This window comes from Lampetra planeri, chromosome 2, assembly GCF_965212315.1.
Source record: "Lampetra planeri chromosome 2, kcLamPlan1.2.h2, whole genome shotgun sequence".
NCBI classification, from domain to species: Eukaryota; Metazoa; Chordata; class Hyperoartia; order Petromyzontiformes; family Petromyzontidae; genus Lampetra; species Lampetra planeri.
Window position 1 is genome coordinate 35683846 of NC_136108.1, and position 144179 is coordinate 35828024.

Sequence of the window (144179 nt, forward strand, 5' to 3'; positions counted from 1 at the left end):
TGTTTCATTAGTGGGTCATCTTTACTCGACTCGCTATAGTGAAGCTCCCGAGTGAGCGGAGGACAGGCAAAGACCGGCAGAGCCGACGCATATCGTGAACGCGCTCAACCTGAGTTGTAAGAAGAAGTTTAGCCAACAGCTCGGCATGTCGGTGGTCACAGCATAATTACCGATAACACTGAATTGCCTCCAGTTGGGCAGTTTGTGAGCTGGAGGGGTGATAGGGGAGTGTGGGTGCGAGTGGTAATAGGGGAATGTGAGCCAAAGAGAGAGGGTGATCGGGATAGGGGAGGTGTGGTGAGGGCTGGGAGCTGAGTGGTGGCTGGGCGGTTCTGGCCGTGTGTGGCTGCGTGAGGAGGAGGAGGCGGGTCTGTGGGCGGTCTCCCTTCCAAACAATTATCACTCCGATGCAGCTGAGCGCGGCGCCTCTTCGCATTTGGGAAGAGTCGCGGTTGTCCACGCACCGCGCCGCCGCAGACAGCGGACAACACCCCCCCCACTCTCCATCCAGGTGCCCTGCGCGCCCGCTCTCCTCGTCGACTGCATGAGCTCCACACAACACACTCCCACCCCCTGCAGGTTCACACATGAGCCGGCTGTTTGTTCCCCCCCCCCCGGCTTTTTTTGGGGGCTGCTCTTTGTGTTTGCCCGTGGTCGAAGTTTTGCGCAGACGGCTCAATTTGATCCCAAGTGCGAAGAGATTGTTTCGTGTGTTTTTTTTATTGGCGGCATCTGCAAGCAACATCATTAGCAGCAGCATCATCATCAGCAGCAGCAGCAGCATCATCATCAGCAGCATCAGCAGCGTGCGCCTCCACGTTATGCGGTGCGCGGATGGTGCGGGGATCCTGGACGCGAGATGAGACGGAATTCTGAGTCCAACTCATTCCTTCTGCTCGTGGTGGTCGCGCTCCAGGTGAGAATCGAGGGAAATACCGCGCGTGTGTGTTGTGTGTGTGTGGTGTGTGTGTGGTGTGTGTGTGGTGTGTGTGTGGTGTGTGTGTTGTGTGTGTGTTGTGTGTGTTGTTTGCGTGTGTATTGTGTGTGTGTGTTGTGTGTGTGGTGTGTGTGTTGTGTGTGTGTGTTGTTTGCGTGTGTATTGTGTGTGTGTGTTGTGTGTGTTGTTTGTGTTGTGTGTGTGTTGTGTGTGTGGTGTGTGTGTGTTGTGTGTGGTGTGTGTGTTGTGTGTGTGTTGTGTGTGTGTGTTGTGTGTGGTGTGTGGTGTGTGTGTGTGTGTTGTTTGCGTGTGTATTGTGTGTGTGTTGTGTGTGTGTGTTGTGTGTGTTGTTTGCGTGTGTATTGTGTGTGTGTGTTGTGTGTGTGGTGTGTGTGTTGTGTGTGTGTGTTGTTTGCGTGTGTATTGTGTGTGTGTGTTGTGTGTGTTGTTTGTGTTGTGTGTGTCTTTGTATTCGGGAAGTGGGGAGCGGTAGTGTAGCGGTTAGCGCGCTGCGAACCAGACGATCCGAGTTCGATTCCCGCTCACGGCCAACACTCGTGAGGAATATCCGAACCGGTTCTGAGGCTCCCTCTAGGTCGACTCGGACTCAAATGGTTACCGGGTGCGGTGTGCAAACATCGCCACTGGGAGACAAAGGCGGCACGGGCGTGGTGCTGGCCACCCGTGCATGCCTTCATAGGTGCTCGCTAACCACTTGCCCCCAACAAGTCTGTTTACGCTATACGGGGGATCTTTGTCTTTGTTGTGATGCACTGCGGGGAGCGCATTGACGTAATACGTAGCTGACAATCTGAGTTGAATGGAGATAACATCAGTCGTGAGTGATGTGTGAATAGGAGCCGTTCCTCTCCCTTGGTCGAGTTAACCTTAAACGAGAATACCCGGCGCGATGTGTAAACATCGACATTGGGGAGACAAAGGCGGCTGTGTGTGGTGCACGCCCACCCCACCCGTTCGTGCCTTAATAGGCGCTCGCTAACAGCACTCGCCCAGCAGGGCAAGACGGAGGGAAGAGAGAGTTTGGTGTGAACATGCAGCCCTGCTGGTGATACTCGCGGTGTTCACGTGGGGCGGAGTGTGAGAGGAGGGGGGGGGGGTCATCCAGCGGTGGAGTGATCATGGCTGATGGTGGTGGTGGTGGAGTTCAGGTGAAGATCTGTGCACTTGGGTGGCAGCCTGCAGCTGCAGTAAGTGGACTACTTGTGCCGTTGCGAATGTAGATACAGTCTGTATCACTGTGTGAATCGGACAAAGACATCGTCTTCACAGACTGTTGGGGCAGGCGCTGTTAGCGGGCACCTATGAAGGCCGGCACGGCATACGAGGATGTGGGTGGCCAACACCACGCCTGGCCGCCTTTGTTTCCCCAGTGGCGATGTTTACACACGAGGTACCAATTTGAGGCTGAGTAGACCTAGGGGAGACCCAGGACCGGTTTAGAAAATCGCCACTGGTGTTGGCTGTGAGCGGGTTCGTTTCGCAGCGCGCTAAACCACTACACTACCGCTTCCCACACAGTTACTGTGTGTACACTTGAATACACGCATCACGATGCGCAGTCTAAACAAAAGATAACCCTTGTAAATATGCCAATGGGCTGTTTAAATAATGAAGATTCACTCTGGACGTTCATACCAACACGCATGAGAATGGACACGCGTTATCTTCACGTGCAGTGCAATCGCGCGGGTTATAGAGGCGGGCTAGAGACGGGGGGGGGGGACAGTCCAATCTGGTGAAAACATTAAGTGGACTTGGGGCCGGACACGTCATCGCTGGAAGTGAAGGATGAAGGGCAGTGGTGAAGGGCAGTGATGAAGGGCAGTGGTGAAGACGAATGACGGAGCGGCAGCCAAGGAATGGAATGCGTCCGAGTGGGCTGCGTGGAGGAGACGGAGCACGAGATCAGCTCGTAGACGGATCGTTACATCTCAGGGCCGTGAGGGATGGCGACGGCTTGGGGACGTTCTTCATTCAGCAGTGGATTGGCCATGGCGATTCATAATGATGATGATAGCTGTCGGTGCATCAGCGATCGCAGTTAAAATACACGATTACGCAATTAATCGTGATTTTTGCATACAATTCTAATCTAATCAGCAACATCATGTCATAACCTCAGCCTCGGCATATTGAGAAGCACGGCAGACTGGGATGAGGTTCGCATACCTCTCAAGCCATACGGTTTACCCGCATTCTTGGACAGGGGAATTGGATTTTCAGGCCCTTTCGGCGTACAGCCGCTTCAATAGGGGCATTTGTTTTGTCTATGTGTTTGTGTTTCTCCCTTGTGATGGGACTTTGTAGGATGAACTTTAAGATTTATAAAAGATCACGGGGTGACCAATAAGGTCTGAATTGGTCTGTAATAAGTGGGGCAGCACTGATAATGGGTTGACAGCTATCGGTGCGTGAGGTGCATATTCAGGCTTGGATCGCAAAACAGCGCGCACGGCTTGTGCTGCTGATGCTGCGTTAGTTCATGGCGCGTCAACTATGTGTCCCCTTGTTTTATTTTGGCCGCTTTGGTGTGGGGGCAGTTGCTAAAGCTGCCGACAGTCGCTGCTTCAGTGTTACCGAGTGCGTGAGTGAAATTACTCCATGTGGCTCGTGGACTGCTCTCATGTGTGCCACGCGTGGCTCGTGAGATGTCATCAAACGCAGATTGGTGCAAAACCACAAGCTTTGTTATTACTGGCAGTCAGTAATTAAAATGAGTTAGGTTAATTATTGACTGGGTGACTGCTCCAGAAATTCAGGTCATTAGCTGTTGTTGTTGTTGTTGTCCATCTGTAACTTCCCAATTCTGGGGAAAGGCCTCCCTTATTTTCTTATTTACTTTCTTCTTATTTTCTTATTTACTTTCTTCTTATTTTCTTATTTACTTTCTTCTTATTTTCTTCCATTCTTTACATTTAGTTCTCCTTGTGCAGCCGTGGCCTCCCAACTCTGAGATGTCGTCTCGTCACCGTCCCTCCCGCTGTCTTCCCCCCACATCTCTTTGCCTTCTCTCGGTCTCCACTCCACAGGTATATTTTTTCCCAACCTCTTGTAGGCTGCCCTCATGACGTGATGCTGGACTTCCCATTTCTCCTTGATTCTATTTTTCACGAACACATCAACTGTATTTCATTTAAATTAGTGGTCAATATTTTTGTAGCCATGGCAATCGAAAAGTACACAGACTAGTCACACGCCATTCTATTATTTAACTTCACAGTTGCACCCACCTCGGTTGATTATCGTGTGTTAAGTGCATGCAGATGTTGCCTCTGCCCCTGTGACTTTCAGTGCAGAATTTCAATCTGTGAACTTGCTTCCTTGCGACAACTCATAAACGGTGGTCTTTTGTTATAAACGTTGCACGTCACTGTTTCTAATGTATTGCAAGCCGAGCCATTGCATCTCTTACACGCATTGCTCCATGACGTCAATTTGCATGAAGCGATCAAGGTTCATTTGAATTCCATCTTCATTCCACGCCTCCTTTGTTCATGTGCAATTATCTCCACTGCTGCATTGCAGAACTCATCACGTGCACTTCTTGCTCATAGCTGTCGGCTGTGAAAGCTTGAGGGGTGATGGATGATTGATCTTCGGAGTATGGTGTCCCTGTAGATTCGTTTTGCAGAATTCCATACAGTCCAGGGGCGTTTCTTTAATTTGTGTCCACTCTGTCTGAAAAAGTATTGTTAGTATAACTCCTTCAACAACAAGCAATGCAATGCGTGAATACGTAACACAAGCAGGATGCTCTTTGGTTCTATCGGTAAAGTCACGTAGGTAGAAATAAAATAATAATAAAAAAGATTGCTTGTGTTGCGATCGAAACGTCGTGATTTATTTTATTTCTACCTACGTGACTTTACCGAAAGAACCAGAGTATAGATTCCTGCAGTCACGAAAGCTTCAAATGAACAATCAGGATACTTACGCGGGCAAGAACGTGGAAACGGCTTAGAGAACGAGAATGGTCATGTGATGTGTACCTGACAAGAAGTGCTGCAGCTCTTGGGTGTGCAGGCGGTGCAACTGCGCCGGGACCCAGAGGGGAGGGGTTGAATTGGATAGGCGGCCCACATTTTATTCCTTGCCGCAGGGCCCATGTCGACAATTGTCATTTTCATGTCCTATGTGAGAACACGTATGTCACATGAGACTAAGCGTCTGCATGCATAGACTTGAAGCGTGCCATCGTCAGCCATGATCAACCCACTGCATGGTCTCTCCAAGTTGTCACCATTCCTCAAGGTCCTACGATGCCACAATGAGATGATCTCCATATCAGCCCTTCTCTACGGCGGTCGTGCAGCAATCCATCGTGTGTGTGTGCAATCGTTTCTGGAGCGTGGTATGGGGTCGCCACCTTTTCCACAAAGCAAACCCGGACACATTTATCAGTCGGCCTAGTTCTGTTATCGATACTGTGCAGCCCACTGCAATGAAGTTCAACACAATCCCGGTACCATATCTCAGTATAAATCAATTCTTACCACCGCAAATGCAAACATCAACTCCCAGATCAAGGTTTTTTTGGGTTAGATCAGAATGATTAAGAAGTCTTTCTGACACAATTCTGGCTAATCGCCTGATGATGCTACTCTCCAACACACCGGTGTGCTGAAGGAGTTACTAATTGGCACGTTTTGTTTACGTGACATACCTTACTAAATGGATATTTGTCGCGAAAGGCCTGCGTGTTAAACCCATCGACTGCCCAGACTATCTGGGTCAAGCCCGGATAGTTGGCAACCGCCGAAGCGCCAAGGAGGCGAAGCGACTGTGCGTGGCGCCTCCTGCCGGTGAGGTCCGGCACCGCCCGGGTCCTCCGCCGCTGGTCGCACGCGGTCCGCGAGGGGACCAGGGCCCGGCTTGTTAATTGGGCCCGGGCAACGCAACGGTGCCAATGGGCGCAGCGAGCGTGGGTGGCCTCTCGCCCGTGTGCGGGAGGGATCCAGCCGACGTTGAGCCACGATGCGGCCAACAGAACACCGCGAGCGCACGTTCACGATACGCTTGAGAGATATCCGCACACGCGCACCATGTTCAAACCCATTGTTTGGTGATACTGCGTTGCCAGTGGTGCACAGGCGAAAATTAGAACAAAAAACCTCAACATCCGTCAATAACACTGTGGCCTTAAATTGAAATATATAATAGACGACGTTTTGGGCAATAGCCCTTCAGAGCACAGACACGTTTAGACATGGCCCAGAGACACCGACGGGTTCTTAGATATGGCTCCGAGACACCCACAATGTGTTTGCACTATATAGTATGGCTATAAGGCACAATATTTTTAGACGTGGTTAAGACGTCGGAGTCTGCATGGGGGATCGGAGAGATAGGTGGTGTCGAGTCCATCCACGGCTGATCTTGATGCCGAGTGCGATCTTCAGATCGATTCCTCAGCAATGTGATGCTTTGTGCACGGGCAAATCAGCAACGTTATTGCAAACGCTCAACAATGCTGTGAAACACCCAGGGCCGATTTGAACGACGCATTCTAAAACCTGTGCCTATGTGTGCAGAGGATTTGCACAGCTAATACCTCATGGTGGAGATTGTTAGTAACGTGTGGGAATCGAGGAATGGGCAACTTTGATTCCCCGCTGTTATGCATTCTCTAGAATATGGACTACCTCTGAACGGTCAAGGTGCGTTCCAATGTCTGCATCTGCATCACATTGATGGACTTTTTATTTTATTTAGAAAGCCCACAGGAGGCAGATGCAAAACACGCTGCAAACGTTGCGAGTTGGTCGATCGCAGGGGCTCGGCCACTGTGCGGTGTCACGGGTGCACGCAGACCCCAACATTTTCTATCGGGCTGAGTGCCACAGTGGTCACTCGCCCCCCCCCCCCCAGTAATGCGTGATTCAAATAAATTACTCGAGACGCCGGTGTATGGCAAGCAAGAGCGGTTTATGCGAATGCTGTCGAGAGGTCACACGTTTGGCCGTAACGGTCCTTGGCCGACTGTGCGCGATGAATGGAGTGGAATGAGGGGTACCCCGAAGTGGCGTTGTACGAAACGTGGTGCAGTATATTTGAGTACGATGTTTTCACCTTTCCGTCGAGGCCACTGGACATGCCGATGGCGCTAAGAGAGAACCTTTACAAAGAGACAGCAGGACACGGGCAGTCGCGTAGATTTACCACAGCTCGTGCAGTAGAACTGTTATTTCCGTGACAAAGTGGGGGACGAACTTTGCAGATGCTATCTGCGATCTCGCCCACAATCGTCGGGAACCGTTTGCCGGTAGAGCTAACTATTTAACTTTTTATTTTAGGAGTTAAGGCCCACTGAGTTACACAGCTCTTTTTCAGAAGCGACCTAGCCACAAACTGATAGCTCGACAAAGTGGCTTATCACGTGGACATTTATAGCAGCCAAATACTCTAAACACGCGATGTTGATTCTAAATGTGGAGGGGAAAAAGTGGAGGACCCGGAAAAAAACCCACGTGACTACGGGGATACCACCCGCTTCCACGCGTGACCGCGTCCCCTGCTCGATCGTGCATCGTGTGCTGCTGCTACAGACGGACGTCAAGTGCTGAACCCGTCCAACGCAGGGCCCGTTTATGCCCCAAACCTCCCCCCTGCTGCTCTCAAGATTTGGAGGAATGTTTCACGTCATTGTTGCCCAGTCTCACGAAAGAGGGGAAAAAAATACAAAACAAGATCAAACGATTAAAATTGTATGTTTGAAGCGGCCATTACGTCTTCTATCACTATCAAATGCCATTAAAGATAAACTTCCAACTTAAAAGGAAATATGATAAGCTTAAGAATATTATTGCAGTAATCTAAATTGAGCGCTTTTGAAAATATGAATGTTCCCATATCCATTAAGTTTTACGTTGCTGATAGAGTATTGCGGAGTATTATGCTGGGCTTGGTGAATGTGTGTGTATGATGTAAAGGGACTGCCTTGGTTAGCACATCTCACCCAGTGGAATACTCTACTACACGTGAGCTGCGTGTAATGTGAAACGAAATTTCACGCAGTAGCAAAAAGGTGAGTCAGGATTTAAAGACTGCTTTATAGTTGATACTGAAATACTTCAAAACAAATACACAATTACACCCATTGCTTGGGTCATTTCAGAATGCAGTTATTTGCATGTTAATGTTTTAACACACCATCGTCAATTAGACGTGCCATGAAGAAGGGCCATCACTCAAAATGTCACCTTTCGTTATTTTTGTAGATTTGTTTAAATTTGTTTTGCTTTTGTCAAATTGGTGGCACAGGTCACTGGCAATTGAGACGATCCTATTCATTTGAGTTCTCACCCAGTGAAACTAAACTGTCTCCGGCAGGCCTGCATGGTGGGCGCCTTCGTGGGCAACATGACCGGGACGGCCGAGTCTATGGTGGAGAGCAGCGTCACCTCATCCACCTCATCGACCTCATCGACCACCTCTTCTTCTACCACGCAAATTCCGGCAGCGCTGGCACCGCAGGCACCCCAGGCACCGCAGGCACCGTCCAACGAGCTGCACCCGTCCGAGCGCCGTCAGTTCTGCGAGTGGCCCTGCCGGTGCCCCGCGCTGCCCCCGCGCTGCCCTCCGGGCGTGAGCCTGGTGACGGACGGCTGTGGCTGCTGCAAGACGTGCGCGCGTCAGGGCGGAGAGCGCTGCACCGAGGCAGACACGTGCGACTATCACAGGGGCCTCTACTGTGACTACTCCGGGGACAGACCTAGGTACGAGATAGGCGTTTGTGCATGTAAGTTTCACCCTTTGCAATCTCTACCCCCCCCCGTCCCCTGTGCACGAGCGCTAACAGCAGGTGGTCGAGATAAACCCTCCAGGCCGCCGCTGCGACCACTAAGTGGGTTCCGCCGGCCCACGTGTTAACGCGACTTTGCGGGATTGCGCTACGAAGGTGCCGTTTAATGTTTGGGAGGTTTGGCCACCGTAAAAAAAAAAAGTCACGCCTGTCATTAAAGAATTCAACTGTTTTTATTGACGTTGAAATGTTTAATGACGGTGGATATTGAAAGCTGCAATGTTCTTAGTGTTTTTAATTTTAGAATACCTGAAAGGTTTATCTCTGTTAAACTAGAGGGCCAGTGATCCAAACAACATATAATTTCATTACATTTGAACCCAAACTGTGCCCTTACCAATCACATAAGTTATATACAAAACAACCTTCAAGAGCTCTCTTGAAATGCGACGAATGAAAATGTTAAATTGTGGATTTAAGATCAACACGTGTGCAATGGTTGACACTTGGAAATTATTGACATGTGCTGGAATGACATGTCATTTGCATGTGAAGGCTCCAATGAGGCCGCAGATTTAATCTGAAAGTCAACTTCATGCATGCAAGTGAATGATTGTTCAGTATATCATAAACATTTAGCTGTTACGACGTCTATGGACATTACATCTATTAAGCAGCCAGCACACCTGAAAAAGCAAATTTCAAAACCTGGGAATGTCTTACGACAAACCTTCCTGTAAATTGCACTTCTGTCTGTGAAAACCAATAGGGCCCAGGTGCCAATTTAGTTTCATATTTATAAAACGCAGTAGGTTATGAAGTGCGGTCCTTCATAGCATGCACATGACTCCCGTTTAGGAATTTACAGTCGAGCTTGCATCGACTCTCCTCGGGCGTTTTCTGTGGGCCCATCTATCTTGAACATCAAACAGGTTTTGGCCGTTTGCCAAGCCGCATAACATCACGCCAGTGGCCAGGGGCCCCTAGGCACCACGAGTCCGCTAAGTCAGTCTTGCGCTCGCCCTTGAACATTGCGTTCTCCCGGCGGAGCACTGCTCGACGTCGAGGTTCAGATTTTTTACTTTGCGAAAGTGGCCAATGCAGCACCACTATGATCCATATTTGTTGTTGCGTTAGGCCACGGATATTTGAGTTCACCATGGAAACAGCTTGCTTATGATGAACTCAGGGTTATTTACACAACTCAGCAGACAACCCCTATGTTTGTTACAAAGGCCTTGTCGTAAAAATGCCAATATTTACCATAGCTATTGCCTGAATTTTTTTTACGGCATATAGAAGAAGAAAAACCCAACAGTTTTAAGAGGGTTTGTTTTCCATTTCATAGGGAGCCGCCACTGTGTAGTGGTTAGCATACTGGACGTGGAGATGCAGAGGTCACCGGATCGACTCCATCTTCTGGAGTGGCAGTAGAAACAATGGTGCGGGTTTCTCAGTCCCCCCCGCACCTCCGATTCCCACACCTCCGATTAGCACGGTTGGCTACGTACGGTGCGAAAGAAGTTCAACGTACATAATGAGTACACCACAGTTGGTCGATTGGCAATTATCTTGCCGTGGGGTAAAGTGTGGGTACACCCGCCTCTTCCAACACATCTGACCAACGTGGAAGAGGAGACCAAATAGCCCCTAGCGAAGGATATTCTGCCAGCAGTGGCAAGACCAAGCAATTGCAGGGCTGCACCTCAAATTTCCTTTTAGAAAAGAAAGAAACAACATTGGTTAAAGGCATCCGACAAATGGAACTGTTCAAGATTTGGTTGTGGTTGTTTATTGCTATTATTGCCTTGCGTGGACAGCGTTTCATTGTATGTACAGACTGTTTTGCTGGCCATATACTCTGCTACACCACTGGAATGTTGCAGGGTTTGACCACAATAGACGACGCACTCATATATGGGTTCCTTTCATGTGCAGGCTGAGATATTGTCGTGCAGTTTGACATCACAGAAAATGTTGGCCGATGCATCATTATAGCTGGGCATCTCTTAATACATGTGGTTGTGCTTGTTTTGTATTTAAAACTGGTATTCAAGATTGCCAACTAAAACATAATTGTTTTTTATTGATGTTTTAAACTTTTCACCTCATACACAGCATGTAACCTAAACTCCAATTACCTTTTGAAGGAATGCTGTCCTGGTGTAATGGTTAGCCAGCATACTTAGTGTGGAATCAAAGGAGATGCTGGTTCAGTCTCCTGGCGTGGCTGTTGAACTAATGGGCATTTTTGTTTTAATCCACAAACCTCTGTCCACCCAGCAGTAAATGTGGGCACACCAGAGTTGGCCGATCGCCAGCTCACATGTGTTGGGGTAGTGTGGGTACTCCCACTCTTCTGAGACATTTGGCCAACATAGCAGGGTAGGTGAAATACCCTCAAGAGGGGCTCTCTCTAGACCTCCCTGTGGTGGAGGTCCTTCTGCCAGCAGTGGTGTGAACAAGCAATTTCAGGGCTGAACTTTTTAAAACAAGTCTGTACCTGCAATATTTCCTGTGTAAGTTACCATGCAAAATCCTGAAAGAGAAACCCATGGCGACTTTAACTGGTCCGTTTCTCATGCACTATCCTGCTTCTGATCGCCCACGACCTCGCGCACGACCTCCGGCACGATCGATCGACAGACATCATCGGCGTCGGCTGCCGCCTCAATGGCGAGCAGTACCAGAACGGGCAGACGTTCCAGCAGAGCTGCCGCTACCGGTGCACGTGCGTGAACGGCGCCATCGGCTGCGTGCCCGTGTGCACGCACGAGTCGCGCCCACCGCTTGTGTGGTGCCAGCGGCCGCGGCGTGTCGCCGTGCCGGGGAAGTGCTGCGAGCGCTGGGTTTGCGACGACATCCGCGCCAAGATCAGGAAGTCCGTGCCCAAGCACCTCGCTCTGGCAGGTAGGCACGGCGAGTGAAAAAACATGCGCCGATTTACACGACCCCAAAAGGAAAAGTTTCCTAAATACGCCTTGCCCGTGAAGTCATTTGCTTGGAAATGTTATTTACGTTATGCTTGTTGCCCACGAAAGCCCGATAGAGCATCAGGACCTTTTCAGGAGGGTCCTGCTAAATTTGTGTAGTCTGGGCTGATGCCACTATCTGTAATCCCAATGGAATAATTTTCAGATAATTTTGCAACATTGCTATGCTTTGCAGATACCAGTGAACATTTTTATTTTGCTATGAGAGGAGTTTGGAGAGGTGGAGAACAAACTCCGTACAGAAATACACAGCAGTCATGAATTGAACCCTGGGCCTTATTGCTGATGAGGCACAAGAGTTACCACGGCACCACCCTCCTGCCCCTAAATATTTAGAAATACTTCCCATGAAAAATCCTTAAATTACAAATACATCTTGATATAGTTTGCGAAATCTGAATTAAGTTGACAAGACAATGGGATGCTGCCATGGTACGTTGGTCAGCAAACTGGACTTGACAGTGTTTCTGTTTAACCGACGTGCTCACTGTTACCTCCTGGCAGTGTTCCGAGACGAGCGCGAGGAAGACACCCTGTGGAGGAGCAACTGTCTGGTGCAAACAACATCGTGGAGCCCGTGCTCTGAAACCTGCGGCCTGGGAATCTCGACGCGCATCACCAACCACAACGCGGCCTGCAGCATGAACCGCGAGCGCCGCCTCTGCTACGTGCGGCCCTGCGAGACCAACGGAACGCACAGCATCCGGGTAGGCACCTCGACCCGCACCGAATCGAGGCGGGGAAACCCGCGCGAGGTGTGGGTGGGCAACCTGGCACTGCATTCAGATAGGCATCCACCACTTTATCATTATCTAGGTGGGCAACCTGTATTGCATCCAGATAGGCACCAAGCAGGCAATACATATTTCACCTGGGCAGTTATAGGTAATCATTGATAACATCATTAAGTGGCAGGGTTGGAAAATATTTAAACCGATTACTTATGAAGCTTTTCTTACTCAGGAAAGCGCTACTCTGACTCGAGACACGTTTTCAGTAGGGTCCTGCCCATTTTTCACAGTAGCGGGCGATATTGCCAAGTGTAACCCCAATTGAGTAATTTGCAGGTATGTTTTAAGCATTGGGATGTTTAGCCAATACCAGTTACATAGTATATTATTTTAGCTATGGGAACAAATCGAAGAATCCAGAGGAAACCCATGCAAAACAGGGATAGAACATAAACTCCAGTCACCCAAGTCAGGAATCAAACCCTGGCACTTGTTGTTGTGAGGCACAAGTGTTACCACTGTGCCACCATAAACAGGAATAATTCAGATGCCCAGAGCATCAAACACATCACCGACGAGTGTGCCATCCCACGCACCCTGGCGGTATCCCTGTAATCCATACAGCGTCGACTGCCTGCTTGGATTGGTTGAAGGACCTTAACATGCAACTCTGACATCTACCCAAACTTTTACTTCCCCCCCCCACCCCAATGCCATACAAAAGAAACCGAGAAATACTAAAAATATAACTTTTAGATGTACTCTGATGAGCACACTGTCATCCATTTTGGATAGTGATGGTACATTCAGCTTTATGTAACAAAACATTGACTTACTGCATAGGTTTTCATGGTTGTGCTGTATAGCTTAACGTATTTTCAGGCTGTACAGGCATGGCGTCCAGATGTTTTACTCCAAATGCTGGGAGCTTCTAAAGTTCAACGTCAGACATGACGAACAAGACGCGGTACAAACCAAAACACATTGGAGAGCATAGCCTTACTCCCTAATTAAGCTGTATTTCTTTTTAAACTAAAAATTACCTTCAATGCATTATATTATGTTGGCCTGCGAGGCGGCCTAACCTGCAGAACTGCCCTGGGGTGTATAACGACCGTGCCGGTGCTCGCAGGAGGGACGCAGCTGCCAGAGGGAGTACCGCTCACGACACCCCGTGCGCCTCGAGCTGTCCGGCTGCACTAGCGTCGTCAGCTACCTGTTCAAGTTCTGCGGGGGCTGCCGCGACGGGCGCTGCTGCGACCCGTACCGCACCGCCACCATCAGCGCCGAGTTCACCTGCCCCGACGGAACGCGAACCAAGTGGCAGCTCATGTGGATCAACTCATGCCGATGCCACAGGCTCTGCCGGAACCCTAACGACATCTTTGCCGACTTAGGAAACCACGATGGTTTCAACGGGATTGAAAACTGAGCCGTCCATGACCAGGAATGTGAAATTGCTTTTGACCACACTTTTACTGTTTTGACAACGGCACGCATTTATAGAAGAGGGGGGTGATGGCGTAAAGCCTCAGTGTCTCCCTGAGGTTCACATGTGCTCTTTGTTTATTACTCTACAGACACTTCAGTATTGAGATTCGAAAACCAACATGATCACAGCTTTGGGAATCAACAAATACAGTGATGGGAGTGTTCTTTCACCAGAGGGTAGTGTGTGACTGAAAAGCTTTGTGTTAAAGCTAGATGATAATATAAATGCTAAGCATGTGTAAACGGTTTTTTATTTAGATGTTTATTAAACAACTGGTGCTTTAACATATTTTATGTAACGAATGTTTGCACTTGCCTCTATTGCCTTATAGAATCTGTGTGAAGATTCAGGAAGAGATGCACATGATTTAAACCGGAGAAGACACTTACAATCTAACAATTTGTTATCTGTTTTTCTTCAAGTGCAAACCATGTTAGTCTTCAAAGAAGAATATGTTAGTTACAAAGGCAAATGAAGAGATATATTTTGCTTTGCAAAAAAATTGTAAATATTTTTTCAAAATAATCTTACATTGTATTATACATGATAGCTGCTTCATTGTCATTTCAAAAATACATTTTAAAATGTCACAGCACCTCATGGCTTTGGTTTAATAATTTAAATCATGTTTTTATCAAGAAATAATATATACAAGCATTTGTCCTATTTCATGTATTTGTATTGTCTATCCTTTCTGTCTATCTGTAGTTGTTTATCACTGGTAAGGTGGTAGAACAAGGTTTACTACCATGGTATTTATTTACCACGGTGAAAATGAAAACTGATACCGACTACACCCAGGATGTAAGAGGACAACAAGGTTGACAATTTGTCAAAAGTGGAGTTATTACTCGACCGTTGCAAGTAAAACGATTAGCATCCAAGCCAAAATATTATACTCTATAACGAACAATTACATGTAAAAAAGTACATTACGATCTAACTTTTGAGCTGTGGACAATTGCCACTTCCACACGAGCTCACTTGATACAGCCCAGGTCATGTGGCAATGGTGAGGCGTGGGATGTCCCCTGCCAACTGGCCCTTGTTGCGGTCCAGCTGGTTGTATTCCTCAATGACCGAGGCCAGGGAAGAAGCAGCTTCCGTGAAACAGCTCAGCTCCATGCCCTCCACATCCGTGTAGTGGTGCAGGTGTGCCTAGAGGAAACAAACGCAGCTCATGTCAATACAGCCACACAATGCTGTGGGGACACGTGAGCAAGTCTGTGAGAAACATATAAAGTGACCATCTTACACACCTTTCCCACCACGCACGACCTGCTAATTCACTCCGGCATACCAATTTATACTGTTGGGTGGACAGAGGCAGTGGGATTTCAGTAACTTGCCCATTGTTTCATTTTGCACGATCGGAGATTTAACCGGCCACTTCTGCAGTTCAAGTCCAATGTGCTGACCAATACGAATGTGTCTACACATTAGAAAATGGTTTGTACAAGAGTAGTGATGCCTGCTGCTAAAATTCCTTCTTTACTGTTTAACAAAACACGTAAATTGTACGTATTCACAATGTATCAAATGTGGCAAAAACTCAGATGCAAGCTGCTACGCATACTGTCAGTGGTCATGGAACTGTTAATTACATTTAAACATTATAGAAAATGCATGCCACAAGGAATTGTGAGATTCCAATGGTCAACACGCCATTGGTTGAGGCATAATTTGGTAAAGCTACACAGGTTTTTGTGGCTATGCTATACAGCTCATGTGTATTTAGTTCCTTGAAGCTCCAAATACTTGGGCGAAAGGTCAGACACGTTGCAAAACAGCACTTGATACGAGCCGAAAAGAGGGTGCTATCATTCGGCAACGTTACAATTTCATACGCATGTTTGACACATTTTTTAAACTGCACATTCGCGAGGAACGCGCGGACGCTGCATCAAGCCCCGGGGCAACAATCACCTTGCGCCTGTAGAGACGTGCGAAGCGCTCCTGGATATCGGCGAAGGTATGCTTGACGCACGTGTTGTTGGCGAGTGCCAGCAGGGAGTGCGGGTAACCAACAGGAGGCACCGAGCACAGTCCCGTCTTCCAGCCCTCCTCGTTCCAGTCTACAAAGTGCAGTGATGGCTTCAACCTGCCAACAAGGACCGCTGGCCTTTGTTATCATTGTTTTGGTTTAGGCAAAAGCCACTGCGCAGTGTAAAATACTGCGGCTTCGTTGCATGTACGTATTGACATGAAGTGGTTTTCAAAACGTATTGCGGAATGGAATAATGCAACATTTTTACTTAATTTTTTTACTCAATTGTCATCCTAGGCCTAAACCTCTAGTCACATATGAAGGCGCATTCGACAATATGGGAATAATTATAAGTGTAATGTATGGATATAGGTGAAAGTTGCATCAGTCCGTAAATGTCAATGACATGACAGTCATGAACTTTTGAATATTTTAAGCATGACTTATTGAAAAGTTTCAAATTATTTATTAACGTTTCAGTATTTTTCAAACCAGTTCATAAAACCTATTAAATATTCATTTTACTTTATTGCTAACAAAAATACAAATGATTTAAAACAATCAAATCACTGTGCCGGGGAGAATGTCCACCACAAAGAGGAAGTGATTAAATCTGCTCGTAGGCAGATTGTTGAATTGCATGATCATGAGAGAAATCACAGCTTGTGGAGGTCTTCATCCAGCAGTGGACTGATTGTGGCCGTTGCTGGCCATGGTTATTAAGCATTGCAGGAACCTTTTTTACAACGCACACAAGCTACTATACACACCATTGCTAGTTAGCAGACCGTTCAATACATAGCGTGCTCACGTGGCAAACTTATTCGTGTAACATGCAGCCAGGCACGGATGGTAACTCATCACAGCGGAAGGCATTAATCACCTCTCAATGTTGCGACGAACGTCTGAGAGCTGCACATTTCCTCGGACCATGAGGGCACAGGCCAGGTACAAGCTGCGGCGCGGGTCCACGCGGAGCAGCTGGTTCTCTTTGCTGAATGCGTCGGAGAACATCTGGTCCAGCCTGCGCACGTTCAGTCACAGCAAAGGGAAAGCAATGTCTTGCTTGACTGGATTCTATTCCAATTTCTGCAGATGCATTTAAGACACTACATTAAATTTCTCTCCCAGTGTTATAACAGCAGACAATATACAGGCAGCTGGGAATGGTGCCCACTACACATGCCCAATGTGTGCCAGGCCCAAAAGTGAACGTAACTGGTCCCCCATGGATTGTTATACATCTTATCGAGCTGAATAATTATCTGTACAACGTTCAGCAAAATGCATTGGCTGTGATGTGCTTTACCAACGTTGTGAAGAATATTTTGAAAGCGTAATTTGGTGGCGCTTTAGTTGTCATAGGTTTACAACAGCTGCAAAAATCCAGTTGAAAGCCAATGATTCTAAACAACACTTATTTTGACAAGTTCAATATAACGTGCCTTAACGTACGCGATCGTGATGGAATGGACTCAAAAGAGTGAGCAATAACAAATGTTTTTTCTTACTTGCAAAGTTCTTGAGTTCCAATTATTTACGGCTTTTAAGTTAAACATTCTCAGCAAGCCATTCAGTTTAGGAGTCTACAAATTACCTCCTGGGTGGCAGGGCGACATCTGCCAATGCATAGAGCGGCGTGAGGCTTGAGACAAGGTAATGCAGGCGTGGAAAGGGCACGAGGTTCATGGTGATCTCGTTGAGATCAACATTCAGCGAGCCTTCAAACCGGGACGAGCTGCCTCCCACAGGGAACATGAAACACAGCATAAGGGTGTCTTTTCCGTGCAAAAACCTGTTTCAAGCAAACTTAACCTAGAGTTAACATTACGGTACGACGTATCATGCATTGTACCTTCAGAGGCAACTGCACCAAATCTACTTGCATTAGTAAACATTATATCATGATTGTTGTCATCGGGAATGCTGGATGAAGGTCTTCCCACATTGCTGCAATGTGAGATGCCACAATCTATCTTGATCCTGCACATGGGCCAATCTTGTCGGTCCATCCTCGATGGTCATTTGCAATTTAGAAATAGTTAATTATTAATAGACATTTGGTTCGGTGAAAACGGATGCAATCATCTAAAATCTATAACAAACCAAAGCCCTGAATAAACATATATTGATATTTCAAAACCATATGTAAAGATGCCACAGCTACATTGAGACTGCATGAAGAAAGTAACAATATAAAGCTGAAGTAAAAATTCGGCCAAGATTACAAAAATAAATTCAGTAACAATTAGAGAAGGTACAACCATCTCAGGTGCAAAACCCAATGCAACGTCATGCTTTTTGTGCAGTCACTGGTGTTGCGCAACACACGGGCCCCATCTCTGTGGAACCACCAGTAAGTCCAGCCTTTATGTTGCTGCCCTCCAGGAGGGTAGCACTCCCATCAGATCTACAGGTCACAGTATGCACAAAGAATGCAACCACAGCCGCCCTCCCAACATTTTTTTAAAATACTTGATTTTCGCAAGGCCTAAGTTAAATGACAGTCTGGTGTGTATTGCATCGGCACCAAGTGCTGGCCACCTCGTCATGTTGAGCATCAGGTTGGCCACGATGTTGTTCATGGTGTCGAACGGCTTCTCTTGACCCTTGAGGCACCCGTGGCTGGAGGACAGCGTTGTCTGGCTGCGGACTGATTTACCAAGGGCTGCAGCGTGATTGATCTTGTTTACTATGTCCACCAGCGCCTAATCCAAGTGGACAAAAAAAACGCTTTAACTGGTAAGTGTATTGATATGTACAATGTTAAACTATATTTGAATACACGTATTAAAAATATCATTCCCACAAACTTGATATATTACCTCTATGTTAACAAATTACATCATTCGCTTTTAGAAGTGTATAACTTCATTTGTGGAAAGGTTGTGTCTTAAGTTGTAATCGCACATTTAACATGTGCTGTAAGTATAGTTGGGATGACCAAATCACTTGAAATGAGACGCTAAGCAGGTTTGAGGCTGTGTATATTGGATGGGCAACTGCCATTCATAAAACAAACAGGAGTTCTAGGCTGCTGCGGAGCTATGTTGTGATTAAACAGCAGTGCAGAATAATACACCGTACTGGACGGTGCTCCAACGTCTAGTTTCCCTGCAATTCGCCAAACCGCCGCAGTGACCGGCATGATGAAGAATGCTCAAATAACCCCCCCACGGCCCGCATGGTGTGGGGTAGGCCCTCATCCAGTAGTCTTGAGCTGAAACAAATACTGATGGAGTAAAACCCCATCCAGGTGCGGAGTAGTGCTACAGGGTTAAAATACCACCTATATTAATATTGAACAGATTTTTACAGTTGCGATGTGTAGCTCTCAAGACGTATTTTCGGGTTGTACCACGTGTCGTTCGGCACGACGTCCGATGGTTCGCTGCAGGTGCCGTGGGAGCTTCTTTAGGAACCTAATTTAGTTCATGAAGAAGCTCCCAGCACGTGAAGGAACAAACCGTCGCACATCATGCTAAACAACGGCTTCATTGGACAGTCGTCACACCTACATCGTGCCACCCCCCCCCCCGTCCCGGGCAGGCCACCTGGTTCTCAATGGGCAGCACGCAGTCGGCGTGCTCCGTCAGCTCGCGCATGGCCAGCACGGAGTTGTAAGGCGAGGTGACGACGTCATCCTCGGCCGAGGGATACAGCGCCATCACAAAGCGGTGCACGTCCGGGAATTCATCCTCCAGGAGCCGCAGAACAAATGTGCCCAGCCCCGAGCCGGTGCCTATGGAGAAGAATTATTCTCAGTGTAACAATGTCATGAAACCTGCTTCAGAGTGAAACATGTTTTCATGTTTCACTCAGGCTAAGGGCGTCGACTTTAGACAGCCTCTTTACAGAGCGTTTGAACTACCTTTCCATGATGATCATACACATCTTTGAAGTGGTTGGAGTACCCACATTTTACCCCACCACACGTGACTTGCTGATCAACTGCAGTGTACCCATTCATACTGTTGCGAAATATAATATAAAAAATATACAGCTGTTGGTCAATGTATAGCTGGATGAAGCTTTTCCATGCTATGTCAGTCGTGCAGTTGTTTGACCCTACCTCACAATGCTGGTCAGTGCGGCAAGGGGAGGCTCAGGACTTGTTCAGATGTCACTTGCCACTGACATTAAACTTGACTGGGAATTGAACTGAGGTCGGTAAATGTATAGCACAGTGTGCTAACCTCTGGACCACAGCTCCACCCCAGAATATAATATACTACTCTTTGGTTTTTTCAGTAAAGTCACGTAGGTAAAAAAATAATCAAATCACGCCGTTTCGGGCGCAACACAAGCGTCCTACTTCACGTGGGGACAACTTAGCGAAGTTGTCCTTTGAAGAAGGACGCTTGTGTTGCGCCCAAAACGTCGTAATTTAATTTATTAAATTTTTTACCTACGTGACTTTACCGAAAAAACCAAAGAGTACGAATCCTTGCAGTCAAGAAAACTTCAAATCTAGAATGTAACATAATGTACAAGTGACTTTTTGGAATCTGCTTACCATTGAAACATGAATTACTAAAGACCGTATATTATTCAGTTTTACTTTACTTACAGAAATATGTATTTTCATGTGAACTTTTGGTATGTTGCATGTTTTGATAGCAGTGGTTTTAGCCCTGGGCTTAATTGTATTTCAATTAAAACTGTTCTGTAATCAACAACTGTTAAATAAAGAATAAACAAAGACACACACATGTTTGGGGATGCAAAGGCAAAGAAAAATATCCATTCCTTGGCATTTTTGCAGAACGGCTCGCAAAGCCAGACACAGCTTAAACGTTTGTGTCTGGGTTTGCGTGGAAACTTGATGAAACACGAACCTAACTCGCAATGTATCCCCATTGTCTCTTGAGTGCCAATATTATTTTTTTCCCTTCACTTCAACAAAAGTGTTTGTTTCATCTGGCCACCACACACTTAATGCAAGCGTGCACGAACTCACCCCCTCCCATGGAGTGGATGAGAAAAAAGCACTGCAGGGAGTCACAGTGTTCTGCCGTTACTCTCAGCCTTTCCAAAATCTTCTCTCTGAACTGTGCCCCATACACCTTGTTCCCTACAGCCCTTGGACACCACACACAAAAAAAAACATGGCATGCATCATTGTTACTATAAATATCACAATCACAGCCTTTACATTATTATTTTTACCAAATAAAATAACACGTGAATTTTGGATTTAAAAGGTCCACATTCTAACCGCATAATTTCCTATAACCGCAGGCCGAGTCTTGCTTGAGTGCATTTCTGACCAGTTATTTCCAGAGCCCGAGACGTCCGTAATGAGCTGCTTCTGGTCGAACACGTCCCTGAGTGGTCCCTGCAAGAGTTCATTCACCACGCCCTCCTCCATGTCTATGAGCACCGCCTGAAGTGCAAAGCATCATCAAGCAGCATAGAATGTTACCGAATAATTGTACACACGAGCACAATTTGTATTCGCACCATTCTCATAGAAAAAGGCCAAAAGCCAATTACACAGGTGCTATGCTTCACAGAAGGTATCGTCATCCTGGAGGGAGAGATGTTGCTCAGTTCTTTTTTACATTTACATCACTAGAACATTTGTGGGCTATTGTAAATGCAGGGTGGATAAGCAGCGGAAGAAACAAAGACGGCAGATTATCGGATCAAAGGTCAACTATTTCATAATTTTGACCCGTTGGTATATGCTACAGATCATAAGGATTCAGATGACTTGATCATTGAAATTGGTGGAGCTGCATAGAAGAATCCTCTGGGCATATATACAGATTAGCTGCTAATGTACATATACACTGCGCTGCAACTAGCAGGAGCATGTGACTGCCATTGCTCTTCTGAATAAGCACCATAGCCCAAAACAGTATTCCATTAATTAGTTTTATGTTAAAATGTAATGTTACTGACGAATGATGCAAAGGTTTATTTTCATGAAAACTGTCACTCATGGCCCTTCTAAGTTCATCAAGCTTCTGCTAGCATGTGAAATGCGAGGTTGCTATACTGGAAGTTTGAGTGCACAAGGTACTCACGCGTGCCTTGAGAGAACGAATCGTGGACCGACTGCCTACAGGGATGTCCACTTCTTTACCAGTCCCTGGACTTCAAGACAACGTGCCAACAAGGACCATGTGTTTACAATGATGAAAACAACGAATTTAGTAACTAAGGTAAAGAATTAAACAACTGCTCACAATGCATTTCTTGTATGCACAAGTAATGAAGCCGAATAAAGAGTTGGCTGGGCTACATCAAAGCCCAGCAACAAGCAACTTTATATAATCGAGGTAAAATGTGAGCTGCTTCCTTCAGTTCAAGAAGAAGCTCCCAACATGTGGAACGAAATTTCACGCATCATGCCGAACAACACAAAAACACACTGGAGAATTGTACAGTAGTCATTACTCTTAAGCTTACTCACCGAGTGTCCACATTCCTGAAAAAGCTGCTCAGGGCTTCGTCATAAATCCCTTTCTGTTGAAACAAAAACAAACAATCCAGTGGTAATGGTTCATGTGTGAATTGAGAATAAAGTGTAATATAATTAAAATACGAATTTTCCTTGTTGAAATGTAAATATTCTTAACTTCTTTTGCATGCATGTTATGCCCCAAAGAAGCTATTATGAAAAATACATGTTTTAGCAATTAGTGGGAGGTACCACTTATTTTATTCTGAATAGGGGTGATTTTGGGAAATTATTCACAAAAGCAGATTCAGTGGGAAAATTTGTGTTTAAGAATTAAAAACTAAAACTTAAGCAACAAAACACCCTCAAGAATAAGCAACTCAAGGACATTTCCGTCACTGCAGTCTATGACCAAATCCCTTCAAAACCACCAGAAGTGCTTTCCACTTGAACAATCATGCAGCGGATGTCACCCTTCATGTATCCTTCTGTGGTAGCCCAGTGCGCTCCAACCCCACTCCAAAATATCTGGGGGGGATGCGATTCAAGTCCCACATACAATAGATCTGTGAAAAGACCAAACCAAGAATTGCCCCCTATGGAAACTTGCCCGAATGATCTGGGGCGCTTCAGCTAATGTGCTACCAACTGCCCCCCTCTCACGGTTCTGCTCAGTGGAAGTGGATTGTGCTCAAGCCTTGTAAACGAAATTGCTAGATGGATAATTAAATAGCGCAATGCACATCAAGTCCCAATGCCCCTTCTGGGATCGTGCTGTCACCATCCTAGATTCTCACCTACATGCCGAAGAATTCTGGCGAAGAGAGTGGAACGTGGGTTTCCAGAATAAAAACCGCATCCGAGACCCAAACATCGTGCTTCCTGGCTTTGACATTCCACGAAGACACTGGTGTACCATCAACTACATCATAACATCATAACATCGACAGGCCGATGCGCACATATCCTTCCTGGATGAAATAAAAAAACAAACCACATTGTGACTGTGGCCATGACACACAAACTATGGACCATATAATAAACCACTGCAGTATGCTCCAGAAGGAGCAGCAACACAACACAAACTCTCTCCTGAAGCCCTCTCGTGGCTAGCAAACCTCAAATTCGACATTTAGCTCTTGAACATATTGACATTGCCAATAGAATGATTATATCCTATAATCTGATAATCCTACAAGAAGGTAAGGTGCAAACTAAGGCGAGATGGATGTGGCGTGCCAAAATTATTTGGAAGAACAGTTTTATGGACCCTTCCTGCCCATGTGTGCTGTGGAAGCCAAGCGTGGTGGACTGCAGGCTTTGCCTTGTTGACAGCAGCATGCTCCCGCAATGCCAGGTCCCAGAAGCGGCAGCCAATCTGATTTCCACACTGTCCCACTGCAAAGAGTACACACACACACAATCACCATTTTTTATTATATATCTCGTAGGCTTTCAGAACGGTCACACTTGTGCTGGCTTTTCAACGTAAACCGGTTTGATGCAAAACAAAATAAATTGGCACATTTGCCCACGTGACAACTTGATTTGTTTGGCTGTGTCGGGTGGTGGAGGGTTATAACTAATTGGCATTACACTTACACTATAATCTAACCCGAAAAAAAAACAAGAATCACCTGGGCCATACCTGCCAGTGGAGAATATGTAGCATGTGGCCCGAATTCGGCGGTTCTTAAGATTCAGTCATTGCTTTTTCACACGTGTGTATGTTGAACTTTTTTCGTGCCATACGTAGCCAACCGTGCTAATCGGAGGTGCGGGGGAGGGGGGCAACAAACTAAACACAAAAACGCGATTAGAAATTAATTAGTGTTCAATCTCGACTTTAAGTCCACCTTTAACGGTGTCTACATGTCAATAATTCTCAGATAAACTTCACACGCCCGTGGCACCAGCGCGTGACGTCACAAGGGGGTGGGGCGTGCTCGAGACAGCCGATACACGAGGCGGTTGTTATGGTTACCGATGCAGCGTTCCGTCATTAATGGACTGCCCAAGTTATTTAAAGCACTAACATTGCTTAATAAGCACTTACTCATTATGCGCATGTGTATTGTTACGAGACCATTCCCGCGTGAAATCACATTGGTCTACAGTATTCGTAGGGAGCCGAGGAATAAAGAAAAATAAACACGCTTAACGCGCCCAACGCCTGCTAAGCATATCTAGCAACGGCGTGTGATGTGACAACGCTTGCCCCGAGTTAGAGGCTTCACGGTGGATATCCCTTCGTCTTTGCTGCACACACAGCGCATGTTTCTACAGGCCGCACAAACGACAAAGTCTGTACCAACGAGACAGCGCAGAGTGCAAGCCAAGGCAGCGCACGCGAATCGGTTTACGAAGTCACGAACGACAGTGCAGGAAGTGCATACGGATTCTTCTTTATACGGTTAATCGTAAGTACAAATAATTCGCTCTTCAATTAAAAGTTGCCTCTGCCAAGTCACTGTTAGGTGAACACTCTCCCCCCCCGCCCCATGCCGGTTTTGCCGTCACTCGCCACTGATGGTAGCCGTGACCGGGAACCAACCCCAGGTCGCCGCGTTCACAGAGCAGCAGTGCGCTAACAACTACGCGAGCGCTAAGATTCGATTTAGAAACTCATGCGACCGATACGAAGTTACAACGGGGACGAAGAATCACGTACTGCGTGGACGTTCGTCAGCCGTTGCATATCCATTCAAACGCTCCCGCGCCGATTAGAATACGCACCCTGCACCACCACCGACTGCGCCATGTCTTCCCAGCGAAGTCGTCCGGAATGATCGATAGGAAAAGCCGCCGCTGCTGCCGTCCCCCCGTCCTCGATTCCCGGGTTCCGCGGCTGCTCGCCGACCCGAAACGGGACAGCCGACTGAGACCCCTTTCCCGCGTCTTCCCGCCGGAACCCGCCGGGGTGTGACGTCTTTTTATATGGGCGATGACGTCATCCTACCACATACATGACGTCATGTCCACGGTTGTCCGTGGCGACGCGGCCTACCTTCATGATGAGAGATCAAAACCTGATTCTAGATTTGAAGCTTTCGTGACTGCAAGGATTCATACTCTTATGTTTTTTTGGTAAAGTCACGTAGGTAAAAATAAATAATAATCAAAAATAAAATAATTTTTTTGTATTATTATTTACTTTTACCTACGTGACTTTATCGAAAAAATCTAAGAGTACAAAACCTCCTGCTTGGTTGAAGGCCTCCTGCCACAATCCGTCGCAATCTTTAACCGCGTAAACGCTCATTGATGGGTCGATGACACGCGAATATAGCGCCGCAGAGCTTTGTGTTTGGGATATTTGGCGCCCGCGCTCGTGTCCAATGAATGCCCTTAGACGCCCTCTGGCGGCCGGCTTGTTATTAATGTGATCGACATGTTAGGTTTAGGCCACGTAACTTTTCCTGTATTATACCACGACTGCCTCTACTCGTGCGCCCGTATTCTCCCGATTATAAGACACTTGCAAACGTCTACTTTTCAACTACAGTGCGTCTATTAATAAAAACCAACGTGTACTTATAAGCCGGTGGCTGTGTTGTGGCTATATTTGTATAACTATTTGACACCGGACACAAGTGTTTGGGGTGCGTTTTACTTTCCGGAGTGTCTTGTAAATCAGATAATACGGTTATAGCACGGTGCTTTGAATACTTACGGTGTTATAAGCCAATAACGAATGCGTTTGACATCTCGGGCTTGTTTGTGTTAGATCCATCGCAGCGGCGTCGTGGTAATTAAGTTAAAGGTTGGAGGGGCCACCAGCCCCCTCGCACCCGCCTAGAGGCCCCTGCTAGCCACTGTGTCAGCTGCGCCCATCGCTCCCCCCGTCCATTCGCCACGATGCCACAATCCTCCGGGATGTCCAACGTCCGTCTCCATCCACCAGGAGGATGTCGCCAATAACGTCCCAAACCACCGCTTGAATTCGCTCAAGCCATTTTGGGGACCACGCGCTTAACCCTTAATGCAATTTCAACCCTGATGATGGAAAGCCAAATGGAGTAATATAAGACATGGGTTATCTGGCTTCGATCTTCCACGAAGCACATGGGCAACCATTTCAACCACAGCCGCACAAACCATGGCAGATGCAGATACTTAATGACAAATGGAAAATTTAAAACTCTCCGATGTGCCACTGTGGTCAACCAGAATAGACCATGGAACATAAAATGGCTCAATGACCGATTCACAAATACGAAGGAGGCATCGTAACGGCGATGCACTCCGCTACACCTGATGCAATTATCTGTCTCAGCCACAATGTACAATTTTAGTTGTTGCTCTACAGTCTACATCAACAGCCATACGAAGAAGACTAAATAACTGTGTAATGATGTACAGTCCCTGGAGAGCCTAGTAATGTATTATACAGGGTGTTTAAAATGATGGACTCGATTTGAAATCGCTACATCTCTGCAACCACGAACCGCCCATGAATGAAACTCTTACCACTTGCAAGGGCGGGCATAGAGTTGTAAATGATTACCGCTCGATGCCTCTCCCAGCGCACAAACAGCCCATAGCCTCAGTCATTCGCGAGACGCGCTGCCTCAACGTTGGATAGGTCGCACGGGACCCCAAGACTTGGCGCTACACTCTTGGCCCCCAACATCACCACACCCTGCGACTGTTTCTTGTGGGGATACGTCAACGACCCGTGGTGTTTTTGTGCCGCCATTAGCGACTAATCTGGATGACCACAAAAACAGATTCACGGCAGCGGTGACTTCAGTGGAAAAAGACACTTTGAGAGGCGTTTGGGACGAATTCAACTATCGTCTCGATGTTGCCCATACAGCAGGTAGAGGGCACATAGAGCATTTATAAAATGGTTACTAAAACTTGATAACTCGTTAAACCGTTTGTAACTTTATGTGTAATTGTAACACGTTGCCATCGTGAAAAATACTGCTTTGAAATTGGGTCCATCTTTTTGAAAAACCCTGTATAACCTTCGAGCGACGATTAATGTCCAAGCCCACTTTTTCAGAACAAACTAAAGTGATTCACATAAAAAGAACGTCCATACACTATCATGATAAATGGAATGCCCATAAACATTAATGGAGAAGACAATGTCTATGTAATTTTATCCATCAGTCTATGAACATTATTTTATTTCTCTGCGTGTAACACTTTGCTCTACGTGTTGGTCGAACGTTTCTCCTATAGCGAGATTTAAAAATGTCTTATATATTCAAGAAAAACAAATTCGCAATCCCAAATGACGTGCCTCTGTGCCAAGACTTCGTCCCAGATCTCTCCACCTCAAGCTGGAAGAAAACATTTGACTTAAGTTACGGTGATATGCGTTTTTGAGCTATCGTGACGTCGCTGAGTTTGCATTACATGTCTGAAGCCATCTCACTCGAGTGCTGTAATGCAGTGCGCTTGACCGAAACTTGGAACTTTATATTTTCTCACTAATGATGCTGAAGTAGGGCAGCCTGAGGCCGCTACACGGGAAGGGGCCAGAGAGAAGTGCATACGGACACAATTACTGTACATGCGTTAACCAAGTTGATTGTACAAAAATAAACAGCAGCTGATAATTCTTATTCGTAAATTGTGGTTAAAGTATGTATTGACGTTGACAGTTATTTATTTAACCATGAGATCAAATAAATCCATTGAGACACTTGAAACATTCCCTCTTTTGCAAGGGCGACCTGGGTTATGTAGCCGAGCCTAGGCCTGTCTCTTTCTCTCCAGCCATCATCATAAATGAGAGTGCAGGGTCAGCTAAAACAAACACTAGAACGTGGGAACTGGTATGGTAGAAGTCCTCTGCGCTGTGTTATAGTTCCGACACGTCCTGGAAGAGTTCATAGGGTCACGAAAGGAGCAAAAGCGTGCCTGGTTCTGGTGATGACATTTAATTTTCAAAAGGTCCTCCAAGGGCGTAAATTTGTAACCAATTTGAGCACTGTAAGAATGGCCAAACACGTGATGTCAGCACTCACGCAACAAACACCGCACTGCTGCTAAATTCCCTGAAAAAACTGAACAGATTCATCGATAATACTACTGCCATAAAATATACTTAAGCGATGTTTCGGGCAATTGCCCTTCTTTACAACGCATTCAAATAAAATAAACTGCAACAACTCGTAAATCCAAAGCTCAATTATATTTATTATAACCAACATCATTAACACTCAAAATTGGTGCATCTGCACCGCCGATCACAGCTGCAATATTAATATTTTATATTCCTGTGAAATAAAATCCAAACAATAATCAAGAAAAAATCCCAATCACTGAACTTCATAAGATTGACCTGCAATTAGATATTAAATTCTGTGTCATCATCACTGTGAACTCTGCACCGTAATTTTTATTACTACAGTACTGCAGCAATTGTGCCACCATTTTGTGTCACATCAAACACTCAACCCATTCGTAAACAATACTTCCTTAAATGGAAATATATATATATAAACTATATAAGTATATGCACGTGTTGTATTGTATGGTGTGCAATCAAAGCAAGTGTCTCCTGTGAATTTGCTTTGACCACAGCATACTGTATATATAAAAAAAAACAGATAACTCGCGGATAACAAGATATATTTGCCACGAGACTTATTTTATCTGCAAAGAAAGTCACGAATAATGGCTGTCGTATTAAACACAATTCATCTCTGTGCTACAGGTGAGAGGTTGGCTTCAAAATAAGTTTGATAACTTCCACAAATTTATAGGAAGCGTTTAGTATCATAAAATATAAGTAAAGGCTGCATGGCTTCAGATAACAGAATCCCCAACACATCGCAATGGAGTTTCTGGGAATTGCTCGTGCCTTTAGCGAACAGAACTTCCAACACATTGCCACCGGGCTTCTGTCAACGTTCATAATTTCCGTGTTTTGCTGTCACAATTCTGATATTTAATGCTCAGCACACACTGGCATTCGTTCTTGTGGAGCAACCTCGTGTGCTCAACCAACAGGCACCAAAATGAATCCGAATGAAAGAGCTCTCCCAACAGTGGCTATAGTATGAGCTATACACTTACGTAAGTTATCGAGACCTTCAGAAACCGACACAAAATATACGAAACACAATTCACCTTAATGCTAGAGGTTACAGGTTGGCTTAAAAATAAAGGTCACTTGTCCAATGGAGTGGTGACATGTTCACACTGAAGCCACGAACGCTTCCTTGGAGAAGAAGCCCTGTGGCGATGTCTCGGAGGTTCTGTTAGCTGAATTTTCTTGATCTTTTGTAAAGTCCATCAATTTTTTCTTAACAATTTAAATGGTGCCTTTAACACTTGTAAGTTCTTGAAACCATCCGTGTTTACGTTCCTTATCAGGCCTGGATGCCTTGGTCGGGCATTCGGCCTCCGATTTGAAGACATTCATCGTGATATGCCATGTAGCAGGGAAGACCACGAGGAGGTGGTTATCTTCTCCCCCCTCAGCGTCTACTGCCCCTTTGGATTGGTTGAAAAAACTTTGCGATCAAGTACAAAACATTTCAAAACCGTTGCTTTTCTCTCCTGCCATACCAAAGTACAAAAAGTAGAATCTAACTGTGTTCTTCATGTTTCTCGATGTAATTTCGAAGCATGCGTGGAATTTAACTGGCACAATGTCGAAGCCCTTTGCTATGCTAAGTGCTGATAGCTTTAAACATTTCTATGAGAATGTACCTCTGGGCAAGTATGAGAAACCAGCCGAGTGTAGCGTGGGCTTATCTTAACGACCACGTTGCCCGATTAGCAACGTCAAGCTGCGGGGAACTGGAAAAATGTATCAACCAGCTTGGGTTATATAAAAAACAAATGTTTTACACAAATCCTTATTTCTCTCAGACTGTCGAAGAAATAAACATTAGGTTGTGTAAGTGCACGTTCCTGTTGGTTGTAGAACTAAAACTAAAATTTGCCATAGTGTCTGAATCTTGTTGAAACTGGGTCTTGTTGGTGCCACTCAGGGCGTGTCCCTGGAGGGTGGCGTTTCCCTCGCTTGATCTTTGTGTGCTCGAGTGGCCGGGTCCATTAACTCTTTCACTTATTGGCAGCCAGTGGAGGAAGTTCACCAAACACTGTATTCAATGATCCGTGTTCCCGCTTCCGAATGGGGAACCAAAGTACCTAGGAGCCAAGTGGCTTAGGGTTTAACTTGACTTTCACGAGTCAAGAAACTGCCAACAAGCATTTTAGCAAAGGCCTGAAAAGGCGTGTTACTCTGTAGTATCCTGGAACCATCGGAGTCCTGCTAGGCAGGCCAATTTTATCTGTGTTAGCCTCGTGTAAAGAGTTGAGACTGAAGCAGGACTGTGGATGGTTGAAGAGCGTCGTCTGCCTGGTCCACAACATGATATTGGGATATTTATAAGAGCAGCTGTGATTGGCAGGTAAGCTATGCGTACTTGATGGTTTTATAGTTGATTTATATTTTAGTAAATATATCATATATATTGTAAAACATACATATACTATATAACTGAAGTTATCTGTTCGAAAATGTAATATTAATTATTTTCCTCAGTATATTCAAAACATATTTGTAAATACCGTGTATGTAATATATTGTTTGTGACATTTGAAATAAACTGTATATGGACGCGATAATGGGATTCCGCCATGCTACAATGGTCAGCCCACTGGACTTGCAGTGCGGCCGCTGAAACAACGGACACATCGAATCCCCCTGCTGCTGTTCACCCAGTGGCGAGATATTGACTCGCTCACCTGGCATGCAGGAGGTTGGGAGTTTGATCCCGACCCTGACGTCTGTATATTTGGAGTTTACAAGTCTCTCTTCTCGTGGTCGTGTATATTTTTATCCGGGTCCTCCGGTTTTCCCCTTCACAGTTAGAATCAGCGTGCGTTTATAGTATTTGGTTGATATAAATATCCACGTGATAAGCCACTTCGTTGAGCTATCATTTGTGGCCAGGTCGCTTCTGAAAAAGAGCTATATAGCTCAGTGGGCCTTACCTGGTAAAATAAAAAAAATAGTTTAAGAGTAACAATAAACGGGCACACCAGAGTAAATTGGTAGATCTCATCTTTTGTGTGGTGGGATAAAGTGTGTGTACTCCCACCCCTTCCAAGACATCTGGCTAGTGTGTAAAAGTAGACCGAATACCCTCCAAGGGGGCTCTCTTATACTGCCTCGAGTGGAGGCTTTTCTCCCCGCAGTAGCGTAAACAAGTAATGACAGGGCTGCATCGGTATATTTTTACCCATTATATTTTGACAGAATGGGCTGCAGTCAAAGTGCAGAGGTAGAGGACTACTCTGCCTCCGATGTGAACAAGTATGTGGTAAGTTTACATTGAGTCGAAATTTTGGGTACTGCTGTGTTCAGGACATTGAGCAATAAACAAGGGGGCATTCACTGTGATGTACTGTCATCCTAAAATCTAAGACTTTATGAAAGCAGAATTGAAAAAACCCTGAGTTTCAATATTTCATGACAATTAGGTTTTTAATGGAATGTGAATTATCCTAATATTTCCTGTTTTAAAATGTTGTTATGTTTTTATTCACTTAGCATACCAACATCCTTCATTAGATGTGAATCAATCTCATCTTTCTCTGAAAGCCAATGATAGCTGTGCTCTTGATATTGTAATGATTAAAGAAAGACAAAACAAATTTTTATCGACACTTACAAGCAAAGTTTGCATGGGGGAGTTTTGAAATATTCAGGAAAGCTCTAATTTAGCAGTGCTGTTGAGGACAAAGATCGTGGACCCAAATATCTGCGGGGTTATCCAAGGTGGCGAGATGTTAACTATTTCCCCTGTTATACAGGAGGTCGTAGGTTTGATCCCGACCTGACACTTGCATATTTGGAGTTTGTGTGTCTCTCTCCCCGTGATCGCGTGAATTTTTCTTCGGGTTCTCCGATTTTTCCCTCCACATTTAGAAACATGAGTTCAAAATATTTGGCTGCTTTACATTTCCGCATAATAAGCCACTTCGTTGGGCCTTACCTGGTATAAAATATAGCATAGTTTCATTTGAACCCACTTATCCTTGAAAAAAAATCGTGGAAATCATGAATAATAGGAGTCTTTCCAGACACTCTTATAGATAATAATAGTCACGTAATATTGTCATGAATAAGAGGAGTTACCCTGTATTCAACACGAGTTTGTAATTATGAAATTATTTTTATTTCCCATTTCTATGGCATCCTCTACATTGTGTTTTTAAGGACATGCACTTGCAGAGGCTGTCCTCAGCTCTCCAGCAACAGAACAGCACTGCGGAGGCCAAACCAGTCGGTAAAGACATTTTCATTTTACCATACGTTCCAGGTTAAAGTTGTATCAACATCTATAACGTCTTCTTAATGTCCATGCACTCGGGCGTACTGTTCAAATTAACACTATCGTCAAAAACAATATTTTTCACGCGAATGTGTACTGGCTCAAGGTCCTCCCTTCCTTGAGGTTTCAGAAAACAGACCCCAACAATAACAACGACAATAATGGTGCTTTAATATGGAAAATTAAGCAATGTTTCAGTATGATGTAAAGTTTTGATATCCAGTCAAGAGCTTTGGGAAATGCCGAGTGAATTTCAGAGATGTTTCTGAGACATCGGTACAGTCGACAGTTGCTGACTAAATGTTCCAGTTGTAATAATTGTCAATTTCATGTTGGCCACATGTTTCATTATGTCAACTCTGTGCTTAAAAAAAACACAGGTTGGAAGGCTCGGGGTTTCCCAATAGATTTCATTTACATTGTACTCTATGAGACGAGATCGTAAAACGATAACTTAAATCGTCGATTTCCATGGCGAATACAATGGTAAAATATGTTTAAACTGTATTTTTCTACGTAAAACAAAGCAACGTGTGACCAAAATCAGTATCTAATCGCCATTGCAAATCTATCCCATAAATCTGTATCAGATCCGAACAGGTGGACAACCTTTCCTCTTGTTACGTGTAATAGTTTTTTTCGATTGATAACAAGTAATTATATAAATATGTAAAAAAAAACACATTAGAGCGTAGCTTTAATTTTGTAATTTCCATGAGTTTAAATACTTTGCCGCTCTAATTCCAGTGTTTACAACATTCAATGCACTTTCACTTTTTGGAAGCCCCCCCTGCATTGTAATTTACCAATAGTAGTGTGGACCAATCAGTGTGGACCAATCAGTTTCAAAGATAATGCATTTATTATCAGAGTATTTTTTTGTTTACATTCTCACCACAAGTATTGCGGTTAATGCAGACATGATTCCTTGTAAAAGGTTTCAGTTTGGTGTTTTAACATCTTAACACCTGTTTTGTTGCCAGGAAAAAAGGGGAAAACCTATTCTCAGTAGTAGTGTTGTTAACATTGCTACCAGATGTAAAATGTCCCTTTTCTCGTTGTGTTCAAGCAGTAGAAGCTCAAGCATGGCCATAGCTGGCTGTAGCCATATAAAGTCCTATAAAGTGCTTTGCAGTCCTGCACGGTGCTGTGGCTCACAGTGAGAAGTGTTGCCAGTTAAACTCTTGAAGGGGTGATCGACTCCGTCCTTCATCCCTTCTGGGTACATACAATGAAGTACTGTACCACAATGTGGACAGTCAGCCGTTGTGGTCCACTGAATAACATCACCCCCCTTGTCAAATACAATGTGGAATTTCCACCATTATCTCATGACTGTAGACAGGAAATGAGCACGACCCCATAATTATCTTAGAATAATTAATCCTCGCGCGCTGGTGCCTGCAATTGTTTGGGGGAAACATTGTGAGCATCTTAACCGTATGCAGTACGTCATCGGTAGGGCATCAGTGGAGTTGTGATTCTATGCCCATAAATTGAGTCTTGTGCTCCTCATCTAACTCAAAAACCTTGATTATGAATAATATTGGTCGTGAAAACCTACGTGTTCAACTCCTTTGCTCCTGACCTAAGCATACTGCTCTAACCATCCTCTCGTATTCAGATGTGGATGGTCTGCTGGTGGTGGCCTTGTACGACTACGACCCAATCCATGCTGATGATCTGTGCTTCAGGAGGGGTGACCAATTGGTCATCGTTGAAGAGTAAGTTTCTTTGTATCTCATGAAGATGGTTCGGGTTTAGACAAACCAAACACGTAAATCTGTGTTTTTGTGAATAAATGTCTTACAAGGATACGATAATTATTAAAGTCTTCATGGTTTTCCGTGGTCAAAATTAACCACGTGAGAGATACAGTATTGCTTCAGAGACTGACTCTGTTGAATCGAGTGGTGGCGCAGTGGTTAGTGCACTGTGCCAGCTTAAACTTAGAAAACTAATCCCGAATCTCAGCCACAGCTGACATCAGTCATGAGTGATACCTGAACTGGCTCTGGGTTCTCCCTTCACCGACCCACACAGACCATAGTGGTGAAGTATAGTCAAACAACCATCATGACAAAGGATTGAATGTTCGTATTAATCTATCCACAGCCAATATATACAAAGTAATAGAAATCAAACATTGAGTAACTAATTTTGCATATGTATATTCCCCCCCCCCCCCTTCGTTGCATGTGTAACAGAGGCAATGACTGGTGGAAAGCCAGGTCAGTGGCGACAAAGAGCGAGGGATACATCCCCAGCAATTTTGTGGCGAAAGTGAACTCCATAGAAAAGGAAGAGTATGTAACGTATCATTGTATGTTCTGTAAGCACGTGATGAACAATTGCTCACGTTACCTCTTGTAAGTGGCTGCTTTATGTTGACCGAGCTATCTTCAAGAGTGGTAAATATTTTTGACACATGTGTGTTATTCTTTGGGCGTGTGTTTAATTCACATGTCACTTAAGTGTTCCCGTGAAAGTCTCTTTATGATTCCTTCACCTATGATGAGGAATTGGTGTACCAGACTTGAATATTTCATCTCACGCACACTGTATTCAATCACCACACTGTGAGTCAAAACTCACTTCCCTTACTGCTACCTCTTTCGCACTGCTCGGCTTGGGAATTCTATTCCATAGCCTCCTTTCCCAAGCCCTTCTCACCTCGCTCAATTCAAGAAACATCGCACCTCGGATTAGCACGGTTGGCTATGTACGGTGCCAAAGAAGGCTATGTGCACTTTAAGGCCACGTGAAGTGTCGAACGCCCGCTTGCAGGAGGTCACGGGGCAGACCCAGGTGCCATGTGTTGGCTGACTGAAATATCTGGCCGATGCACCACCTGTGCACCCTACTGCACCAACAAACAACGTAGATACATACAAACATGTTCGTTGATATCTATTTCAACTTTGATAGTGCTGTTTGTTGCTGATCGCTTTATGTTTTGGGCCTCGTAGGCCCGTGCTCAGCAAGTGTGCTTGAAAATAATGATGACGACTGCATTATTTGTGCTTTTTTGTGAAGGTGGTTTTTTAAAGGATTAAGTCGGAAGGATGCAGAGCGGCAGCTGCTGCTTTGTGGAAACAAGATTGGTTCTTATTTAATTCGGGACAGCGAGACCAACAAGGGTGGGTCACTGCAATTTAAGTACCGGAGAAGGTCATCACACACCCCACTCACTGGGGACTGAGATACCGGGAGATATGTAAAAAAAAGTCCGATACGTGAACACATATATACAACGTCAGTTATACCATCGTGCACAAATAGGTCACCGGATTCAAATGAATCTTTAAACTTGAGAAGTGTTTGACTGTGCTTTAGAAGTGAATGCATGCAAGATTAAGAATACGTAACTGTGTGTGAAATGGTCAGATTTGTGAACATCTATAGAAAATTACATTTACACCACGTGTATATGCTGTACTGCACTGGGTGTGGGTGGTTCATTGATAAGGATGGATGTGTGATAGTCGGATATGCGATGTACTGTCTTCACCCAGAATGGTGTTAAATCACACAAGCTCGTAAATTTACAAACATAACCTATGCGTTTCGATACACCTTCCTTGCAGGTTCCTATTCCCTGTCCGTGCGAGACCACATCGTGGAAGTGGGTGACACTGTCAAGCATTACAAGATCCGGACACTCGACAAAGGAGGCTACTTTATTACATCTCGCATCACCTTCAACAGTCTCCAAGATCTGGTGGTCTACTACCATCGTAAGCCCTTTGCCTTCAGTCTTTGAGAGTCATTGCCAGTCGTCGACGGTAGATGGACAAAATGTAGCGACAGTTTTGACTCTGAGAGAATGCAAATAAGCGGAGCAAGATATAGCAGATGTCGAGATTAATCGTAGGGGTTTAGAGGCCACCACCGATCAAGAACTAAGAAAAGGAAAATTTCGTGACTGCAGGAATCCATACTCTTTGGTTCTTTCAGTGACTTTACCGAAAGAACCAAAGAGTAAGAAAAGGAAGGAGTGGAAGAAAATAAGGGAGTTCTTTGCCGAGTAGAAGGAAGTTACAGGCTAACAATAACAACATCGGCCATAAAATATGCCAATATTTAATAATAGGGGTTTTTCCCCTTTTTTCTGGCAACAAAACTGAAACCTTTTTACAAGGATTCATGTCTGCATTAACCACAATACTTGCAGTCAAATGCAAACAAAAACACACTATGATAATATATTAATTGCCCTTGAAACGAATTGGTCCACACCAAGGGACGGCTTTCTTTTGAGCCTCGACCCAATTGGCGCCTTTTGGCGTCCTCTGGTCGAGCACCAATTGGGTTTCAGTTTTGTTGCCAGAAAAAAGGAAAAAAACCCTATTATTATATTTTGGTACTGGCAAAGGAGGTCTAATGATGATGATGCCTATTTTTCTTAATTTTGTGGACAAATGAAAAATGTCTCAAACAGAAAAATAAACATCGAGTAAAAAAACATACACAGTTCCTTGGGGAATTGAGCAGTTAAGTAAGCTGATGTGTACGGTGTATTCATATTATATGGCATTCTTTATTGTCAACGTGTGCTGTTTGACAACGCTAGTTGTGGAAGGCAGCAAGTTGAATAATAATGTACAATTACGTGTGTGCGTGTGTGCGTGTGTGCTCGCAAACAGCACTTGCCCCTACAGTATGTTAAGTCTATACGGGGGATCTTTGTCTTTTGTAGAGCAATCTGACGGGCTGTGCCAGAAACTCGGCAAGCCCTGCATCATGATACAGCCACAAAAGCCGTGGGAGAAGGACGCATGGGAAATTCCACGGGAATCGATCAAGCTGGAGAAGAAGCTGGGAGCTGGCCAGTTTGGGGACGTGTGGATGGGTGAGTACACACACAAACACACCTGACAATGCCCAGTTTGTAAGCAGACATTAAACATGTGTGTTCTACTGAAAAATAAGTCCCATATGTTCACCAACCGATAGCCCTGTCAGTACATATTGTGGACACTGTTGCTATGCAGAAATGCAACACTTCTGCAATACAACGTAGTGAAACACAGCTGACCAATAACCGCGTCGACTGTGAACAATACAAAACGTCGCGTGCCATTCAGCTCGATTCTATCACGGGAAGGCAACATCAGTCATAATCGGTTAAAAAGCACCCGTACACTACTTGGAGCTGTGAATTAGCTGCTGCGAGGGATTGGGACCCCCGGTTTCAAACAGGAAACTCGGCTCAGTGTTTCCATGGAGACGTTACATTGCGGCATTTTTTTTTAAATCAATCTGATAACTTGTTCTGGGAAACACGCAGAGATGCAAAAACCACGTTGAGAAATAGTTCACATTTCGCCCCCACAAAACATTCACGAATGCATCTCGCACGCAGATGATGCATTGTATGAAGTCAATCACACTGCCTTAAAGGGAAATAAATTATACATCATACGTAAATCATGCGCTATGGAGAAGGCCATTGTCCAAAACCTCGCCAATTCTAAATGTTTCCTATCAAGACCACTTTGTTACTCACTAACGGTTGACTGTTTTTCCCCCCCTCTGCACCACTGCCAGCACAGAATCACCAAATAACCAGCTGTCTTCAGTGGCGATATGTGCCATGTCCTTATCCACTCACAAGACACGTGTCACGTGGACTTATATAGAAGAAGAGTCTCGCCTGGCCCGGTCCAATTTAGCTCATAGAATAATGGAGATCTAAATGTAGGGCACATTTTATAACAGTGGCATATCTACAATTGGCCTGCGCTAACTCAGATGGTCTGTGCCCAAATGGGTGGCGTTATCAGCTCCAGTGCACGTTGGGCAGCGCAGTGGTGAAGGAATGGCAGGCACAGTCAGCGGACATTTGTTACCTCTGTGCTTATGACCATTCAATCTATTTGCCTTCACTATGAGACTCCGCGTTTAGTCAAACCGATAACAGATTTCCTGGCAGTGGACGTGCCTCTAAATAACGACTTGTCTGCATGCACTTAGCTTATTCCTTTGCCAATTTTAATTAGGATAACTATTGATTCTGAGTGTTAGTGGGCATAATGTATAATAACCCCATGTGTAGCCATGCGTAGCAGTGTTGTTTATTGGTGAGAACAATGCATGGCGGTCCAATGTGCAGGCGTATACACCATGATGCTTTAGAAGCCGATGCACTGTACAGGTGCATACAATGTCATTGTAAATATGTACAGTTTAATAGGCACAATAATGGTTTACCCTACCTTACATTCATTGAATTGCCATGATTTGGTATCATGATTCAATTACATAATCTGTTCATTGTGTCTCTTATGTGCTGACCCATTTATAGTGTCACTCATTCCTAAGTGTTGTCTCTTTTGCTGCATTACTCAAAAGGGAACAATTGAATAGAGTTTGCATGAATTGTAAACAATTTCTTACACAAACGCATTGTAGAATGCACAGATCTCACACGCAACTGATTCATGGTTACAGGACTACAGCATAATATACTTTGTGTGCATCAGACGCGTGTGTCATGTACAGCAGCTCATACGTCGTGAGCGCAGAGCAACAACGGCCACTCGTTGACACGTGCGTAACATAAACTAACCCCCACGTCCAGGGGTGTACAACAAGAAGACCAAGGTGGCAGTGAAGATGATGAAGCCAGGCAGCATGGCCCCACAGGCCTTCTTGGAGGAGGCCAACCTCATGAAGACCCTGCAGCATGACAAGCTGGTGCGGCTGCACGCCGTGGTGACGGACGAGCCCATCTTCATTGTCACCGAGTACATGGAGAAGGGTACGTGTCGCCCTGCATGTCGCCCTTCCCCCGGCACCTCCGATTAGCACGGTTGGCTACGTACGGTGCGAAAGAAGTTGAACATGCACACGCACGTACGGCACGCGACCATTTGCGTGTAAAAAATAAATAAAGGCCAAAGGTGCAGCTCTGAAGATTACTTGCTCACAAAACCGCTGGCGGGAGGGGCCTCCACAAAAAGGCGCTCCTGTGGAGGCATATTTTGGCCTACTCTTCCATATCCGTCCAGACGCCATAGAAGGTAGAGGAGCACCCACACTTCACCCCACCGCATGTGACCTGCCGCTCGTCGACTCACTGCGATGCACCCAATGGGACTGCTGGGCAAACAGAGGCGGTGGGGGAGATGTGAAACTTGCAACGCTGTTTCAGCTGCTCCGGTACGCTGCTAATCGTTGCAACCACGGCAGCTTCCACACTGGAGTGAGTGCAGTGATGTAGCATTTGCAAGTGCCTTTTGAATACGATTTTATTCTTCACGACCAGCTAAGTATATGATGGCTAAATACTGAAAGTGCTCATTCTCTGTCATGCTGATTTAGTGCCCATTGCTTTCCACCATCGCCTATGACATTGTTTTAAAGTGATTTGCCCACTGGATTAGAGTGTGAGTAGGCACACATAGGAGCTGAGCTTGAAGTGAAACACTGGAATGTAAACCCTACACTGGAGCACGTGCTGATTTTGTGTCGTGGTCAGAGACACAAGATGTACTTTGGTAAAAATGCAACAATAACGTGACGCTAAAAATGCTGAATTGATGTTATGCATTCAAAATGTATTGCGTAAGCTTGCGTAATTAAGGTTGGGCTTCATACGGATCCTGTATTTGTTTTGTGAAGTTCCCATTACAAGGCAACGCGCTTGTATCACGAGGCCACTTTTTGACAGTGCGTTTTGGAGAAATGGAAATATGCTATCAAGCAGATTATCAATTATCTCCACAAAGAAGCTATTATGTCTTATGATTGCGATCCCACACTTCGTGAACCAATTGATTTCATGATGCCCAAATGTTGAAAGGTGGTCATTATTTATCATCCAAATTGAGTCCCATTGATTTCTACCATAACCCATGACATTCAACTTTGCAGTGTTCATAATACGTGTGTTATTTAACACTGCCTGGTGTAGCTATGAAGTAGAACCTTTGGTGGATTTGCTACAAATGCAGTTTTCACTTTTTCGGAAGGTATTCATTATCATTGCAATGATGAATTGTATCTTGAGAGCCTTCACTGAAATGATCAAAGTGCCTTCCATCCCTTTCTAGTGGGCCTGTTCAGTTCTCCTCGGAGCTCTAATTTAAACATGTGGCAAACGCGAACATCCAAATGCCTTTTTCCAACGTGAAACCAGCTTCAAAGTGTCATTTAGTTATTCATATTTTCCTGTTTACATCTGCTTAAAATAACACACACACATTGTCCCAGTTCTTTGATGCGTGCTTATTAATACCTCTTGCTCACCCGGCTTCTGTCACATTTGCGGAACCCAGGAAGCCTGCTGGACTTTTTGAAAACTTCAGAAGGAAGCCGTCTAAAGCAACCAAAGATGATTGATATGTGTGCGCAGGTAATGCTCCCTCTCACTGCACAACAAGGTGTAGCTTGCACTCGTCGGGGTATATTACTGCAGTAACATTTCACAGGCTTTAATGGTTGTGCCGTATGGTTCTCTGGCCGTGCCGCGTGATGTTCGGCACGATGTCCGACGTTTCGCTCCATGTGCTTGGAGCTTCCATTCCTGAACAATATACATATACTATAGGTGGTTAAGCGATGTGTTGCATAAGGTCAGAAAGTCTTTATTTAAAACCTTGGTGATTAAGACATTAATCTTAGTGGCATGCTGCGTCACGTCTCCCATGCAGGTAGCAGAAGGAATGGCTTTCATCGAAGATAAAAACTACATCCATCGAGATTTGCGAGCTGCCAACATTCTTGTCAACGTGAACTTGGTTTGCAAGATCGCAGATTTTGGATTGGCCAGGATCATAGAGGACAATGAATACACCGCACGGGAAGGTATGGCACATTTGTACATGTGCCTTCTTGCAGAACACACGGCAATCAACAATAACTACCACATTTATTTATTTTTCATGCAAATTATAGGCACTTCGTAATAATAAAGATGCGTGCTGATAATGGACGGTCGATGCAGGGGTCTTCTTCAACAGCAACACATAATAGGAATCGCAGCATGGTCTGCACTTGAAAGATGCCATCAACGTGATTGCACACACGTGCACCCAGCCTAGCGACCGGCACCATCTCAAAAGAGCTGATGCTGGTTTTTTTTCATTTAGGCGACACAAATGTATATACTCTTTCATTCTTATTGAGACACATCAGTACAATGTGGTCGTCATTGCCTAATGCTGCGATCTATTCTTGGGGGTTTATGTTGAGTAGCTTTCTCCATACATTGGGGACAAATTTGGCACAGCCTAAGGGCGCCAATAAAATCATATTCCAGTGCTCCTCTATGCAGCTGCGGAGGCGATTCAGCAGCCAGGAACTGCTGCCTGCTGTGTAAGGAATCGTAAGTACAATAAAAACAAAATTATCAATAATATAAATTAAGTAATAAAAATACGTAATTTAACACACGCAAATGGTATAATGAATACAATTCTTATAATTTTACATTTCTAATTATACTTCTCATCTCTTATATTGCTCGTTGCGAGCGGACCATTAATCGGTGGTCGTTGTCGTAAAGCCGCCCCCTCCACTCCTCCACCCCTCCACCCCTCCACCCCCTCCACCCCTCCACCCCTCCACCCCTCCACCCCTCCACTCCTCCACCCCTCCACTCCTCCACCCCCTCCACTCCTCCACCACCTCCACCCCCTCCACCCCTCCACCCCCTCCACCCCCTCCACCCCCTCCACCCCCTCCACCCCTCCACTCCTCCACCCCCTCCACCCCTCCACTCCTCCACCACCTCCACCCCCTCCACCCCCTCCACCCCTCCACTCCTCCACCCCCTCCACCCCTCCACTCCTCCACCACCTCCACCCCCTCCACCCCCTCCACTCCTCCACCCCTCCACCCCCTCCACCCCCTCCACTCCTCCACCCCCTCCACTCCTCCACCCCCCCTCTCCTCCACCCCCTCCACTCCTCCACCCCCTCCACCCCCTCCACCCCTCCACCCCCTCCACCCCTCCACCCCCTCCACCCCCTCCACCCCTCCACTCCTCCACCCCCTCCACCCCTCCACTCCTCCACCACCTCCACCCCCTCCACCCCTCCACTCCTCCACCCCTCCACTCCTCCACCCCCTCCACTCCTCCACCACCTCCACCCCCTCCACCCCTCCACCCCCTCCACCCCCTCCACCCCCTCCACCCCTCCACTCCTCCACCCCCTCCACCCCTCCACTCCTCCACCACCTCCACCCCCTCCACCCCCTCCACTCCTCCACCACCTCCACCCCCTCCACCCCTCCACCCCCTCCACCCCTCCACCCCCTCCACCCCTCCACTCCTCCACCACCTCCACCCCCTCCACCCCTCCACCCCCTCCACTCCTCCACCACCTCCACCCCCTCCACCCCTCCACTCCTCCACCACCTCCACCCCCTCCACTCCTCCACCACCTCCACCCCCTCCACCCCTCCACTCCTCCACCACCTCCACCCCCTCCACCCCTCCACCCCCTCCACCCCTCCACTCCTCCACCACCTCCACCCCCTCCACCCCTCCACCCCCTCCACCCCCTCCACTCCTCCACCACCTCCACCCCCTCCACCCCTCCACTCCTCCACCCCCTCCACCCCTCCACCCCCTCCACTCCTCCACCACCTCCACCCCCTCCACCCCTCCACCCCCTCCACCCCTCCACCCCCTCCACCCCCTCCACCCCTCCACTCCTCCACCACCTCCACCCCCTCCACCCCTCCACTCCTCCACCCCCTCCACCCCTCCACTCCTCCACCACCTCCACCCCCTCCACCCCTCCACCCCCTCCACCCCTCCACCCCCTCCACCCCTCCACTCCTCCACCACCTCCACCCCTCCACCCCCTCCACTCCTCCACCACCTCCACCCCCTCCACCCCTCCACCCCCTCCACCCCTCCACCCCCTCCACCCCCTCCACCCCTCCACCCCTCCACCCCCTCCACCCCTCCACCCCCCTCCACCCCCTCCACTCCTCCACTCCTCCACCCCCTCCACCCCTCCACTCCTCCACCACCTCCACCCCCTCCACCCCTCCACCCCCTCCACCCCTCCACCCCCTCCACCCCTCCACTCCTCCACCACCTCCACCCCTCCACCCCCTCCACTCCTCCACCACCTCCACCCCCTCCACCCCTCCACCCCCTCCACCCCTCCACCCCCCTCCACCCCCTCCACCCCTCCACCCCTCCACCCCCTCCACCCCTCCACCCCCTCCACCCCCTCCACTCCTCCACTCCTCCACCCCCTCCACCCCTCCACTCCTCCACCACCTCCACCCCCTCCACCCCTCCACCCCCTCCACCCCTCCACCCCCTCCACCCCTCCACTCCTCCACCACCTCCACCCCCTCCACTCCTCCACCACCTCCACCCCCTCCACTCCTCCACCCCTCCACTCCTCCACCCCCTCCACCCCTCCACCACCTCCACCCCCTCCACCCCCTCCACTCCTCCACCACCTCCACCCCCTCCACTCCTCCACCCCTCCACTCCTCCACCCCCTCCACCCCTCCACCACCTCCACCCCCTCCACCCCTCCACCCCCTCCACCCCCTCCACCCCCTCCACCCCTCCACTCCTCCACCCCCTCCACCCCTCCACTCCTCCACCACCTCCACCCCCTCCACCCCCTCCACTTCTCCACCCCTCCACTCCTCCACCCCCCCCTCTCCTCCACCCCCTCCACTCCTCCACCCCCTCCACCCCCTCCACCCCCCTCCACCCCTCCACTCCTCCACCCCCTCCACCCCTCCACTCCTCCACCACCTCCACCCCCTCCACCCCTCCACTCCTCCACCCCTCCACTCCTCCACCCCCTCCACTCCTCCACCCCTCCACTCCTCCACCACCTCCACCCCCTCCACCCCCTCCACCCCCTCCACTCCTCCACCCCTCCATCCTCCCACTCATCCACCTCCGCCATCCCCCCTCCACCCCCTCCCCCCTCCACCCCCTCCACTCCTCCACCCCCCTCCCCCCCCTCCCACACCCTCCCACCCGCTCCACCCCCGCCAGCCCTCCACCCTCCCTCCTCCCCTCCACCCCTCCCACCCCTCCACCCCTCCACCCCCTCCTCCCCTCCCCACCCTCCACCCCTCCACCCCTCCACTCCTCACCCTCCACCCCCCCCCCCTCCCACCCCCTCCCACCCCTCCACTCCTCCACCCCTCCACCCCTCCCACCCCTCCACCCCCCTCCCCTCCTCCCCCCACCTCCACCCCCTCCACCCTCCACCCCTCCACCCCCTCCACCCCTCCACTCCTCCACCCCCTCCACTCCTCCACCCCTCCACCCCCCTCCACCCCTCCACCCCCTCCACCCCCTCCACCCCTCCACTCCTCCACCCCCTCCACCCCTCCACTCCTCCACCCCTCCACCCCCTCCACCCCTCCACTCCTCCACCCCTCCACCCCCTCCACCCCTCCACCCCCTCCACCCCCTCCACCCCTCCACTCCTCCACCCCCTCCACCCCTCCACCCCCTCCACCCCCTCCACCCCTCCACTCCTCCATCCCCTCCACTCCTCCACCCCCTCCACTCCTCCACCCTCTCCACCCCTCCACCCCCTCCACCCCCTCCACCCCTCCACTCCTCCACCCCCTCCACCCCTCCACCCCCTCCACCCCCTCCACCCCTCCACTCCTCCATCCCCTCCACTCCTCCACCCCCTCCACTCCTCCACCCTCTCCACACCTCCACCCCACTCCTCCACCCCCGCCACAGAGGTGGGGCCTAAAGTGAAATCTCAAATTAGAGACCTCCAGTAAAAACAGGCCCCCCAAAAAAACAACCCACCTTAAATCCACGATTGTTAAAACATTACAGATTTATAATAAAAGAAAACCTCAATTCTGCATATAGAGGAGTGCTTCGACCATGAACTTCCCTGTTAAATTAAGGAAATTAAACATAACATCAAATATGTGCAGCAGGCAGCAAAATATTACGTTGCAGACGCAGCCACAAGCCAACTAATGAAGTTGCATTTGAAATGCTATTGTAGTTTAACTAAAAAAATAGTCGGCTCATGCTGCGTAGACAATAATAATGTTAAAGCAACGTGAGTGCATTTTTAATGAAAGTTCGCATAAAATTCCCGTCATCTCAGCAGCTCAGTATCCTAAGTTGTACATGGCCAGTGTGCAGTCGTGCGGTAAGATAAGGCACACACAGCGCTGCACGCGAGCCGCTTGCCTGTACTATGGCCTCAAATAGAGGGCCTAAGAGTTGTACACGTGAGAGAATGGCGTTATTTAGCACCAAACTGTGGTCATCACACAGGAGCCAAGTTTCCCATCAAGTGGACAGCACCTGAGGCTATAAACTACGGTTCCTTTTCCATCAAGTCCGATGTCTGGTCCTTCGGAATCTTGCTTACGGAAATGGTCACCTTTGGACGGATCCCCTACCCAGGTAATACCGAAGGCCTGGATTTCAGTTTCTGACTGAATATTATTTTCAAAGTAAAAAGTATACTGGATGTGGTGTGCCATGTGCGGAAATATCTACTGGGTCGCTGACCCAGGCAAAACCCATCTACAATTAAGCCCTCCAGAAGCCTGTTATTTCTCAAATGTATGAATATGTATGGTATGTTGCGCACAGCGCAAATAGCTTTTTAAACCCGTAATAAACACCCCTGAAAGAGATCGATTCACAATGTTCAATCTTAGTTTGTAGTTTTTTCAACATTATGCTAGCATTTTTAAGTTTACCAATCTCATTTAAATGTAAGGCATTACACATTGCTGGTGACTGGCTAAAGTGGAAACCTGCACCAGATTTATAGACTTGGCACTATGGTAACATCCCATTTTAAAAACTTTCCGACTAACCTTACAAGCGTTCCTACATTAGATATGTTTCCATCAGTCTAACAGGAGCACAGGGGCACATGGTCTGGGAGAGGAGGCATAGTAACTCCTGTGTAGTTGATCCGAAATTAATAAAATTGAATTGTAAAGTTGTGTTGCTATGAAGGACTTACCATACAAGAAGCCAGTGAAATTGTTAAAGGGTTACCCGCATCCTCACCCGGCAGAGATGCTACGTCATCTCATCGCATCCGGCAGATATACCTGGCATCAGCGCGACCATTATTATCGTGAAACAAACACGATCATTTATGCGTTATGTAGAATTTTTCTTATTTTTAAAATATTTCTATTGTTCTCTCCTCGGAAGGCATGACGAACCCGGAGGTGATCCGCAGCCTGGAGCGAGGCTACCGCATGCCCAAACCGGACAAGTGCCCGTGCGAGCTCTACAGCATCATGCAGGAGTGCTGGCGTCAGAAGCCAGAGGAGCGACCCACCTTCGAATACCTTCAAAGCCTCCTGGAGGATTTCTACACGGCCACTGAGCTGCAGTACCAGCCACAACTCTGACCGACGGGATCATTGTACACGAGAGACTGTGGCCAGTAGCAAAAAAAAAACCAGGCGTCAAAATCCTCGTTATATTCAAACTGGTTTCAATAGAGCTTCGGGGATTTTGTAGTTAAGTTGGTTGGTACCCCTGACCCATGATGTGTATGTTTAATTATTCTGTGTCTTTTTTTTCTGTCGTGCCAGGTAATGTTTGCGTGGGGAAAAGTCCTGATGCTAAAGTCGCATGGTGCCCGTCTAAGACCGGTTTCATGTTTTATGACTGTATGGTTTCCGTGAACAAAAGAAGCTTAAAGTTTTTTTTAATGAACATTTGTAATTTATATTTTTCAAAGTTATATGTCTCCTTGCTTGCATGACCAGAGATTAGATGACAAGCTTCGTGCAGTGTTTTTAAAATAACTTTCCAGCATTTTTAGATAATGAAATGTATATTTCATAGATTCTTCACAAAACAGTTGTTTTGATCTATAATATTAACTTGCTACGAAGTAAAATTGGGAATCGAGTCAAAACTTTTTTACTTTACTGTTGTGTAATACAGTAGTACTGTTCATTTGTTTTGCAAAGTATTGAGACCCATCTTGATTGAGTGTGAATTTATCCTAGGAGATTTGTTTTGTACATATTGGCAAGGGTCCTGTGTTGTTGTGTGCCTTCATTTTATGATCTGTACATAAAGCAATTTCAAAGATTCTCACACGTGTTAAATTGCGTTTATTTTATTGAGATGGTGATAAGGGACAAGATGAAGAGTAAATAATGTGTGTAATTTATGAGCAGTGTGGCACAAGATACCTGAAGGTATTTCGCTGGTTAAACAATGTTGTGGCCACTTAATGGGTTAGCGGCTGGACACAAATGTGTACCTTTATGCATTGGAGCCAAGTGTTCGAAATCATAGCGAAGCCAGTGCCAAACAAAATCATTAACTCATTACCCAAAAAATGAAAGTGCGACTCAACAGGATTATTACATTATTGTTCTGTTGTTGAAACATGGTTGTATTGATTGAAAACAAAGGTTATCCTCTGAGGCTCCCACAACAAACCATCTAAATCTGAAATTACAAAGTGTTAAACCATGCAGCTTATCACAACCAAATCCCTTCCACACAAGATTTCTTAAAAACATATAATTCTGTAGGTTGTGCTGTGATGTGTTCTCTGGTGGTACCGCGCGCTGTTCAGCGCGGTGTCCAACGTTCCGCTCTACGTGCTAGCAGCTTCATCAGGAAGCTTTTCAGTTTTTCTTTGGTCAAAATCTCTCCACAGCTTCATGTAGAGCAAGATGATGCTCTTCAGTTCCTGAAGAAGCTCCGAGTGTGTGGAGCAGAACGTTGAACTTCACACCGAACACCCCGATTACACATCACAGAGCTTTCTTAAAACATTCCACCGTCGAGCAACATCCAATTTAGATCCCCTCCGTGCCCCGCGGTGCGTAACGTCAACGTCTACTTGGCCTTTGTCGTCTTCTTCGCCGCCTCGTCCTTGCCGGCGTGCTTGTCGTGAACTCCGTCGGCCGCGCCCTCCTCCTCCTCCTCTTCGCCCTCCTGCGGTTTGAAGACGCTGACGGTGAAGTCGCCCGTCTCCGTGCCGTACTTGTTGCGCACGACGATGCTGTAGCGCCCCGAGTCGCTTGTGGTCACGCCGTTGACCGTGAAGCTGGCGAACTTGCCCGCCTCGAACTTGAGCACCAGGTGGTTGTCCGAGTCGACGGGGTGCTCGTTCCGCAGCCAGCTCACCTCGGGCGTCGGGTCGCCCGACACGTTGCACGTCAGGTTCAGCGTCTGTGGAGGAGCACGTGGATCAGAGAAAACGCAAATCAGATGCGTCGTATTGACTCGTGGAAGTCAAGTTGGCCGTGGGCAGGGCACATCATTGCTAGAAGGGCCTGTGGCTCACAGGTGAGCCTGGACATGGGTTGGAGAGCCAAAAGACGGAACGCGCCGTAAGGAAAGACCACCTTGGGGACGGTGCGACATGTTCAGTTCACGTGCCGGAGAGAGATGGGTTGTGGCATGACAGGAACGTGAGAGATGGCATCGGTATAGGGAGGGATTCATTCAGCAGTGGATAGATCAGCACTATTGATAATTACGCTTATTACTTATTTAACGTCGGCCCTATCCATCATGATTGCAAGTTATGCATTGTGTTATCTACTACGAGGTAGTTACCATTCATCATAAATACAAATATTGTAAAATCGCATTTGAATGTACACCATGAGGCATTGCTGAATATGTTCACAACAAATCAAACTCATGTGCCGCTTTGCTGCACGTATGTTGGCGTGAGTAGGTGTTGTGCTAATGGTCGTAAACCTTGGTCGGCAATAGCTGTGCATGTTCTACCTTTCCTTGCTGCACTGTGACCACATCTGGCAGGCCTCCCACCACCCTTGCACGATCTGTGATGGGCAGAAGTGCCACGGTTAATTATAGCACGTCACTTGTTTCACGACCTCGCAATTCAAAATGCTTGTCCTTTTAAAGTGGTAGAAAGAATGTACGGCAAATGCTTACTCTTTTCTGCAATGGCTGCTTGCCTGTAAAAGTAACAACATAATTAGTAAAAAAAAACATTGTTTTCACAAAAGTGATTTCTAAATTTCGAAAGCCACCACATTCTATCCAATATTGAAATCATGGTAAAATAAGTAGAAAGAGTAATAGTTATTGTAAAACATGTTACCCTAAGCATAGTCACTTACTTCAGTCTCTGGAATTCGGCATATGCATCATCAAATGCTGAAAAATAGAACATTTGACTGTTAACATCATGTACAAATGCAACACTCTACTTTCAATTCAATATAGCAGTCACCTCTGTTGTGAGGTTTTTGCATACAAGTGGTTCAACGTACTCCTCGCCTGCCCAATGTTACATCAGTACGGAACGTGTTTGTCATATCCACGTCATGTGTTTTCCAACAACCGGGTGCCCCGTGAATTATTCTGGTCCAGGAGCATTCCCTCTCTAAACACAGTCGAGCTCCACGTGGCAATGGCAGCGGCATTCGTGTTGTTGTGTTTAGTTCTGTCGCCCTTCCTCCGCACCTCCAATTAGCAATGGTCGGCTACATGCGGTGTGAAAGAAGTTCAACATACGTACATATGGCACGAGTTACCACCGCGTTTGCCGCAATGCCTCCACGCTTTCTTCTACCACGAGTTTCTCATCGTTTACGGAAAGCGTTGAACCGCTTTCCGATGCCACTGCCCCCGCGCGCCCAGCATTCGTCACCTTGGCCGGACAGGTCGAGCGCCCTCCTGTGCGTTTCCTGGCCATCGAAGAGCTCCACCGTGTACTTCCCCTTGTCCTTCTCGGCCGGCTCGTTGATGTGTAGCCACAGCTGATCGATCATCACGCCGCTGCGCACGCGGTCTGTGGAGGCCAACTTGGCGTCCCTGTGGGTGGGCAGAGGCATCGTGCGGCCGTGAGTGCAGGGCAGAGCGGGCGCTCTTTTGCCGGATCCAGAGGTTTGCGCGTGTGGGTAATGTGTGTATGTTGAACTTCTTTTGCGCCATACGTAGCCGATCGTGCTCATCGGAGGTGCGGGAAAAATGGTCTATCCGGAGGTATCTGCCATTCGTATGAACACTTTTCAAATAATGTTGAAAACGCTGCTGCATAATCTCTGTCCATCTCTCTGTCTGTGTACCGTCTGCCTGTCTGTAGCAGAGGTGGGGGGAGTCACGATACACCTCGTGAAAATGAGCCAATATAGATGACATTTGGAGGTAAATTTTGCTGTTAGGGGTGTAACCCTCTCGAAAATTGGACAGATTAATCGAACAGTTATCCAGAATTTAGCAAATAAAAAACTGCGATAATAGAAAAGCCTTTTTTAGCCAAGGTCAATGATGTCACGCGCCACTTGCACACATCTCGCCTCCTCTCTCGGCGATGTTCCGTGTGGTGCCACGGGACGACCTCTTTGCGACATCTCTGTGGGACGTCACACGTTGTGCCGATTGATGTCGCCTCTTCACGCGGCTCAAAAAGGGACCTCGCCAATTCAACAACTTTCTTAGAAGACCAAACGTACGCTGGAAAGCGTTGCAGGACCCACGAGCGTGCATGCTATCTCTCCCTCGTTATTCTCTCTAAAGTAGTCCTCACTCTTACAACGTAAATGTGTTATGCACTGCCGCTATGCAGCCCGTGTTCTAATCAGCTGTGCATGGTTAACTGTGCGATGTTTGTTAGAATGTGGCCAACCCCAAAGCAGCCACAGTACATACCACTCTACCCTGCAGCACACATGCTAATCTATATCAGCAGATCTGCCACAAAATGTAAGTATATATACTAAGAGAGTGTGTGTGAGTGTTACTGTATAGGTTATACATATACACGTTTGATTGATTGATGATCCAACACTCACTGATTAACTCCACACACTTACGCAGTCAGTTGACTGATCACTCTTCCGTCACTGCTACTGCCACGCTTACTGTTCCCATGAACTTAACTCCTTGAATCCTCCTCCTGCCGTGTTGAAGACTTCATCTACTGAACTATGATGTTTAATATTCTCAGGTTTTTTCGGTAAAGTCACGTTTTACCTACGTGACTTTACCGAAAAAACCTGAGAATATGAATCATTGCAGTCACGAAAGCTTCAAATCTAGAATTATGATGTTTAATCCACTCTGTCGGTGTTCAACCTCCACACTGCAGCTCACTTCACTTTTGGCTTCTTTCATTGCACCCCTCCACTGTGAACTGTCCTCCCGTTGTCTATTTTATAACCTTAAGATAGCCGTCTTAAATTTTAAGGAACGTACGAACTCATCGATTATGCCTGCAAGAGTGCCGTTTGTTGCTGACCACTTGGTGTTTTGGTTTCTATGGCCAGTGCTCAGCAACTGTGGTGAGTGCACAAAGCAATTGAATGATGTACTAAGCACCTTGTATATTATTTTATAATTTTATTATGTTTTATTTTTTTTTATTTTATTACTTCCCTTCTACGTGACTTTACCGAAAGAACCAAGAAGATAGTAATACTCACTTGTGACACCACGACACCTTGAGGTCCTCAGGGTAATACTTGACAAAGGTATAGATTTTGATTCCTTCAGCAGTGCTTTGCAGTTTAAGTTCGGATGCAGATTCAGCTAAAGTAAAACACACAAACATCCGCGATTAGATTTAATTTCACCAATGCTGAAAACGACGACGTCTCAACACGCAATGTCTCACAATAGCTCGGATAGCGCCACCTCTGACGGCCAACTTACCGGCGATTTTGCAGATCGCGTTAATTATCTGGTCATAAACTGTGAAACAAAAGAAAAGAGCAAATGTCAGCATCGTCCCGGGTCACGGACTAATTTGTACAAATGGGCAAAGTGGTGGTCCTGAGCCTACGTGGCCCTACCTGAGTCCGTGAGAATGAGCGTGGTTTTATCTTTGCCACGGTCGTCCCAGATGACCACCTTGTAGACGCCGGCATCCTTCTTAGCCATCTGCGCAACACGTGACGGAGCAGGCACAGCGAGTGATATATAGCAATGCGTATGTTAGCCAGCAGAGCTGCTGCTGATGGCCCACGATTCAAGTAAACCATCACTCTACCGATTATGGGTGGCATTACTTCAAGATTTACCTTCGTAAGCCCTGGAAGCACTGACATCGGTTTACCGAGACATATTTCCTCTGGTGGCCACCTGGCTGTGCAGAGATGCCCCCTTCCGTGCCCGGTTTATCACCCCCCTCCCACAGTGACAAGAGAAGGCAGGATTTCACCACGCCATCCATATTAGAGTTGGGATATCTGGTTATTAAGATGTCCCGACTGATTATCAGTTCGATTACTCGATTAATCAGACAACGTGAATACAGTTTGGGGGGGAAGTCTCACGCCTCTTCCCACGCGTGCCGCTGGACGGGAGGTGATGGGCAGCGCTTGGTGATGTAATCGGCATGTCCAGCCACGTCACACTGGGCGTGGCTTGTAGGGGGTTTCCTGCCTTCAGGGGGTAGGCTGTGGGGGCAGCTGCGGTTTGTAAAGGTGCCTGAGCAAGCAACCACCACGAAGTAGCTGATTACAAAAGTTTGTTGATTATAAACGAGATCGACGAATCGCCCCAGCTCTAGCTAGCAGTGGACTGCATGGCGGTGCTGTGCACTCGAATGCGGCCTTTGTAAGGCTTAGCAGTGCAGTTTAGCCTGGGCACATTACAATTATTCAACTATTTTTCTTTTTCACCAGGTAAGGCCCATTGAGCTTAGTAGCTCTTTTTCAGAAGCGACCTGGCCACACATTATAGCCCAACGAAGTAGTTATCATGTGGAAATGTATCGCAGCCAAATACTCTAAACGCATGCTTCTAAGTATGGAGAGAAAAACGGGTGGAACTCGAGAAAAATCCACGCAACCACAGTGAGAACGTGCAAACTCCAAATATACAGCAGGCGTCAGGGTTAGGATAGATCCCCACGACCTCCTGTATACCAAGCGAGGTAGTTAACATCTCGCCACCGTGGCACCCGACTGAAAGTACAATAGTGTACACAGCATCTCCATGTGACCGCGTCTCAACACTCTGCACAAACACGGTAAAAAAACAACTTCCGACAAATGTTCTCGCGGTTGTGATGCACAGTTCTCCGATGAGTTGTTTGGCACAAAGTCTGATGTCGTTTGGCTTGACGCCCTTCTGCACGCGAAGCCGAAGGTCGGCCATCGTGCCGAGCAACGTGCAGGGCAACCAAAAAAACACATCAGAGAGCAAAACAACCCCTCTTAGTCTGCGTGGGATGAGGAAGGAGATGCAAGGCAAGGCCGAGTGAACAGCTGTTTTCAAAGGCAGGTCCGTTTACCTGCGTGATTTGAAGCTTGCACACCCCACTCTGCGCCTCAAAGTCCGTCTCTTCCTGCAGCTCACGTTCGTCTTTGTACCACACGATGTTGGTCTCCTTCTTGACATTTGCAACCTAATGGATAGATCAGCGGCTTCAGCTGAAACTGTGGCGACAACGAACACCGCTGTGTTTGTTGACAGTGTATGTTTCTCTATTCTCTGAAAATAAAATAAAAACCGTACTGTAAATACTCGCCTTGCAAATGAGGTTGACGTTACAGTCCTCCGTAACTTCCCAGGCCAAAAAGTCCACAAAGTGAGGCCCTTTAAAAGAAAGTAAAACAAAGCCCTCGTCACGAACTTGTAAAATGTCACACCAACGTCAAAGCACACCAATATCACAAAAGGCAACGGAAATTGCACTTCGTAACTGGCAAATAGAGAATGTCGTGGATAAAGTAATCGCACGTGTTTATCTCAAGGCTTGCTAATGCCTGTGCAATTGTACTTACTCTGTTGGGGCGTTGCAGGGAGCTCTTACCTTGCTTTCGGAGATACTCCCTTCTTGCGAACTCTGACTGCTTCAGCAGGTCTTTGAAATCTGAAGGGGTGAGGGGTGGTTTTTGGTTAGGAGTAATTTATTTATCATCATTATATTGTTTTATTGCTTTGTGTCATTTTAATTCATCCAATTTATCAAATCACTACGGGGTGAATACACACCCTCGGTGATGACATCACAAAAGTGACATCACAGCTGGCATTGGAATAATGGCCACCAGCCAGGAAGTGCTTGGAAGCTGTTTGGTAAAGGTGCAGGCCTGCAATCACTTGGTCAAGCCACTGCTGGCAGAAGGGCTTCCACGAGGGGAAGCTCAAGAGAGCCCCCAAGAGATATGAATTGGCCTACTCTGGCCAGACTGTTTAGAAGAGGTGGGAGTGACCCACACTTTACCCCACCACATGTGACCTGCCACTAGACGACTGCGGTGCGACCCATTTAGCCTGCTGGGTGGACACGGGCGGTGTTTTTTTTCTAGGAAAGTGCACCCTTAAGTCAACCGCCACGCCAGGAGATCGAGCCGGCGACCCTCTGGCTTGCAAGTGTCCAACGCGCCCGCTGACCACGACGCCCGTGGCACCTTCCCTGTAACTGTGGGTCTCACCGTCGCCGATGACAACCAGGCTTGACTGGTTCTTGGCCTTGCCGTCTTGCAGCAGCACGGTGTACGTCCCCTCGTCCGCCGCCGAGAAGTCTTCCATGATCATTTCCACGATTCCCGTCCCCTTGTCGCAGTTGATCTTGTACTTCTGCAAAACCGACGCGCAGGCAACCGGCGCCACGGTCGCCATCGACTCTCGTGAAAAGGTGAAAATGTCCAGGTGCAGCCCTGCAATTGCTCAAGCAAGCCACTGGCGGTGGAAGGGACACCACGAGAGGGATTTCTAGAGAATTCCTGTAGAGGGCACTTGGCTTACCCTCCCACGTTGGCCATAAATCTTTGTAGAGGTGGGAGTACCCACACTTTACCCGACCACTTGCACTGAACCTGCCGATTGGCTAACAGTGCTGCCCCCATTTGTAGTGCTGTGTGGACAAAGGCGGGAACATGTAAGAAACTTGAAGCATTGTTTCAACTGCCGTACCCCACATTATAGAGCCGGCGACCTCTGGGCTTGCAAGTCCAGTGTGCTAACCATCACACGGTGGCAGCATCGCGAGAGATTTATGCAACAAAATAATAAAGTGCTGACTTCATGCACGGCTTTTGCTGAGCTTGTCTGGTTCACTTTGCAACTTAAAGAGCAGTCCCAAGTGCCGGCACTCGTAGCCAAGGGACTGGGCAATCCACCAGACTTTAGACCGACTCACCCCTCCGGCAGCGACTTCCTTCTCGTTGACGACGAAGTGCGCCTGTCCCGCAGGGCTGAGCTTCTCAGCCTGGAGCCAGAAGCGCACCTGGCCCTGCTCCAGAACCTCCGTTTGCAGCGTCGTCAGCAGCGGCACAACTGCGAGCGGGAACGTGGCAGAGTCGGGAATAATTAAACGGTGCCTGCATGGTTTGCTCTCTGGCCCATGCCGCCCAACAGCTATTACCCCAATGCCACTTGCACACATCCAAGCCGTGCCAACAACACGGAGACCAGGACGTTACAGGTGGTCTTCCTCTGGCATGTTCAGGGTCAAGCCGGGAAACAAGTCGTGCTACGCTGGCCTCACGAGACATCTGAATCAGCTTCGTGGCCATGCCGTGGCCTCATGCTGGACAGTGCTGGTCTGTGAAAGGGGGAGCTGGGTTGCCCAGGACCGGTTGAGATATGACGTTTGCAATGTGTTTGACGTCATCATACCTTCAATAAAGTCAGCGTCACAGCATCATCTTAGCACGCGTCTGGACGTCACTAATTGCACGTGACGCAAGCGGCACGGCTCGGATTGTGCAGCGCAAAAGCAACCCGGCACTGGCACGGGATGGCCCCAGCACAGCTCGGGTGTGCAAGTGGAAAAGAATGTCAGGTAGGGGCGTGCGGTGAGGTGATCACAAGCATCCGTCGAGCGAGCCTCACTAAACCTGGCTGCCCCAGATCCTCACCACACCTGGCCGCTCCACATCCTCACCGCACCTGGCTGCCCCAGATCAATCGATAACATGTATTTACCCAAGAAAGCCTCACTGAGTCTCAAGACTATTTTTTCAGAAGGGTTTGACCATAATTCACCATGCTGGTCAATGCAGGTTGGTGAAGGGGGTGGTTGGGTGCCCAGGGCCAGTTCAGATATGACTTGCCACTGATGTTAACCCTGGCTGGGAATCGAACTCAGGTTCCCCACTGCTCCCACCATTCCACCTTACAGTTGAGATTTATTGGTTTAAAAAAGTAGGTTATATTTTTTACTAAGTTACAATTGAAACATTGTTAGGCTATGAAAGAAAAATACTTGGCTTTCATCCAAGCCTTTAATAAAATAGCGCAGTATCTTGTTTCACGACGTTTTTCCAGTCCGTCACGAAATAGTTTAAATGTGTCTCTAATGTAAACCATCTTCGGTGCTGTATGTGCCAGCAACAGCACTTCAGAGCGCATTAAGCAGATGTTTCTTCTCGTGCAGAATATGCTTTATACAGGAGCCTCGCTCTGATGTCCTCTTACCTGGATTCTTGTGGTCATAGCTGAGCTCAAGCAGCCTCTTCAGCTCTGTGGAACGAGAAAGAAGTTTTGCATTTCTTGTCAAAGTTCAGCCAAATCTAGTTGAGTTGTACTGTACCTGCACATACAGCGCAAATTTGTGTATCTGACCATCGTGTACCAGCTCTGACCAATTAACCGCCCAGTACAGCCTTCTATTTTTAATCTCTCTTACATTCACTTGCTTCCAAAGCACAGTCAAGCATTTATTCACGTTCAAAAGCGTTTTCTTTTCCCACTCTCATACACGTTCAAAAGTCTGCCTATACCTCGGTCCCCAGCGAGTCAGATACGTGGCGCTGAACTGCATCGCCGTGCCATGTTTACCGTCCTCATCCAGCGTGTAGCTTGAAGACACCCCATCGGTGTCCGTGACGAGACAGGAATACACTCCCAGGTCTTCCAGGTCAGGAGATTTAAACATGAGCTTCGTTCTGTGAAGTACAAGGAAAAAAGCAAGTTATTGAGCCATATCTTCACAGCAAGAGGCAACATTGCCGCGTAGCTTTCACAGCCGTGCTGCTGTGCCGCGTGTTGTTCCGTCCGACCTCCGACGTTCCGCTCCACGCTCTCGAAGCTGCTTCTAGAAGCTTCAAGAGGCTGCCAGGCATCGCTCGGGGCACAACCCGACGGACACACACGTCGGAGAGCGGCCACATTTATCCACGCTTGAGCGAGTTGTAGATTCGCCTGCAGTTGCGTCCGTTTTGCGAGGTATTCACTTGTTTCCTTTGGTCTCCACGGCGACCCTCGTCTTATCCCCATCGCCAATGTCTTCGTAATTCTTGGACCAGATGAACTCGGACGTCGGGCTCAGCTTGTCGCACTCGAACTCCAGGTAGACGACGCCGTCGTCGTCCACGTTCACCACCACTTCCTTCGTGCCTGCGGGAGAAAGCGCACGTCGGTTCAGATGACGCGATGGCGGGAATTAGCGTGCGTCGGTGCGACAGGCCGCTCAGCCGGATGATGTTTCACACTGTGCGCTTGTCTCTTTAATGACGCCACTTGACATCAGCCACATGTCACATTTTTGTACCCTGCAGAAATGTATATATTTTTTTACAGATTTGCGTTTTATGAGTGGTCCCCGTTACTGAAAATAAGGGGTCACACTTTGCAGCTGCTTTCGCGACAGCTACAGAATGTATAGAAATAGTTTTTTTATTCGGGGAAAAAGTGGAAAACACAGCAGGCTGCGCATCTCTAGGGCAATTGTTGAAGGCAGAGCGGGATTAAACATATAAATAATTAATATGCGAGGAAAAGTAGGATGAAGTGATTTTGTAAATGCAAGTTTGATAATGTAATGCAGATTGTTCCGCTTTGCGATGTATAACATTATTTATTTAATTATTGAGGGCTAAGATGCAATCTTGGGGTATTTCCATACCTGGCGCACCACGTACAGTAATCCTCTTGGCATGGCTGTGGCCGTGAGTAACATACCACTTCGTGGTCTACCAGCAACCCGGAAAATATTCACATTCCCACCACATCCAGTAGACCTCTTACAATGGCCGCGGCTACCCGTCACGCACCTTCCACTCCGGTCTAGCGGCGCCCCAGAAACAAATTGAGTGAGACCCTGCGTATTACTGGCGAAACGTCGGACTGAAATTGTAAATGTTGTGGAATTACTCTCCAACACACCGGTGGGCTGAAGTCGTAGCTAAATGGCACGTATTGTTTACAAGACAAACCCTATTAAGTGGCTGTGTCGGGTAGCGGTGGTGGGTTAACGACACACTTATATTTACGCGATCTAACCCCAAAAAAACTTTATTATGAATAATATTGGTCGTGAAAGTCTGAAACTACTACTACTACGTGTTAAACTATGATGAATAATATTGGTCGTAGAAACCTGCTACTACTACTGATACTACTACGTGTTAAACTATTATTAATGTGTTAAACTATTATGAATAATATTGGTCGTGAAAGTCTGATACTATGACTACGTGTTAAACTATGATGAATAATATTGATCGTGGAAGCCTGCTACTACTAAGCGTTAAACTATTACCGGGACGCGTCTCTGCCAAAACGGCGTCCGTGACCTCGGAGCATCGGCCCACTCCGGTGATGTTCTCGGCCCTGACCCTGAACACGTACGTCGTCCCTTCCACCAGGCCGGTCACCTGCGGGACGCGGGGCGACAGCGAGAGTTCAATCCGCACGCTCGCGCAACGCCGGCGACGCAGCCCCGCTGCGGACGATGTTGGGTCTCCCGGTAGTCCACGGCTCCTGATTGCGGTCATTTGTTGGCGAGGTTACAGATGGACAGTGATCCGCCATTTTTGACAATGCTTTAATTAATCACTGGTACGTATAATACTGACAACCTACTATTTAACATGCGTTCAACTAAATTGAATGACTGTACACTACCCGAATGGTATGAAATCGACGCAACTAGTGGCGACTGACTCACTACTGGGCACAGTGCTGCTCGTGCCTGACTGTGTATATAAAGTTTCCGTTCCGTTGTGGGGGTAATCAGCATTGACTTCACTTTGCCAAAGGGAGAAGAACTCAAAATTGCCACGACTTTTGACCAAAAATGTTGCGTAACACTGAACTTGCATTTCCAGTATCTGACAAGAAGTCAGGTCCTGCTGCAATGCACGTACAGTCTTTGTCAATTCGCTGTTGGGTGAAGTCACCCCCAGGCTGTATGGGTCGTGGGGGTCATTTGACCATACTTCCCCTCGCTGGTCAGTGCAGTGACCTCCACGCTCGGCCCTGATAGCCTCCCGCCATCTGCCCTCAGGTCTTCCCCTCGGCCGCCGGACTCACGGAGACTCTACTTGACCCGATGCGTCCGTTCCGCACCCCGCTACGTGTCCCCGGCGACGCACGCCGGCCCCACCTTGATGAACTTGTTGCCGGTGGCCTTCTCGTTGACGCCCTTCCACTGCAGGCTGTCGTCGGCGACGCCGGCCACGCACAGGTCGGCGTAGTAGCCGGTGACGACGGTGCGCCCGGTGTAGACGGGCTCGTCCCACAGCAGCACCAGCGAGTCCTTGCGCACCTCCGTGACCCGCAGGTCGTGCGGCGGCCCTGCAGCAGAGGAGAGGGAAACGTAAAGGCGCAGCCCTGCAATTTCTTGCTCGGGTTCTGAACTGCTGCCGGAAGGGCCTTCCCTAGAGGGGGGTCGAGAGAACCCCTGTGGGGATGGGAGCGCCCGCACTTTACCCACCACACGCGGCTTGCCGATCAACTTCGTGTCCTGCCAGGGACCGGTCCACGGGTTGTGGGAAAGGCTGTGCGCACGCGTCTGGGGTGACGTCGCCAACGGCTCGGCAATGACGGTGATCGTTCACCAAGGGCCATTGCTCGAAATGTCACCTGTGGTGTTTTTATTTTTAAGACCGGTGTTTCACATATTTAGGAAAATGGAATCATGTACGACATTTAAATTCAACGCGTTATACAACGCGTAGCGATATTCCCGCACAGCTGGACTTCACATCACAGAGAGTTTGGAGCACGTGCGTGGTGAAGGAGTGGACACACCATCTTAAAGTACAGTGCGGTGATTTCACTTCCTGTGGAATAAAGAAAATGTTTGCGAAAGAATAAAAAGGTTTGGAAAGATTCCCATTGAGACATTTCTCGGATTTCTTAATCCAAGTTTGCGTGGATTAGTACCCATGCTTTGGTGTCATCTCAGAAAAGCTCAAACGTTGGCGTTAACACATTTATATAAATTGCTCATAACTTCTACGTCACGGTGCATATCAGAGCGAGAGCGTACGCTTGACTCACGCGGTGTTAGGGGAAAGTTACAAATGGAGGCCCGGCGTCTCTATCGCATGGTGGCTTGCTGCTGTGGTGCCTTCTGAATCCGTTTATCAGTGCGGCTGCAGAGCCAGATTGGGGACTTTTTTTTTATTTCTTTCTCTTGAATGTGGCCACGCAAGCGTTTTTGTACAATATCTTAAACGGTAAATTGAAACGTATTATGTACGTAGCACTGTATTGTGAAGAGTAATAATCGTGTAAACGCCTGTACCATTAGTTACCATATCCTAGGTATTATCACATGCAGCCACCAACTTTCCCTTAAGTTAAAGGAAATATATTGCATCGGAGAACGCGGTGGCTGTGTTGCCCGGTCTCACGCGGCAAGCCGCAGTGGCCGAACGGGAACACGTGTGCCACTTGTCACAGGGGTTCACGGTTAGAACAATCCAGTGGGCCACCCTGGTTATCGCTGCTGGTGCACAAAATGTGCGGGGCGTCTGCTTCACAGCGGATGCCAGAAAAGAGTAGGCCATTGCGTGCCAGCGTTACAGTGGTACCAAATCCGCCACATTTGGAAATTACCTAGAAATTACTAATTTGGGGTACGTAGTCACATCGCCCACCTACTGTGAAACCACTGCAGTCTACGTCTGTGAAACACATGTTCCTTCCTCGGTGATTGCCTCGCACTATATGAACGACAGCGCGGGTACCAAATGCACTGAACTTTTATTGTTATTATAACCACTAAAACTTAGAGGCCATGGAAAAAAAAACCAAAATTAAACTTAAACGAACCTGGCACTGCCAATGTCCATTCCTCGCACTTGATGCTTTCGCTGGAGTCGGAAGCTGGCCCCACGCCAGCCTTGTTGCCAGCTCGCACTCGGAACTTGTACACGAGGTTTTCCTTCAGCTCGGTGACCTGTAGCAGCGAGCAATGGGCAGCGATGGGCAGCGATGGTTAGCGATGGGCAGCGTGAGCCACGGGCACACGGCCCGCGTGGGCTCTGTGCGCCGTTGTAGATACTCGGCGGTCTCCGTGCGTACGCGCTACAAGGTGATCCTACTCGGGGTGCCCGGTGCAACGTAAGGTCCCACGATATTCGCTTGGTGCGTTAATTATATTTTCTTTCACGTTTGATTTCGTGACAAAATATTTACGAAATAACCACCAATTAAAGTTTCTAAATAAAATGCTATTACCCATTAAATTAGTGCCTTTGTCAAACGTTTTGCGGTGTAACTGGCAAATGAAGAAAATTGGGATCTACGGATGATATGCGCCTTACAAGTGTAAATAATTGTTATTACCAGTTTAGCAATCCATTTAATTCTCTAATTCCCACGATGTCATTCAACCACCACCACACTGCAGGTCACCTCACTCCTCTCTCGGCTTCTTCCCTCGCACCGCCCAACTTTATAATTCCCTCCCACTGTCTCTTTCCCCCCAAAGCCCTCATAATAACCTCGGCTCAACTCAACAAAGCGCACGACAATCTTATCTCCCGTCACGACCTTAGACGGTTCCCTCTTGTTGCCGGCCGATTGACATTTCCGTTGCCTTTGAAGGCCCCCGTGCTCAGCCGATGGTGCGACTGCGCGCCCCGCGTGGCCGCTCGCTCACCCTGTACATGCGCTCGCCGACGGCGCGGACGTTGGCCTCGTGCCAGGTCCCGGACCCGTCCTCGTGCACGTGGTAGTAGTCCACGTAGTAGCCCGTGATGGGCGTCTCGCCCGAGAACTTGGGCGCCTTCCACTCGAGCACGATGGAGTCCTTCACGCTCTCCAGGATGGCGAGCGCGTAGGGAGCCGACGGGTGGCCTGCGGGGAGGCCCGGGGCCGGTACGGTCACGGCCGTGTCCGCCGGCTCGACGCGAGGGACAGCGTTTGTCCAGGCAGGCCGCCCGGTGCGGTGGGCGGACGTCGGATCGGGCCGCGATTGGCAATTGCGCGATCAGCCACGCAACCAGCAAACCAAACAATTCTGCGCCCTGCTCGCCTAGCCATTTTCCTAAAACGTATTTTGCAAAGATTTTTATACTTCACAATGGTATTTCTTTATTAAATTGAGGTTTTGTGCCGGTTAGGTGTCTGGCCGCTTAATTATAGTGGAATTAGGTATAATATTCACACACTTGGCGAGCTTTCAGAATTGAATAAATATCTCACACGCCCCCACTGAGCGCGATGCGATGGGCGCAGGCGCTAGCCGGCTCCTTGTGACGAGCGATGGCCCCAGTGGGTGGACAGATAAGCCCCTGGATATTGTAACGCATTACACAGTTGACTTGCCACGAGACTCAAACACCCATAACCCAACCGGATAGAATTCAAGCTGGGATTAGGAGTCTTAATACTGCGATGTACACGTAAGTGCAAGCATAAGGCACTTAAATAATTAATTTCAGCTGAGTCACTCATTAATAATGGACAGCGGCACATGTTTTTGTCCGGGTCATTAAGCATATTACAGTCAAGGGATTGCAACATCTGAGTGTCACTGGCCATCAAAGAGGGCCTCTAGAAACGCCAGTGCTTTGGCAGCAGCGAGCAGGCAGCGTGTGGGCGAGCGGCAGTGCCGCGGTTCGCGCGCTGCGCTACGAACCCGGCGACCCGAGTTTGATAGGCAACTTGAACCTATTCTCCAAGTTTGCGCTCGAATGACTGTGTGGATATCAGTCGTCACTGTTGCGGGCTGTGGCAAACCCAGTGGGGTTTCCTACCAATAGTACTCAAGGCGACGTTACATTCTCCCTCTTCCTCTGCTTTCACTGCCGATGAAACAGACATTATGGAGCGCTTCTTGTGCAGCACATCCGACGTGGCGATCAACTTTTACTCTTCATGAAGAATCTAAAAATGGCCATTCAAACATTTCGGTGGGGTAGAGGGGTGGGAGGTGGGGGTAATATTCCCCTTTGCCCCCCCCCCCCCAGAAAATAGGATCCAGTGATAGCCCCCCCCCCCCTCCGCTAATGTCGGCGTGGGGTGCAGGGGAGCGTCGCGGTACGTACTGATGGTGGCACGGACCATGATGGGCTCGGACTCGGGCGATGGTGCGCTCACGTCGGCGGCGTTCACGGCCTTGACGCGCAGCGTGTACGTCTCCCCCTCCACTAGCCCGTGCACCGTGAACCTGGGGGGGTGGGAGTGGGGGAAAGTGGTTGGAGAGGGGGGGCACGAATGAAACTAAAGTACAAGCAGTGAAGGTGGAAATTATCCTCTGTGAGCACATTTGTTATCTGCCTTTTGTAGCAAGACACAACTAAATAATGGGCTCGTCTTCTCCCCTGGAGCAGAATCGGACAACTGAATGTATTGCGTGTAGACACAGATGCCCACAGCTCGGCCATTATCAAGCGTCCTTGATAATGTTGCAGAGGATGACTTATGACCGTTGCATCTCCAGCCAAATAATTTTGGAAGAATTACTGCAAATAGTGTTCCAGGTTTATCCAATAAGAGGAGCACGTGGATAAGAGAACATATGCAGTGAAGTTGGGCAGAACACGGTCTCGGCATGAGGATATGTTGGCCACTGGTCAAGAATCACAACAGTGGCAGCCAAAAGAGGAAAAACACCCGAGGTCACGTCCACCGTGGAGATGGATCGGTTGATCCGTTCATGTGCGGAGGCGACATGGATTGTTGCAGTGCAGGACCGTGAGAGATTGTGACGGCTTGGGGCAGACTCCATCCACCAGTGGATGCTGCTGCTGATGATGATGGCGTTGGAAAAGCAGCAGCAGCAGCAAAGGGAATAACAAGTGACGAGGCCCACGCCTGTGTGTCTGCGTGCGTGTGTGTGCGCGTGAATGCGCGTGAGTGTGCGCTCGTACCTGGTGCCTGTGACGGGTTTGTTGTTGCAGGGCACCCACGTGTCCGTGCCCTGCAGCTTGGAGTCGATGTAGTACCCCACGACGTCCGCAGTCGGCGACTCCTTCCACGACACGACCACCGAGCTCCGGGTGTTCCGACTGCAGACCACGTCGCTGGGCGGCGACGGGATTTCTGTCGGGACAATTCCACGTGGCCGGTTCACTCCGATTTCACGTACGGGGTATTCGTCTTCCCGCCTGCCACCCCCCCGTCACCTCGGGAGTGACAATGTGGAAGTGGCCCCGATCTATGGAGGGAGACGGCCTGGCCAGGTGGGATCGCAAGCATTCAACAATTCTTCTTCACTCAACATCTTTAATTCCATGGTTAGGGCTAATTGTCACGAAGGATAAGGATGTGCTTTCATAGGGCGCTTCGATGCCGCATTACATCAATCTCACGTCATCCACTGCAATGCCCTGCTGCATTTTAACCAAAGGGATCCCCCAGCGGCAGCTGTCCGTGTGCATCGCAAGGTGTACGCAGCACAGGGCTGCGAGCGGCAGCAGCAACCATTGCACCCCTCCTGCTGCTGCTGCTGTGTGATCCCAGTTGCGCGGTTTGTACCGAGCTTGTCCCCCACGGTGATGTGGTGCGTGGTCTCCGAGGGCTCGCTGATGCCGCTGGAGTTGCACGTGCGCACGCGGAAGGCGTACGCCTGGCCCACGACCACGTCGAAGAGCGCGAAGCGCGGGGACTTGAGGGGCAGCTCGTCGTTGATGCGGTGCCAGTTGTCCTCCCCACCCGTCGACTGGTGGCGCACAGAACGCACGCGCACAGAACGCACGCGCCCTCCCGTTAGACAACCGCCAGCACGCGTGCGGCAAACATTCGCGGTACGACGCCGCGTGTCCGACTCACTGGGGACTGAACCGAGGGTACAGACGGATTTGTGAGAAGGGTCAGATGCGGCTGTCGCCTGATGAAGCTAGTTGTAATTCCTGGCGAAACGTCGTACTCCAATTGTAAATGTGGCTTGGCTCTCCAACACACCGGTGTGCTGTACTAGTGTCGAATTGGCCACGTTCTGTTTACATGACAAGCCTTATTAAGTGGCTGTGTCGGGTGGTGGCGGGTTTATATTTACGTGATCTAACCCAAACAAAAACTATATTATGGATGATATTGGTCGAGAAAAAGCTGACGTGTTAAAGCTTGAGTCTGCTGATGAGACCTAGAAGGTCAAAACCGGTTGATAATGTTCATGCTTAAACAAAATGCTGCTGGGTAATATTGTTCTGGAAAGCCGATAGTCCGATGGACTAAAGCAGTTATTTAAATGTGAAAACAAATAATGGAGCCCTGCTCATGTTTACTTAATACAACACAACAACACACGTGGCACGACTCTCGTGGCTTTGTTGTTGTTCCACCTTTAATTGATTTAAGAACTCCACCCCGGCGCCTTGGCTCGGGTTTAAGACAGGCTGCCAGACGGTGTGTTTGTCGTACGTGGCGATTCCGTGGCAGATTGGGCGAGGAGCCAGCAAAATTATTCATGGTATTATAGGGCATCAAAAAATCCCGGTGGGAAGCAAAAGAAATAACTCCAGTGTGATTAATGTCCACACATATGTTTGAGCATATGGGGTGGACAACCAACGTTCGCCAACAAAGGTCGTAAATAGCGACATTTATGCAAGCTATTTATTCCGAGGAGGTCACGTATTTGCCAGGTTCGTCTTAAATTAGAGCACACCATGTGTTCCGGTCCCGTCGTGTCTAACCCCCTGCTCATGCCCGTCCATGTGTCTGCGACTTTTCGAGGTTTTTTTTTTTGAGAGTGGCGGTGCAGTGGTTTGCACACCGTGCCACAAAATCGGCAACCTGGGTTTGAAACCCGCCCAAGGTTATTACTTAGTGGCAAATATCTGAGCCGGTCTGGGGCCTCCCCTAGGTTGACTCAGCTTTAAATGAGTACCTAGCACGGGGAGACAAAGGTGGCTGGACACCTCCTTGTGTGTTGTATCGGGTCTTAATAGGTGCTCGCTAACAGCACGTGCGAAAAATAAAAGATCCTACTACAGTGGGATCTTTGTCTTTGTCTAATAGTTGTGTCATTATCGAGCCTTCATGATCCATGCGCTCCACACACAGAGGTGAGAAATCACCCGAGGGGCAAAGTGAGACAGTGGAGAGGTGAAACCGTGAGTAGTTCTGGTGCCAAATGGAACACGATGTGCTGCTCAACTCTTACAGCGGTATATACTTATGCTTCACTTGGCTAGGGCTGATGTTATTTTTGGGGCGAATTTTTAATTAATGGTAATGTTGGCAATGCATCTAACCTAAAGAACAGTTTATTTCGTGAGGCCGCTCCAGTACAGACGCTTGCTTCGTGAATGCAATGGAAAATTCGGTGCGTGAGCAAGGAAAAAACTGGTGGACAGGACGGAAAGTGACTCAAAGGTAAAGGTGCAGCCCTGCAATTACTTGCGTATGCCACTGTTAGGCGCAAAGGGCGTCCACGAAATGGAGCTCAAGGAAGTCCATCTAGAGGGTGTTTGGCCTACTTTTCCAGGCGTATCCAAAGAAGTGGGGTGGCCACGCTTGACCCCACGACACGCACCTGCCGCCCGACGAACTGTGGTGACCCCAAATCCACTGCTGTGTGGACAGAGGTGGGAGGACTTTAACAAACTTGTCCACCGTGAGATTGAATTGAACCTCTGGGTTGCAGGTGCAGTGTGCTGGCCATCAACAGCAGCAACATCCCCTACTCTCATATGGACACTCGTGCAATTAACATAATGGCGGATAGGGCGAGTGAGTGTGCAATGCAGAAGCTGGCAGATGTGGTATAACGACTCAACATGTCCTTAACATGCCGATGATCAATAATAATAATGGAGAGGCGTGCAGGTCGGGGAGGGGGGGGCTGGTTGGGTGGGTGGGGGGTGGAGCAATGCAATCAGCTTGTGTCGCAGCTACTGTGGATTGCTGCATGGTGGGACCATGGGGCATGGTAACGACTTGGCGAGGCCTCCAGTCAGCAGTCGTGGTTGAGGATGAGAGGACTATGATGACGATGATGATGATGTCCTTAACACGCGCACGTTGCCTGCACCGACTCCACCGACCAGCTTTTATAAGCCACGGCGGCCTCCGCCCCTGTAATCGGCGTGCTACCTTTTCGATGTAGTACATGATGCCCTCGCTGCCTCGCATGACCGGCGGCTTCCACGACAGCACGATGTAGTTCCTGGTGGCCTCCGTGATGGAGAGCTCCGTCGGGGGTCCCGGGATGCGGCCCTCTGGGAGGTGGTCACACACGCAAAGCGTTCACATCGCCATCACGTCAATGTCATTTACGCGTGGGAGCTGGAACGGTGGAGTCTTTAAATAAATGACCGCGGTTCAAATGTAATGTTGGCCGTGTTCGAGAGGGTTCGTTAGATGTGATGCCCTCGCACTGCCGTCGTGCGTCTCACCATCTGGCTCCTCCTCTGTAACAATAATCTGTCCAGTCCACGGAGCGATGGGTCCTCCTGTTCAAGAGAAAATGTTTACGTGAATGTTATTTTTGGTTTGTTAACGAATACCAGATTAGTGTGCATATGCAGACATACACAACTGCCACATTTTAACGTCTAGGATATTTAACATTGACCGTAACCGAACGGTTGGGAGCTTGTTCTAGACTCATAATAGATTCACGGATAATTGTATTTTATTGAACAAAAAAAAAATTCTCTGGAAAGATTGTCATATGCAAGGTGAAATAATTTTGGTCTGAAGTCATGAACTCCCTTCTACGTGACTTTACCGAAAGAACCAAGAAGATGAATCCCTGCAGTCACGAAAGCTTTAAATCAAAATTTAATCACTGACGCCTGAACCTCACACTCAACAACAAGCACTCTGACCTATAGGCCACCTGGCCATCTCATGCAGAAATTACTTAACGTTCTGACCAACCCCTACTGGACATATGTGAAAAGAGCTTCATAGCTCATCGGATTCTTCCAGTATAAATACATATTCTGCTTCTGAGAACCAAATCAGCGTGGTGTTTTTTTTTGTTGTTGTTTGTGAGAAGTGATTTTGACGAGACCGAGTCTATCAACTCATGAACTCGCAACAGTCGAGAACCCGGTCGAAACCCAGGCGGGCGACACTCGTCGGTGACCCCAGGATGCCTGCGGCGCCGTCTCAGCGGCGCGACCTCTGAGCCGCCCGGCCACCGCGCGCTCCGCCTGACGGAGCCGGGCGCCCCTTTCTACCCCCCGGCAAACACAGACGGCGGCCGTGCCTTTCATGCGCGCACGGTCCAGCGGGTCCAGAGCTGCCGTGGGGATGGAGGCGCGCGACGGCCGGCCGATGCCCGAGGCGTTGACCCCACGCACGCGGAACTGGTAGGAGCGGCCCTCCACCAGCCCCGTCACGGGGTAGCGGGCGAACTTCACCGGCGTGTCGTTGCACTGCAGCCAGAGGTCCGTGCCCACCTCCCGCCTGGGGACAAAGGGAGGGGGGGGGCACAGGGTGTGTGCGAACCTTGCCAGCGACTCCTTCATTATCACCGATACAATTGTTACTGTGAACAATTGTTACGAATTCAGCCGTGGAGTGACAAAAGGGCTGCACGTGTGCAATCGGTGCGCGAAAAACGTGAAGTGAATCGTGCTGTGATTGGTCGAATGCCACGCGGATCGTGGCAGAGGCGAGGAGGGTACTTGTCGATGAAGAAGCCGATGATGGCGCTGCCGCCGTCGGCGCTCGGCTGCTTCCAGGTGATGATGATGTAGTCCTTGTTCACCTCCAGGCACTCCACGTCGAGAGGGGAGCCGGGGTAGCCCACCATCTCCCCATCTGTGAGCACCGGTCCGACGGTGAGCATCCGGCCAGCGGAGGACATGCAACCCTGCCTGACTCGAACTTATGGCTTTCAAATAACGTTCATGAATATTTATATGAAGGTGAACAGGGCATCAACGTGACCACCGAATTGACAGTTCTTTCATTTTTGGTGTAGATCATAACCTCAGTGACTTCCGTTTTTTAATCTGCGTTTCAGTCAAAGTCTTGAAAGCAATTAATGTTTACCTTCTTAATATAGCAAGGAGATTTTGGCAGCCACCCGAAATCCAAACTGTGGTCTTCCAGATCAGGTTGCATTCTTCTTTCAAGCTTTTGTCGCGTGTTTAAACGCCTCAAGACGTCCGCAAGAGTGCGTGGCGCAAAGCTTGAGAGGAGAAATGCTCAATGCGTGGACTACCTCAGAAGACCGCACTTGGATTACCCCCTAAATATTGTTTTTGGTCATTTAATTGGCAACTGAGCCACGTGATGTTCACGTGGTTTTTTATGTTCTCGCATTTTTAGATGCGATCTGCAGTAACGATGCCATATGAAATCAGATTATTATTATTATTATTCTAAAAATGCTGTGGGTGAGACGCGACGGTGGGTGAGACGCGACGGTGGGTGAGACGCGACGGTGCGTGAGACGCGAGTCTCTCCGCGCACCTCTGACGAAGAAGTAGGCGCTGTGCTCCTGAAACTGGCGTCCGGCCGTGACGCGGACCGTGTAGAGGCCCTCGTCCTCCTTGTTGACGTGGGGCAGCGTCAGCGTCGCCCGGCCCTCGTTGAAAGTCACCTTCAGCCATTTGGAATCCACCAGCGGAACATCTGCCACGCGGATGGGCGCAGCGTAGTCACAGGTGGTCACAAGTGGGCATAGGTGGTCACAGGTTGTCACAGGTGGGCACAAGTGGGCACAGGTAGTCACTGGTGATCACAGGTAGTCACTGGTGATCACAGCGGGGTCATAGCATGGTCACAGGTGGTCATAGGTGGTCATAGGTGGTCACAGGTGATCATCGGTGGTCACAGCGTGGTCACAGGTGGGCACAAGTGGTCACAACAACGTAGCGTAGTTGGCATGGGGCCTTGTGCAAGGAATTAAATGTTGCCCCTTTGTGCCTGGTGTATGGGCCTTGGTGCAGTATCCCCGCCTGCAAAACTCGATAGCTATGCCTACGACAGGTGAGTCCCTTGTGTCGCATTTGTCTGAACAATAGTGCGCGATGTTTTAAAAAAAAAATCTTGATTTCCCAGTTCTATGCCGTTTGTGTTGTCTCAATCACGACATGAGTATCGAAACAGATTTCTTGCAAAAGAGTGCAGCCTTCATGTTAGAAAATGGGCCACAAAATTGGGTATCACAGAGCTACCTCTAAGACGCCTTCAAGTGACCTCTGATCCACACGGTAAAGAGGAGCATTTCACCAGCTACTCTGCCATTGAGAATCATGTTCCCGGTGGTACAAACAAAAATTTAAAATTTCAGAGCTGGAATTCAGCCAAAATGAAAGCAGAAATGCCATAGTCTATGCACAGTCATTGGCGACTGGGCTGAGATCATGAACTAGCCTCACTTGAGAATCCGGCTTGATCACAGGCGGATGATGCCTGGGTTCGAACACGGGATCTCGGCCATGTCAGCGCTTGCTGCTTTGCTAAATATCTCCTCTGTTCAACGAATATTGCCGGCGTTCCCGCAACATTTTTATTCAATGATCTCTTTGTAGGCAATGCACAACAGCCTGACCCATCTCTACTGCGGCGTGGAGCATCGATACGGGGGCTTCTCTCACAGGGGCTTCTCTCACAGGGGCGCGGGCCAGCGGTGATGACCGTGATTCATGGCGGTCTCTGTAAATGAGCCCTGGGGTTGTCAATATCACTGTGTAATTGGAAGCGCCGCTTGTAAAATGTGTAATAGTGCGAGGACGATGAATTAATAATTTTCCATTTAGACACCACTGCATGCATGTTAAAAAAAAAAACTAAGCCGTGTTAAAAGCTGTAGCGGCTGAATTGACTGGGATGCATTCGGGTGACGGTGATGCATCAACGCCGCCATACAATAGGAGGGGGGGGGGAGTGCCATAACCTTGATGGATTAGTGTTCTGGAGATGTGACTTTAAACTACAGAGATTTTTGCTGAATCCTCTCACTGCAGGTTAATTGCCTTCCCTGAACAGTGGCCCTGCACATGCCGACTGCATACTTTTTTTCTATGTTTTCCCGTAAATAGTTTTTTCACGCACACTTCACATGGCCTGTGCTTCGTTTGCAAACGCTGAACGCAGTCGGCGTGTCTGTGTTTGTGTATGGCAGTCGAGGCCTTCGTGCATTGACGGATTGAGAAGGGCTGGGATTTATTGTTTCTTTTAATATGCGTGTGTAATATAAACCGGCCTGAGAAATTTTAATCAATTATCCAATTAATTGTTCCAGTGAAATCACATTTTAATACCAACATACTTGTGGGAACAATACTGCGCATGCTTTACATATTGCCAATCTTCATGTTTTTTTGGGGCTGCGCTTTAAATAAAAAAAACGAAACTTGATATTAATTAATCATAGTCACGACGACTAAAATCAAGAATTTAATTGAAAAAGCAACTTTAGACTTTTCCTCCATTATGTGATTTCTCCAAGACATGTTCTCTCTCTTCTTTCACCTCCCTGCACCCCCCCTGCACCCCCCTCTGCACCCCCCCCCCTGCACCCACCCCTGCAGCCTCCTGCACCCTCCTGCAGCCCCCTTGCAGCTCCCCATCCTCCGATCCCATTTCCCCGTCCCGTCTATTGTTCTCCCGACTGCCCGTTCACAGCCGGAGAGCGACTCTCGTTGTGTGCGTGGGCCTCCTGAAGGACGTGTTCCCTGCTGCTCTTCTTGTCCGTATTGTTGTTAAAAAGATAAATAATACATTCATGACATTTAAAGGAATAAGACATCTATAACGACTAATTTGCATTATTTCAAACAACCGGATATTTGTGTCGGTGATTCTGCGCTGGCATTGGGTGCTCGCGCACAAATCACAATAGCAGCGCCTTGAATGGCAGTGGCTCGTGCCTGAGGACTGCGTTGAGAGAGGACAATGTGGTGGTTGCAATTTAATGAGAGCGCGTGAGCAGAAATCCTTCTCAGAAGCCTCACGTCGGCAAAGGCAAAGCGATCGCGATCCTGATTTTCAAGCCCGAACCGGATCACCGAGTTGGACTCGTGTTGTTGTTGATGTGTTGTTGATGTGTTGTTGACGTGTTGTTGATGGCAGTGGCTGCGAGTGCGAGGGGGGTACCAGGGGGTGGTTTGTTGGGGGCAGTGGCTGGGCGGTTGGGGGGGGGGGCTGCGACGACTTACGGTTGCGTAGCCACTGCACGTCGGGCGTGTAGCCCTTGACGGGAGGGTGCAGCACCACGGTGGTGCCCAGGCTCAGGGTGTCGCCCTCAGTGCCGAAGGACACGTTGAACGGGTCCACCAGGTGCAAGCTCAGCTTGGAGGAGGCTGCCAGGAACTCCGCCACTGTCGGGCAGCGACACAGAGGGCTCTCTTCAGAGGGCATCAATCCCAGCTGCCACGCGCATCATCAAATCACTGGCCCAGCTGCTGTACTGACATCGTATTCGGTTGCAAAGTACTCCCTTGCCAACTGCCCAAACTACATTCTTCCGACGCTTAGGCCCAGCATCAACATTTTCGTGGAGATTAAATATTAATGCTGAATTTATGACTTTGTCCTTCTCACATCTTATGAGCTAACTTATGGGAACGAAAGCTAGGTGTTTAATAAATATAATATGTGCGTGTGTGTGCGTGCATGCGGAGATCCATCTGCCAGCAGCGCCACGGGAAAGACATTTCGAGGCTGCACCATTTCCTGTTTCCTTTATCGCTGCCGTCAATATTCAGAGGCGAATCGATGCACATCCCACAGTATGTATGTACGTTGAACTTATTTTGCAGCGTATGTCGCCAACCGTGCTAATCGGAGGTGTTTATCCATCTCTGTGATGTGTTTTTGGGTTGTACCACGTGAGGCTGGGAGCAAAACGTCTGACATCATGCCAAACAACACGTGCTATGACCCAAAAAGACACGATACAGCGCCACCGCGAGAACCTTCTGATTTACTGGCTTTTGTGCCACTTTCTCTCAATTTAATTCCGACTGTGCTATGGGTGCCACGTCACAAGACAAATAATCCATTCCGAACTCTTTGCAGAGCAATGCCACCCGTCATGTTCGAGACCGGCCCACAGATGCGAATTTTACAGAACTGCCTCTGAGATCCTTTCAAGTGACATCTGTTATGCAAGTAAAGGGCAACATTTTCTCTCACCTGCTCTGTGTACGTGATTTATGTTTAATACACGATAGTCAACACAATTTGTTTCTATTTTCAGAAGCTGGGATCTAGCGAAATTAAGTTGGGGGAACCAATTTTAAAGTGATTGGTAAATCAACGAACAGCACCTAAGGGCACAATTTTTCTCACAGGCAGCTGCCTGGTTTAAAACATTCACGACCTCAGCAGCACCAGCTCATCACTCTGACCTTTGAGCCATCTGGGGCACCCACCGACCACGAAAACCTATGCAGTGGTTTGTGCTTAATTCTTACTGTCAAACGGCAAAAGTTTTCCAAGAGGAAACATGTCATCTCTCAATTCGCCCTTGAAACCTGTATAAAACACGCACACACAGACAACGTGAAAACATTAAGGCATAATAACAGCATAATAACTTGTAATGCATCGCACAGTCGTCGCTCTCGTAGAGAGAGAGAGAACGACTCAGATACGCGAGGAGAAGGAGGGACCACAGATAAGTGACAAGGGGGCAGCCACACGATGAGCCAGCACCAACAATCGCCCAGGCTCTGCGCTCCTCTACATAGTATGGTGTTTTTTATTCATAATAAAGGTTTGGGGTTAGATTGCGATCAAACCCAAAAAACCTTTATTATGAACAACATTGGTCGCGAAAGCCTACGAGCGAGTTAAGGTGTTTTTAGCCAATAAAGGAGCGTTTGCACGTGGGACGAAACCAGTGCACCCGGCGCAAACCCACGTGTGTGAGGGGGAAGCTCTCATCTATAGCGCCGGTGTCATCGATGGCTACGGCCACGATCTAGATCCTAGGTGCATCGGTTGTACGTAGCCGTGCCAGGAGACTGCGCCCGCCCGCCCGCCCGCCCGGAGAGTTTGGGACTCACGCTTCACCACGAGAGACGCCACGGTGGAGCTCTGGCCCTTGGCGTTCATCGCGGTGGCGCTGTACTGCGCCGTGTCGTCGAACTCGCAGCTGAAACAAAACCACGCGGCCGTTTGGTAGTTGTGAAAGAAGAGGTAAAGGTGCAGCCCCGCAATGTCCTCCGGTGGAAAAGCCTCCACTCGAGGGAGCTCTACGGAGGGACCTCTGCAGAGGGTTTGAGGGTAACTCATCCACGCGTGGAAGAGGTGGGAGTGCCAACACTTTACCCCACCACATGCGACCCGCGAAATGACTAAATGTGGTGCACCAACTTAGAGCGGAACGTTGCTCCAAAAACCGTCGTGCCGCAAGATCGAAGCGGTGACCTCTGCATTGCATGTCCAGCGCGCTAATCATTACACCGTGGCAGCTTCCTGATTTCATGAAGTTGGAGAAAAGATGGTTAGAATACTGTATCCAGTATCCAGACAAATGCATTGGGTATTGTTGATAGTGGGCCACACCTGTTATCCAGAACTCTGGAGGCAGGAGTTGGTGGATCACGCAGGCTTGTGAAATTACCAACTCTTACGTGCTGAGGTGGCTATGATGTGGCAGTACAGTGAACTTCTCATAGTTAATTCATCTTTGTGGAAATTGCAGCATTATCTCTACTTATGCAGGAGTATTCTCTGCTCAGTCCGGTTTCTTCGCACACTCAAAACACTCGCTAATGGAATCGGCTTGTCATCCCAAAAACAGGATCCTGAAAAGAAAATCTTGACACTCGGTGGGGCATTCCAAAATAAACGAATTTCATTATATTCGTTATTTGTCGTCATTAATTCGTGCATCTGTGAATCCTGCATGGATGCGGTTCGTCACACGTTTGATCCCTCCTCGTAAAATGCACTCGATGGCTTCGCTTCATCTATTTTTTCACACAGTGCCGCATCCCCTCACCTTGTTAGGACGATCACATCCCATACGGTGGCAGCAGACCACTGAAGGGCGTTATTGCCAAGGGACAGAGCAAGGCTTGCTTGGTCAGTCAAATCCATTCTGGATTTTGGGTCAGCCAAATCCAGTAAATTTGGCTGACCCAGTTAACGTCTCCGGGTTATAGTTGTTTCAGTGAGGCCAGTGCGGTAGAACTCCTCAATATCCGTGTTGGTGCGTGGCAGAAAACATCACTGATCCTTTTGCCCTTCACGTTATGTCTTACGCTCATCCTTGGGAATAATTTGTTTGTGTATAAGCTATTCCACATATTGGGATTTGAAGAAAAAACGCAGATAATAGGAAGAATATTAGTTCTTGCATATCTCACGGCTCCTGCAGATAATAGGATTCCCAGGTAATAGGTTAACAAATAAGAGTTCTACTAAACCCACTCTACAAGGAATTGGCTGCAGTGTATCGGAGACCACTCACTTGTATATGTCCAGGGTGTGAACGCCGAACTTGTTGACAACTCGGTATTTCTCAGGCTTGAGACTGACGTCAATGGGGACCATGTTTTTATACCTAACGATGAGACACACACACACAGACAGGATTGCAATTCATTATGCATATTTTAACAAAACTACAGCACTTATGCAATGTATTTTAAAATGTGTGTTTTATATTAACAATGCTGTTCCCTTTACGCTTTTGCGCATGTTGCTGGCTTGGTAATGTCTATAATGGGTAGAGTGTCACTTTCTGAGATTATCACAACATCGATTCTGGTAATGGACTTTTGACAGCACAGGCCAGGCACGGGACTCGTAGTTTTTTGTTCTGTAATGCTCGAAAATTGGGACGTATCATGCCCCAGCTAAAGTGATTGAAATAGCTTCCAGCGATGCCACACATTTCTCAGAAGTCATTAGTCACTGTCTACTAAATATGGCGTTATGTCACAGAAAAGTATCTTCCGTGGCCTCTTTAAGGAAGCTCTAGCTGACATCAGACTGAACACTTATTTTTAGTGGGAACATGAAGAATAAAATCACAGCCTAAATGTGCCTGGGGCGGAAACTTGCTTTCTTAAATTCTCTCCCATTGGAGATGTGGAAACTTGGCACAGTGACAGCCTTCACGGCGAACACGAAGCAAATTCGCCTGCTGCTTTGGCGCAACACGCTGTGATGCCGACGTTTAAAATAAATGCGATGATGAATGGTGATGAGAGCTAATACAGACCGATAATGGCGTGTGAGCGATGATGTCAAACACAATGTGAGATGATGATGATGAAAGTAATATAAGAGGAGGACAGAGGGCTAAAGAGTCAGAACACGAAGCTGACAATGCTCAGAGGTTGGGGAAGAATCTGCGGAGCCTGAGCGGACATCCACAGGGGAGATGGAGCAATCGAATCAGCTCGTGTGAAGGTGCTCCATGGATCTTTACATCCAGTACCATGAGAGACGGCGGCGGCTTGGAGAAGCCTCCATCGACAGGACGACGACGACGATGACGACACAATGAACATCATACAGAATGTCACGATCCTATTGACGACGATGACGATGATGACGACACAATAATCATACAGAATGTCACGATCCTATTGATGACGATGATGACGGCGACGATGATAATGCGCGTCAACGTTGTCAACGTCATGTCCCTCACGCTGCCACCCTGCAGCACGTGCAAGGCCATCGCTCTCGGCCCCCCTCTCCCACTGCCGCACGGGAGGGGGGGTGGCCACTCGGCGTAGATGAGCGACATTTGTTCTATCCCCCCCCCACCGACCGTGTGTTGACGACGACGACTCACGATCAGTGCCGGATTAAGCTAGTGCGGGGCCTGTAGCATATGATGTTATAAAGGGGCCCTAACTAAAAAAAACACACAGATATGAAAACACACACTTTTAACTTGCATAGTAAAGTAATTGTATTTTTTCACTTGCTATACAGCCAGATAACACAACAAATCGATGACCTTAAACACCCGGTCGTTCGTAAAAGTTGAAGGCAGTATAGTACTATAGTAATAGAGCAAGTGCAAAATCACTGAACCGGAATTGATAGCTTGAACGCATTTAGCGTGGGGGCCCTTGTAGCAGCTACATATGTAGCTACTTTTGCTACGAGGCTAGTCCGGCACTGCTCGCGAGCGTGGCCGACGTGGCGCGCTCACCAGGTGACCACGGGCTCGGGCCAGCCGTGCACCGTGCTGCGGAACTGCACGCCGCTGCTCTCCCACACGGTGTGCGAGCGCAGCTTGATGGCGAACTCGGGCGCGTGCAGCTTGCTGTCCACGTTCATGCGGTGCTTGAACTGAGCCCTCTGGTGAATCTGTCGGCGGAGACGAGCGGTTGTTCGCCTGTGCAATCACGAGTCAAATCAAATCGTCCCGCGCGTTTCGCACGAGCGCCTTTGATTCGACGACTCTCGACGTCGCGGAGAATGCGAGCGACAAAATGAATAACGCGGACAACACATCTGGGATCTATATAAACAAAAAAAATACTTTTTTACTTGATGACGTGGAGGAGGCGGGCGTATTTCCTGCTTATTGATGTTCTTAGTGATTTTCTCCGCGACTATGCTACTGATGTTGTTGTCCTGTGTAGTGCAGAGTTTGACATCAAATCGAGGACATTATCTAACAAACAGAGAGAGGGTCCGTGCCTATAAACGTCCAGCAGCTCACCAGCACTGGTTCAAGCAAGACTGACTGCTGATGTGATCCGGCATGTTGAAACCAGTCCGGACTTTGCCCGCGTTTAACCAATGCTTATGAAATGATGCACTCCCAGAAGGCCGTGTGGCTGATGGGACGTGTCAGGGTCAAACACGTGAAGGCAGTGTATTGCCTGCTTGTGAGAGTCGAAGACGGCAAGTGAAGACTGAACGTCGACACCGGTCCACAGTTTGCTTATTTGAACAAATCCTGCGGGATTATATTGGCCTGGAAGTTCCATAGGCCGGGTGGCCTCAAAGGTAATTCGTATTATTGTGGACAGGCAAGCAGGGATATACTTATTTATATATATGTGTAATTGTTGTACTGCATTCTGCTTTTACTTGCTTCTTCACTCACGACATGTTCTCCTGCTCGCTCGTCGACTGGAGTAGGTGGCATGTGGCAGTGGGCACAGCCGTGGCAAGAGGCGTTCTGGATGTGGTGTGCCGGGTGTGGTTATTCATGTTAACAGCAGGTGCCGCCACCCAGCCCATAGCTTCGGGGGGCGGGGGGCTGGAGGTGAACGAGCCCCCCATGCTGAAGGTCCAGCCCCTCCCCCCCTTGCTAAATTCTGATCGCCAAGTCGTACGATACTTGGTACAATATTTTATACAATATTCAGCACCAGTGGCAGCTGTCACTCAGCCGTTCCTCGTACACACAACGGCAGACTGCACGACAGACTCAAGCAGATCTCTCGTCGTTACTCATTCTCTGTTTAAAGTTTGTTGACAACATCGGTTGCGTTGTGTGCCCCCCGACCCTTCCCCGCCCCGAGGCCACCTTTTTCTCGAGCTCCACGCGCTCCGCCTTGTAGCGCGCGCTGTCCAGCGTCGTCTGGAGGGTTTGCTGCGCCGTCTCGGAGCCTTGGGCCAGCAGGGAGCGGCGAGCCAGGTAGGACGTCGTGTCCCTCATGAGATCATCCTCCAGCTCCTGCAAGCCAAAGGTCTCGCCCCTGGTCCCACGATCACACGCGTTGGGTGGCCACCGGCCTTTTGTTAATTTAACTATATCTCACATTTCATTGTATCCGATTGTGCTATCGGCATCGTGCCTCGAGGTGATGAATCAATTCTCGCAGAGCAGTGCAACTCCGCCTGCGTTGGGGAATCGCCCGCAGAAGTGGATGTCACAGAGCTGCCTCTGAGATCCCTTCAAGTTTCTTCTGGTCCATCAGGTAGAGGGCAAAACTTCCCCTGCTGCTCTGCTTATAAGAGTAAAGTCTATTGTATGGCAGTCAAACTAATACCATAATTGTCAAAGCTGGGATTTAGGGAAATTTAGCTTAATTTAACAAGATTTGTTTGTGTTTTGCAGTAATTGGTAACTGAGCCAATGCCATCAACTCTTGAAAATGTGATTTCATCACCGGTGGCTCCTTGAATTTGAACTCAGGATCTCAGTGGCACCAGCTCAGCATTCTGACCTCTGAGCCTGGCCACATCAGAGAAACACAAACTTAATCGATTATTATCATATTCGCCATTTGGAAGAAAATAAGTGAAGACATGTGTCTTTGACCAATTGTCCAGCAATCACAACAGTCGTCGAAGAATGCTGCCTGGAATGGCTGGGCCAGGTGCACGGCATCAGAGAGAAGGGCACAGCAGTCCTCTAAGCGCTTGTCAAAAAATGTATGAACAAGTAATAGTGGAGCGTCCGCTTGAATGAGACGGAACCAAACATTGCAGAAATTTATAGCAGCTACAGGTGCAACCTGGCACAGCACGGAAACTCCAGTCGTCATACTGGGTCATTCGGATTAGTCCGTGGGGCATGAAATGTATCAAATGCCATGTGGGTTTTTTTTAAGGAGGTGTTTGAATATGAACCATGGTGGCACAGAGCAAGGAAGTCAATGCCAAGTGTGCCCCGTGACACCAACTCTGCAAAGTGGGTTTCAGCACGGTAATGACTACGCGGAATGTGTGCTGTTTGCCCTCCATTCGGCATCCTTAACCTTGACAACTTGCCGAATGGGCACAGCGATTGTGGCTAAGGACACGACAATGCCCAGCCACACAGACCGTACTGGAAATTCTGGTCACACTGTTGGGGCCTGTCGGGAGAGATGGATGAGGCCACATTTCTTCACCATATTTAACCGCAGAAGCCACCGCGCGTGCGGAGGGCAGCGTGGCAAGGTGATGGCTTGACAGAGATTAACGACAGCGGCGGGTGTTGGCTCACGGGATATGTATTGAAGACCTCCTGATTCGAGCGAGTGGAAAATTAGTCGTTCACGAACTACGTTTTGACAAGCGCAAAAAGCGCTCGGACACATGAGTGTGTGCCGTCCCTCACACGTAGATGTTAAATTAGTGTAACCTCGAACAAACAATATCGAGTGCTGAGAATAACTTTCATGAAAATACTCTTATCCCTTCGGTGATGATGAGCATGACATTCTAAACATTTTAGTTGGTTTCGTGAAGTAGTCATAGCAGTACTGTTGGTGGTGTCCTGCTGTGTGCTGCACCTGCTATGGTAGACTGGAATGACGCTGCTGCAGTAGCAGTCGTCTGCCTGCCCGTACGAGGAGTATCCGCCATATTTCCTCGCGACGTAGTCGTCTTTCGCCTCTTCCTTGATCTCGCTGAGCGTGGTGGAGGAGGTCAGTCTGCGAGGTAGAAGGGTCGTCACGTCACAGCGTTGCGAGGTCACATCGCCTCTCCGTGGTGACGATCAGCCCCGTGGGCTCTGAGCCGTGGGTAGGATTTGCGTTAATAACGCAAATGTAGTTTAACACGCAGGCTTTCGCGACCAATATCATCCATAATAGAGTTTTTTTTGGTTAGATCGCATACATATTAATGCGTCGTTAAACTCGCCACCATCCGACAAAGACAATTCATAAGGTTTGTCACGTAAACAGAACGTGCCAATTCGTCACTAGTACAGCACACGAGTGTGTTGGAGAGCCAAGCCACAACATTTACAACCTGGATTAGTATTCTTCGGATCTTTCGGTAAAGTTACGGAGATAAAAAAAAATTTAAGTAAATAAAAATAAAAACTACGACGTTTCGATCTACGTGACTTTACCGAAAGATCCAAAGATTACAAATCCAGATTGTAAATGTTGTGGCTTGGCTCTCCAACACACCGGTGTGCTGTACTAGTTACGAATTGGCATCTTCTGTTTACGTGACAAACCTTATTGTCTGTGTCGGGTGGTGGCGAGTTTAACGACACATTTATATTTACGAGATCTAACCCAAAAAAAACCTCTATTATGGATGATAACGCAATTTTTCACGGTTTCTGAATTTCCATCGCGCAGCCACACTAATTCGTGCATGCAAGTACATTTTAAAGCATATTTAATTTTTACGTTAAATTCAGTTTTTTTAGACAATTGCAAGATTTCTGCTTTGCATTCAGGTGCTCTGCACAAACACTCAGTATTTAGTGTGACCGAAGTGAACCATGACAAGCCTCTACATTCGAGTGTTGAGAGAGACGCATTAGCAGGCAGGCAAGTTTGAGGATCGTTTAAAATAGCAAGCCGTATAGCAGATTTAAACAGACAAGATATGAATGCATTTCTGTTCACGTCGCATCGATGTCGTGTGTTGCGAGCACAACATTGAAAGTGTGAGCACCTCTTATGGGAGCAATACTTCATTTATATATTTATAGATGCATATATTTCACAATTCTCTCCGCACAGTCAGATGTTGTTGCGAAAATGTCGAGGACAAATTAACCGCATTGCAACAAACAAAAAAAACGTCACTTAGCGCACCTTTAATGGGCCTGCTGGCAAATAATTTGCACATTTTTCAAATAAACCCAAGTTGGCAGCACAAAGTGGAACCGTAATGCCGCTTGACAAATTGCACGTTGTTGTAATTCTGTTTTTCGGTTCAACCTGCATGCATGTGGTGCCATATTCACGGCACAAACAAACGTAATGATAACATATAGCAATGTAATATATTTACATTTAAATATTTAATATTTGGAATAGCAAATTGCAGCTCTGTGGCCATTGCACTTCTGGATGAAGGTCTAACCGCGCTGTCCCACCCTATGGGCGCTGTCCCACCCTATGGGTGCTGTCCCACCCTATGGGCGCTGTCCCACCCTATGGGTGCTGTCCCACCCTATGGGCGCTGTCCCACCCAATGGGCGCTGTCCCACCCTATGGGCGCTGTCCCACCCTATGGGTGCTGTCCCACCCTATGGGCGCTGTCCCACCCAATGGGTGCTGTCCCACCCTATGGGTGCTGTCTAACCATACTTCTCCCCGCTGGTCAGGGCGGGTTGGTGGAGTGGGCGAGCCCACCGATGTTAGCCATGGCCAGGAACCAAACTCAGATGATCAACTTTATGGTGCAATAATGTGTGAACCATTGTGCCGCCGGAGATGGAAACATCTAAATGACATGTCATTTAAATACGTAATGTATATCTAAATTATCCACTTCATAGCAAGTGGTTATTTGTATGCGTATTACAAAAACTCCAACAATTTGTAAACTGAATGTATTTTGCCCACCTCCGATTGAGTTCCTGACTAAAGTAAAGCAACGCCGTTTGTTGAAACGCCTGCGAAGGTTTGCGTCTGCGGTGCAGTACCCGGTGTACTTGTTGCTGGACCGGGCCGCGAACGACGACTGTGCCAGCTGCGAGGAGGAGGAGGAGGACTTGCTGTGGTGCGATGCGGCAGCCGCGTAAGCTTGCGAGCTGTGATGCAGGGAGGCATCGTAGCCCGTCTTCTGCAGGAGATGCAGCGACATGTGGCCTCCCCGTGAACTCCGCTCTCTGTCCAAAGGCGCATGAGGTCAAGCAGGCAGCAACAAACAGCACCGTAACATTAGTAATAGTTACAGATCACAACCTTTCTTGAATGAGCAAGTGTATGAGACCTAAAATCCTGGTGATATTATGGAAGCGCTATATATGAAGGTGAGATATATAGATAGATAAGATAAATGAAGGCAAACCGAGATGTAGTGAAATACGACTATTGAGATGCAGAGAAGGTGAGAGAGATTGATTGGCATTTGTATGTTCATTATCTTCTTACGTTCATGAGGATTTGAAATGATATCTCATGCATCCATATTTTAGTCATGACTAACGGAGACCCTTGAGTGCGCTGAGCTCTGCTTGTGCCGAGTGCCGCCACAGCTCCTCGCCGACCACGCGTGTCGATGTTTCAGGTGGGGCTTGCGACAACATCACGAGCCAAAATGTTGCCCATGAAAAGTTTAAAATGTGTGGATTTTTGTTATTTAGTTTTCACGCTTGAAGTAGCCTACATCACAACAACAGCAGCAGCATCAGCAACAACCACAACAAAAAGACTGCGATCAAACGTGGCTGCACACGCCAGAGCCGATAAACCTCTCTCCAATAATTTCACAAAAGGGAATCTCTACGAGTAGAAAGCCTTTGAGGGTTTTTTTAGATATACCATTAGCGGAATAAATTATACGTCTGTCAATCGGTAAGCTGTAAAAAAAACACACCCGAAGAAGTGCTCGTTCTTGTGATACAATCGCTCACAGCCGACGTTCTTGTGACGCCTGCTGCTGCTGCTGCTTCAATGGAGCAGGGTCAGTGGGCTGCCGTTGGACAATCGGTGCTCTGGCACGACAGTCGTGGAAGGGATCACCCAGAAATATCTATTTTTTACAGTACTTGGAACAACAATTCAGCAAAGTTAAGACTGACCGAACGAGATTATTTTCAGGAAGCCTCAATGGAGTGGACATAAACGAGAGAAATATCGAGCACAGTTTAGCTCCAATTATCATATTTTGTTACTGGCAAATGAGGTTCCAATGGTGTAAATGCTTATACCCCGAGCTCTCATACTCTGATGGTTTATTGTCCTTGAGTTGTGCGCTTTTTGGCGTCATCTGGTCCAACACCATGTGAGACTAGGCTCTAAAGAAAACTGTCTCGGGTGTGGATCAATCAATTTCAAGGACAGTGCATACATTATCAGAGTTATGTTTTTTGTTTGCATTCCGACTGCAGGTATTGTGGTCAATGCAAACATGACTCCTTGTAAAAAAAAGGTGTCAGTTTTGTTGCCAGATAAAAGGGTAAAAAAACAATTATCACAGTTTTGCTTTCAAATATTTTGTTTATTTTCTTTTGTCGAGTTTATTGTCTAGACCAGCAGTGCACGTGCTGGGGTCCGCAGGCCACCGGTGTTCCGCTAGGCCGTGGGAAGTGGTCCGTGGAAGTGTTGCAGATGCTACGACGTGTTCTCGGTGCGTGGTGGTCCACGAAAATAGTTTGAAGGTCGACAGTGGGGCGCGAGTCCAGAAACGATGGGAATGGCTTGCGGTCTGCAACAGTCGCTTCCTCGCTTAGTGATTATCTCTGAAGCCCCTTTGTGTTGTTGCCTCGAGATGCAGCGCTGCACGGGAGGCGCGGTGTGCATCGCACATGATGACATTCATATATAAACGAGATACAAGTGTAGTTCATGGACACGACGATGTGACGGCCTGCTCTGTGGGAATTAATTACGGATAAGCGCGATTAGCAGTTCCACATACATATAATCTGTCTCGTTGTGTTGGGAGAGAAAATTGCATATGGCCCAAACGGAACGCCAGTGGCACACTGAGACGCATTCGCTGATAGGGCGCCGTGGCTACTACATTGTCGATGCACTCGCTGCTGTCATGTGTACATGGTGACAGCAGCGAGTGCCCTGCTCGGCACCAGGCTGCTCAAATAGCCGGCTACATTTCATTGTCAGCACGAGTGGCTGGGAGGAACCCAGTGCTGAGTGTTGTTACCTCTGCACCAGTTTTGAATGTATATCTTGAGCATGCAATGATGCCACTAGTATAAGAGTGGGTTGATTATTACTGCAGTGTTATTATACACTCCAGTGTATAATCATGCGATTGTTTTGGAAACTTTAAATTTTTCTAAGTTCTGTGCAGTGCTCTTTTTAATTGTTCTTCTTAATTCCATTCGAGCTTCGGGACGTCTTTTATATTTGTGTGATACCAAGTAAGAGATGTTGGTCATGATGATTTGCTTTGCAGCCAAGCAGTGCAACTTTCCCAAAGCATGATTATATTCTTAGAGTCTACCATTACAAACCTCCAATGGGAACCGGATACAGCAGCATAGGGCTCACTGTGCCACTTCACTGGGCGATTGACCTCTGATACATTTTTGCTTAAACATATTTTGGTAGGGCCCACACCGTGACAATTTGATGAATAGTTTCCATGCAGGGTCACGATTCAATACTATAATCAAGTTTCACCCTTATTAACCTTGTGGTGAATATAACGGCCTCTAGTGGCTGTAGGGATCACGTGAATCGTTTACACACACCCACATAACGGTATACACATTTTTTTAAAAACATGAATTATTACACAAGCAATTGCGTGCATGCGTCGTTCCTCTTATACATTGTTCGTTCTTACTTTACCAACCATTGCACTCTGGAAAACAACAACCACCCACACTTTATAAATACAGCTCATGCAAAGCAATCATCTCACTTGCAACATTGCCATTTTTACTTTCATTACAAAGTGTCTGACAGACAGCCCTTGGCCGTATCACTGTTATCAGTGGGCTGACGGCAAAAGATGATGTAGGGTTATGCAGATGCTTGCTCGCAGAAAGTCAAAGTGATTTCCTGCTCAAATGAGCATTGAGTCGATGCTCAACTCCCTTTTACAGCCCTGAGTGAGCGGTGGAAATTCCACATTCCTCTGACAGCTGAGAGTCTCTCCATCGGACAACCACTGTTGACTTTCCCACAAAGTGGTACTTATTTTACCTACCCCAAGCGATGGGGGTGGGGGGGGGGGTGAGACAACTCGCCAACAAGGATTGGAACTCGCAACCTTCCGATCTCGAGCCGCCTCGCCCTAGCGCCGAGCCAAGCGGGCCTGCAGCAGACGGTGTCACGGCGCACGGAAACTAACCCAAAGCAAGTCCCGGAGGAGAGGCCGCTGAGCCGCACAGCTCATTTTACCTTTGCAGTGCCTTGAGTTCGCCCGCGACGATGCAGGACGTGGAGGAGTGAGGAAGAGAGAGAGGCTTGTTTGGTGGCAGCTCTCAGACGCACGTCCCCGCTCTCTACCCCACGACGGGCTGAGTCGCACGGAGACTCGGGACCAAAAATAGCCCCCAGAGACTGCATTTAAACCACCCTCCTCGTATCCATTTATGGCCTGGCTATAAATATCAAGTAAATCAAACGTTCAAAAAAACTGAATGTAAACTCAGCAAGAGATGACGTGTGGCGTTCTCGTTGAAAAGAGTTTTTGTAAAATTGTAAGTGCGGATTTAAGGAAGACAGAAAAACGTAAAGCAGTCAGAACTGCACACGAATGTATTTTTGTATTTACAACGCTGACAGGGCGATGCCACCCGCTGTGGCTGTTATGCTTGGGAAGCCTGCAAAGCTTGTCCGTCTACTTGAACATTTTCATTGCAAATCAAAGATTTTTTGTTGTTGCAATAACTGCAAGTTTACTTCTTTTTTTAAACAATGTTCAACTACTGTATATGTAAAATTATAAAAGTGCGGCCCTGGAATTGCTTACTGACGCCACGGCTGCTGGAAAAAGCCTCCACTGGCAGGGTCTCTCTAGAGCATCTCTAGATGGCACTTGGCCTACTCTTCCACGCTGGCCAGACGTCTTGGAAGAGGTGGGAGTACACACACTTTACCCCGCCGCACAAAACCTCGCGCACGACTAACTGTGTAACTAAGTCTCTCAACCATTATATATGAGCAGCACGCATTGATTCTCGATAAAGGGCTCACAAAGTGAAGGGGCATTGTTTCTTGTACAGTATATCAAAAAGGGATGGAGATTAGAGCGATGCGCGGCAAGGGTCACCTTGTTTGTTGTTGTGCGCATTTGTCAACACGCTGGGCCCGCATGGAGCGTGCCTCGTGTACGTCTCTTTAACAATGGAGGTTTAAAAATATCCAAACTCAAGTGACTCATTCTCCCGACGGAGGACTCGATGCTCGCGTGCCGACGAAAGCAACAGCGGCACAGAAGCCAGCTGCTGCACGACCGGCACTTTACCCTTGGCCGTGGCAAGGAGCCCCACACACACACACACCTCCCCCTGACAGTGATGTAGAGGCACCTGCTGTGCTGCCGTACACACCTGCAACAGAGACACCGCCACCTACCCCGATTCTACTCGCAGATATTGGGGAAAGTGTTGTCAGCGTGCAGCTGGCAAGGGTAGCAACGAATACCAGATAGGGTGGCGCTCATTACAGACAAATTGCCCGCCACCAATGAACCGCGATACCTCGATGCTGATCTCGCCAGCAAGGAGCAGGAACCAAGGCCGTAGCCATGGAGTCAATATTGGGGGGGACCAAATCTTCTAGGGTGTCTGGGGGTCCCAACCCAGAAAAATATCTACATTTGAAAACTAATTTCCTGCCTAAAATAAAAATAAATTACACCAACACATGGGATGGACTTTTATAGATTTTTTACAATAATGTCTAATAGTGTATTGTATTACATTGCTCTGTTTTTACTTTTTTACCATTTCTTGTTTCATTGTATGTAATGTACAACCATAACCACAATCATATAAACAGAAATCTATGCATTGCTTTACATGAAGACAAGTCCAGATATTGTGACCAAGGTTTAGCAAATAGTTGTTTTTATTTACATAGCATAGCATTTTTTTAATAGCAATATATTGGGAGGGGACATTTTGAGCATATTTGAATATTGGGGGGGATGTCCCCCCCAATATTCAAATATGCTCAATTTTTTATTACAACTTCTGTGGTGTATGGCTGGGATCGACTCTGGGTCATAGGTCGGTGTGTACTCGTTACGTCCATCACTGGGAGCTTATTGGGGGGCCCTAAAGCAGAAATAAATGTTGACGGGACTCTTTCCTTACAATTGAAAACATCCTGGTGCGATGACAGAAGAGATATAAACAAGCGACGCAGTGTAGACGTAGTAACAAGAGAGAAATGTAGACAATAGAGATGAGGGAAGATATATGCAGACAAGGTACAGTTGAGAGAGATTGTGCGTGTATGTTAATTAGCTTGTTATGGATTTGAATATGGGCTGAGATTTGAGGTGCACCTATTTTTGCCATCAATCTGGGTCCCTTTTGCGCAGCTCAGAGCCCTGCTCTGCTTCTTGGTTCGATTACGCCGAGCGCCGCGCATTGCTGCGTGCACTCACGCGATCTACACAACTCCCTCCAGCAGAGCTGCAAAGTTATTCACAGAAATTGGGTCGAGATGTGTCCAAAGCAGATCGATGTTGTGCCATCGCACGGAAACAATTTATTATTACTTTTTTTTATATAACGGGCTGAGGGTCGGCGGAGAGTAAGGTAAGGTCACGAGCTGTGATTAGCGCCCTGACTTTTAGAAAGGAATGGCCCAGAGGAGGTGCCACTGGGGGGGCGGAACCCCAGATGACTGCCAGGGTATTAATAGCACTGCCGGGAGAGACTGTGGGCATAGCTGTAGATATTATTACTGCAGGCAGCGTCATGCGTACATAAAGTGGTATTGGATGTTGCTTCGCCACCCCTTGTCTTTGTGGCCATACCTACATATAGTACAAAGGTATAAAGGGTGAAGGTGCAGCCCTGTACATTTTTGCTCATGCCACTGCTGGCAGAAGGCCTCCCCGAGGAGCTCTAGAGAGCTGCTCTGGGCAACTTTACACCGCTGATTGCCAAACATTGGTGTAACCGTTCATACTGCTGCTGGTTGTCAATAAGCGTCTTTCCATGCCGTGTGGGTCGTGCGGCTTTTTGGACCACGCTGCTCGGTTGCAGCTTGGGGAAGAGAAGAGGGCCAGGACCATGTTAGCCATGGCAGTTCATCAAACCGTGACCGATTACCAGGATCAAAGTTCAGTGTGTGATCCCTGTGCCGTCACTTGACCCCAACCCTATAAACTATTATGGTGCCCAAATAAGCCACGCTTATCCATTGGTTCTCACTTCATGTTTAGAATAACGACGTTTATTCATCCAGGAAAGCCTCGCGAGTTTCAAAGCACTTTTCAGGAAGGTCCTGCCTTGGAATATTTGGCCAATTCCATTAATGAATGATGGGCAGGACCCACTTTCTCTTAAATATTCCTGCCATCCTACTGTCCACATTATTCAGACCTATTAACTTGCATGCAGCCCAAAGTGTAATTTATTCCATGAGTATAAATAGTCAAAATTGTAAAGGCTTTGTAACTAGTGGTCGTAACTACCTGGTTCGTGTTGGTCAGGGTCTTCCAAGACAACTGCTCTGACATATCCGTTGTAGTGTAACAGGCAGCGGCTTCACACTGTGTGGGTTCAGGGGTTGGCAACCAAAATTAACAACAGGAGACCTTTTTTAAGTTAGGTGAAAAAAACCCTCAATATTTCAAGAGCCGCAATGCATGTGAATACAAGAACGACCCTTAATAAATGTCACGAAACAGTCCTTCAAGAGCAATATGCGGCTCCGAAGCTACACGCTGCCGACCCGTGATGGTTTATTGTTGCCTGTAATCAATCTTGATCACCTTGTCACGCAACTCAAAGTGAAAAATTCGGGCTTAAGGCTCAAACTTAGAGCTGTCAAACATTCTGGTTTGGCGGATACAATCCTGGTGGTTTACCAAAGGCTCCTCTCGTGTCCCACCCCCACCCAAAAGCAATTGCAAAAATCAGGATTTTGCACTTGGTTTACAATGTTGTGGGCTTTATTCTCGAATCACGATGCAGACAACGGGATGGAGTCGGTAGGGCCAGCGTCAGAGAAAGTGGTCACGCCCAGTGTGCGCGGGTATAGCGACTGAGTGGGCGTGTCTGTGTGAGAGTAGGCGGGGCTGATGGAGGTAAAGGTCCTTCAAGCTAAAACCATGTGTCCTGGTTGAGCCTCCCGGAAATGTGGTATCTTTACTGGTCCCACATTGTGTGAATTTCATTGACCGTTCAAACGAGTGCGATTGTATCGGTCGTATGGTGTGGTGTCGGCATGAAAATAAACGGATAGGGTGCGTCAGCGACTTCCTTTAATCAGGTGTATTTGCAAACTCTATGTACATGATGCCATACGTCAAAATGCTACAATTACAACCGTGGCACGCCCTACACACACATATGAGGATAAAACATACCAACACACACAACCCATCAGAGCTGTAACAAAAGCTTGCTGCTGCTCCAGAACTGCGTTTACTAAATGTGTGGGTCAACTCTGTTGCAATTTAAATTGTCCGTGCGATGCCTCCATTCGTATAATCGCCACGCTTCAGCTTCCCAATAGTTGTTTACGGGGGGCGGGGGGCAGTGCAACGATTTCGAAAATTCAAGAGTGACGTTGACTACACAATAAATTGGGTGCCTTCACATCAGAGGAAAATAATAAGAGCCAGACAACTTAGGAAATCGGCATATTTAATGTACAGCAAAAGCTCTTAAAGAAGCTGTTTTCGTTTGTCTAATGACGTCCACTTTTGTTACAGCTCTTATGTATAATACGGAAGGCTTAACTTTACAGGTACTGATATTTAAATAAGTACAGACATTGTAAACCTGTTGTAAACATTTTAACAACACAAAGTAGTATTTTATTATGTTAAGACCATCGCATAATGTCTGAAACTCGAAAGAATGACGTTTTTTTTTCAAAATGTGGAACAGCTAGTGAAATCGATGTTTGCGGATATATATTGTGCACATTTGCAGAACGATGGTCGTTAGTATTGCGAACCTGTGTCGGAAGGGCGTTGGACTTGGAACGCGTGCTGGGGACGGAACATTTGCTGTGATCGGAGTGTTGTTTAAACCCTTGCCAAGCTCGCTGTAAGTTGCCCGTGACCACCTGCAGACGTTTCACTCGCCCGATGAACGGTGACACCAAAGGGGGGGAGTGAACTTTATGAAATGCTTTGTCCACGTAGTTTTAGTAAACAACAGACCATGCACACTTTCCTATCAAAATCCTTTTTCGTAATATTTTTGTACACATTTATAACTGCATATGTTTTTGGAGATTTGAACAAAAAAAATATTCATACATTCCTCCAAAAACGAGGAATGGAATGTGGCACATATGTTAACCTACATGAATATACAAAACCAACCTTCTGTTACAAGAAGATTGTACATATTAAAGATTGCTTTTTTTTTTAAAGAATTGCATAAAACATGCATGACTATACAAAGACTGACACTTTGGAAGTCGATAAATAAAGGGTTTTTTTTGTTTAAAGTGTTTTAAAAAAACGTCGAGCAAGATATGTGTAAGTCAGCACAATACTCCTAGTTACAATACGGACAATGCTTATAGTGCATGCAGATGCAAGGGACAATTGACGCATACACCTTGTAGCTATTACTTTTCTCAAAATCAATTGTTATTTTTCATCAACGTACCACACACCATTATTACTGTACTATAAATGAGCAAGGAAGGGCTAAAAGGGCCTCTTTCCGTTGACAGAAATCAGACGATGCAAAGAGTGGCAAAGCAACGCTCTGTGGCGGTAAGTTCGGAAGTTCGTATGGCAAAAAACAAAAACGTCATACAAATAAAAAGTTGTAAACAATGCCGAAGAAAGAATTAAATGCAATAAGACCAGGTCGTTGGTCAGCAGTGCATGCAAGCTCATGTTGTCTGTAATCAAAACTGCACGGCGAGATACTGTTTAGCATGCCGCTTCACACCCGACGCACACCAGCGTACGATTAGCAGCAGTCATGGCCATCGTGTTCTGTATCAACACATTCAAATCATAATAATAGTTAATCATATCAATGTAGATGTGCGTGAAAGTGTCTCTGTGTGCGTACGTGTGTCAGGCATCGTTTGTCATAGCCCCATATTGATAAAACATTCCCACATTTCACAGAAATGGCATAAGAAGAAAAAGCACAACTATGTAGTTTCAACATAGAGAGAGAAAGAGAACGAATCAAAATTAATGTTTAAATGCAAAGTTGCAGGAATGTGCCATGGACGAACCCCTGGAGGTTATGGATTCAGAGGAACCAGTCAACAGAGCTCAAATGGTGGCCATGATCCAGAGAGACGCGATGCGTTACGGAATATTTGATCACTTTGCCTTTAAATGTTTGTCTGATGTCAAGTAACACAATATTATCTTAGTATAGCCTGTGCTTAAAATCATATGTTTAAAATGCGCCGCTTCCTGCTGCAGTGATTAATGACGATGGCAAGTATTCCGTTCCTGATATTTCCACGCTGTACTCGCTGGAAGTCTAATTTGGTGAGAAATACAATTTTTAGGAAAAAAACAAGTGTGGTTCAAAGGTGTGTTTACTTCTCGCATGCCACATTCTGATGACCACGTGCATAGATTTTATATTTCTCTGCCTCCTTGTCCACAATAACAGTTTAAACACCAGAATGTTTACAGCTTGATGGTAGTCGTAGTAGTTGTTCCAAAGAGAACATACGCTTTCAGCTTACAAATAACCACACACGTGATATACCCACTGGGTAATATCAGCTTTGCAAACGTCAGCGTATTATTTTGTATATTTTGTAAACACAGCCCTGTAATTAACTCGCAAACTGAGCCCAAGTCGGATTATTTAGTGGGAGAATTAAGTTGAGATGATGCAGTGTCGAGCGCTTTTATGCACATCGTTGCAATTGCTGTTAGTGTTCCAATTTATTTGCAGACTCTATTGCAGTGTTGTTTTTGAAATATATATTTTAAAGCTAATATCATTTAAAGCATGTGTAAACAAATTATATATTAATCATTAAATGTTTATGTATTGCTATTAATAATATAATAATCTGTGAAGATAAATCATTAATTCTACTTAATTTATTATCGACATTCACGTAAATTTGAACGCATAAAAACGTGGGGATTGTTTTGTTCAGCTAATATATGTAGCTCTTGACATATTCAAACACATATTTGATTGTCATTTCAATTCGCAAAGTAACTTTTGCTTCTGAAAACGTGTTCGTGCTCACGTGCCACGCGTTCCCAACATTAAACCCTTATGGCAATGACAAGAAAAATGTAAACGAAAAAACTCAAAGAGCCCATGAGTATATTGCTAATTTAGGCAAAAGCAAAATCAAAACTTGCGACGTAACATTTTGAGCAGAATAAAAAGGTACAAAAAATGCCACGGATTTTATTGTCGTTAACAAAAAGTGCAAAGTATGCTGTAAATTCCATAACCTGGACATTCTCGAAACGAAACTTGTTTGGACTTGAACCACAGTGCTCACAGCGGGACGGGTAATTAACATTTAAAAGTCTGTACAAAAGTGCCCCGACAATTTGTAAGCAAAGCAGGTGGGTCGCGTCGCCGCTGCCCCGTGGCATTGTGCTGCAATATCGCGTGCTGTGCTGTCGCGCTGTGTTCTCGTGCTCCCCCCTCCTCCCCTCCGTGCTTGTGCTGCGTTACATCCGCCTTCCCGCTGGCGCTTGCCCGCCGGCTTCTCGCTCACCCCCCCCCCCGCCCCCCCCCCCACCGTGTCTTCCGCTCGACCGCCGCTGCTATGTTCGAGCGAAGGAGGTGGAGCTGTCGAGCGAGGTCTGCGATGCCCCGCGCGTCAGCGGCGCCACCGTGGTGTCGATGAGCGAGGACGTTGGGAAGAGCTTGTACCAGCCGATCACCATGTTGGACAGGTCCAGCTCCTCCAGGACTATGCGCGCCGCCCCCATGAAGCTCTTGTGGTCCATGCGTCCGTAGTCGCCCCACACGATCACCTGCGTACGCATATACCCCCCGCGCCTTCGATTAGCACGGTTGACTACGTGCGGTGCGGAAGAGGTTCAACATACATACGTGCATAATGCCCGCAACTCAAGGGGCAGCCGTGGCGGTTAAAGGAACAGCCCTTAAATTGATTGTCGACGCCACTGCTGGCGGATGCGCATCACCTCGAGGGAATCATAGAGAGCCCCCTCTGGAAGGTTTTTGGATCTACTGGCCAGCCGTCTTGGGAGAGGTGGGTCTACCCACACTTTACCCCACCACACGTGGCCAGACAATAGACTACACTTGGTGTAGCCCGTTATACAGCTGGGTGGACAGCAGCGGGGGGTGGAGTTAAGGAACGTGCGCCATCGTTTCAACTGCTGCGCCCGGAGATCGAATCAAGCTCGTGACCTGTGAACTGCAAGTCCAGTGTGCTGACCCCTACACCGCGAGGGCGGCAGCGTCCTTGCGTGTACAGGGTACAAATTGTGTAACTTGGATATTTTGGGTCGTATCGACCCTCCACCACCTGACACGGCCAAACCAATTGTCAAGTGGTGCCCAAGCGTTCACCAACGTGCCAAATGTTATTATTTCAGCCCACCGGTCAGTTGAAAAACAATTCTCACAACAAAACGTAGCAAATGAGACACTCGACTCTATTTGCGACGTGGAAATGCGGCGACTGCTGCTGCTGCTGCCCTCTGCTGCTGCTGCCCTCTGCTGTTGCTGTGCTTTGGCGAGGAGCACTGACCTGTAGCACCTTCCCGCTGGGGCTCTGCTCGAACACCAGCGGCTGTTGGTAGAGCGGGTCCAGCGTCTTCCTCGCGATCTTCGTCTTCTTCTTGGCAATGACCGCACCGTTTTCCAGGAGGTAGACCTTGACGTAGGGAGCTCCACCACGCACACACACACACGAATCTTCAACGTGAACCCAAGGCCCAAGGCGGACTTTGGCCAGGTTAAAAAAAACCCACCAACGAGGAGAGATATACATTTTATATTTGAGACACTTCAAGATAGAAATGGAAATTTGGCTTTTTTCATAGCATCATTTTTATTTTTAACCTAGAGCACAGGCCCCCAAGGCCCAACATGTCTAACGGCAAGCAACAAAGTTGTACTAAATAAAGTTAACATGACCAAGGTTATCATGATCATAGTTTGGGAAAAAGAGACGACGGTAGGGATTTCCAAAGTGGGGCAGTGCGAGGGGAGAAGCAGAAAGAGAAGTGCTGTGACCTGCACTGTGGTGTTTGAACACAATAAATGATATATATGATACGTAACATTTATCCAGTTTATATTCACATATATAGCTGTTCTGTTGTGGTTCCCGATGATGCGCATATCGCACATTATTCACAGCGTTTTGAGGATGCAGCTGTATTTAGGTGCCGCATAAATCCACGCGATAATCATACGACAGCGTGAACGGGCAAGATTGTGATGAAATGGCCCAGACACCAGCGTTGGCGATGAAGAGAAGCGTTCGCAAACGTGTGACCCAGACACAGCGAGCGCAGAAGGCTGCTCGCATTCTAAACATCAGAGCGCATCTCACATGCAAAGCCTCTCCCAGGGTGGCAAATACAAAAGGCTCATCCACTTTGTCAAACCAATGTGTGACCATCTGTAGCAAGAGCCTATTATGCTGATAATAGCCACGATAGTACGCTATAGTGTACAATATACCGTGGATATGAGCACATTGCATGTTTACTTGCATAACTGTTGTTGGTTATAATTGTTATGTTTTGGGTCACAGATTAGTTGTGGCTTTGCAGGAGTTGTTGCATTTGGGTCAACTATTATGCAATAAACCTTTGGTCTACAAATACAGAATTGTAAAATAATCCAGGTTGTTGTTTAATACTTGCCTCTATATGACCGTAACATGTATATATATATACACAGTTTAATAAAAAATAAAAATCTGTTTTAGAATTTCGGGTAACATGTAATTTAATATCTTTGCCTGTGTTTAATTTTCCACTGAACTTTCAAAAAACAAATTTTGCAAGCTCAGTTTGGCGGTTCCACTCCATTAACCTCAGGTGGCGTGGCGGTCAGCGAGTGAGCGCGCTTCCTTTTACCTGGCAAAGTTTTAGACGAGGGTTTGGCAAACAGTCCCTTGGCCCGAATCACCTCCACTTCCAGCTGGCCTTTCTTGTCCACCATGCTGATTTGAATTTCTCCTGTTCGCGAGAAAGTGCACACAACTTGTTTAACCGACACATTTTTTTGTTTTTTACTTTTCCAATTGTGTCCCGATTGTACCATCGGCGTCGCAGGACGAGGTATCCATTCGCATCTCCAAACATTGGCCCTTTGGAGGTGGATATTAACCTCAGGAGAGCCTAGGAAAAGTTCTGACCACTTGCCACTGATGTTATCCGTGGCTGAGAATCGAACCTAAGTTGCTGCATTGATAGCACAGTGCACAAACCCCTGTACCACTGCTCCCCGTGTGTGTATACATAGATCACCGGTGTAGTCTTTAACACTGTTGGGTCAAGTGCTGTTAGCGAGCACCTATTAAGACCGGCACGGCCCATGGGAGGGAATGTGGCGAGCACCACGTCAAAGCGGCTTTTTCTCCCCAATACTGATGTTTACAAACTGTATCAGGTACTCATTTAAGGTTAAGTCGACCTAGGGGAGGACCATCCAGGTTCAGATATTCATCACCGATGTTGGGAATCCAACTTGGGTTTGCTGAGTTCGTAGTGAGGTGCGTGAACCACTGCGACACCGCTCCCCACATGTGCACACATGCACACGTGCACACGTGCACACACTTGTACACATGCTTTAGGAGTTAACTGCACCTAGCAAAGAAACCAGATGACAGGCATGAGAGCATCAAAGAAAATCTACTTCTTGGAATGGATACTCTTTTGCAGTTAATACCTATGAAATATACGGCCTTATTTTCAATGCACGAAAACGTAGTGCTTGGTTATTTGGCTACACTGTTGAAGATCAATGGGCCCAATTCATGAAGTTATTTTTGCCATAATTCTGCCTCCTTGTAGTATTAAATGAACACCTGGCGTGGTGTGCTTTGCAGGTAAGGGTTGGTGAATCATCATCAGTGACACAAATATCATCATCATCTTCACGAATTTAAGCAAGGATACGTAACCTTTGGCTTAGAGCCACATTTTTGCGCCTTGATGTAGGTCAGAGCACGCCTCTTACACGCTAACATGCGTGTTTGCCTTTAGAGATGGGTGGAGCCTGATTGGTTGGCTTGGTGCCGATGTCAGAGCCCATGGTGCCAATTCCTGTTGGCCCTCTCCCAACTACTGATGGGCTGTGACAGATGTTTTTTCGCGGTATAGGCCTCGTCCCATTCCACAACGTATAGCAGGTCTAAAAATGCTTCGTGAATTACGCATCACTGCTTTTGTGGGATTTCCAGATGATGTTGGAATTCTTCCACACTCGCAATTAGAATCTGGCCCAATATGGCTTCAGCTCTGCGGGTAATATTTCAATAAGACTATCGACACATGGCAATGTCAAATATTAAAGCGGCATAATCTAAATTTAGAGGGGGTGCTGGCAAAACGCGACAACCCACATTGAAAGACCAATCTACGTTTTGGGAAACACTTTCTGGCTTCGTTGGGCTACGTGACATTTTGATTCAAATGTGTGAAACCATCTCCCCTCACATGGCAATGGTGACCTTTTTAATTCACCTATTCCATCCACCGGATCCACCTACTCCCACCAACAACCAACTTTCAGGCCCCCCCTATAAGCTTTCGTGGACGATCACGAGCTTTTTTTGTCCTCTTGAAGCGCTGGGGCACAGACGCACCCATGGGCGGCGTGGCGAGGGTCTGTCGGCCCACGAGTTGAGCCGGTCCCAGACCGTCCAGGAAGTCTGTTATCTGTGCTCCGCCACCAAACATCAGGCCAGGGAACATTAAGCTGTGGAGAGTCAGAATGAGACACACACAACATAAAAGCGGGTAAGTTCGTGAAACGGACACTGAAACGAGGTACATTTTATTTGCGTGAAAACATCCGGTGAATTCTACCACGCGCAGAGTTTTTTTTTTGCAGCTGTGCTGTGCATCGGCAACTGGAAAACACTTAATATCCAGTAAAACTAGACCACACTCTCAAAGTCAGATTTCTGAAATGTCACGATATTTTCTTCCACTAAAGTGAAGCAGGAGAGAGATGGTGAGAATCTGACTTTCAGTATAAGCTACAAAAAAATCTTGATCTAAGCTTGCCTGAAATTCTAATCTCTGAGAATAACATCTAATTTTATGCGACGTTAATTTTGTAATCGCTGTAAAGGGTGACATTTATATGAATAGATTAGACATGTTTAGGCCTAAATAATCACTTTGATACTTTAATTAAATGTGTTGGCTGGGCGCAGTGGCGCATGCATGTGGTACCATAGGCAAGGGTTGGTGTCATATTCTTAGGTTTTTTCGGTAAAGTCACGTAGGTAAAACATCAAAATTATTTTTTTATTTTCATTAATTTTGATGTTTTACCTACGTGACTTTACCGAAAAAACCTAAGAAAATGATTCCTTGCAGTCACGAAAGCTTCAAATCTAGAATTAAGTTTTGGTGTATCACACACATTTGTGTAACCGCCAACCCACTGTGCTGTGGGGTAGCAAAGAAATGTCAACACAGCAATGGATTCTTGAATCCTTACGTGCCAAACACGAGTGGAACGGAGTGCGGAAGTTCAGAAGGGAGTGAGTGAGTGAGTGAATAAATGTGGGAGTCAGTGAGTGCAGGACGATGTGAATGTGTGCGTGAGGGAGTGAGTGTGGGAGTGCAGGAGCGAGTGAGTACGGAGGGCAGGAGTGAGCACGAGTGAGCGAGCGAGTGCGTGCCCGGCTGTCCCACGAGCTCGCCGTCTCACCTGCCCTCGGACATGCCGCTCGTGATGCTGTCGTCCGTGGACTCCTGGCGCGTGAGCTGGCTGCGCAGCGTCGTGGCCATGCCCGTCTCGGTGCTGCGCTTCACCGTGCTGCGCAGCTTGCGCCCGCTTGAGTCTAGAGAGACGCAGGGAGCACAGGCTCGCAGCGATCGGCGTTATACGGCCCCGGGCTCATCTTTACCGTCACCGTCGTCATCACCATCGCCGTACAGTCGCCTTCTCATTGACGGTGTCGATACGCAATGAGGGTTGTGACACCACGGGCCGTGTGGAATCGCAACGGCTTGGTGAGGCCTTCAGCCAGCAGTTGATCGATCGTTACTGATGATGATGATGCTCAAAATCATGACTCGCAGCATTAGGCATGTAGCTCATTGTTCCTCTGTAAATGATATACACTGTTAGACTTTGGGGCTGTGAATTGATTGAATAGTACATTTTTAACTGTTTTTTACCAGCCACATTCGTGTTTGCTTGACATTCTTTTCCAACTCGTTTGTATCGCTTGGTTAACTCCATTAACGTACGTGTAACATGAGCATAGAATCTGCATATAATATGGCTAAATCTTGACGCGTCCTCACACACAATCCAATGCTCATATCGTGCCCGTGTAGTGTGACAATGAATTTTAACCGATGAATCGATGCATCGCTACGTGCCTAACCACCATCGTCACCATCTGATAATCATCATGATGATCATAACCGTAAATCTCATTGTAAAATTAATGGCATCACAGCGATCGTCGACGACGTATCGAACATCACAAACGACATGGGACACATCTCCCTGAGTCGGCCCAGCTGTGTTGTATTTTTGAAACGCAGAGGGGGAGGTGGGGTGGCTGGGAGGGGGGTTAGGGGGCCGGTGTGCCTGTCAATAGAGCAGTCGAGACGGGAACTACCGGCGAACGACAGTTATGATCGGCAGGGCACACCATGTCGGAATCCAGATGCGTCAGTTTCCCTCCTCCGCCGCTGTTTGGAGTCGCGCTCTAAGCGGAGTGGCTGGCGAGCGCCACCGCAGTGGGACGTCACCGGCGGCCGCACCGAAGTGTCGCGGTGATCCGACACCGCCGACGCTGCCGAGCGGTCTCGGCTCGACGCCGCCGGCTAACGTGACCGCGTGCGACATTCGCAAAATTAAGATCGCGATTAATTAATCAAGATCGCCTGCTCGCATTGTGGCACGATGCCGTTTTATGATTACACAGCAGTTCAGCCTCTGTTGTGCGAAACTGCAGCGACTGAACGTTCATGCACAACGCTCTGCACGGTCAGATTAATGTGGAAGCAAAAGTCACAGGTTTATAAATATGTGGCGGGAGGAGAGGAGGGGGGAGAAATATCTTTGTAGCTAAGAACGGTTTGTACCGCTGCACATTTTCAATTTCATTTCCAATTTTTGAAAAACGCAGGATTTCTCAAACCTCAAAAACCCCCTTTGGCTGCAGGCTCCAGTGCAAGGCGATGTGTTTGTGCTAAATATATTTTTAAGTCGTTCTGCTGTCACAGGCATCGAGGGAACCTGGCACGGAGGAACCGTCTCTCGCTTTGTTTCCTGCTGACGCCAGGAATTTTTTTTTTCAAAAGCGATTCAGACAAGGGCTGAACAGCATTCATGTGACAACTGTCAGGAACGGAAAAAAAACGCATCAGAGCACGGCGCACGGAGAGCGAAGTGCGGCGTTGAGTTTTAGAGATGAAAGGGAGCGAAGAAGTTGAGGAAGCGACGGGAGGAAGCGGGCCTATTGGGTTCGGAACAGTACAGCGGAGATAGAGAATTAGCGGATATGAAGAGGGGAGAAAAAGCAATTATTTTGTTTGTGAAAGATACGGTCTTTCCGAAATGCTAATCCTCTTGCACCCACTGCCTTTTAAGTTCACTAACCCTCTCCATTGCAACACACTCACACCACACCTGGTGACAGCTAAACACTGGATTTCAGGAAGCCGACCAAGACGAGAGGGTATGTTCACGTCTTCTTCAGCCCTGCAGTGTTGGGGGGGGGGGGGCATGGTGCGGGGCTGGAGGGGGATGAGCTCCTCTGGCTGAAGAAATTATTCGTCAAGTCAAAAAATGTCGGTACGAAAATGAGTCCAATTAAGCGACGAATGTCGCAGCTTTTCGTCGTTAACACGGCGAGTGAAAGCCAGAACTTGTGTTCTGCTTCGCTTTTAACATATATTTAAAGTTTATATAACGCTGACTATGTCGTGCCCCCCCCCCCCCGCCCCTGAGTTATCCTATAACAAGGCACTGCCGTGACAAAGTCACGCGGCATTCGCATGGGACACTGGTGTCTACAATTGGGCAGTGGAGTGGACCCGCGCTACGGTTTCACTTGCACGCTCCCGTCCCTCCGGTCGCGCCTGGCCCGGCACGGCCTGGCCCGGCACGGCCTGGCCCGGCACGGCCTGGCCCGGCACGGCCTGGCCCGGCACGGCCTGGCCCGGCACGGCCTGGCCCGGCACGGCCTGGCCCGGCACGGCCTGGCCCGGCACGGCCTGGCCCGGCACGGCCTGGCCCGGCACGGCCGGGTGTGCTGGCACCCACCCACCTGTCTGTGTGATCTGCGAGGCGCTTCGGCTGCGCAGGCCCACCATGGCCACCATCTTGGAGCCCAGGTTAGGCCGCCGCTTTTTCCCGCCGGCTCCTCGCGCGCCCAGCGCCGTGTCCGACTGGCTGCCGTCGTTCTTGAGGGCGCACATGTCACCGCTCACGCTGGTGCTCTTCAGCACGCCGCGCGCCGCTGTGCCTGTTGGCGTGGCCGGCACCTGCCGGTGGTGCATCCGCGACGTGAACATGCTGCCAGTGGGGCGGGGAGGGGAGAGTGACAAGCGGCAAGTACGATTTATACGCATGGAGTTATGGAACTCTATAAATCGGTGGGTGGGAACATTTCTCCCTACTGAGGGCCAAGTCATACATTTTGAATACCATTGGCGGGACCACAAATGAAATTGACGCTCGCCCTAACGAATTAGAAGGCTGAGCAGTATAAACCTTTCTCCGGCAGTTCACAGTGGTCGCGGCAGCCATAGCAGTAGCCAGGGGGCACTTCTCGTCACATCTCCAGAGCGGTTTTCACTGTGTCCCCAAGGCGCTGGATGACGCTCGCCTGGCTGCTACTCGACTCCAGTGCAATGCTTCCTTCCGTTGCTCAAACAGCAGCAGCGTTCAATTCCCATTCATGGCCTTGAGCTAGTGGTGTAATATCCCAAGTTCCTATGGCGGGAGGCGAGTCTATCCATAAGACAATCAACAGCTGACGTCCCCACAAAACGGTACCCTTTTTAGCGACCCTTGAGAATGATTGGCTGAGTCAACCCCCGAATGGGATTCGAACTTGCAACCTTCCAATTGCGAGACACCTGCTTTACTGCTGCCACCTAGCTAGTTTTTTTGGGACAAAGTATCGTGTTCTTAATTGTTCATGCGATGTTGTAAACAGACGACGCTGGCAATGCAGACGCGTTGATTTAAAAGCCAGTTGTTTGGCTAATGAGTTTCACTGTTTAATTAAAATTGTGAGTAATTATCTCATTTCTCACGTAGTAGTTCTCAGGATATTTTGTTCTATTTACAGAAAATTCTCAACACTCAGTCCGTGTGTTTTTGTCAAGGAATGCATTTAGAAAATCGATTATTTAAATCATCGAATAGCTCAGCTCTACAATTATGCTAAAGTTATGAGCAAATTATGATTAATCAATGTTTTTACTTTCATTTCTAGCGAAGATCGCTTCTGCGAAGATCGCTTTCAGCAGAGGCTGCTGTGTGTGACCCCCATAATCAGTGTGTATCCTATTATTATTTTGCTTGTGTACCCAGGAAAGCCTCACCAAGTCTTACGACTCTTTTCCAATAAGGTCCTGTCAAATTTTCACAGTAGGGGGCCAATGTTGCTACGTGTAATCCCGCATGAGTTATTTGCAGATACATTTTTAAGCGTCTGGATGTTTGGCCAATACCAGTTAAATTGTATGTGTTCTTTTGTCATGATGGGAGGAAACCTGACAATCCGGAGGAAACCCATGCAGAACAGGGGGAGCGAGAGAACATACAAACTCCATGCACAAAGGGGCCCGAGTCGGGTATTGAACCCAGGTCCTTTTCTTTCCATGAGACACAAGCGTTGCCACTGCGCTACCACCCTGTCGTGGCTTGTTTTTGCGTTGTCTGAGCGTTGTGCCACTTAAGCGTTACAAGCAGAATGGGGCCCCGTTGGGAGGTGCTCACACTCAGCCTCATGACACACACGTACACACGACTGCTGTGTTGCAGAATCGGCTAAATATAGACACAGTTCCTGCCAGCACGTCGCATGCACTCAGCAGAAGAAAAAATATAGATCAGGATGGAGGCAGATCACAATGACGAACTGCGATCGTGTCGCACTCTGTGCCGCCATTCCTTCTTGGACCCTGCGATAATTATCCTGAATGCGCAGAACAATCAACATTGCAGTTTATCAATTCCCTGGAAATTTTAAATACTTCACTGCTAACTGAAGCATTAAATGAACATAATGTTCGTTTTATTGGCGGGAGGGAACTGGCACGGGAAATGTGTCCCTGTTGCAAGCAGGCCGTAAGCACCCTCCGTACATGATAGCGTGTTTAATTATTGTAATATTAATATTTGTTTGATGGGATCAGTCTTCATCGTCGATGAGCACCAATCATTCTGTCTTTAATTATGCCCGTAGTGTGATGGTTAGCACACTGGGCTTGCAATCCAGAGGTCGCCGGCGCGGCAGTTGACACAACAGACACGTTCCTTCAATGCCCCCCGACGTCTGTCCACCCAACAGTGTAAATTTATTCAGCAACGCTCAATCGGCAGGTTGGCTGGCTCGTGTTAGACGCAGGAATCGTACGAGTGTTCGGCTGGCTAGTTGATTACGGTTAGTGTACGAAGCAGGACTGGTGCTAACATTTTGCTGGCTACTGAGCTGGTGCCAGACCACTTGCCCGTCCAAAGACAAAGATCCCTCGTATATCCCACTCGCCCCTGCTCCCCATTGCACACACGCGCGCACGCGGTCGTCGTTTCTGTCGACGACGTCGCGCGCGCCGTCCCGCGTCCGCACCTCATGCGCTTGGCGCTACGCAGGCGCTCCGACTGCACCGACATGTAGCTGGTGCTGCTGATCCACGATCCGCTGCTGGTCGGGGACAGGCCGGACAGGTCGCTGGCCTCGCTGTCCGACGAGCGGCCCGACGCCACCTCCGTGCTGCGCAGGTACGGCGGGCGGCACTGCGCGTGGCGGGGGGCGGGGGGGGGGGCACACGCGAGCGACAAACGTCGCACCGCGCCAGCGTCCCCGGGTTAAGTGCGGCACTTGCTGAATTGCCTAGAGACATCGTTGATGATTTTAGGCCTAATTTTGTGACATCTGGTGACGTTTTGAGGTGTGCTCGGTAACCGTCCGCTTTAAAGAATTGGCAACACTGAGCAGAGCGCGGAACCTCAATAAGCAGTTGTGTGTTTGTGGGGGTGGCAGAGCTGGGATGGAATGAATGGCGGAGGAGTGGAAAGGAACATCTTGCAGTTTTTTCATCCATAATTATCCATAATGTAGAAATAAATTACGTGTCAATTCATAGATGGCTCTACCCAATCACCCAGTATATACTCGACATGATCTCATCACGGAAGCTAAGCAGAGATAGGCCTAGAGGTGTTTACATGGGCGAGCGCCATGCATACAACCTGGGGTTGCTGGCTGATGCGGCTCTGCACTCTACGCAGACAGCAGTGCAGCGACAAGCCACTGAACTGGACTTTGCCACAACATCTACGCTCCCCACTTTCACCAACCTGCAACGAGCAGCGGGGCAAAGCACGGTTCAAACCACCCTCAGCACCAACTTAGCATGGGAGAGGCCTTCATCCAGCAGGCGACTGACGGAGGGCTGAACATTATTGTTGATGGTCGAGTTTCCTCCCACTCGTATAAACTCGTGAATTTCCTAAAATATCTTAAAGTAATAACCCAACGTAGCAGGACCCTCTTTAAAAAGAGTCCTGGGACTCAGCAGGCCTTTCCTGGATAAATAACCGTAACTATTATTTATATTAGTAATACCTAATTGTTGTTAATATTAACAATACCTTCAAATCAAGATTAATACCTATTTGTTGGTAATATTAGCAATACCTCATTATTATTAATATTAACAATACCTAACTGTTATGAATATTAACAATACCTAATTGTTGTTAATATTAACAATACCTAATTGTTGGTAATATTAGCAATACCAAATTGTTGGCAATATTAGAAATACCTAATTATTATCGATATTAACAATACCTAACTGTTATGAATATTAGCAATACCTAATTGTTATGAATATTAACAATAACGAATTATTATTAATATTAGCAATACCTAATTGTTATGAATATTAGCAATACCTAATTGTTATGAATATTAACAATACCTAACTGTTATGAATATTAGCAATACCTAATTGTTATGAATATTAACAATAGCAGCAAAAGGCGCCCGAGTGTGGTTGTGGCGTGTGCAGCGCGTCACCTTCGAGTAGACCTCCCGCTCGAGGTCCCGGCCGGAGCACGCGATGGTGGCGCTCTTGCACTTGCTCATCTTGAGCTTCATCTGCCGCGCTCGCTCCTCCGCCTCCGGCGCGGCTGGGGGCACGACGACACGACGGCTCACGGCGGAAATGGGCGGCGGGGTGCACACTAGATGTGTCGTAAATCCTCGCAAATACCAGCGCAGTCAATCGACCGTGAGCTGTAATTAAACACAAAAATAATGTATTGTTCTTCTCTCTCTCTCTCTCTCCAAAAGAACGATCGAGTGGGCCGACGGTGGTAATTAAAGTTGTTGGCGGCGAGTCGTTATATCGCGGGATTATTGTCACACTGACGAGCAAAGCCAAGTGTCTCCTTTTGAAAAACAAATTGCTGGAAAAAAACCTCCGGCCTAATGATCCCTTTGACATCGTCGTCACGACACTTTCCCCCACATCCTTCACAACATCAACGCATTTAAGAAGTTAAGCAAGGATACTGATACCTATAACCATGGCAACAAAGTGAAAGGGGCTTGTCAGGTCTTCAAGTAAAACACGTTTGTATTTTTCGATTTAAAGCTTTCGTGACTGCAGGGATTCATCTTCTTGGTTCTTTCGGTAAAGTCACGTAGAATGGAAATAAAATAATTTTTATATTTTTTATTTTATTACTTCCATTCTACGTGACTTTACCGAAAGAACCAAGAAGATACGTGTGTATTACTGTGCACTTTGAGAAGACACAGTTTATTTCCAGATCATATGTAGTGGGGTAAAGTGTGAGTGCTTCCATCACTTCCAAGACCATCTGACCAGTGTGGAAGAGTAGGCCTAATACCCTCAAGAGTTGCTTCTAATCGAGGCCCTTCCGCTAGCGGCTGTGTGAGCAAACAAAGGCCTTTGCTTGTGAAGTTGATACATGGTTAACGACCACTTGGCAGGATGTCAACGGTGTCTGTCATTTCTGTCTATAGACTAGACAGCCCCCGCCACGAGAATGTGGAATTTCCATCACCGGTTTAGGGGTCGCCAATAGAGATGAGCACTCCTCGATGAGACACGTCTACTCCGACTTTCAACCTGCGATGTCACGGACACGTGGATGTGAATTACTAACCGAGGAAGTAGCCGGCTTCCCCTTGTCTCACAGACACTAAACTGCACTGAACCACAATGTTAGCGCTGCACATGGGAGGTGCAGCCACCTCCTGCGTCAGTGGGGAGTGGAGGAGTCACTGAGAGTGACTGCGTTGAAGAGCATCACCTTGTGTTATCTAGTACGAGTCTGTGGTGTAGGTTTGCACACGAGCCGACGCATCTCCGTGTGAGCGTATTAGTCTAGAGGTCTCTATGGAAGTCTTTGGGTCTGTATATCAGTCTAGAAGTCTCTATGCGAGTCTGTTTGTCTATGGCTGTCTGTGTGAGTCTTTGCGAGTCGCATTGCGACTGCAGCCTGAGACCGCAGGTCATTACTCACAACAGAGATCATAAAAACGGTTGGTAATGTATGGTGCGAAAGAAGTTCAACATACATACATCATTACCCCCACACACGCTTTTGCAGGGAGGTACAAATGGAATCCAACTCACGACCCCAGACGCCATCAAATGGCTTTCCGACTCTAAGCGTGGTTATAAACTCGGCGCGTTACTCTCCAAATGCCACGTGACAGAAGAAAAACTCTTCAGCTCTTTAAGGGTGAGTGTTTTGTCGGCAAAACGCGTTGAGCTCCGTCAACTCAACGTGGTGGTGGCGGTGGGGGAGGCCGTGCGTGGACTCACAGCGGTCCTTGGGGGGCGGCTGGGGCAGCTGCCGGCCCCGGCGTGAGGCGGCAGGAGGCGCCTCACTCGCCGCTGCCGCCGCTGCTGCCCGTGACGGGCTGGAGCGCAGTGCCGGCCTGTGGTTCAAGACATCAACAACGACATCATCACCACCAACACCACCATCATCAACCGCCCATGGTTCAAACCATTTTTATTTATTATTCTGTTAATTTTAAGCCTAGAAAGCCTCACTAAGAATCTTTTTTTTTTAAAGAGGGTCCTGCCAAGTTTTTTTTTACAGGAGGTGAATGTGGCAATGAGTAATCCCTACGGAGTAATTTGCTGATAATTTGTTAGGCATCGGGAAGTTTGGCCAATACCGGCTACATGGTGTGTGTGTGGGAGTAAACCGAAGAACCCGGAGGGAGCCCAATGCAGAACAGGGGGAGAGAACACAAACTGCACAGAGAGAACACAAACTGCACAGAGAGAACACAAACTGCGCAGAGAGAACATAAACTGCACGGAGAGAACACAAACTGCACAGAGAGAATACAAACTGCACAGAGAGAACACAAACTGCACAGAGAGAACACAAACTGCACAGAGAGAACACAAACTGCACAGAGAGAACACAAACTGCACAGAGAGAACACAAACTGCACAGAGAGAACGCAAACTGCACAGAGAGAACACAAACTGCACAGAGAGAACACAAACTGCACAGAGAGAACACAAACTGCACAGAGAGAACGCAAACTGCACAGAGAGAACACAAACTGCACGGAGAGAACACAAACTGCACAGAGAGAACACAAACTGCACGGAGAGAACACAAACTGCACAGAGAGAACGCAAACTGCACAGAGAGAATACAAACTGCACAGAGAGAACACAAACTGCACAGAGAGAACACAAACTGCACAGAGAGAATACAAACTGCACAGAGAGAACACAAACTGCACAGAGAGAACACAAACTGCACGGAGAGAACACAAACTGCACAGAGAGAACGCAAACTGCACAGAGAGAACACAAACTGCACGGAGAGAACACAAACTGCACGGAGAGAACACAAACTGCACAGAGAGAACGCAAACTGCACAGAGAGAACACAAACTGCACGGAGAGAACACAAACTGCACGGAGAGAACACAAACTGCACGGAGAGAACACAAACTGCACGGAGAGAACACAAACTGCACAGAGAGAACACAAACTGCACAGAGAGAACACAAACTGCACAGAGAGAACACAAACTGCACGGAGAGAACACAAACTGCACAGAGAGAACACAAACTGCACAGAGAGAACACAAACTGCACAGAGAGAACACAAACTGCACAGAGAGAACACAAACTGCACGGAGAGAACACAAACTGCACAGAGAGAACACAAACTGCACAGAGAGAACACAAACTGCACAGAGAGAACACAAACTGCACAGAGAGAACACAAACTGCACAGAGAGAACACAGACTGCACAGAGAGAATACAAACTGCACGGAGAGAACACAAACTGCACAGAGAGAACACAAACTGCACAGAGAGAACACAAACTGCACGGAGAGAACACAAACTGCACAGAGAGAACACAAACTGCACAGAGAGAACACAAACTGCACGGAGAGAACACAAACTGCACAGAGAGAACACAAACTGCACAGAGAGAACACAAACTGCACAGAGAGAACACAAACTGCACAGAGAGAACACAAACTGCACGGAGAGAACACAAACTGCACAGAGAGAATACAAACTGCACAGAGAGAACACAAACTGCACAGAGAGAATACAAACTGAGAGAACACAAACTGCACGGAGAGAATACAAACTGCACAGAGAGAACGCAAACTGCACAGAGAGAATACAAACTGCACAGAGAGAACACAAACTGCACGGAGAGAACACAAACTGCACGGAGAGAACACAAACTGCACAGAGAGAACACAAACTGCACAGAGAGAACGCAAACTGCACAGAGAGAACACAAACTGCACGGAGAGAACACAAACTGCACAGAGAGAACGCAAACTGCACAGAGAGAATACAAACTGCACAGAGAGAACACAAACTGCACAGAGAGAACACAAACTGCACAGAGAGAACACAAACTGCACAGAGAGAACACAAACTGCACAGAGAGAACACAAACTGCACGGAGAGAACACAAACTGCACGGAGAGAACACAAACTGCACGGAGAGAACACAAACTGCACAGAGAGAACACAAACTGCACAGAGAGAACACAAACTGCACGGAGAGAACACAAACTGCACAGAGAGAACACAAACTGCACAGAGAGAACACAAACTGCACAGAGAGAACGCAAACTGCACAGAGAGAACACAAACTGCACAGAGAGAACACAAACTGCACAGAGAGAACACAAACTGCACGGAGAGAACACAAACTGCACAGAGAGAACACAAACTGCACAGAGAGAACACAAACTGCACAGAGAGAACACCAACTGCACGGAGAGAACGCAAACTGCACAGAGAGAACACAAACTGCACGGAGAGAACACAAACTGCACAGAGAGAACACAAACTGCACGGAGAGAACACAAACTGCACAGAGAGAACGCAAACTGCACAGAGAGAACACAAACTGCACAGAGAGAATACAAACTGCACAGAGAGAACACAAACTGCACAGAGAGAACACAAACTCCACGGAGAGAACACAAACTGCACAGAGAGAACGCAAACTGCACAGAGAGAACACAAACTGCACAGAGAGAATACAAACTGCACAGAGAGAACACAAACTGCACAGAGAGAACACAAACTGCACGGAGAGAACACAAACTGCACAGAGAGAACGCAAACTGCACAGAGAGAACACAAACTGCACAGAGAGAACACAAACTGCACGGAGAGAACACAAACTGCACGGAGAGAACACAAACTGCACGGAGAGAACACAAACTGCACGGAGAGAACACAAACTGCACGGAGAGAACACAAACTGCACGGAGAGAACACAAACTGCACAGAGAGAACACAAACTGCACAGAGAGAACACAAACTGCACGGAGAGAACACAAACTGCACGGAGAGAACACAAACTGCACAGAGAGAACACAAACTGCACAGAGAGAACACAGACTGCACAGAGAGAACACAAACTGCACGGAGAGAACACAAACTGCACAGAGAGAACACAAACTGCACGGAGAGAACACAAACTGCACAGAGAGAACACAAACTGCACAGAGAGAACACAGACTGCACAGAGAGAATACAAACTGCACGGAGAGAACACAAACTGCACAGAGAGAACACAAACTGCACAGAGAGAACACAAACTGCACAGAGAGAACACAAACTGCACAGAGAGAACACAAACTGCACAGAGAGAACACAAACTGCACGGAGAGAACACAAACTGCACAGAGAGAACACAAACTGCACAGAGAGAACACAAACTGCACAGAGAGAACACAAACTGCACAGAGAGAACACAGACTGCACAGAGAGAACACAAACTGCACGGAGAGAACACAAACTGCACAGAGAGAACACAAACTGCACAGAGAGAACACAAACTGCACAGAGAGAACACAAACTGCACAGAGAGAACACAGACTGCACAGAGAGAATACAAACTGCACGGAGAGAACACAAACTGCACAGAGAGAACACAAACTGCACGGAGAGAACACAAACTGCACAGAGAGAACACAAACTGCACAGAGAGAACACAAACTGCACAGAGAGAACACAAACTGCACAGAGAGAACACAGACTGCACAGAGAGAATACAAACTGCACGGAGAGAACACAAACTGCACAGAGAGAACACAAACTGCACAGAGAGAACACAAACTGCACGGAGAGAACACAAACTGCACAGAGAGAACACAAACTGCACAGAGAGAACACAAACTGCACGGAGAGAACACAAACTGCACAGAGAGAACACAAACTGCACAGAGAGAATACAAACTGAGAGAACACAAACTGCACGGAGAGAATACAAACTGCACAGAGAGAACACAAACTGCACAGAGAGAATACAAACTGAGAGAACACAAACTGCACGGAGAGAATACAAACTGCACAGAGAGAACGCAAACTGCACAGAGAGAATACAAACTGCACAGAGAGAACACAAACTGCACGGAGAGAACACAAACTGCACGGAGAGAACACAAACTGCACAGAGAGAACACAAACTGCACAGAGAGAACGCAAACTGCACAGAGAGAACACAAACTGCACGGAGAGAACACAAACTGCACAGAGAGAACGCAAACTGCACAGAGAGAATACAAACTGCACAGAGAGAACACAAACTGCACAGAGAGAACACAAACTGCACAGAGAGAACACAAACTGCACAGAGAGAACACAAACTGCACAGAGAGAACACAAACTGCACGGAGAGAACACAAACTGCACGGAGAGAACACAAACTGCACGGAGAGAACACAAACTGCACAGAGAGAACACAAACTGCACAGAGAGAACGCAAACTGCACAGAGAGAACACAAACTGCACGGAGAGAACACAAACTGCACAGAGAGAACACAAACTGCACAGAGAGAACACAAACTGCACAGAGAGAACACAAACTGCACAGAGAGAACACAAACTGCACAGAGAGAACACAAACTGCACAGAGAGAACACAAACTGCACAGAGAGAACACAAACTGCACGGAGAGAACACAAACTGCACAGAGAGAACACAAACTGCACAGAGAGAACACAAACTGCACAGAGAGAACACAAACTGCACGGAGAGAACACAAACTGCACGGAGAGAACACAAACTGCACGGAGAGAACACAAACTGCACAGAGAGAACACAAACTGCACAGAGAGAACGCAAACTGCACGGAGAGAACACAAACTGCACAGAGAGAACACAAACTGCACAGAGAGAACACAAACTGCACAGAGAGAACACAAACTGCACGGAGAGAACACAAACTGCACAGAGAGAACACAAACTGCACAGAGAGAACACAAACTGCACGGAGAGAACACAAACTGCACAGAGAGAACACAAACTGCACAGAGAGGACACAAACTGCACAGAGAGAACACAAACTGCACAGAGAGAACACAAACTGCACAGAGAGAACACAAACTGCACAGAGAGAACACAAACTGCACAGAGAGAACACAAACTGCACGGAGAGAACACAAACTGCACGGAGAGAACACAAACTGCACGGAGAGAACACAAACTGCACAGAGAGAACACAGACTGCACAGAGAGAATACAAACTGCACGGAGAGAACACAAACTGCACAGAGAGAACACAAACTGCACGGAGAGAACACAAACTGCACAGAGAGAACACAAACTGCACAGAGAGAACACAAACTGCACGGAGAGAACGCAAACTGCACAGAGAGAATACAAACTGCACAGAGAGAACACAAACTGCACGGAGAGAACACAAACTGCACAGAGAGAACACAAACTGCACAGAGAGAACACAAACTGCACAGAGAGAACACAAACTGCACAGAGAGAACACAAACTGCACAGAGAGAACACAAACTGCACAGAGAGAACACAGACTGCACAGAGAGAACACAAACTGCACAGAGAGAACACAAACTGCACACAGAGAACACAAACTGCACAGAGAGAACACAAACTGCACGGAGAGCGGCGTGAATCGGGAATCAAACCCAACCGGGGGCCACACGATTGAATTCGCTCCTAAATGACAAATAGCAATATTAATGTCTAAGCTAATTTTATTGTCTTAGATGTTATTATTCATTGCCACGTTCAACATTATAAACTCAAAAATAAGGAAGATGTAATGTTCTTTGGTATAAAACGCGTTCTTCACTTCTCAGTATTTTCCGCCCGGAAGGCTTCGTCGCTAGATTTGTTATTTGTGCTGCAACTTTCGTTTTTATATTCACAGTTTTTTTTGACGATCCGTGAAAATGAACATCTGTAACGACGGCACGAGAAGATTCATTCAAATGTCGCCCGCGTACCGTAAATACAAGAACGAATGTGCAGCAAGAGGTTTTAAACCACTCTCTTGGCCCTCGCGAAAAAAATTAGATTAACAACAGTGCCCAATAACCTTGTCGTACATTCTGATGGACTAATGTTTAAGGAATGATAATGACGGTGAATGGGAGGGGAGGGGTACAGGCTTGTCAACTCAGCGGTGACAAGCCTTTATCAGGATCGTACAAGGAAATGGGATGCAGAGACTAGTGGAGCCTGAGCGACAGAAGAAAAGATGAATAACTTTAATTTTATTTTCTCCAAGGATGTCAGTTCCCCCGTGTGTTATTTTTTTCATGATCCATTAATAATAGTTGGCATGTGCCGTATGATGGCGGGTTATTTGTTTATTTACTTACCGTTAGGGTGTGAAGAAATACAATTACGTGCGAGCTGCTGCGTTAATAAACTAAGAACAGTTGACAGCACTTTGTCAATCAGCTGCTGGACGAAGGCCTCTTCACGCCGTGTCAGTCAGGGGGGGGGGGGGGGCGGGATGCCACTTTTTGTTTTCATCTCAAACTTTACTAATTGTCTGTGTCGGGATGGGGGCGGGTTGGGTTTAACGACACATTTCTATTGACCCAATCTAACCCAAAAAACCTTTATTATGCTTAAAAATACTGTCTGCGTTTCATGGTCATGGATGTGGCGGCTTGAATCACTGCACCATGAGCTCAGACACCCGAGTTCGATTCCCGATCGTGGCTAAAGTCAATGGTAAGGCAAGTCGGAACCAGTCTTGGGGCATCCCTTCACCACCATGCACTGCTCCAGCGGGGTGAAGTATGGTTAAACAGTCTCCATGACCATGAAGAGCGCTTCATCCAATAAATATGGAAAATTATTAATTAAATATTGGACTTTATTCATTTTGTCATTCTGATGAGGTTTTTAAAATACTCAAACTATTGCACGTCTCATCATCAATATCATCATCAGCCATGGTCGATCCACCGCTGGATGAAGGCCACCCCCACCTCCCACAATGCTGCGCGGTAACAACCTACACGTTTAGTCTCCGTTCATTTTAAAATAAATAAACTCCATGTTATATATATATACGTATGTGTATATACATACATACATATGTGTATATATATATATACACTTACTGGAACGTACTCTCGCTGGACAGAAATAACCACAACAGTTCTATGAGTTAAAACGTTGAATCAGTTAAATTTTCTAATAATCCATTGGCATTTAACACTTGGGTTAATTCTCCAGAGTTTACCCAGAAGTGGCTGCATTGTAAACCCATATGCGCTGAGCGCTGAAATTGAATCATACACGCCATGTCCACTGCAGCGCCTGCACAAGCCGGTAATGTGCTTTATTCATTATTCAGTAATCTGACTCGATTATCTGCAAATGTCCCTTTTGCAGCTGTGGGGACATAACCTAATGAAAACACAACGGAGGCAATATCCTCCCACGGAATCGCGGCCGCGTCGAGCGGCGCTCTCATTTAGCGCCGCATTATTTTTAGTGCGCGGATTAAATATTTAAAATTATTCCGCCCGCCGCAGTTTCCGCGACGTACAACAACAACAAAAAAACAACACCGAGGCCGATGTTACTTCGCCGGGAGCCGCGGAGGGCGTGATGTTATTGCCCAAGCAGTGCTGACGCCCGCGAAGCTTCGTACCGAGCACGGCCGCGCGAGCACTTGGCAGCCAACGCGGCAAGGAACGCGCCCGCCTTGAAATCCCACGGGAAGGTTAAGTTTTCTCAAGGGTGGCCACTATCGCGGCGTCATTCATCATCCATTAGCTCGCCGCCGCCAGAGACGCCCGGCGGTGCTCTCGGCAGCGCTCGCTGCCAACACCGAGGAGGCCCTTCTGGGAAATTGGGGGAACGTGCAGCCTCGAGAAGACGAAGATGAGAACAATATTGCGGTCTTCGCTCGTGCTCATTATTCAGCGGTAAAGCTTCGTGCTTCGTGCCTATACGTTGTTGCAGAATAACCTAACCGACGCAAATTTGCACGGCGGTGTTATTACCGTTTTATGAATAATATATGCGTGCGTGTAGTGTACAGTGCGCATATCTGTGTATGTGTGTCTTTGTTTTTGGAGTTACCGGTCAATGTTTTTGGGTATAGAAGGTTGCAAAAGGTCATCCTGAGAATCATCTCAGGATGCAGACGCTGCCATCCTTTCATGTGATTTTGGTCTTACCCCTCTTGCCTACAGCGACCAAGCCGAGAGTAACAGTAATTGAGGTAAAGGTGCAGCCCTGCAATTGCTCATGCCATGGCTTGCGGAAGAGCCTCCAATGCAACAAGCTCTCGAGAGCCCCTCCTCCAGAGTGTTTGTGGACACTCTTCCGTGTTGGCCAGACGGACTTATACTTGACCCCCATCACACGGGCCCTCTCGATTGACTGTGGCTTGAGAGAACCGACACATGGTTCAAATTGAGGAGAACCAAGTTATAACCGAACCAGTTAAGTGGACATGCCACACTGAACTACTCCCAACAGCTTTCATAGATAAAGTACTTCACAGGTGTGGAGTGTGTTCCGTGTCGAGCTGGCGACATTGACCGAGTTCGTTTCCAATGACGGAGGCGTCGCCGTGCGTGACCTCGACGCTCACAGGACCCTCGGCCTCGCCACTCAGCCCACCGCGGGACCGCCCTTGGGCACAGAGAGCAGCGACTGGCAAGGTGAGGCCTACCGTCATCAAGGTAGATCCTGCGTCTCGTCTAATTTGCCTGCTGGATCGACTGCCCCCAGACCTGGCTGCTGAAGGTACGATGGTGTCGGTGTCAGGGATTGTGTGCAATTTTTACACAAACGATGATGTGTCACGGTACTTCTATAATCTATATGCATGATTCTAGATTTGAAGCTTTCGTGACTGCAAGGATTCATATTCTTAGGTTTTTTCGGTAAAGTCACGTAGGTAAAAAAATAATGACGGTTCCACCTGAAGACTGAAGCTTGTGTTCCCTCCGAAACGTCGTGATTTTTATTTATTTTTATTTTACTTTTATTAATTTAATTTTTTTACCTACGGGACTTTACCGAAAAAACCTAACTATATGCATGACTTGTATGCTGGAATGGACGTCTTACGGTCACTTATATCTCTCTGTCTTACATATCAAGCGCTTGCCTGCAGTTGCGAGGCTAGACCTTTTTGGGGAAGAAAACCTCTTCCACAGAGTTCACAGGTCACAGCAGAAAGGTGATCGCTGTTGGCCGGTGACGTTGCCCTCCCTTTGGATTTGGAATTTCTCCGAACTTACGCACGGGACATACACAAGCGAACACACACACACACACAGGTGATCTCTGCCACTGGGTGCTACCTGTTCCTCTCGACGGGGTAGGACGGCCCCTCGCCCGCCCTTTGCCGGTCCCCACGGGGGGCGGCTCTCTCCAGGCGCGAAGGCGAGCGCGAGCGTCGATTGGGGATCACCTGGTCGAGGCTCCTGTGTCAGAACGGCAGAGGCATCAGGTCAGCTGGTGGTGGTTGCACTCGAGCTAAACGTTTATGTTAGCCAAACGCGACTTGACTCTCCACTGTGGGATAACCCCCTAACTCGAGACCCATCGTTGACCAGGGGACAGTGAAGTGGTCCCTAGGGGCTTTGAACCAGGGCCGAATGTCTCAGTCGCCGTTAAACTGGAGAACGCATGTGGCTCATGGCCGCAGTCATCCTGATTGGTATACTGGATGTAAGGGTAAAGGCGAGGCCCTGGATTGTCTGGCTCTTGCCACTGCTGGCAGAAGAGCCCTCGCTACAGGGAACTCTAGGGATGCCCTCGAGAGCATGTGGCGTACTCTTCCATGCTGGCCAGACGTCTTGAAATAATTGGCAGCACTCACACTTAACCCTACCAAACGCAACTTGCCGATCGACTAACCGCGGTGTACCCATTACGCTTCTGGACGGACAGTGGAAGGGGGACTTAGGAATCTCGTACCTTTGTTTCAACTGCCCCCCAGGAGATGCAGTGTGCTACCCATTATACCGTGGCAGCATCTGTGTGCCAGGTACGGACATACTATTCCAGGCCACTGAGCCGGACAGACTCCGCCTAAATGAAGCCCTGATGCGGGGCTGGTCCCACACACAGCTCGGCATCTCCAGAGGTGCAGACACCCTGCGGAAGCTACCGGTGTGCACGGTAACCGCGTGTGTGCTCCGTCAATGTGTGCATGGTGTGTGTGCTGTGTGAATGTGTGCATGGTGTGTGTGATGTGTGAATGTGTGCATGATGTGTGTGATGTGTGAATGTGTGCATGGTGTGTGTGATGTGTGAATGTGTGTATGGTGTGTGTGCTGTGTGAATTTGTGCATGGTGTGTGTGCTGTGTGAATGTGTGCATGGTGTGTGTGCTGTGTGAATGTATGCATGGTGTGTGTGCTGTGTGAATGTGTGCATGGTGTGTGTGATGTGTGAATGTGTGCATGGTGTGTGTGATGTGTGAATGTGTGCATGGTGTGTGTGCTGTGTGAATGTGTGCATGGTGTGTGTGATGTGTGAATGTGTGCACGGTGTGTGTGCTGTGTGAATGTGTGCATGGTGTGTGTGCTGTGTGAATGTGTGCATGGTGTGTGTGCTGTGTGAATGTGTGCTTGGTGTGTGTGCTGTGTGAATGTGTGCTTGGTATGTGTGCTGCGTGTACGTGTGCATGGTGTGTGTGCTGTGTGAATGTGTGCACGGTGTGTGTGCTGTGTGAATGTGTGCATGGTGTGTGTGCTGTGTGAATGTGTGCATGGTGTGTGTGCTGCGTGAACGTGTGTGTTAACCATGTGTGTGATGTGTGAATGTGCATATTAACCGCGTGTGTGCTGTGTGCATGTGTGTATGTTAACCGCGTGTGCGCTGTGCGGTGACTGCGTGTATGTGGCTGCCCATGTGAATGTGAGCGGTTCACCAGGGGCGCCACAATTGTGGGGGTGCCTCTCCCCCCCCCCACAACCCCCCTCCCCGTGCGAGCGTTGCCCCCACCTCTGCTGCTGGATGCCGGGCGAGCGCGATGGCGGAGCGCCGCCGCCCCCCCCCCTCGGAGCGGTGCGGCGACATGGAGCGTGAGCGGTGGTGCGGCGCCGTGGGGGGCTCCGGGTGGAGGCCCCCGCCCCCGCTCGGCCCCCCCCGTCCTTCCTTGCCGCCGTGCCGGCACTCCGCGCCCCCCCCTCCTGGCGCGGCACCGGACGCGAGCGTCGGTCATTTACAGGTCACGGTGACGGTCGTCGTCGTCAGCCACGATGAACAAAGCCGTCGTAGGCACGAGGTACGAGCGCACGCACGCACGGCCCTGTGACCGCTATAATCATCAGCAGCAGCAATGATCAATCCACCGCTGGATGAGGGCCCTCCCAATTGCCTCGTGGGTCAAGGAGGTTGTTGAACCATCCTTCACCATGCTGGTCAGTCAGTGCCAGTTGGTAAAAGTGGGGCATAGATGTAGGAGCATATGAGGCACAGTACAAAAACGGATATAAGCTGGAATGTCCTGTGTTGGCCACACGTGGCAGCTGATGACACCTATTATGCATGGTGGACACTCATCCACGTGCTATTCCGGCTCAAACACGTTTATCTTCGAAGGTATGAGACTGGAGGATATTTAAGTTTGATTTGAGGAGCCGCTTTGGACTAAAGGATGTTCTTTTACCCTGATTGGGCACTCCAAGTGCCGTTTTATGCCCTTTCTCAGAGGTGCTGTTGGCAGGAATCTGATAAAATTCAACCCCCTTTCAAAGTCAGTCGCCGCTATTTGCAAGTTCCGCAGGAACATTTTTCTTTTTTACAGTCGTAATGCAACACAGCTTGAAATAACACGTTACTTCCCATTCGTACACGTGTTTCACCCGGAGAGTTCGTTATTTATAACGCTTTGGCAGGATTGAATCAGAGAGGCAGTGTGTAATACCAATTGATTAATTCGAGACAATCTTTTTCAAATTTGCCGACTTTGGACCATTACTCTGGCACACAATGGCAAAGGGGAAACTCGATGTGGGGATCTACATGGCTCCTTGCACCGGGGCGAAAACTAAACTATTTAAACTTTTTTTATCATACCAGGTAAGGCCCACTCAGCTATATGGCTCTTTTTCAGAAGCGACCTGGCCATAAATAATAGCTCAACTACGTGGTTTATCACGTGGACATTTATAGCAGCCTCATACTCTAAACGCACGTTGATTCTAAATATGGAGGGAAAAACCCGACGACCTATAGTAATATCCATGCGACCACGTGGAGTACAGTATATACAAACTCCAAACATACAGGCGTGAGAGTCGGGATCGAACCCACGACCTCCTGTATACCAGGCGAGGTAGTTAACATCTCGCCACAATGGCGCAAATTACATGATAGGCTCTTTGACGTGCACTGTGATGAAACGTTACATTCTTGTACGGTCCAAATAACCCGCAGTAATAACTAGGGAGGCCTGCCCAATTTGAACAGCGAGCCAGAATCTGAATATTTACACCGGAGGAACAGATGATCTATACAACTCTTCTTCAAAGATATCCAGTTGGGGCAGGTCAGAACGTTGCACAAAATAAACAAGACAACAACACGATAGCAGTCCAAATTATAGGCGCGGTAAACAAACCACTTGCGTACAAAAAGCGGCGAACGCGCGATCGCCGCAGCTGTGGGGGCATTTAATTGGAGTGAGCCGTCACTCGCGGGAAGCTCTGCCTTCATTGTGCTCACTCCCAAGGGCCATGGCCCACGTTGCTGGGTCCTGTGATGGATCGGTTTCTATTGCAAAAACGTAAAGGTGCAGCGCTGCAGTTGCTTGCTCACGAAACTGCTGGGTGGGAGGGCTTCCAAAAGACGGAGCTCTAGAATTAAAAAAGCACCTGAACAAAAGCGGCGCTTCGCAATCGGTGCGCTGCGGTAGTCCCAGGTGTGCCGCAGTTTCGTCGGAATTATAGGAAAGGGAAGAACATCGCTGTTCACAAGCTCGGACAGACCACCTCTCCGTGCTGTTCAGTGGCCGGTCCAGCCCACACACACCCCCCCTCCCCCACATCCCACCCACTCCATTAGACGGCCGTCAGACGTTGAAAGTGAGTGCTGTGGATTGAAAAACGTTGAGAGGCACTGATCTTGGTGATATTTTATGAAGAGGTGGGACTGACCCCACACTTCACCCCACCGGACGTGACCTGCCCATCGACGGCGCAGCGTGCCCGTTTATGTCGCTGGCTTTGTTGCGAAGCATGCGGTGATGTTCAAGTCTCAAGTTCGCTTCGTTCAAGCGGATGAGAAGGCAACAGACAAGGGGTAGCCTCGTTTCCAGGAGTGGCGACCTGCGGTTACCTGTGGACACCACTCCGATGGCGTCGTTGTAATCCTGGTCCGACATGTCGTCATCGATGCGCTGTGACCCTGAAACATCGCAAACGGGACACAGAGGAAGCAGTGCTGTCCATGTGTAATGATGCAGATCGCCGCGTGCACCGCTTACTATCTAATGCTATTGACAAAAGGCAATTTGCAGTGCAATCGGAAATACATTGACTGGCACATATTTGCAGTCTTTTCGAACATTACCTATCCCTCATTTCATTATTGGTTAAGAGTACGTTTTCCTCTCTCTTGGCTATAAGTAGGCTTATAGGTACTCTCTCTCGCTTATAGGTGCGCTTTCTAGGTTATAGGTACACTCTGTAGGTTATAGGTGCGCTCTGTAGGTTATAGGTGCGCTCTCTGCCTCCCGTGATTAAGTGCAAGGCAAGACGGAATCGCTCAGGGGTCAGAATCCTGAACCGGCACCACTGAGATCCCAGGATGGAATCAGGGTCGCCACTCGTGAACTCGGTTCATTCACCGAGCCGCTTGCGAATAAACCCGGATCTTACGTATAACGAGCGGATGGTCTCAGTCCAGCCACCAACAACTGTACAAAACAACCATCACCTTTAAATTTGGTCATGAAGAACGTTTGTTTGGCCTTCAAGTGACGAAATACGCTCTCATCTGTAGAGTGAGCGGCAAAGTGCTTCCCCTTCCGTTGTGGACCAGAGCTCGTAGGAGGCTCGCTAACAGCACTTGCCCCCAGCAGCTCGTGTAGGCTACACGGAGGGAGGGCCTTTGTCTTTGTGATGCACCGCTCCTGTTTCCGAACCGACGCCGCGTCCCCCGTTCGAAACCCAGGTGCGCAATGCGGACGGCGGGCAGGCGGGCGGGGGGCGGTGGCACCCACTCTGCAGCTTGCGCCCGTTGTCCCCCTGGCCATGCTTGCGTGGCTGGAACGGCGAGGGCTGGGGAAGAGGCAGCGATGAGAGGTCGTGCGTCTGCAGCTTGTACCAGTGAGGGTTGTCGTCGAGCAAGGCTGTCTCCAGCTCTATGAGGATCTGCGAAGGGTCGGGAGTTTTTCGGTTTCGGGGGCGACAGGGTCAGGGGTGGTGTCGGGTTGAGGGTGAGGAGTAAGGGTGAGACGTAGGGCAACGGCTAATGGGTGGGGAGGTCTAAGGTTAGATCTGGGCCTGGGTTAGGTTAAGACAATGGGTTGGGGTTATAAATAGGTATAAGGTTAATGACAGGGTTAGTTCTTAGTTGAGGGCTAATATTTTTAGACCCAATCGTAGAACTGGACCTTGGATGAGAGATTAGTGCAGACAGAAGGTCAAGGTTAATGTTAGCATAAATAATGTGACGTGAAAATATAAATTTAGATTCGTTTTCTCTAGAGATTCTTAAACGATTGAAACACATAATGAATTGACAACCCCTTGAGATATCTAACATAGCAAACTGTTTCTTTGCTGTAACTTTCGATATAACTAACTTCAGATGATTTCTCTCACTTTCAGATGAAATGTCTGTCACAAGACCCTCGTTAACGAAATGCGTGCACAGTGGCGTAACGGTTGGCAGCACTGAACTTGCGATACACAGGTGACAAGTTTCTTAAATCTCTCCCCCCTCCATCGCATCTGTCCACCCAGCAGGTTAAAGAGGTTCAGCACTACATGTGTGCGAGCGAGCGAGCAAGGGTGAGCATGCTAGCGAGCGAGGGTGAGCGTGGTGGCGGCACCTCTCCCAGGAAGACGCTCTCCTCCCCCGGCGAACGCTGCTGGTCCCACAGCGTGAGCTCCAGCATGTGCTCGCGGAACTCTCGCCGCTGCACGGGGCAGTACGCGAACGTCTGGTTCCACTGCGGCTCCAGGCTGCGTCCCACCGTGGTGGTGCGACGCTTGCTCTTGTCGCTGTGGGACGCACGCATCACCGGTGAGAACGCACAGCGTAGGCTTTCACGGTGGCGCTGTACGGCACTCCGACGCTTTTTCGTATTGTGCGCGTGTTGTTCGGAACGACGTCCCAAGTAGCAATAGGTTTTTACCCTTTTATCTGGTACAAAAACTGACACCTTTATACAAGGGATCATGTTTGCAATAACCACAACACAAGCAGTCAAAATGCAAAAAAAGTAACAACTCTGATAATGATATGCACTATCCTTGAAGTTGATTGGTCCACACCCGAGACGGCTTTTCTTAGAGCCATTGGTGTTGGACCAGATGACGCCAGAAGGCGTACAACTCAAAAACAGCTCACTATCAGAGTATTGAGAGCTCGGGTTAAGCATTTACACTATGAGACCTCATTTATCAGTAGCAAAATATAGTAATAGGTTTTTACCCTTTTATCTGGTACAAAAACTGACACCTTTATACAAGGGATCATGTTTGCAATAACCACAACACAAGCAGGCATGCAAACAAAAAGGTGTCAGTTTTTGTACCAGATAAAAGGGTAAAAGCCTATTACTATATTTTGCTACTGGTAAATGAGGTCTCATAGTGACGTCCCAAGTTTTACTCGATGTGCTGAAGAAGCTTCCAGCACGTGGAGAGGAACTTTGGACGTCGCACCAACACAACACGCGGTATACCATAAAAACACATTGGACAGCTAAATGGATATTGGCTCTCCAAACATATGTACCTCCAGATGATTGGTCACATTTGAGACATCCATCGTAGTTGGTCAAGAGGACTTCAGACTGAGAAGCTCAGGACCACATAGTGCAGCATTATAATTATGATGCGCAAATGCAGATGATCTTCATTTTAAATGCAGTATTTGCTCGGAAAGATATCTGAAACATTTGTTTTATGTATACCTCCGTTTAGCACGGTTGCATACATACGATGAGACCTGAACAAATTCATTACAGCTGATAAAACTTCACTGCCTATGACCAAAGCACTGTGAATGCGCCCGATCTCATAAGATGTCAGAATCTAAGCAGGCTTGAGCCTGGACAGTGTTCGGACAGGTAACCCACCGTGCAGGCCATCATCGCGCTTCCGGGACTACGTGGTGAGCAGTACAAATTCTGTGGTGGCACCATTCAGGGTGGGCAGTCACATGATAAGGTCAAGCCCGGAGGAAACCCTCACCGAAGCCAAGAGGGTTTTGGTTCTCACCTCCGGTCTGGAAGAAAGTAGATTTTGATGTAGGGGTTGCGCGGCTGCCCATCGTCACGGAGCGGCAGGTCTGTGGCTCCGAGGGTGGTCACCACCAGCTGGAAGCCGACTTTGTCGTACCACAGCTTGATCTGCGTCGCGCACGGGGACATGTCGCCCACGCATGAGCAAGCGACCGGGGGGTGGGGGGCCTTGCACTCGGGAATACAAAAATTCCTGTTTACCCCAACACATGAAGCCGCATGTAGCGTGTGTCCCTTTGCCCATCCCCCCACACACCCGATGTACCCCTGTGATGCTGGTCACTTTCTCCCCACCCCTCTTCCCCCCCACCCTCCACCCTCAGGGTCGACACCGAGAGCCCCACACCTCGACACCAGGTACGCCGGGACGTTCCCCTCCCCCTCGCGATTTCTCTGTCCCCCCCCCCCTCCCCAGAAAACACCGGCGCGTTGTGGGGGGCTCGTGAGTCCACCTCAATAGGAACGTTTGAAAATAAACAACCGCTGTGCCGCACTCTGAACCCCAACCTCGGGACAAACCACTCGCCACCACCGAAGCTAGGGACGATGTCAGTTAGACCCTCATTGCAACAGACTGTCATTGAAGAAATTGCTTGCTTACGACACTGCCCGTGGAAGGGCCTCCAGAGAGGCCCTCTGGAGAGTATTGAGCTTAGTCTGCCACAAGAGGTGCGGAGATCCTCCCTGTAGCTCACTACACACGAACCTGCACATCGATTGTAATCTGTGGTGTAGCCATCTATGCTGCTAGTTGCACCGCATGCATTGTGTTCGGTTATATATAAATTATAAATAGAATCAAATGTTGCAGCGAAGACACTAATGGGGCATCACATTTTGGACATTTCATGGTGCAGCATAATAATTATAATAATAAAGAAAACGATGGACGTAATGAAGTAAAAAAAACCAAAGCAAACTTGTGTCTCATTAGCAAAGCAAACTTAAAGTGGTAGGGCTCATGTGGATCGCCGTGGATATCCTCTATATATTTGTTGTTGTTTCCTCCATATTATTTGACATAAACTGTTTCTGTACAGCGTGTTGAGATGCTCCTAGTATTAAGACGCGGTACAAATCTAAATTATGATCATTATCATTAAAGTGCACGAGACGAGTGTTAGCAGGGAAAACTATCGAGCAATTAAGTGATCCCAGGAAGGCTTAGGAAGCTCAAATGAGCTGAGCTCCCTGAACTGCTGCCACCATTACGTGCCCGTTAGTGTGATTAATTGCACTGTATTCTTCGCTGCTAATAGCTGAGAAAGCACGGCCTGCGTCTGACGAATAATGGGCCCAGCATCACCACATATCTCGCGAAAATTTACGGTGCAGCGCTTATATAATTCATTTTCCGGGTCAAATAATGAGGGGCGGGAAGAGAGCGATTGTAAAATCATGCATCAAGAATTGTGCATTCTGTGAAAATATTATGTAAACAGCATCGAGGTGAAAGGACACAAGTTATTATGTAGAGATATTTTTGCTGGGAAATGCTTATGTAACATTGTTGAGGTGGCCCAGATTACAAACACAATTACCTCAAATGAAAGATTTAAGGATGAATAGTGCAGGAAGAATATTTGTTTAAGAAATATGCTAAAAAAGTGTAACGCGTGTACATTTCAGATGTGAACAATATGACGATGTAACAAATCTAACGAATAATAATGTAAGAAAATAGATATGTAAGCAAAATCATCGTCATAGCAACAAAAATGAATAATGAATGCAAGATAATCCCTTGCTCACACCACTGCCGGCAGAAGGGCCTCCACTCGAGGCAGCTCTAAGAGCCCTTCTGTAAGATAATTTGGCCTACTCTTTCATGCTGGCCATGTGTGTATAACTTCTTTCGCACCGTACGTAGCCAACCGTGCTACTCGGAGGCGCGGGGGAAGGACAACAAACTAAACACAAAAAGCAGTTCCACAGAAGAGAGTTTTCAATCTAAATTTAAAAGTGCCTTTGGAGATGTGGCGGTACCCACATTTTACCCCACCACACATGTACTTCTGACTGCGGTGAACCCCTTTACACTGCCGGGTGGCCAGAGGTGGTGGCGGTTAAGAAACGTGCACCAATCATCAACCGCCGCGCCAGGAGATCTAATCAAACCGGCGAATCTCTGCATTGCAGACCATTACATCCCTATACTATTATTATACAGTGTGAGCATTCTCACCATGATGACGGTCATGTGCGTTATGCGTGAGGAGCATATACGGTGAGCAGCAAAGCAAGTGTGGCACGAGAGGGCAGACGTACGGACAGCCGCCCTGGCATGGTCTGCGGGACGTCTCGCAGTCCCGGGCTCGTGGGCGTGTTCAGGGAGATGGAGCGCCGCTCCAGCTTCTGAGACTCAAAGGAGCTGGAGCCTGGCGTGAAAACAGACGTGTCATCGTCACAACCCCTGCATTGCACATCAAATGATAAATATCCATCATCCGTTATAGATTTTTGGTTTTGGCCATGTAATGATCTGGCCAAATCTGTGTTGTAAGATCCTCCGCCAACCGACAAGTTGAAGAACAATTCTTGAATTTAGCAATTCTGATTTCCTGGATTCTGACCTGATGCTGAGCGAAACTTTGAATCTCGCTGCCAGATTCAGTTGCGAGAATTGCCCTTCACCTTACCAGTGAGCTGACACAATCATAACTGGTTCAGTGAAAGCTGTGCACATGACAAATTAATTTGTGTGGCCGTGTCCGGTGGCGGATTGAATTGCGACACAAATTTGGCCAGATTAGCACGTGGCCTCGCCAAAACATTGCTTATGAATCATATTATTGGCCGCGAAAACCTGCGTGTTAAGCTCACAATCCAATAGAGACATCCACGAGCTGAGCTTTAGTAGATAAGCAGGCAGAAGTCATTGGAAACGTCGACTTGCGTGATATTTTAGCAACACTGGGATCAGCCCAGTATGTGTGTACGGCGGTGTGGAGGTCGTGAATTGGGAAACAATGAATAATTTTCTAAAGAACTTAAAGTCTCGCCTACTTGACTCTTGGTGTCCATGTGTGCCGTCCGGTATTCTAGGCAGATCTCTGTAGGAGGCAGATGTTAGACAACAACAAGGCGAGTGTGTGAGCGTTTCGCTTTCCTGCCCTGGCTGTCTCCCACTTGCTGTGCTGTGTCACGTGAGAAAAGCATACAAGTACGAATACTAAATAAGACAACTGATTTGTCATATTTGAAATGTGATTATCATGATTATTTCTGTTCCACTGATGTGAGTGGTTGGCTCACTGCACTATGAACGTGGCGAACGGAGTTTGATTTCAGTCACGGCTAACATCAATGGCGGACAACATTTCAACATGTCCTGATTCTCCCTTCATCAAGCCGTGCTGACTACAAGATGTTGCACAGTACAGCAAACCCTCACGGTGGGGGATACCTTCTTGAAAATAGCAGCAACCGGGAAATCCGCGATCCGTTAACTCAAAGGTATTACGGGGAAAACGCAGGTCTGGTTCACGGTCGAAAATGCGACACACACGCGTCCTGTTGTTTTATGTTACCCTAAATCAACCCAAACGTCAAACAGGAAGTATTTAGAATGTAAAATATGATAAAAACAACTCTAGTGTTAAATATAACTAGTATGGTAAATGTTTGCAATTAAAACATTTACGTAGCGCACACTGCTGTACACGTGTCCGTGGGCAGCAGTGTGCGCTCTCCAGGGCCGGATTAAGATTGTGTAGGCTCCTGGGCTGCAGGTACTGTGAGGCCCCCAGTAATATGTTCAAAAGGAAAACAAAGTTAAAGAAAAATAAATTAAATTTTACAAGGCTAACAACAAATAAAATTCGGCATACGCAAGTGAAATAACTTTTCGCTTCATCTCTGGAGGCCTTCCAGCTGGCGGAGGCCCCTGGGCTGCAGCCCCTGAAGCCCCCACGTGCGTTAATCCGGCCCTGACACTATCAGAAGAAATGTCGTTCGACTGAATCTCACTGCCTCCTCGTTGGAGGCTGGGAACACCGCGTGGCCTGGGAGGCTGGGACCCGTGATGGGCTGCTTGGAGGACGACACGGAGATAAGACGGCGCCGCGTGTGTTCTTCCGCGGCAGCGTCATCGCGAGCAGCGCAGTTACGATGCGTACAGGAATTTTGCGGTCAACCGCGAATGGCCCAGCCATAGGGGCGCGATCGGCGAACTCTGCACCTCAATACATTTGTTGGGAAACCACAAAGCCGCGATAGCTCAATCCGCGCGAGAGAAGGTTTTGCTGTACATGTAAATAAATGTCAGCAGAATACACCATATATCACCATGCATGTCAATCTAAAATGTTCAGATAAGTGAGAGACCTAACTCAGAAACGAAGGGATAACCCCAATAAATCGAGAGGGACATCGAAGAAGCTGAAAGGGAAACCCAAGAAACTGAGACGCAAAAACATTTAAACTGTCCAACAGGAAACAGCAAGTTCACTTTTGTCGAAAAGTGAACATCTCCGCTTCCCCTAATTGCAAATGAAATAACAACTTTTGATAGTGGTTATTAGGTTCATGCTGTTTCCTCGTAGAAAGCCTGCAAGTAAACACGACTTGAGCTGACTCTTACATGAGGCCTGAACCATCAGACAAGGCAATAAATAGGGCCGAGTGAATTGTTTTCAAGTAATCAACAAGAAACGTGAGAATCCATTGCACGGCGCTGAGACATTCAACATTGTGATACACCGTGATGACAAATGCACATATTACGGCACTAGAATATAGTACACACTAGATAACGGTGGTCGAGAACTTACACTTGAACTTGCGCATTCAAAATATCATATATATGAAACGCAATACGATAAATTATATAACGTGTCATTAAAAAGCAAACGAATACTGTCACCCATAATAGAGTTTTTTTGGGTTAGATCGCGTAAATATCTACGCGATGATATTGGTCGCGAAAGGCTACGTGTTAAACTAAATACTGTCACGCGGTATATTTTTGCGATGTAAACCGGAGGGGTTATCAGGCTGCTTTAAACCCTCCCTTGACCACCACCACCACCAACAACAACTACAGCGACGACGACTGAAAGGGCCAAACGGCCCCTCTGTTCCTGTGGACGCGCGACGCTTGTCGGAGCGGCGCGCTCACTGACCCGATGGGTCGCGACACGAGCAGCTCCACCAGCGGCTCGGGCTTGGACTCCAAGATGATGTTGTAGACCTCCTGGAAGGTGGCCCCCTGGAGGGACTGCCCGTTCCACTCCAGCACCTCGTCCCCTGGTGGCACGTGGCGCCGCGGTTAGTGCCCGCAACGTTGTTTTGGGGGCCGCGTCGGGGGGTCAGCGATTTAGCGTTGAACAACATTGGCCTCCTCAGTTACATTTACATCACGTTAGTGGCGAGTGATACCCGAACCGGGCATGGGTTGTCCCTCCCCACCTATCTATCGCCAACCTGCAATAAGCAGCTTGGCGGATAAAGGTCCAACAAGCCCCATGACCGACATGGCACCGGGAGGTCCCTATCTGGCAATGGATTAATATACGGCTATAAATTGTAAAAACAATAATAATAATGCATACGCATGGATCACATGATGCTTCCCAACATGCGTTTGTTCTCAGACGTATTCTATGAGTGATAATAATGGAAGTGCTTGCAGGAAGCAGTGCGTGTGTAGGCCGCGATCAGGCAATGGGGCTGGGATAGCGGCTCTGCAGGGAAGGCTGCACCTCAGCCAGCCAGCCAGGCTGCAAGAGGGAGGGTCATTTACACACTGGAATTGTCTATGGGTTTTGGGCAACACCTTCAATCAATCTGGCCAGTTTTTTTTAGTCCCTAATTGCAAAACTATTTTATACAAAAGTTGTGTTACTCTTGGATCATCTTGACTCGATCTAACGTGCCCCCATTACAGACCGGCCGACAGACATTTTCAGACTAAGTTGGAAAGCGTAAAAAAATATAAAACACAATCTTTCTTTAATGACATGCTTGACTGTGACATTAAAGTCTGCTATCTCATTAAACAAACCAGCTACAAGCCCATCACGGTAGAACATATATGAGGCCTTTGATAAAAGATCAGAAGATCTGGATTGAAAAGATGTAAAACCCCTATCACAATGCGGAGCCCGCTTCGAATGACATGGCCACAGGAATGTTGTGTTTCGTCTTCCCATCCAAAGTAGGGCTGAACGATTAATCGATTTCAAACCAAAATCGCAATTTGAAACAATGCGATTAGCAAATCGCAAAGGCTGCGATTTTTTGCGATTTGAAAAGTCCTATTACTTTATGATTATAATTGTTTTGTTTTTCATGATTATAACTTTATTTATTTAATTTAACAGTTGTTATATGTTTGATTGTTTTATTTCAATTAAAACATTTTAATAAAAACATGTTGGAAGCAATTCATATCTTTTAAGTTTTCATCCTTGCATTAGAATATAAAGAGCAGTTCATATTTTGATGTTATCATGTGGTAATGCACCATCACATGTTTTAAATCTATTGCACAGTGAATATTGAACAAAAGCTTGACTTTAAAAAATTTAATCACAAATCAAATCGCAATCGCAACATCTATCAGAAAAATCGCAATTAGATATTTTTCCCAAATCGTTCAGCCCTAATCCAAAGCATCGCCCTACGACGACGCGGCATGCCTGGTGTGCGAGACTCGGGAGCGACTGTGGGATGCGGCTCGGCGGTACAGCGAGCGGCTCGCGGTTGGAAGGGTTGAAAATTTAAATCCCGATTGTCGGGGCTGACTCAGCCGGCCAAAATCGCCCCATGGGTTCGATAGGCTGACACGTTGTGAGGAAGTCGAAAGTGGTTGTCCTATGGATAGACTCACCCTCGCTATAGAAAGGTGGATTTCCCACGACTAGCACAGAGCTGTTAACGAGAGGTAGGTGAGCACCACCCTGGCTGCTCGCGTGCGCAGATCACTTTGACGTTTGCGAATGTGGGGCTTGGCGCATGTGCCATTACAGGCAGCGCCACTGCATTACCCTGCCTCTTACGAGTTCACTGTACGTGTAATTCTCATGATGCAGTGCCTGGAACACTCTGTTCTGCAACCAGAACACTCCACTCACAGATTAAATTAGTTAATAGGAAAACAAATGCGCTGTGTGGGCATGTGATTGTGCGGGCTGGCTGGCCAATGCGCAAGCAACGTCTCTCTCGCAAGGTGGCTCTTTGCCGTGGAGCCGCGCCTGGCACGATGCAGCGTCTTGCGAGGTGAGGGCGCGTTTTCGTTGAATGCGTGTCATGCCTCCCGAGCGATGTGAGCGCTGTCCGTCAATGCGACATTAATATCGCCGAATGTTCATGCCCTCGCGCGTGTGCGATTCATCAACTTTCGATCCGGCTTACCTGCACGCAAGTGACCGACGATGTCGGCAAGGCTGCCCTTTTTGACCTTCGTGATGAACGCGCACAGTTTCCCAGACTCGGTCATTTTCCCGCCGACCACCTGGCAGCAGACAACGTCGCAAAAAAACTCTCTATTAGCTGAACAAGGGCCAGCGAGTCATCGAGCAGCTATCGGGGTAAGCTGCACCACGACCCGCGGGGCTGAGGGGGCATAGCGGCGGGACTGGAACAGCGCGGCGAACTGTGACGGGCCTGGTGCTCGGTAGGGGAACAGCTGAGCCACCAGCTGAGGACTCAGCCTGACCTCTAAATGTTCAGAGTCAACTCCTTTGATATGCAATGGTTGGGAGGGGCTGGACAATATTCTAAACTTAGTAGAATTAAGCGAGGGGCATCGCAGCCTTTGCTCATATACACAGGGCGTGAGAGCTACAGCAGAATGCCCGACAAACGCAGATCATCTCGTTACTCATTCTGCCCCTGAGTTTTTGTATGCCCCCCTATTTAATCAAGGTCATGCAATAATGCTGGATGGACCCATTTAATTCCTTGCGCCAGGGCCCATGCCAAGCTCAAAAAGCCACTGCCAGTAGCATCAAAGAAAAGCCATTCGTTATTTTCAATATAATATCTTCACACACTGGGGAACATTTAGAATCACCCCAACACAAAATGTCTGTTATGTATTTTACTCTACGTAATTGAGTTATGTAAAGGTCTCCCGAAGCTACCACCACCTTTGGGGAAGCCTTTATTCAGCAGTGGATTGACCATGGCTGATGATGATGAATTGAGTTACAATACTCTCCTGGTGAACTTAGGGGGCCGTCCAAATGCAAATAAAATTATTGGTGAAAGCTCACTTTGCCAGTGCAAAGGAAGAGCACTCAGGCACGGTTCGTCGAGGCATTCATGTTCAACAATAATAACGATAGCGGCATTCTCAGACGGGCCCTGTATTGTTTGTCCAGTTCCATTCCTGAACATTTGACCTGGGGGAGAAAACCAAAATACCCGGATAAAAACCCACACATTCAATACAGTAACACTCAAAACGCCACACAGACAGATTCAAGAATGCATTTTTGTACTGTCATCACTTGGCCATAGCGTTGTCACCGGAGGTACAAAAAATGGACATATCGTGGGCAGAAGAACATCTCACGGTACCGTTGGAGGAGAGAACTCCGCGTCTTGAGAGGTGAGTGATTGCACAACCAACAAGACCTGGGACTGTTGACGTCCCTGGAAGACCGACGGATTTCAGTGGGCAGCTTCCTCGACAAGAGGACGATCCTCGTAAACTAGGGCACATGGCGGACACCGCCTAGCCGCCTCGCAAGCCAAGCCGACGGCGTCTCGTGGTTCGGTCTCGTGGGAGCGTCCCTGTGTTTGTGCAATGCGGAGGGCACGAGGGGGAGTGGAGGTTTACTGCAGGCTCAGGGAACAGTATCGCCACTCCCTGCACTTGCCTGTGCTGGTGCTCTACCTTTTTTGCCAGATGGTCTAGAGAGAGACGCACTCAGCAACCTGCTCCCATCTAATCAGCTTTAATTAGATATCGATCTCATGCTAAGCCTCCTGATACACTGTGGCAACCCACGAGCCAGGCAAAGCTCCCCAGTGGGGAAGGAGGGGGGGGTTAAATTAAAATGACAAATCGCCATTGTTCCTGCACGGTATTTTGGTAGGGAATCTGTACGCACGGCCCATAACCTCCGGCAGACGAGAGGCTGCGTTCATTACGCATGTATTACATTTATATGTCAAGGTGGAACAACAAGTGAAAGGTGCAGCCCTGCAACTGCTTGCTGACGCCACTGCTGCCGGAAGGGCCTGCACTACAGAGAGCTCCAGACGGAACCCCTCCACGGGGGAGGGGAATTCATCCGACTTCATCACGATGGCCAAGGCGTCTTGGGAGATGTGGGAGGACCTAAAGTTACCCCACCACATGCATTTTGCCAATCGAATAACATTTATACTGCTGGGTGGACAGAAGCGCGGGGGGCGGGTTTGAGAAACTTCATTCATGTATCCGATTGAGTATAGACTGAAGTTTACCTTTTATAACAAACTAGCTTCACTACCCGACTTCACCCGGGACTTGGATTCACCACGCCCGGCCGCCTTTGTCCCCCCAGTGGCGATGTTCACACACACCAGTTACTCGTTTGAGGCTGAGTCGACCTAGGGGAGGCCCAGGATCAGTTCAAATAATCGTCACCGCTGGTGGCTGTGAGCGGGAATCGAGCTCGGGTCGCCGGGTTCGTAGCGCAGCGTAGCGCTAACCACTACGCGACAATGCGTGACGCTTCCACATGCGCGGGTCACGTGACAAATGTGACGTCACAGCTCAATTGCCGTGCAAAAAAATATGCATTATTGAGCCCCCCCCCCCCAAAAAAAAACACAAAAGTGTATTTTGATCATTTTTGCACGGCGTACAGTCTGGAAAATAAGCACATGGCAAATTTCAAGTTTGTTGCATGTCGGGAAGTACGCTAAACATTTTGAACAAACACACATAATCACAAATTTCCCTTTTATATATATAGATGTCTATAAACATATTGAACTTAAATAATAATATTTAATACAATAATAATTCACAGACTTTTGTCAATCCACTCCTGGGTGAGGCCTCCCCACGGCGTGCCGGCCATTGAGGTTTTGTGACCATACTTCACCACCCTGGTCAGTGCGCGGGTTGGGGAAGGGCTGGGAACAGAACCCAGGTCGCCGAGTTTCATAGTGCAGCGCGCTGATCACCGCACGCACCACTGCTCCTCCAATATGGAACCGGATCACATTTAAACCGAGATCAAAGCGTTTTGTTGGGTTTTGAGTGTTTTGCGGTTCAACATTTGGATGGATTCTGACTGATAATAAAGATTTCTCTCTCTACAATGTTCTGGATGACCAATATGTGCACATCCATCTGTTTTACCCGGGGCTAATCGCGTCGCTATATTTTTGGCTGCCTGTACTTTTTAAGAGAGCTGCCGAATGCAGATTGACCGCGATAATCCTGCAGTCCGTTGCTTTGATGATTCCTCCACTCTGCACAGCCCCATGAGTCAACGGGTTGTTCGGCAACACCTGGGGTGTCAAACGCTACCAGTGTCCACCATGAGCATTGTCCACCACGGGACCAAGTCCAGCATGGGCACTGTCCACCATGGCTCAGTGCAGAAGGCGAGCAGAGATACCATCTGTTTTATAGACACACTTTCATATGCGTTTTCATATAACCCAGATGTTTCACATCACATTCGTCTTTTTCCCAAAACAATATCCTCTATGAAACATACTCCAGCCCCCCTCATGAATAAAACCATTCGAGATAATACGTAAAAAAAGCAACCACAACGATCCCGCTATCACATATTTGTAATCCAGCCAAAAAAAATCATCGTGAGCATCTGCCACTCTGGGGGGGTAACGATAAGTATTTTTGGGGAGGGGGGGGGTCAACGGCTCAAAGGCCGACAGCAGCTTGTGTCTCGTGAGAAGGCGCGTGTCCCCCGTGTCCATCAGCTTGGTCACACTGCGACTGGGAAGTCGTGACGTAGCTTTCTCCTGTCCACGTCTAAGACGTAACAGCGAGGACGGTAAACTCCTCGAGGGCATCGTTCTGACTTTACGGTGGAAAGCAAAACCCACGAGCAAACTCGACTGCGTGCAGGACGCGGGTGCGAGCATTTTTCTAAAACTTACGGCTGAGTGCCGCCCAGCTGTTACAAGTAAAGTTTGGCACAAAAGGCGTCACACCGGACATACAAAGTGTTGCCAACTTAGCGATGATGTCGCGAGGTCTGGTGACTACCTCGCGACAAAAATGTACTTTCTGGGATGAAGACATGATGCAGATTTAGGACTAAGTTCAGATGCGTACTGAGGATCCTGTATCCTGATAAAATGTCCGGGGATATCTAGATACTTTTTTAAGGTTCGCTGGCGACTTTCGCCTTCGAGGAGTTGGCACACACTTATAGATAGAGGACCTCCGAGTTTGGGAAATTGTTGGCATCAGCTCATCACGTGGCTGCCTTCCTGCTTGTCTGTGGTTCCTCGTGCCTCTGTGCATTTAACAATTTGAAATTATTATATATAGTCAAGTCAAGCTTAAGGATCTACAGAAACACAAATGCTGCATTATTGCAGTGCTCAGTAGGTATTGCCACCACTCTTCCGCTCAAAGTGCGACCGTTTGCTTACCTTGAGTCCCAGCAAAGCTCCCGAATCCTTGGGCATCGCGCTCCCGGTGAGCGCTTTGTTGAGAACGATCTTGCCAATTAGACGGTCGCCTTCATTGGACGGCTGCCAGGTCACTGGTTGCTAAAATTAAACCGAGAAGAAACATTCAGGCAAACCCGCTCTTAACGAGTTGCGCACATCGATTGCTTTTTGGTTGATGTAAACGCTCGTTATGCTTAAATGCACGCGGCAAAGAGCAGTCCAGACGTTCGAAGACATACGCCTTCTCTGTGTTTGTGTGTGGAGGGGACAGAGCGATTAAAGGAAGGTGCTACAATTACCATAAGTCTGGTCTGAATCCTGTTCACGCACTTAAGTGGCAATTAGTATATGTATCTGATGTAGGCCAATGCTATGTCAATCCTACATGACATGGGTAGCGAGTAAAAGGCAAAGGTGCAGCCCTGCAATGTTCTCGCTCGCACCACTGCTGGTGGAAGGGCCTCCACCAGGAGGATATTTTGGACAATTCTTTCACACTGGTCAGACGCGTGAGAGTATCCACAGGTCACTCCACCACACGACCTCCCGATGTCGTTAACCTATTAATACCGCTGGATGGACAGAGACAAGGAATATGAAGAAACTTGCCCATTTGTCAACTGCCATGCCAGGCGATGGAATATAACGAGTGACCTGTGAATCACAAGTCCGGTGTGCTAACCATTACACCACCAGCAGCTATTTTGAGCGGCCCCATAATGTGTCAGCACTTGCCCCATGGCATAAAGGAAGATTCTTTAGCTTTAAGTGTGTGGGTGACAGAGGGTAAGAGTACACCAATACTCAACATAGCTAGCTGTTAAGATTAAAAAAGAAAACAGTTTCACGACAAAACAATGTTGAGATTTTGTAAGGCTCCGGCTTTTCTCGTCAGAATTAATTGGAAAAGCTCAGCTGGGAATTCTCGCCCAGTCTGCAAAGAACCGGCAGTAAATGCTCAACGTGTCAATAAAACAAAATGTGCACTGAATTTTCCCACCTGAATTGGGAATTTGTCAGGGCAAGCAAATTTGGTCTCCGCTAGATTTGAAAACAAAAGGCTGCAAGCGCCGCATGCGGGGTGTGTAAATGTTACTGCTGAGCCATCGCTCTGGATGTTACGCTTCAGGATGCAACCCCCGGAAATAAACACAGTGACAAGTAATCACTTAACGTATCTTTCAAAAGGGACACTGCAGCCCATCAAATCCATCAGATGTCTGATAAAGGTTTATGCATTTCTATATGAACGCTATGAGACACCATTTCTTAAATCGCCATTTACAAAAAAGAATACTGAACATTATACTGTACATATTTGCAAATGACGGCAGTGTGTGCTGTAAGGGTGAGAGCCGTCACATTGCAGGATAAACAGAATACACCGCTGTTAGTCGATACGTAGGTCACGTGGTAAAGTGTGGGTACTACCACCTCGTCCCATGATGTCAGGACAGCGTGGAAGAGTAGGCAAAAATATACTCTCGAGGTGTTACTTGGAAGGGCTTCTCTGCCAGCAGCGGCGCATGGAAGCAGTTGCAGGGCTGCGCCTTTACCACCCGATACAATTACACTTGCGATGTACAGGGACACCGCAACACGCGGGGAAAGAGGTGCGACGTTTTCCGCGTTATCTAATTGGTCGAGGAACCTAGCCGTTAATCACGAGGGCGTTCGGCGGCTTCACCGGATAGGCCACCTCTAGTGATGGTGGCACTAGAGCGGTGTGTGTGCGATGTGGAGAGACTGGTGCTGAGCTCACCGCCGGAGTAGAGGACCCATCGTTGTGCCAGGAGGAGTGCTCAAGCCAGTAGTAATCCAGGTTGCCTAAGAGCAAAACAGTAGCACAGACACATACAGAACGATAAATACACGTACACTCACAAGAGGACAAGCCATTCAAAAGGACGTGTTCAGCCCAATCATGCTTACAGTCTAAGTTTGAACGATACGTGCAAGAAATGTGACTTATCTCTGATAATATAACGGTTTTGGTAGTCCATGGGATCAGAACAAACATCTCATCACCTGAGATAACAACACTTGCATTGTACCAACATCTTTACATCGCCAATAAAAATAACCTTACTTAAGAAGTGTGTTAGCACATGATCCGCTTGCATTCGCCATAGAGACAACGTGATAGCCCTAAACAGTCGCCACCTCGCGTGGTATCGAATGATGCTCGGGCACACGGACTCAAAACGACGTGAGGGATTAGTAATTAGATTATTAATTATTTAGATTATTCATTATTTTACTTTTCCTGTTACCAAAAATAACATTAGTAAATCGGGAGCAGGATTCAGGCAAACTGTAATTTGTGCATTAATGCAATACTTATAAGTAACACAAATTAAACATTATTTTGTCAATATTTAAATTGATGAGCCATAACCACACCGGACTGCTTACATTATCCTCTATTTACCGTCCGGCTCGTTTCGCGCGCCTTGCCTCTCGCGAAATAACTCCGGACGCTCACAAAAGTGTGTCCTGGCTGCATGGCCAGTGGTTTTAAGAGCGGTTTGTAATATTTCCATTACGGAGACGGTCGCTCCCATTATGTAAGCGGCAGTCATGCCCGGCGTACAACTGCCTCGGTGTGCCGGGTCCCTTTAGAAAGAAGTCATTTGGATGGTTATTCAAGGTAGCATTAAGAACTAGGCTGTGTCCCTCAAGAATAAAGAGCAACATGAAAGATCTCTCATTCCCTTTTAAACTCTGCTGTCTCTCCGAGCCTCCCGCTAGCTCACGATCGTGGAGAAGCAAAACCTGCGCTGGATTGTGCGCAACATAAAATACCGCAATTCCAAATCAAACATCAAGGCGAGTATGGATTGTAAATTCCCACCGATTATCATTGGAAGATTGTTCATCCATTACTCACCTCGCACACATATTACGCGTATTGACCACGCGGAGGCAATTATCTGCAGTATGCGGTGTAATCAATGGATATGTGAAATTATTCAGCACCAACACTTATTCAGAACCTGGAGTGCCTTTGCATTTATGAGTTATGACTTTTCGATGTTAATTCCACAAGCCAAATTCTTTCCTTCCTGGTTAAGCGCTCCGACGTGTTAACAGCCGATAAACGGAGCTTGCTTGCTCCAGTTGGGCATCGATGCGCTGTGCAGAAGGCCACTGTCAAAAACGTCCCCTATTAAATATTTGTTTTCATTCCTTTTGAGGCAAGTGTCATTGAGGAATGAGATTTTGTGCTGAGTGCTTATGCACAGCTGCCAACGGCAGTGTCGTACAACACAGTTGTTTTATTTTACTCGGTAGCATCATAGTGCATTATCACCATCATCATTGACCGTGATAAATCCACTGCTGGATGATGGCCTCCCCAAGCCGTTGCCATCCCTCACGATCCTGTGAAGCAACAATCCACCGTCTATCTGCTACCAGTGAGGACGCGATTGGAACGCGTGATAAATGGGTACACCACAAACCTATTGTCGGTGCAGTGGATGGAATAGAAATGCACCATCACGTGAACTATGACCTCAGCCCTTACAAATTGATTGGCTTGTTATTGTTCATTATACTTCGTAGACTACTACACTATGTTTGAGTGTATAGCTGTGCTGTACAATTAATCGTAATTTACTGTACTTTGTCAATCCACTGCGAGATTGTCAGTCTTGGGGGTTGTTTGACCAAACTTCTCTGAGCTGGTGAGGTGCGGGTTGGTCAAGGCACGGGGAGACCAGACCCGGTTCAAATGTCACTCGCCACTGATGTTCGCTGTAGCCAGGAATCAAACTCACATTGTTGGTTTCGCAGTGCCCAACTTCACCCCTGTTTCTTCTAGAGCTGTACTGCACCTAATACTTCATAGCGAGCGTGGTGTTAGAACTAGATTTTAAAAAATATTGACTATCCATTTTCACCACTGACAATTGTTTTTAGTATTAATACATACAGTTGTTAATATGAATATTGATATGTTGTTCATTCGTCCTATGTATGATGTTCAGTGAATTATTGCCCACCTCGGTTGAACTGCTGGTTTGTTAATAGGCAAATGAACAATCATTTATCCGAACAGAGGGCATAATAGTGTGTTGATGAAGTAGATGCCTTCATGAACTGGAGAAACGGTGGTTTAAAAGGATGGCTATGGAATATTCCAATCTAGAAACATTTTAAACCCTTTTAATGTAATTTACATTACTTTCATAGCATGTGTTATCGTGCTTATAATGCAAATATCTGATAAAAATAAACCTCAATAAATGGCCGGTATATTCTTATATCCGATAAACAGTGCATGATTCTGATCATACATTGGAGCTGATTAAGTGGTCATCGTAACACTGTAGTTGTAAGCCAAATTGTTTACTGGACAAATTATAGCATTAGGTAAACATTCTGTGAACATATTTATTGCAGGAGAGATGTGGCTTTTTATGTAACACATTATTGCTTCTGCACTTGCCAAGAAAAATACAAATTGGTTAAAATCACACAAGGAATCTAAAGCCCTTTGTCAATGCACTGCTGGATGACAGCCTTCCCAAGCCGCCGCCACCTCTCGCGATCCCACGCTCAAACAATCCACCCGGCACCTGAACTGGTTTCATCACTCCATGTCCACGGTGGCCGTCCTCTCGGATGCATTCCGTTCATCGGCTGCCACTCCGTTATTATTCTTGACCACACTGGTAGCAAGATATCCTGCCCAAGCCCACTCACTTTTCTTATCGATTCGAATTATGTCATTAACCTGAATATATTCTCACACATTCACTCACACGTTCACGTAACCATGCATGCGTAGACACACAGCAGTGAATGATGCGAAGTAGCCTCCAAGTTTCATTGCCAATGCGCAGCATCATTTTTAATTGGGGGGGGAAAAAACGTAATTTCGCGGGATGAGAGATTATCAAAGTAATCATCCATTAGGAGGGGAATGGGAGCTCGCGCTCCACTTTCGCTGGTGATGGGAAAAATATGGCAGCAATATTTGTGAGTGCGTGGTGTCACCGGGCACGTGGAGTCGAATGAGTTCCCCGAATCCGTGCCACTCTGGGAGGGGCTGGCTCAATGGCTCCACGTGTGGAATGATCGCTTATAGTAAACATGCCACCAAGCCCCCGAGCTGCCCAAATACAGAAGTGTTCTGCAAACCGTAATGGACGGAGTCCCACACAAAAACATCCTGCAGATGTCTACGGGGAATAAAGAGCCAGCTCATGGGTTTGCTTGAGAAATAGAAAAAGAGTTTTGGTTCCCTTTGGACTAAACAATAACACCTACTTCGCTTAGAACAGCCATGCAGTCCTGAACAAGGTGTGTACAACTATTTGTAATCGTTCTTCTAAAACCAAGCACAGGTTTCGCATTCAACATATTAATGGTAAAAAAGGTAAAGGTGTAGCCCTGGAGTTGCTTGCTATTGGAAAGCAATTGCAGGGCTGCACCACTGCTGGCGAAGGGCCACCACTAGAAATAGCTCCAGAGAGCCACTCCAGATGGTGTTCGGCCTACTCTTCCACACTGACCACACATCTCGGAAGAGGTGGGAGTACCCCCACGTTATCCTGCCGCCACACGTGACCTGCTGGTCGACTGTGGGGCTCCCATTTGGCCTGCTGGCGGATTTAACAAACCTTCCCATCGTCTCGTTCAACGTATTGTGCATGATTCCACACTACACCATGCACTCCCACTCCCATACATCGCATTGCTCGTGATGGCATCGATTTCCATCCCTGTTTTAATTCCTGAGCCCCGTAGCTACAAGCTTTAATCAAATACACTGCATTTCACAATCTCCCACGTATGTACACATTCACCAACAGCCTCGGCCTATCGCGTTCTCCCCTCATGCTCCCATCCCTTGGGTGTTCATCCCTCCCACGTGCAAAGAGATCGCTTCGTGGGCGACAGATGGCAGTGCACAGAATTGCATTGTACTGTACCTCTATGCATCCACATCTACGCTCCCTGACTATGCCAAACTACACTGGCCAGCGTGGTGAAGTACGGTCTCATAGCCCCCAACCCCACTTCGATTCTCACGTTGTTTTGAGGCCCTCAACCAGCAGCAGACTGACGAACGAGCTGTCTGTTTTAAGATACTTCTTCCAGATGGTTAGTCTTACCATTTGAGCATTCAGGACGATATCTTTCTGGCAATCCAGCAGTGGATTTACAAAAGGGTACAGATAAAATAACCCTTTAAAATTAATTAGGCCCAACATTGAAATGCAGGACCCTACGAGACAAGAGTGGTAAGGCTCAGCGAGGCTCTCCTGGATACATAAATAATATCCTTGTTATTATACGGCAGCATAAGAATAATGTCGAATTCAGAAAGAACAGCAAGTCTCTCAGACTACAGTGACCTCAAACACTTTTTTCTCTCTCATATGTAACATGAAACGTGGGTTATTTTGAGTCGGATTGAATTGTCATATTTCTGGATTGTTGAACCACGTTCAAATCAATTCAGAGGTTTTGATATCGGGTGTGCCGTGGAATGTGATCTTGCAGTGTGGTCCCGCAAAACATTTGCAGACATTTGAACACGGGTAACTCTGTTACTACACGAGTCATGCTGCATCGATACCCAAGAGACCTTTAGCAACATGAATGTAATGCTGTAGGGCAGTTCCACAAATCACTCAAAACCTCGACGTCAAAATTTCAAAAGAACCCCAATGATACACGTGGCGTGTCATTTAGAAGGTAATTATCTCCAGTTGAAGAAAAATACGGCTTTGTTATGAATGAAAACAAATCATCGCCATCCCATCATGGATGGAGGAGACAATCGGTCCGAGTACATCCGACACCACCGTGACACTATGAGAATGTATCTGCTATCAATAAATGTGGACAGATGATTTCCAGCTGAATTACAGAATTCCTAATTGGTTGACGAACTAAGCCGACGCAAAAATCCGCTTCACAATTACACGCGCGATTTGCCACTTGTTTAAGCCTGAAATGTACATCTGAAACCGTGACACTGGCCCCTATCGCTTTTGCAGCTGCATTGTTGACGAAGCCCTCTGTACAGTATATAGTTGAAATGGTGTCTAGAAAAGCCTCTATTTTTTTCTCGTTATATTTACATATTGAAAAATGTAGCTCAAATTATTACAACCAATAAGGGTCCTGACCAACGTTATGAATGTAATGACGTGCTAAGAAGTAGAGCTGGGATGTTGGTTTATGTTTTTGATTACCGTAATATTTTAGTCCGATTTTGTTGCATTGGCAGTGGGGCAGGGGCACACATAACCAACACTCAACACGTCCATCAATAACTCTGCCATAAAAAGGAAAATGCATGTAATAGGTGCCGTTCGGGGAAATGGGCGTGATGCTATAAAGAAGGGCCATTTCCTGAAACGTCACCTATTATAGATATTTATTTGATGCATGTGTTGAGATCTCCTAAGAGTTCAGCCTCATCTGTTTCACTTTGCATATCAAACAGCACTCGCGTGTCACGTGGCATTTTCAGCTGCAATTGATTTCCAGACACCTCAATCAGGCACAGACACCTAACAAGACAGCGTGGGCAGTGGGCGACTAGTCGCTGAGGCATCTCTCATTAACCATTTGGTACAAATCGACGCCTCGATTCGCAGAGATGCCTTCGCCGCAAACGTCTCAAGAGCTGAATGACAGAGAGCAACGTCCACGGCAGCTGTTTGCAAGCGAGCGCTTGCTCGCCAGTGCGACTCCTATCGCAGACGTTTCTCCTTAGCGCCTGTACGGCTGCGTTAGACTGGTGCACGACATGCCGCCGTACGTGCGCGCGTTTGCTTCACAGACACGCCATTGAGAATCTTATTGAGAATCGCAAGAGGCAAGGGGGGGGGGGCTGTACTGACCGCAGCAGTCGGGAGACGGTGGACATGGCAGCGGCTGGCGGTGGAATACGGCTGCTGTAAGCAAATACCGACCGGGAAAAAAACACAGCGCGCACACAGATTGGATCACATCGCATCCTCCCAACAGCCGCATGCACACCCTGCACACTGGGGTTTTGTTTTTCTTCTAAATCCCGGCATGCATCAAAGCGCGAGATAAATAACGAGGTGCATCAAACAACAACGACGACGCCAACAACACATGGGCGAAGCGCACGCCGTGAATGTTAACAAACGACATCCTCAGCAGTCCCTACAAATGGCAGGCTAAAAATACACGGCAAGACGTATCCAGCATTTAAAACGGTTACTCAATCGTGCATTTATCCGAGCAGTCTATTCAGCAAATTATATAACACGGTGTACTAAATAGGTGTATAAACACTCGTCAATATTATGACTACACTATATACGCAAATATAAATGTAACAGCTATTCTGAATCCGACAGTTTAAAAATGAAAATATTTAAAATCCGTCGATGTCGATACCACAGCACATTTCAGCACCAGGCGCTGTCCACACACACACCCAGGCTCGCCCCGTTCCACTGTACCTGAGTGTAACGTGTCTATGATCAGCTGTATAAAGCCGGAAAACATCGCTTGCGGTCGGACGCACAGGCGGGCGGGTTTCGTCGCATCAGAGGAAAATTCCACGGGAAATGAAATGTGAGAATGAGAGCAGCAGCGGCGAGCGGTGGCGGCGACGGAGGATCTGGGCAGCAGCAGCAGCAGCTGCAGCAGCAGCAGCAGCAGGGTTTTCGCGCGTCCTCGCCGATGATGCAGCTAACATCGTTCCCTCTCGGAGACTGCGAAGCGAATGGCCGCGAGAACCGATGATGCTGAGGTCAGCACGCCGCAGTCCGGGGAGCATTTCACAAGGCCTGCCATGGAGCTGACAGTACCTACGTGCGCGCGCGCGCGCTTTGTACGTAGGCGCAACCCTGCGGTGTCAATAACT

At 47.8% G+C, this 144179-nt stretch overlaps 5 protein-coding genes across 5 annotated transcripts in view; 2 read left to right on the forward strand and 3 right to left on the reverse strand.

Annotated features, from left to right (window-relative positions):
* Positions 1-372: 372 nt before the first annotated feature.
* LOC144732838 (CCN family member 4-like) lies at positions 373-14581 on the forward strand. The gene is made up of 5 exons (XM_078614461.1): positions 373-916; positions 8288-8696; positions 11346-11609; positions 12197-12399; positions 13556-14581. Exons 1-5 carry the CDS (start codon positions 860-862, stop codon positions 13853-13855), a joined length of 1233 nt encoding a protein of 410 aa, XP_078470587.1. The 5' UTR covers positions 373-859; the 3' UTR covers positions 13856-14581.
* TUBE1 (tubulin epsilon 1) lies at positions 7988-25238 on the reverse strand. The gene is made up of 12 exons (XM_078614474.1): positions 25048-25238; positions 23636-23709; positions 22324-22376; positions 21935-22004; positions 21173-21288; positions 20863-20984; positions 19457-19644; positions 18447-18610; positions 17500-17640; positions 16786-16926; positions 15842-16016; positions 7988-15073 (listed from the first exon to the last, which is right to left on the reverse strand). Exons 1-12 carry the CDS (start codon positions 25070-25072, stop codon positions 14915-14917), a joined length of 1428 nt encoding a protein of 475 aa, XP_078470600.1. The 5' UTR covers positions 25073-25238; the 3' UTR covers positions 7988-14914.
* Positions 25239-30133: 4895 nt separating this feature from the next.
* LOC144732860 (tyrosine-protein kinase HCK-like) lies at positions 30134-47685 on the forward strand. Its single transcript, XM_078614501.1, has 13 exons — positions 30134-30695; positions 31547-31610; positions 32510-32579; positions 34249-34348; positions 34832-34930; positions 35661-35764; positions 36212-36361; positions 37324-37476; positions 39208-39387; positions 40907-40983; positions 41282-41435; positions 45880-46011; positions 46783-47685. The coding sequence occupies exons 1-13, from the start codon at positions 30622-30624 to the stop codon at positions 46983-46985; spliced, it is 1560 nt and encodes a 519-aa protein (XP_078470627.1). The 5' UTR covers positions 30134-30621; the 3' UTR covers positions 46986-47685.
* Positions 47686-47691: 6 nt separating this feature from the next.
* LOC144732852 (myomesin-1-like) lies at positions 47692-86413 on the reverse strand. Its single transcript, XM_078614487.1, has 37 exons — positions 86289-86413; positions 82895-83080; positions 80790-80930; positions 79094-79265; positions 77762-77919; positions 76058-76150; positions 74646-74734; positions 74052-74111; positions 72792-72953; positions 70099-70260; positions 69306-69441; positions 68885-69084; positions 68064-68120; positions 67762-67886; positions 65200-65383; positions 64593-64764; positions 63768-63889; positions 62378-62574; positions 61546-61672; positions 59870-60060; positions 59024-59138; positions 57717-57879; positions 57322-57428; positions 56959-57003; positions 55679-55815; positions 54972-55116; positions 54347-54406; positions 54062-54129; positions 53825-53938; positions 52380-52467; positions 52240-52278; positions 52011-52116; positions 50237-50400; positions 49704-49740; positions 49516-49538; positions 49345-49400; positions 47692-48777 (listed from the first exon to the last, which is right to left on the reverse strand). The coding sequence occupies exons 2-37, from the start codon at positions 83053-83055 to the stop codon at positions 48442-48444; spliced, it is 4512 nt and encodes a 1503-aa protein (XP_078470613.1). The 5' UTR covers positions 83056-83080; positions 86289-86413; the 3' UTR covers positions 47692-48441.
* A 7390-nt stretch (positions 86414-93803) lies between these two features.
* Positions 93804-144179, reverse strand: part of LOC144732864 (regulating synaptic membrane exocytosis protein 2-like) — a 77851-nt gene continuing 27475 nt past the window's right edge. Inside the window, 23 exon segments of the mRNA XM_078614516.1 lie at positions 93804-94029; positions 94776-94915; positions 96118-96219; positions 97854-97966; positions 98933-99065; positions 101514-101761; positions 104049-104215; positions 105504-105616; positions 107287-107402; positions 116587-116709; positions 118237-118286; positions 118288-118424; positions 120574-120642; positions 121460-121610; positions 122294-122465; positions 123690-123820; positions 125981-126090; positions 126719-126765; positions 128836-128959; positions 131069-131168; positions 135290-135409; positions 137073-137137; positions 143179-143232. Coding sequence (XP_078470642.1) covers positions 93817-94029; positions 94776-94915; positions 96118-96219; positions 97854-97966; positions 98933-99065; positions 101514-101761; positions 104049-104215; positions 105504-105616; positions 107287-107402; positions 116587-116709; positions 118237-118286; positions 118288-118424; positions 120574-120642; positions 121460-121610; positions 122294-122465; positions 123690-123820; positions 125981-126090; positions 126719-126765; positions 128836-128959; positions 131069-131168; positions 135290-135409; positions 137073-137137; positions 143179-143232 — 2798 coding nt within the window. The 3' untranslated portion in view covers positions 93804-93816.

Bases quoted from the DNA above. Each gene is read 5' to 3' on its own strand.
- LOC144732838 (XM_078614461.1), top strand. From the start codon at position 860: ATGAGACGGAATTCTGAGTCCAACTCATTCCTTCTGCTCGTGGTGGTC. The intron at 8,697-11,345 runs GTAAGTTTCACC...ATCGATCGACAG, and splicing joins CGAGATAGGCGTTTGTGCAT to ACATCATCGGCGTCGGCTGC. The intron at 12,400-13,555 runs GTAGGCACCTCG...CGGTGCTCGCAG, and splicing joins ACGGAACGCACAGCATCCGG to GAGGGACGCAGCTGCCAGAG.
- TUBE1 (XM_078614474.1), bottom strand. From the start codon at position 25,072: ATGGCGCAGTCGGTGGTGGTGCAGG. The intron at 22,377-23,635 runs GCAAAGCCTGCA...TTGTTTCAACAG, and splicing joins AGCATGCTGCTGTCAACAAG to AAAGGGATTTATGACGAAGC. The intron at 22,005-22,323 runs GTGAGTAAGCTT...GTTGTCTTGAAG, and splicing joins TTCAGGAATGTGGACACTCG to TCCAGGGACTGGTAAAGAAG.
- LOC144732860 (XM_078614501.1), top strand. From the start codon at position 30,622: ATGGTTGAAGAGCGTCGTCTGCCTGGTCCACAACATGATATTGGGATA. The intron at 30,696-31,546 runs GTAAGCTATGCG...ATATTTTGACAG, and splicing joins AGAGCAGCTGTGATTGGCAG to AATGGGCTGCAGTCAAAGTG. The intron at 41,436-45,879 runs GTATGGCACATT...GTCATCACACAG, and splicing joins TGAATACACCGCACGGGAAG to GAGCCAAGTTTCCCATCAAG.
- LOC144732852 (XM_078614487.1), bottom strand. From the start codon at position 83,055: ATGTCGCTGCATCTCCTGCAGAAGACGGGCTACGATGCCTCCCTGCAT. The intron at 68,121-68,884 runs GCACGGCCGCCG...TCTCTTGAACAG, and splicing joins GGACCGTGCGCGCATGAAAG to GAGGACCCATCGCTCCGTGG. The intron at 55,117-55,678 runs GTGAGTCGGTCT...TCGGTTTTGCAG, and splicing joins AGGAAGTCGCTGCCGGAGGG to AAGTACAAGATCAACTGCGA.